This window comes from Spea bombifrons, chromosome 3 (assembly GCF_027358695.1).
Source record: "Spea bombifrons isolate aSpeBom1 chromosome 3, aSpeBom1.2.pri, whole genome shotgun sequence".
NCBI classification, from domain to species: domain Eukaryota; kingdom Metazoa; phylum Chordata; class Amphibia; order Anura; family Pelobatidae; genus Spea; species Spea bombifrons.
Window position 1 is genome coordinate 21,684,704 of NC_071089.1, and position 102,797 is coordinate 21,787,500.

General features: G+C 39.3%; 2 protein-coding genes across 4 annotated transcripts in view; both read left to right on the plus strand.

Moving 5' to 3' along the window:
* The window catches only part of XPO1 (exportin 1), a 25,999-nt gene extending 15,158 nt beyond the window's left edge, over positions 1 to 10,841 (plus strand). For all 3 annotated transcript variants that reach the window (XM_053460974.1, XM_053460973.1, XM_053460975.1), the window contains 21 exons: positions 92 to 157; positions 242 to 282; positions 402 to 583; positions 875 to 923; positions 1,130 to 1,249; positions 1,345 to 1,473; positions 1,679 to 1,837; positions 2,557 to 2,754; positions 3,158 to 3,296; positions 3,485 to 3,666; positions 4,044 to 4,200; positions 4,339 to 4,502; positions 5,147 to 5,281; positions 5,830 to 6,013; positions 6,101 to 6,207; positions 6,307 to 6,501; positions 7,059 to 7,227; positions 7,341 to 7,475; positions 7,796 to 7,955; positions 9,234 to 9,330; positions 9,788 to 10,841. In XM_053460974.1, the coding sequence (XP_053316949.1) occupies positions 92 to 157; positions 242 to 282; positions 402 to 583; positions 875 to 923; positions 1,130 to 1,249; positions 1,345 to 1,473; positions 1,679 to 1,837; positions 2,557 to 2,754; positions 3,158 to 3,296; positions 3,485 to 3,666; positions 4,044 to 4,200; positions 4,339 to 4,502; positions 5,147 to 5,281; positions 5,830 to 6,013; positions 6,101 to 6,207; positions 6,307 to 6,501; positions 7,059 to 7,227; positions 7,341 to 7,475; positions 7,796 to 7,955; positions 9,234 to 9,330; positions 9,788 to 9,934 (2,915 nt within the window). In that variant the 3' untranslated portion in view covers positions 9,935 to 10,841. The remainder of the gene's footprint in view (positions 1 to 91; positions 158 to 241; positions 283 to 401; positions 584 to 874; positions 924 to 1,129; positions 1,250 to 1,344; positions 1,474 to 1,678; positions 1,838 to 2,556; positions 2,755 to 3,157; positions 3,297 to 3,484; positions 3,667 to 4,043; positions 4,201 to 4,338; positions 4,503 to 5,146; positions 5,282 to 5,829; positions 6,014 to 6,100; positions 6,208 to 6,306; positions 6,502 to 7,058; positions 7,228 to 7,340; positions 7,476 to 7,795; positions 7,956 to 9,233; positions 9,331 to 9,787) is intronic.
* A 15,666-nt stretch (positions 10,842 to 26,507) lies between these two features.
* USP34 (ubiquitin specific peptidase 34) lies at positions 26,508 to 90,983 on the plus strand. Its single transcript, XM_053458556.1, has 79 exons — positions 26,508 to 26,829; positions 35,356 to 35,443; positions 37,868 to 38,303; positions 41,585 to 41,635; positions 42,352 to 42,501; positions 44,495 to 44,562; positions 46,108 to 46,300; positions 47,552 to 47,613; positions 47,951 to 48,032; positions 48,144 to 48,236; positions 48,768 to 48,893; positions 49,263 to 49,392; positions 49,987 to 50,108; positions 50,937 to 51,565; positions 51,848 to 52,062; positions 53,302 to 53,417; positions 53,502 to 53,629; positions 54,432 to 54,521; positions 54,955 to 55,050; positions 55,645 to 55,727; positions 55,969 to 56,123; positions 56,210 to 56,323; positions 56,583 to 56,682; positions 57,177 to 57,336; positions 57,743 to 57,869; positions 57,986 to 58,133; positions 59,173 to 59,273; positions 59,522 to 59,731; positions 60,179 to 60,304; positions 60,507 to 60,629; positions 60,967 to 61,050; positions 62,245 to 62,331; positions 62,529 to 62,729; positions 63,141 to 63,223; positions 63,322 to 63,362; positions 63,976 to 64,100; positions 64,738 to 64,890; positions 65,590 to 65,694; positions 65,970 to 66,025; positions 66,634 to 66,754; positions 66,847 to 67,030; positions 67,428 to 67,591; positions 68,108 to 68,173; positions 68,846 to 68,992; positions 69,215 to 69,271; positions 69,773 to 69,850; positions 70,696 to 70,790; positions 71,012 to 71,184; positions 71,360 to 71,513; positions 72,903 to 72,981; positions 74,701 to 74,754; positions 74,919 to 75,014; positions 75,323 to 75,387; positions 75,472 to 75,547; positions 75,887 to 75,934; positions 78,492 to 78,557; positions 78,707 to 78,787; positions 79,342 to 79,427; positions 79,744 to 79,912; positions 79,997 to 80,071; positions 80,367 to 80,518; positions 80,849 to 80,897; positions 81,192 to 81,296; positions 81,911 to 81,955; positions 82,434 to 82,538; positions 82,668 to 82,815; positions 82,932 to 83,566; positions 83,882 to 84,039; positions 84,671 to 84,749; positions 84,923 to 85,049; positions 85,598 to 85,705; positions 86,157 to 86,261; positions 86,756 to 86,880; positions 87,076 to 87,199; positions 87,636 to 87,715; positions 88,187 to 88,327; positions 88,408 to 88,551; positions 88,756 to 88,915; positions 89,692 to 90,983. Exons 1-79 carry the CDS (start codon positions 26,787 to 26,789, stop codon positions 90,300 to 90,302), a joined length of 10,635 nt encoding a protein of 3,544 aa, XP_053314531.1. The 5' UTR covers positions 26,508 to 26,786; the 3' UTR covers positions 90,303 to 90,983.
* The last annotated feature ends 11,814 nt before the right edge of the window (positions 90,984 to 102,797 follow it).

The window sequence follows — 102,797 nt, forward strand, 5'->3', positions numbered from 1 at the left end:
TATATATATATATATATATATATATATATATATATATATAATCGCGTTTTTGTAGTATGATTTAAATAACAGTTTGTGTTCTTTTCTTTAGGTATAAAAAAATATGTTGTTGGATTAATAATTAAGACCTCATCTGATGCCAACTGTGTTGAGGCAAGTATTTTATTTTGTGGGTTTTTGTTTTTGTCAAACTTTTATTTCACTTATGACAACTTGATTTCCCCCCTTTTTTAATAGAAAGAGAAGGTGTATATTGGAAAACTGAACATGATTCTAGTTCAGGTATGTACAAATAGTTACTGTTAAAGTATAATAGCTTTTCTTTTAAATCTAGACCAGTGTTGTAAAATACACAAATGGGTTAAATGCCCACGTACTTAGTAGTGTTTCCTTTTTTCCAGATACTGAAACAGGAATGGCCCAAACACTGGCCAACATTTATAAGTGATATTGTGGGTGCGAGTCGGACCAGCGAGAGCCTCTGTCAGAACAACATGGTTATTTTGAAGCTTCTGAGTGAGGAAGTATTTGATTTTTCAAGTGGACAAATAACACAAGTAAAAGCCAAACATTTGAAAGACAGGTAATAATATTCTCTCCCCCTTTCCTAATTGGTCATTTGAAAGCTTGGCAATAATGCCTTTTGTAATGCTAAAATGTTCACAAACAGTAGACCTAAAATGATTGACTATATCCTAAACTGTTATGATATATATGTAGTTAACACTACATATAGGCTGAATTTTGGGGGGATAAATTCAAACTCTGTGATGACTAGAGACCCTTCAATCAGTGTGATGGGAAGTGAATAAACACATGGTTTTGTATTGTGTTTTGTATAGTATTTAAATTAATGTTTGTTTTTTTCTTCCAGCATGTGCAATGAATTCTCCCAGATATTTCAGCTCTGTCAGTTTGTAATGGTAAGTACACTTACTCACCGCGTGAAGCTTTATCACTCGCTTTGGATGACTGCCTACTTTAGATACCAGCTATTGCTTTGTAGTCATCATACGGCTACCAGGAATGGGGCATACCCATGGTGTATTTCAAGATGGACTGTCAAATTAACCTGCTTATAGAAATGCTTTAATATGTGGTTTCATAAATTATTTTTTTCCCCTTTCAGGAAAACTCCCAAAATGCACCACTTGTTCACGCGACGTTGGAAACACTGCTTCGATTTCTTAACTGGATACCACTGGGGTATATCTTTGAAACAAAACTGATCAGTACGCTAATATACAAGGTACAGTTATTTGAGTATTCGATGAGCATGAATCATGCTAGTTTGCAAAATCTTGACGGAAACCTTAACTCTAATTGTATTTTGTTTCCCCTCAGTTTCTCAATGTCCCTATGTTCAGAAATGTGTCTTTAAAGTGCCTCACTGAGATTGCAGGAGTTAGTGTGAGCCAGTATGAAGAGCAGTTTGTAACCCTTTTCACGTTGACAATGATGCAGTTGAAACAGGTATGTGTTATTAGCTTCCTCTCTACTCTCGCACTGTGTAAGGTCCTCCGCGGAGCTACGTTTGGAACTGGTGTCCAAGCAACTTTGTATTCAGTGGAGGATGTTTCTCTTCTCAGCTGATTGTACTTCCATGACAGAAATAGGCAAAGAATGACTTTCCTTCTCTTAGCAGTTTAAAAAAAAACAACTTGTTTTTCCTATTTAGATGCTGCCTTTGAACACAAATATTCGTCTTGCATATGCAAATGGAAAAGATGACGAGCAGAATTTCATTCAGAATCTCAGCTTGTTTCTTTGTACGTTTCTCAAAGAACATGGACAATTGATAGAAAAAAGGCTGAACTTGAGGGAAACGTTAATGGAGGTGAGCTAAATGTGTCCTATGCTCTATTCTTGGCCCACTTGTGTAAGAGAGTTGAGTTAAACAAACCTAAACATAGATTATTCTATTGATGCCTGACAATCATCCTGTTCTCCTCTATATATTACTGGTAAAAGGTGCTGCTATTCTGGGAAATGTTCTTGGGACTGGTTGTAATTGTGCATTTTATTTACATTTCTCAGTTGGTCACAAAGAATACATGTCTGATGCGGTACTAATGCTCTTGCTTTCTATGGTGATGATAAAATGCCGCTTTTCAGACTTTGTACCATGATCCTTCCATGCTCATGGGGAAAACAAAACAAGCTGATGGCCTAAGATGAGATCTAGCCCTTGCTTCGCTGTTAATATTAATACATCATAATACAGGCCAGTCCAAAGAAGATTTTAAATTATTTCAAACTTGGGAATTCATAATATGTTGTTAATGTTGGTCCATTTAAGAATCAAAGTTTGTTTATGGGGCAGTTATGTAGCCAAACTTCATACAACGATTAGATTAATAGTTGTCTTGATAAAAACCACTTTAAGCAAGCAATGTTGCCTACCCTCAGAGCTTGTTTTTCACGAAGCTGAAAGACATTGAAATCGTATCTGTGTGGTGCGTTAAAACAAAGCAAGCATTGTAACATACATATCTCATTTGAAAAGGAACTGCTTTTTAAACATAATTCTTTTTGTTTCTAATTAATCATATGTAGGCTCTTCATTATATGTTGCTGGTTTCTGAGGTCGAAGAGACTGAAATCTTTAAAATCTGCCTTGAGTACTGGAACCACTTAGCAGCCGAGCTTTACAGGGAAAGCCCATTCTCAACATCCGCATCCCCGCTGCTTTCAGGCAGTCAACATTTTGATGTCCCTCCAAGAAGACAGTTATATCTGCCTGTTCTGTCAAAGGTATGTTCTTTCAAAGCTTGATCTTTTCATTTACCTCGGCACACTTCTCAAATTTGGTTTGCATATGCTGTGCACATATGAGTTTGTAGCGTCTTATAATACACTCTGTTTTTTTGGTTTTTTACTAGAAAAGCTGTCCAAAAACTTTTTTTTAGTGCTTTTCTCAAATTTGCTTTTCAGATTAAAAAAAAAAAAAAAAAACCCGAAGACACAAAATTTGCTGAGTTTTTTTTTAGTAGTATTCAGACTAGTTTTGTTTGCTTCCCTCATTTTTCTTCTATTTTGTACCATTTACTGAAGTACATGCAAGAACTGATTATTGCCCTTCGTAGTTGCTCATCAATCTATTGTGGATTGACTAATGTACAGCATCCTAACAGTCGAATTTTTTTTATTTTTTTAGGTGCGTTTGCTGATGGTCAGCCGAATGGCCAAGCCAGAGGAAGTTCTTGTCGTAGAGAATGATCAGGGTGAAGTTGTTCGCGAATTCATGAAGGATACAGATTCTATTAATTTGTACAAGAATATGCGGGAAACATTGGGTAATCATTCAGTCTTCTATAAATGCAATTTTAATTAACTCTGCAGAATGCAGAAAATTTACATCAGAATAATCTCATTCTTGCAGTAATTTCAAGAGGCAACCGTTAAAGCTAATTTTAAAGTTTATGAATATATGCCATATGCTTTTATGATTTAAATTGACCTTGTTATAAATCTTATCTCCCAGTGTACCTCACTCACTTGGATTATGCAGACACAGAACGAATTATGACAGAAAAACTGCACAACCAAGTTAACGGAACAGAATGGTCGTGGAAAAATTTGAATACTTTGTGTTGGGCTATCGGATCAATCAGTGGAGCGATGCATGAAGAAGATGAAAAAAGATTTCTGGTTACAGTTATTAAAGTAAGTGAAAAGCAATGCTACTTTCACACGCACAAAACTGACCTTCGCTGGCTGTCATCAACCAGAAAGCATTACTATTTTTAATGTTTCTGGAGCACAAAGCCTCTAAGGGTTATATGTTAATTTCAAAACTACTCCATTGCACTCTGGAGTATATACTAGTCAACCAAAACTATATATAAAGTTATCATGGCAACCGGTTTACATAACGTAAAGCAAAATGGTAAGATCTGTTTTCCGATATACATTTTCCAGTTTGCATAGGTGTTACATGGAAATGTTAATTCTTTAGCAACGGAACATAATGTTTCGTGACTCGTACATGATGTGTAGGATTGAATTGGTATTCCCAAACTGAAATTTCTATCTTTTTGTAGGATTTGCTTGGCCTCTGTGAGCAAAAACGTGGGAAGGACAATAAAGCCATCATTGCATCAAACATTATGTATATTGTGGGTCAATATCCAAGGTTTCTCAGGGCCCATTGGAAATTTTTGAAGACGGTAGTAAACAAGTTGTTTGAGTTTATGCACGGTAAGTATATTTTTGAGGCTTATGTCGTGTGCCTTTTGGTAATTGTGGTACTGTGTATACCTGTTCTTTATGCACGGTGATGCAAATTGATTGGTGTTTTGATTTTAAAAACCCTTTTTTTTTTTTTTTTTTTTGCAGAAACGCATGATGGTGTACAGGATATGGCTTGTGATACTTTCATCAAAATAGCACAGAAATGTCGTAGGCATTTTGTTCAAGTACAAGTTGGAGAAGTGATGCCTTTCATTGATGAGATCCTGAACAACATTAATACCATAATCTGTGATCTTCAGCCACAGCAGGTAGAGATGATGACAAAATGCTGACTATTTGTCAACATGATTACTGTTCTGTTTTAATTTGTGTATGTATATAGATAGCTGCCATGTTGATAGGTCGGTATACCATCTTTTGCATATTGTAGCATAGTGCAGCGTTGTGTATAATTTAATATTTGGGTACGTTATTGTAAAATAGTGCTGTATTTTTGACCTGCCATATCCCTGTGTTCAGGGCATGGACATTAAGTAATTAAGTGGACTGCATGCCGTTGTCTTCATGGTTAAAGGATCAGCATTTTCCATCTTATATATGCAACACATGTAAGACTGTCCTAGCAGTTTGTTCTCTGTGTGCATGAATAATATAAACTAAACTGTGTATTATGGTGATCATTTTTATTTCAGTTTTTCCAGTGGCTTTGGTCTTTGTTAGGTAGCCAATACCTGACAGAGCATCAGATGTACCACATGCATGCATTATAAATTATTGTATTTAAGAAAGTGACTGTTCATTTTGCTTGGCTTCTTTTAAAAGATTAGGACAAAGAAGGAGACAAACTCGTACCGTGAGTGCAGGAAAGGATAATTGTTTTGTAATGATGAAGAAAAAAGTGTATATTATTGAATTGCACGGTTTTTAAATTATGACTTTTTTTGGCTTGTAGGTTCACACGTTTTATGAAGCTGTTGGATACATGATTGGGGCACAGACAGACCAAACTGTTCAAGAGCACTTGATAGAAAAATATATGTTGCTTCCCAATCAAGTATGGGACAGTATTATTCAGCAAGCCACAAAAGTAAGTAGTCTAAAATCTTACCCGTGTGCTCACTATTGTCCTGCTGTCGCAACATGGTCCCTGTGCATTTTTGGTTTAAAGGGCGAGCATAGTGAATACTCTTAAGTTTCCTGCTAATCAACTTCATTTTAAAAGTTCTGTTGAACCAATCTCCGGCATGCGTAATGGTAACAGCTAAAAATATATCTGGCAGTGTAACATCTATTGCTATTTAGTACTTAAACCCTGCCCAGAAATTACTTAATAATAAAACATCCCCCATTTTAATCTGACAGAAAAGGCCAGTTCTGGAAATGATTCACATAGAGCAAAAAATAGCATTATCCAATTTAAAGACTGTTGGCAAAGCAGACTTGTTTTTTTTTTAGCTTTGCTTGAGTGCTGAATGTGTAAGGACAGGACCACATAGTAACTGCAAGTTATTTGACATGGGGCTGTAGATGTAACGGCACAGAATTTAATATGGGGACACGTACGGTGTTGGTGTAGCTCTCATTTTATTGTGCCATTCTAGTCACTGATTGTTTTGTTTCTGTTTTTCGTCTTAGAATGTTGACATATTGAAAGATCCAGAAACGGTCAAACAACTCGGCAGCATTCTAAAAACAAATGTCAGAGCGTGTAAGGCTGTTGGTCACCCTTTTGTTATTCAACTTGGAAGAATTTACTTGGATATGCTGAATGTGTACAAGTGCCTAAGTGAAAACATTTCTGCAGCTATTCAGGCAAATGGTATGCATTTATTGCCATGTCTTCTTTCAAGACCACATGGATACCAATTAAAAACATTATTAAGGACTAAAATGTTGTTTCTTTCAGGCGAAATGGTCACAAAACAGCCACTGATACGGAGTATGAGAACCGTTAAAAGAGAAACGTTAAAACTGATTTCAGGGTGGGTCAGCAGGTCTAATGATCCTCAAATGGTAAGGCTTTTTATTCTGTTTAATTTAAAATGCGTACAGTTGCCTTGAATGTGTTTTGTATCGTTATAATCTTTTGGGAAATGTGTTCTTTGTTGTCAGGTCGCTGAAAACTTTGTACCACCCTTGTTGGATGCAGTTCTAATTGATTATCAGAGAAATGTTCCGGCTGCCAGAGAGCCTGAAGTACTTAGCACAATGGCCACTATTGTAAACAAGCTTGGAGGCCATATTACAGCTGAAATACCTCAAATATTTGATGCCGTTTTTGAATGCACATTAAACATGATAAATAAGGTACAGTTTCAAAATGTGGTGTGTAATGTACATAAACATAACTTTGACCTACTGCTCTTGAATTATGGCATTGGTGTAATATATGTAAATGACGTATCGGTGTCAGACTTACTTTGACCTTAACCAAGTTCTTTAAATAATTAGCATAAGACTTTTAAACACTTGTGTAATGGTTTTGGAGGTTTTAGTTTAAAGGTTGACCTGATGGAAGCAGAGGTAGAAAAGCTGCATGTGGTTCGGCTAGCACCCGAAGTTAGTGCTTACCCCATCCCTACAGTGCTGTGTGCTCCCTTTTTGCAAGTGTGGACTTTAACCAATCCATGTTGAGGATATACATGGATTTCTTGAGAAATGTGTTAACTAATTTAAGTTGTCACCGCTGTTACTGGAAGCCTTTTTTACAAGCCGCTTAGAAGCAAGTGATAACATTTTGCAGTATTTACATTAAAACACAAAATACAGTTTATTCTGTATGCCTAATCATGCAGTTGTATGCAGATTTTAGTATACATACATATACAGGTAAAGCTTTCAATACAGCCAATTCTCTCTTTCAGGATTTTGAAGAGTATCCGGAGCACAGGACAAACTTCTTTCTGCTTCTGCAAGCTGTAAATTCCCACTGCTTTCCTGCATTTTTGGCTATCCCTCCAGCTCAGTTCAAATTGGTTTTGGATTCTATAATTTGGGCTTTTAAACATACAATGAGAAATGTTGCAGATACAGGTAACCCTCTTTTGAATATAAATTGTTGTATTCTATGGTAAAACACGTGCGTGACTCCATTTCCATGTAGCAGTTGAATGCAATGAGCCATATAAAATATTTCTTTCCCTTAGGCCTGCAAATCCTGTACACGTTATTGCAAAATGTTGCTCAAGAGGAAGCCGCTGCCCAGAGTTTTTATCAGACCTACTTTTGTGACATACTTCAGCACATCTTTTCAGTTGTGACAGACACCTCTCACACTGCTGGTAGGGGTTTACATTTTCTTAAAATGTTTTTAATGTAGGCACAAGCCTGTCTTGCAGAAGAGGGATTTTGGAAGAACGTTCACTTAATGCAAGTCCATGTGTTTTGTTAATACTTTCGCCTGTAGTGTCTTTAATATAATTTTGCCGCTTTTTCATAATTCTCCCTACTAACAAAGCAGGGCAAATAATTACGCTCAGGCTTTGTAGCAGGTTTTCACGAAAATATCTCTTTACTAATAGTGTATATTTCTTTGTCATTATGCAATACAATAAATGCAGTGTTCTTGTCACAAGTTAACCTTAGTATTTTTTTTTTCTAGGTTTAACCATGCATGCCTCAATTCTGGCATATATGTTTAATTTAGTGGAAGAAGGAAAGATAAATACCCCTTTGAATCCAGCAAGCCCACTTAACAATCAGCTATTTATTCATGAATATGTGGCTAATCTGCTAAAGTCAGCTTTCCCTCACCTGCAAGAGTAAGTATAGTAAGACTGAACTGTATACATCGGTGATATGGTGGTAAAGGAATATTCCATTCATGGTGCTGAACTCCACTGCAGCACTTATGTGTTTTTCTTTAGAAAGCTTAAGCCTTAAGTGATTGTACTTGTCAGCCATTGTGTGGTTTTGTTATAACCATGTCCTATATAGGGTCAATAGAAGAATAGCAGTTTGTGTTCATAATGGGTTTTTTAGTGGTACATAAACCTAAAAAAAAGACCTATTAACACCTTCATATTGTAATTTTTACCATTTGTTTGTTAAACCATGATTTTCCTCTTACATATTTGATAAGTTATAACTCATTTCGTTCAGGAGCCGTTTTTGGGCTGTTTTGCGATCCTTGTTTAAATTCTTATTCTGTAGGTGTCACATCTCCTGATTAGTCATACCCCATGTACAAACTTTCTTGTTCCGGGGGGCTATATCCATGCTTTATATACTACACCATCTTACATACTTTAATACTATTGACTTAAGGGGTTTGGAGGTAGTGATTTATATAATAGCGCAAGTGCTAGGAGCACTTTGTGTGTGTATGTGTGTGTGTGTGTGTGTGTGTGTGTTTTTATGCCAGTGATGTGACCTAATAGTTTTTTTTTTTGGCTATAGGCTATTTTTGGAAGGAGGAGAAACTAATTTTCTCCCTCTCCTACTCCTGATCGGCTTGTGCTGATCCATAGCCCTCCTTTGCTGATTGCAATAATTGTGATCAGCCAGCAGTGGGAGCAATGGAAGATCATAACAGGGTCTAGAAAGACCCCGCTGAAATGCTTGTGTCAAGTGAACATTTTGGTGGGTGACACCTACTGGAAGGAAATTCTTGGTCATGTGAATGGCGCGTTGAGCGCCATTACACACAATCTTTTGGCAGGAGATGCTCAGCAATGCTGACTTCTGCTCACATGGGAGAGTCCAGGTTGTTTATAGAGAGTCTGATCTCTTGCGTAGCAGCGGGGAGAGGTCCCTGCCGCTGCAACAAACTCAGTACGTACTAATGGACCGCAGGTTTTCAGGATGTGAAGGCTCATCCTAAAGGCACAGAAATGGTTAAGAAAGGAGCATGTAAATGAGTTTCCAGTTTGCTTTAAGCTGATTACTTGTCCTGAAGCACTTGGTCCACTTTTTCTTATCTGGTTAAATTCTTATTTAAATCTTATTCACTTGTATTGTTTAATCACTTGTTTTCTTGATTTTGTATTTGTTGCAGGGAAATATGCTATAAAACTAAAAATGTATTTTTTTTCTCTTAGAGCCCAGGTTAAACTGTTTGTGACCGGCCTCTTCAGTTTAAACCAGGATATTCCAGCTTTTAAAGAACATCTTAGGGATTTCCTCGTTCAGATAAAGGTATGTTTTTTAATCCGTTGGTTGCAGCAGAAATGTTGAAATAGTCTGAGGCGAGAGATCATCCAGCCCTTTGTATACATATAAAAGCATCAGTATAGAAACAACTTAATACTGTATTGGCATTAGGGAATTTAGTTTGATCAGCACTTTCTTCTACTGCATTTCTTCTTAAAAAAAATAAATATATTTTTACTGTTGAAGGGAGGACAACTCCGTTTTGGCTCAACATCCAAAATATATTCTTTCTCCTCACCACTACACGAAAATTCCTTATTTGCCAATAAGTGCTAGGATCTGACTTTGTTTTTGCTGTTCCCATAAAACAATTAAAAAATCCAAATGTTATGTTGGAAAGGTTAGGAGGAGTTTTGTGATTTGTTTAGTGAACCAAGTGTAAACATATGGTGTAGCCCCAGCTTTTTTTTATCTTACATTTTTATTTATTTTTGAAATGCAGGAATATGCTGGGGAAGACACATCAGACTTGTTCCTGGAAGAAAGGGAAGCAGCCCTTCGACAAGCCCAAGAAGAAAAACACAAACTTCAGATGTCTGTTCCTGGCATTCTCAATCCACATGAAATTCCTGAAGAAATGTGTGATTAGTTTTTAGAAGCCAAGTTATGTTAATTCCCTCCTCCCACTGGACATAATTTTTGTTCAGATAAACATCACTTTGATTACTGCTGACCAAAATGATGCCAATTTGTAAATTATGTCACCTAGTGGCCCTTTTCTTATGCGTTTTTGTATAAAAAAAATTTCTGTGAAATATCCTTCTGTAGTTTAAAAGCTTTGGTCATCTAGATTTGCATGAAAAATATTATATAAATATAGATATCTATATCTATATATATATATATATCCCTCTTAATTTCATCAGGCCCATTGTCTCATGGCTTTAAGGTAGCACAGGTCCATTAACTAAGAACCTATATTTTTGTCTGTTGTAAAAGTAGTCCCTCCCCCTTTTCAGCATATATTTTTTTAATTAAATGGATTTTCTTTCCAGATATTTCTGCGTAGAAGGGATTCCAATGATTAAAACAAATTCTCTTGTGTATACAAGTACAAAATGGCTGCATAATCTGAACAATTAAGTATTTTTTGCTTTTTGGTTGAGGTGGGCTAGTCTATATAACATACTACAGGTTGGCTAGTAGAACCATGATCATGTGCATATCATCCCATTGTAAAGCAACTTCAGAAAATATGGGAACACAGTACAGTTAGTTATTTTTACAGATTTTGTTTTGTGTGTGTGCTGTCGCTTTGTCGACAACAGCTTTTTGTTTTCCTCAATGAGGAGTGTTGCTCATTTGTGAGCCTTCATTAACGAGAAGTGAAATGGTTAAAAAAAATATTTATCCTGTTAGAATAGGCTTGCATCTTTTTAACAACTCATAAAATTCTGGCTTTTGAGATGACTTGTACTAATTTACATTGTTTACCATGCTGTAGTGCTTTAAGAACACTACTACTTAAAAAGCAAAATAAACTTGGTTTACATTTATTTTTTCCTGTTTCTGTAATGAATTATTTTTATGCATTGACTTGCATAACTTGTAGTTATGTGCATTAACCACTTAACGACCTTTCATCGCTTAAACAGCGTTGCTTTAATGCCTCAATGTCGAGGCATTCAGTAATGCCGAGATCGGCATCAGGGGCCATGTCTGGCCCCTCCCCAGGGCATCAGCATCCACCATACGCTGTATGGAGGCGGACGCCTGTTTGAAAAGAGTTTAGGAGATCAACGATCACCTCCTGAACTTCAATGGTGTCGCTGAAATGCCTCGATAGCGGGGCATTCAGCGACACCAAACACCCACCCCAGGACGTGTCGTGACCGCCACAGAGAAATATTGACTTCTCAGTATTTGAATCTTATTCCAGGATTCCCTTGTCTTTAGGAACAATTTGAGACTTTACTGAAAGTCCCATAAGTCTGTCATAAAGGTCTTCATGTAATCTAGTTTGAAAGCCATGTCATAAACAACGTTGTAAAAAAAAAATATATATCCCACACTCTATTTTGTTTACATTTTTCCAGAAAAAAAACAAAATGGAAATAATAGTTTTTCCCCCAGACTGTCATACTCCTCAGGGTCTCTCATTTTCTATTCAGTCTTGCCTCGGCTCAGTGTCATCACAAAGTGTGGATAGTAGTGGTCGCCTACTTAACCCCTTAACGTCCATTGCCGGGTCAGGCACGTCATGCAAAACGGTCACTTAACGACCTATGACGTGCCTGACACGTCATCAGACTTAAACAAGCTTAGAAAGTGATCAACGATCACTTTCTAAGCTTAAACGGTTTTGCTGTAATGCCTCGATGTCGAGGCATTCAGCAACACCGAGATCGGCATGATGGGCCATGTCTGGCCCCTCCCCGGGGCGTCAACAGCCGCCATACATTGTATGGCGGCGGACGCCCGTTTTAAAAGCGTTTAGGAGACGATCAACGATCACCTCCTAAACTTCAATGGTGTCGCTGGAATGCCTCGATCAGGAGGCATCCAGCGACGCCAAACACTTACCTCTTGATGGACTGTGACCGCTCTGGAGAGCGGTCACAGCCGCAGCTGCACGCAGTCTTCACCATCCGCAAGATGGCGGCGGCCCGGGAAAAAAAATAATAAAGGTTTAAAAGTTGGCTAGACGGTCTCCAGACCCTCTAGAGAACTCTGGCTCCACTTGCAGGTTGAATACAGGTACTGCATTCAACCATGCAAGTCAATGGAGCCCAGCTTTCTAATCACTGTGATTAGTAAAATATTAAAAAAATAAATAAAAAAATTTAAAAAAAGGAAAAAAAGAAAAAGTTTAAAAAAACATGGTAACATTTAAAAATTATTATGCTTTAGAGGAACTATCCAGTTCCAGCAAAATGTAAAAAAAAGTCCAAAAAGAGTAAAATAAATAAAATAAAAAAATAGTTTATTATGCGCAAGTGCTAAAATTAGCGCTGTATCTTCACAAAAATCCTGACGTGGAAAAATTTAAATAAAAGCATTTCAAATACCCAAGGGGTGTCTACTTTAAAAAAAAAATGAATGGTTTGATGGGGTAAATTGGAGTGGCCGGGAATGGGGAAAAAAAAAAAGCGCACTTCCAAAATGTGGCATTTTAACCTCAAACACCAGACAAACCCATACATGTGGGGTATGACTGAACTCGGGAGATGTTCCTGAACACATATTAGGGTGTTGTTTGATAGCGACGTATACCTGGAGCTATAAATTTATACCCAAAGTACAATTTGTGTGAAAAAAAAAAAAAATACTACCACAAAGTGTGGCAAAGGCTGGTGGTAGAATCTGATGCATGGAAAGGGTTAAATACTACCATTTTAAGTACCTTGGGGTGTCTAGTTTTTAAAAATATATGGTTTTATGAGGTAAATTGTAGTGGCCAGGCTCAAAGATAGGGCATAGGCACAGACTGACCAAAATAGGGGAAAAAAAGCGCACTTCCCAAATGTGGCCTTTTAACCCCAAACAGAAGTCAAACCCATGCATGGGTGGTATCACTGTACTCGAGAGATGTTATTGAACACATATTAGGGTGTTGTTTGATAGTGACGTATACCTGGAGCTATAAATGTATACCCAAAGTACAATTTGTGTAAAAAAAAAAATACCAAAAAAATACTAACACAAAGTGTGGCAAAGGCTGGTGGTAGAATCTCATGCATGGAAAGGGTTAAAATACTAGCATTTGAAATACCTTGGGGTGTCTAGTTTTCAAAGATATACGATTTGATGGGGTAAATTGCATTGGCCGGCTTCAAAGATACCCGAAATGGCACATGGGGGGAGGAATTACCAGATTTGGAAAAAATGGTTTTGAAATAGCAAAACGCTACCTGTACTTAATGCTCCATAACGTGCAGAAAAAAGCAAAAAAACATAAAAACATTGGGTATTTCTAAACTCAGGACAAATAGTAGAATATATTTAGTAGGTTTTTTCATTAGCTTTTTTGGATGAGTAAAAGATTTTGGGGGTAAAAGTCAGAAAATGTTTTTTTTTTTTTACATTTTTCATCATATTTTATTATTTTTTTTATGGGAAATTAGATAATATGATTAAAACAATGGTATCTGAAAAAAGCCCTTCTTGTCCTGAAAAAAACAACATATAATTTGTGTGGGTTCACTAAATGAGTGAAGAGAAAATTACATCTAAACACGAACACCGCAAAAGTGTTAAAACAGCCTCGGTCCCAATGGTACAAAAGGTAAAACACAGCCTGGTCCTTAAGGGGTTAAAAAGGCTCTATTCCTGTAGTACCATGTTTTGACAATTAGTTGCTCATTGCATCTTCAGCCAGCCTTCTCAATGGCTGCACAGATTTAAAAAGCTAGGAAAGACTTTCATGGAGTCCTCTAGTGGCCCAAAATGCTAGCTTGACTGGATGGGCAACTCATTTAGATGAAGTGGTCCGAGGGAGAGCAGGCAAGTTTAATCAATTACAGAGATTCCTAGCTATATGGAGAGTCTTAAAGTTCTGGTAGAGGAAGATCAGAGAATCCGACAAGAGAGGAGACACGAGGAGTCACAGCCTGAGTACTCTAGTGAACTTCAAGCTCTATCTACTAGGGAGCCCTTTTTGATGAAATCAGAGGATTAGGAGTCCTTTTCGCTTCCTGTGTTTTTTTTTTCTTTTTTGTTTTTTTTTTACCCATAGTGACAGATTTCCATAAGGGACAGGAAATTCACCATTCTACCAACCTTTTGAATGAGAGGAAACATCGCTGCCTAGCTATAAGGAAATGTCTCTTTCTCCAGACATCTTGCTTTCTCAGGACCATCTAGAGGAAGAAAAGTGTTCACAGCAACTATTGCCCGGTGTAGGGTTTAGTTGATTTCTGATGCCTATAAGGTAATAGTACAGAGTCGTTCTCAAGGTCTATGAGCTCAGTCAATTAGGTCAGTGGGAACATCTTGAGCAGGACAAAAACATGCCTCCAGATCTGCAAGGCAGCTACTTGATAGAATGTTCACACTTTCACTAAGCATTACAGGATAGACTTTCTCTTGTTTCCCACCCAATAAAATGTATTTTGCATCATCCCTAGTATGTCTTCTTAATCACTTATGGGATAATTAATTTATATTAGTGTTAATTGCTGCCAGGAGATGACCAAGGGAAATTTCTGGATAAGTAGCATTCAGCTTCCACATGAGTGATAGTTTTTGACTAACTCTTTACTTCAATACATGAAATTATCATTTAAAAGCTACATTTTGTGTTTACTTGCCTTGTCATTGTCTTATATTAAAATTAGCTGAATGATCTGAAACCTGTTTAAGGGTGACAAGCAAGATAGAAGATATCAGGAAGGGAAACAGCACTGTACCTGCTATTCCTAAGCTTGCTGTCTAGTACCCAGTGCTCTGTAACAGAGTCTATTGATGGTGTTTCCCATTATCCAAAGATGTAGAAGGTGTGTGGTGTCTCCCTTGGCTGAACAAATCTGAGCATAGCTTAGCAAGGTTTTAGCCATGAGGCCATTTCTCAAGTACTTTGCCCAGCTATTTCCCTGACTGTGTCCTTTTTGGGGAAGGTCTCATTTTGTTTTTCAAAGCACAATGAGGAGCTTGAGAAAATGCATCAGGTTTTGAACTTTATGAGCTCAGTTGCTGGATTTGCAGGATCTGCTTTCCCCCTCTCTAATAGTTAATTGTTGGCTTAGGGAACATTATTGCTCAATCTTTGGTCTAGGTCTAGGAGATGTCGCTTAACACGTTAACTTTTTTACGCATTCTCCTCGTTGGGGGTATATCCCTTCTGTATCAAGCTGAATTCTTCCAAGTTTTTTCTCTAAGTACATCCCTTGGAGTAGAAGTAGATATGGGTCTTTTTTTTTGACCGTCTTTTCATCGATCCTCCAGTACATCAAGTTGACTCCAACTTTTAAGAGGCACCACACCAAACATTTGGTTTCCAGGAAGCCAAAGTTAATAATCCCATTAAAGGGTTGGGTACCACCGTAGGATTAGGTCAAATACATTGTTGCCTCAGACTCTCAACGAGCAGTCGCTATTGGATTTACCAGGTCTCTGCTCTTGATCGAGATATGGTTTTCAACCCTAGATCCTTTCTAATTTGCCAATGAAAGTTAAGGCTTTGCATTCTAGAACTTCTTCAGGTGTGATTTTTGGTTTTACTGAAACCTCTTCTGGGTAGCAAGTAAACGATGGGGGCCTCCTGGCTAGTTCTTAGCCTAACGTTTAAAAATTGGTGGGTTTTCATCCTGTCCTTCAGAATGTAATGTCTAATTTCTGTCATATACCAGTGTGTTTTAAATATGGGTAACTTCTTGATATGATATATCTTAGAGTGAGAGAGAAAAGAAACAGAGCACACAATAGTGTAATATAGTCAGAGCACAATCCACTTTATAAGCCAGATATTGCACTCACATATTCCATAATTAGTATGAGCTCCTTGTAAATCTTTTCAAAAGATTGGTCTCCAGCTTCCAGGACCTCACCATACAGGATCTCCAAGCCTTGTCTCCCGGAAATCCTCCAACAACTCCAAGCCTCCTGTGATGGAAAAAAAGGACCGTACTCAGGATAAAAACTAATAAATATTTATTTCTAATAAATTTTAAAAGTAAAAATCTTATTTTTAAGGTTTTAAATTTATTAGAATTAAATATTTATTCGTTTCTATTCTGAGTATGGTCCTTTCTATCTATAACTGGTCGAAATCAGTTCCAGGGACTGGCTGGGCTAAATGTCTGTAGTGGAGGATAAGGGGGCTGACTTAAACAGCATATTAGTACACCGTGGGGGGGGGGAGATCTGACATTAAACTAAAACAATGGTGGTCACTCCCTGGTTGCAGATCCTGACTGTCTGCCAGAGATAATTCTCTCAGCAAGTGATGAGATGATATCCTGCTGGGGTAGAAACAGAAGTCTTTACAAAGTCAGGGCCCATAGTCAATAGGGAGGAGGCTGGCTGTCAGGTCTCTCCAGTGGTCCCAGTGATGGAGGGTTCCGTCACATTTCTACCCCTTCCCAATGGGACTGACCCAGGAGGAGCCCCTTAACGGGTTAACTCCATAGTCCGTTCATTTGGCCCACCAATGCCCTTCCAAAACTGGTGCTTCTGCTGCTGCTGGGGCGATGAGCACCTTGGGCAGGGAGGACAAGTTCCTCTACTCCCGCACTTGTGAGCTGCTGCAGGGGAGAATGGCTGGCTGCGCCATCTCCCGGACTCTCACTCAGCCGTTGGGGAGTGATGCCGCCTGCATACCCTCCCTGGTACTCCTGCTGCCGCTGGGCAGTGAGGCAGGGTTTCTTTCGCTTTCGGACTTGTGAGCTGCCGCTGGGGAGATAGGCTTACTGTGCCGCTTTCCAGGCCCTTACTCAGCCGCTGGGGAGTGTTGACGCCTGCAACCCCTCCCTGGTGCTCCAGATGCTGCTGGGGAAATGGGCCGTCTGCCGCATCTCTCATCTCTCATACCCGTTGCAGGCAGTGCTTCAGCTGGGGGTTGGGGATCTGGGCGGACTGCCTGCAATTCTGAGGACCCAGGTGTGGAGACCGTAGTCTCATCCACCCCTCCTGAGTTAACATTCTGAGATGCAAAATCAGTTTAATCCACAGAATCCATGGACACTGGGGCATACTGTTGAACAGGGTCGAACTGTTTTTTATATATATAAAAAGATTAAATTGCCTCTCAGTCCAAGTGCATCTGAGAGGTCAAACTCCTTAAAATCATGGATTTCCTCAATCCGCCACTCCGCTGTACTGCCGAAGTCTGGATCCTCCTGAAGACTATACCATAATAATCCTGGGCCACCGAAGCCATGGCCCTCTGGAGAACATTCTTTCGCAGTCCCCCAATATGCTTGCTCTGTATTAAACTAAAACAATGGTGGTCACTCCCTGGTTGCAGATCCTGACTGTCTGCCAGAGATTATCCTCTCAGCAAGTGATGAGATGATATCCTGCTGGGGGTAGATACAGAAGTCTTTACAATCAGGGCCCATAGTCAATAGGGAGGAGGCTGGCTGTGAGGCCACTCCTGTGGTCCCAGGGTTCCGTCGCATGCCTGATGGAGGGTTCCGTTACATGGCTGTTTGGTCCTCACTCCATATTTTTTTTCCAAACATTATAGTCTTCTTGTCTCGGCCACCAAAGAATCAGTGTTTGGCAGATGGGTTTGCTGTCTGTTATTTTGATTTTGTTGGCTTTGTTATTCCATTGAGGGTGCATTTGGGAAGGGACACAATTTTATTGGTTTATTTATCCTGCCATACCTGAAGGAGAAGCCACGTCTCAAATATCAGTGCTGCTGGAGGATATTCAAGGAAAAAAAATTATGGTTTCCAGATCATTTCTCTTGGAAGCTGGCTTGCCTGCATCAGAATTGAATTTAGTTAGTTAATTGTGCAGAATGTTTTTGAAAGTAACTAGCTTTTTTATGTTTTTTTTTATTTTTTTTTACACATGCCAATTGTAGACTCTTTACTAAAACAATAAATCACAAATGTTAAAGTCTATTAAAGAACTTTGCTTTGTGATAGACTTTTATTTTGTTAGTACAGGCTTGTGAAACCAAACTGGGGACAATTCTTGTACAAAGGCCTGGACTATTCCTTTCTGATTAAACTTAGATTTGCTAAGGCAGAGGTTGGTGCACTGTATGTTTATTACAACAGCATGTAAAAGCTGTTTTAGTCAGTACTATATTAATGGGCCACTTGGCTGAGCTTGCCGCAGGGGCTAAATGTTACCTACCCTCTCCTGTAAGCACCTTAAAAGGGTTGTTAGTTTATGTGATATCCTTACACTTTGGTACATGAAAAAAAGGTCTTGAAGAAAAATGCTCACAAGAACCCCCCCCCAAAGGAATTGATCCTCCAGAGTACAGAAAGGCCATTGAGGCAGATGGCACAGGCCAGTCACTGGCCGACTGACACACCCAGCCACAAGACTGCTCATCCTCCATATTAGAAAGAATAAGAAATGATTCCCTAGATTAAAGAAGGGCATTGATGCGCAGGGGCAGAGAACAGGGCAGACCAGGCACCGGCAGACAGACACATACCACCACAAGACCGGCTCCCTGCATTTTAGAAAAATTAAGAATTGATGCCCCAGAGTAAGGAAGGTGAGAGGGAGGAGCAGCAGCAGTAAGGCACTGGGCCTGGTAGGCGTGTAGGCACTGTGCCCAATAAGCGTGTAGGCACTGGCACATGCAGACCCTTGGACTGAATGTTATATAGTATACATTTTAAAATGCCTGGTTCTGGCACCAATATTAATCAATGAAAAATAATTTATGATATAATGGAAAGACAAAAAAAAAATAACTTGTTCTCAAATTTGAGGTTTGGCTGGTACTAGCAAAAAAAAGAACAGTCACATTGTGCGCAAGGCCAGTAGAATGCCTAGTTTTGTCAAGAATATTTATCAGTGAAGATGAAGAGTAATATATAAGATAGAAAGATAATACAACATATTTTGTGTTTTGCCCAAAAATAAATTGGTAAAAAAAGGCTGATGCAGTCCCTGTAAGTAGTATATAAATTAAAAACATGCACCACCAGTAGTCACTACAGCTTCTTCAATCCAAAATAAACTATTACCGTATTTCCTCAATTATAAGACGGGGTTTTTTTCAGAGCAAATGCTCTGAATACCCCTCGTCTTCTAATCGGGGTCGTCTTATAATCAGACCTCAAATAGAGGTCTGATTATGAGACTAAGATCCAGATCCCCCACACCGCTGCAGGGGACCTGGATCCTTCTGCCCCCCCCCATTTAACACTCCCCCCCACCCCACACACACTTACCGGTGCTTCCAATTTCCTGCTGTATTGCCGGGGCAGCGGGTTGACGTCTACGCGATTCGCTGCAGCCGGAAGGAGGTGTGGCTAGCAGCGGGGGTTGTCGGCTGTCAGAGATCAGAGTTCCCCACACCAGTGCGGCACCGGCGCGGGGAACTCTGATCTCTGACAGTCAGGGAAGGTCTGCGCGATGGACGATGACAAACCCCCGCTGCCAACTCCACCTCCTTCCGGCTGCAGCGAATCGCGTAGACGTCAACCCGCTGCCCCGGCAATAGAACAGGAAATTGGAAGTGTGTGTGTGTGTGTGTGCTAAATGGGGACATAGGGCATTTCTGGAGGCAGAGTGCTCTGTGAAATGCCCTTTAACCCCCTTAACGCCCCCTCTGCCTCCTGAAATGCCTTATACCTCCCTATATGCCACTCTGCCCCATAATATGCCTTTTAACCCCCTAAATGCCAGAGTGGCATATAGGGGTATAAGGCATTTCTGGAGGCAGAGTGCTCTATACAATGCCTTTAAACCCCCTAAATGCCACTCTTCCTCCAGAAATGCCTTTTAACCCTCTATACGCCACTCTGCCTCCTGAAATGCCTTATACCTCCCTATATGCCACTCTGGCCCATAATATGCTTTTTAACCCCCTAAATGCCAGAATCGGATATAGGGGTATAAGGCATTTCTGGAGGCAGAGTGGCACATAGGGGGTTTAAAGGCATATCATGGGGCACAGTGGCATATAGAGGGTTAAAAGGCATATCATGGGCCACAGTGCCATATTGGAGTGGCAAGCCTGGGGGCAGATGTGCGTAACTGGGGGGCAGGTTGGAAAATACAAGGAAATAAAAACAAAAAAATATTTTTCTCAATCATAGCTTTTATTAAAAAATGTAATAGTTTACATGAATTAACATTTACTGGTAAAACTTTTTTCCTATAGGGTCGTCTTATATTCAGGCTTTTTCTTTTTTTCCTAAATTAATATTCAGATTTTGGGGGGTCGTCTTATAATCAGGGTCGTCTTATAATATATAGGAAATAGGAAACAAATATAAAAGAAACAAATTGAAACCGATGTGGCTTAGTGGGGTCGTTAAGCAGGAAATTAAAAATAAGAAAATGGCTTTTACAGCATTTAAATCGGACGAATCAGAGGCATCCTATATAAGATATAAGGAAGCCAATAAAGCATGCAAAAAAGTGATTAGATGGGCTAAACTAGAAAACGAGAGGGTGATTGCCAAAGAGAGCAAAACTAACCCCAAAAAATTCTTTAAGTACATAAATTCTAAAAAAACAAAGAATGAAAACGTAGGTTCATTAAAAACAGAGAGGGGAGTGTTGGTTAAGGAGGACCAGGAAAAAGCAGAAACTTTAAATAACTATTTTTCCTCAGTATATGTTATGGAGGAACCTATGGCAATGGATATACATAGGACCACTGAGAAAAATTTTCAGTCAAACTGTGAGTGGATGGCCCAGGACAAGGTGCTGCAGCAACTAAAGAAAATTAATGTTAACAAGGCTCCAGGGCCTGACGGTATTCACCCACGAGTACTTAAGGAGCTGTGTCAGGAAATAAGTGAACCTCTGTTTCTAATCTTTCGGGATTCTTTTCTTTCAGGAATTGTACCAGAGGATTGGAGGAAGGCAGATGTGGTTCCTATTTTCAAAAAGGGTTCCAACTCTGTGCCTGGAAATTATAGACCTGTGAGCCTAACTTCCGTTGCTGGGAAAGTATTTGAAGGGCTGTTTAGGGATAATATTCAAGAATTCCTTGGGAAGAATAGTATTATTAGCATAAATCAGCATGGTTTTATGAAACATAGGTCCTGTCAAACTAATTTAATTGCATTCTACGAAGAAGTAAGTAGAAGTGTCGATCAGGGTGTTGCAGTGGATGTAATCTACTTGGATTTTGCCAAGGCGTTTGACACAGTTCCACACAATAGGTTAGTATTCAAACTGAAAGAAATTGGCCTAGATGCAAATTCTTGTTTTTGGGTAGAACATTGGCTTAGAGGTAGAGAACAGAGAGTTGTTATAAATGGTAAATTTTCAAGCTGGTCAAAAGTGGTAAGTGGTGTCCCTCAGGGTTCTGTTCTGGGACCAATTTTATTCAACATATTTATAAATGACCTGGCAGTAGGCATTGAAAGTCATGTTTCTGTGTTTGCAGATGACACAAAACTAGGTAAAGTTATACAGGGCGAGCAGGATATTACTGTGCTGCAGAGGGATCTAGATAGACTGGGGGACTGGGCACTCAAATGGCAGATGAAATTCAATGTAGATAAATGTAAAGTTATGCACTTCGGGGTAGCAAATGCACAAGCAACCTACACCCTAAACGGTAGTGAATTAGGGGTAATGACAAATGAGAAGGATTTGGGAATTGTTATAGACAACAAACTCGGTAACAATGTGCAGTGTCAGTCTGCGGTTGCTAAGGCCAGTAAGGTATTGTCGTGTATAAAAAGGGGCATCAAGTCGCGTAATAAAGATATAATTTTGCCTCTGTATAAATCAATGGTAAGGCCGCACCTTGAATATGCTGTGCAACTTTGGGCACCTTTTCTAAAGAAGGATATCATAGCACTAGAAAGGGTGCAGAGGCGGGCTACAAAATTAATAAAAGGAATGGAGCACTATAGTTATGAAGAAAGGTTAACTAATTTAAATCTGTTTAGTTTAGAAAAACGTTGCCTCAGAGGGGATATGATAACGTTATATAAATATATTCGGGGCCAATACAAACCATTGTGTGGAAATCTGTTCATAAACAGGACTATGCATAGGACACGTGGTCATGCGTTTAGACTGGAAGAAAGGAGATTTAGACTTAAGCAGAGGAAAGGGTTTTTTACAGTAAGGACAATAAGGATGTGGAATTCTCTGCCTGCAGAGGTAGTTTTATCAGAGTCTGTACAGACGTTTAAACTGCGACTGGATGGATACCTGGAAAAACATAATATTCGGGGATATAATCTTTAATTATGGGGAAACAGCTTATTGATCCAAGGAGAAATCTGACTGCCATTTTGGGGTCAAGAAGGAATTTTTTTCCCTGGTTAGTGCAAAATTGGAAAGAGCGAAGCCGGGGTTTTTTTGCCTTCTTTTGGATCAACAGCAACAAATTAACAGATATAGGAAAGGCTGAACTTGATGGACGCATGTCTTTTTTCAGCCTATGTAACTATGAGCAAATACGGTATTAACTAAGTATGAGTAATGAGCATCAATCATAGCCTCTGCTAACTGCCACGGTCTCACACTCCAACTCCCATCAGTCTGTAACTGCTTATACTGATAAGTTAAAATGTATCAGCACATTTATATATCTAACTCTTGTCCCTCCCCCTTGTAAATGCTGTTTGCCCAGAGTGAACAAAGTAAGGAAAAACTCCTACAGGTTGTTGGACCCGTCAATCACAGCCATAACCAACAATCAGACCACTTCTTGTATTTTTGGCTACTTCTACCTATTAGTTATTGATATGTACCCTCCTATTTACAGTCCTTCCCACTTTGCCTCAACACGGAGCTCCAAAACGGCTTGTAATGGTGCCAAAACTGCTTGTAATGGCGCCATTTTTGCAATTTGTTTTTGCCAAAATCCCACCGTTAAACAATGCACTATACATAATCAGCCAAGCTCATCCTGCCTGCAGAAATTCACTGGGATTTCTACAGTGAAGTCAAGAAACCGAAACGTGGCCCTCACTTTAATAAAGGCCAGTGTGTATGTCGTTGTGGCAGGACCTACATAAGCACCTTCTGGAACCTAGACTCGTTAGGTGGCTGTTGAAAATATATTCATAAGGAAAAGAAGAAGAAAGCGAAAGTAAGGTAAAAGGTAAAAATCATAGAACAGGACAAGAAAAAACATACAGATGGAAATAGATTACAACAATTAATGCAAAATGGAGATAATTTTGCCTAACATTGCTGCTAGTGCAGATGGGTCATTTCATTAAATCTTTGACAATAGGCACAGTTATCTAACCCAAGTATCATGACAGTTCACAGACAGGGACTGGTCAAACGATCTAGATGACGGAAAATGGCCCATAAGGCACAAGACATTGTGACAAGGAAAATGTCTTTCAGATTTGGCAGCCTATATATCTTGACGTTAGACCATGTGACATTGAATATGTGATCTACACTCTACTGTGTTAATATTTTGCTGCCATTATTGTGCCTAATAAACATCTTTGACACCAGAAAGGGCACAGGAGTACAACAGTGTTGAACAAGCAGGCAGACAAAAATGGGGTCTGAGGTACCACGAAACAAAACACACTACCAAAGGATAATTTGAAAGTCTGCTTCAGGGTTCAAAAGCAGAGAATAAGGTGTAGAAGATATGGTGTAGTAATCCACAGGATCAACAAGCAAGGCCACGAACTACAATGCTCTTGGAAGGATGCTATGAGCATGTCTGGGTTATATGATTGCAAGAACGAGGAACAGGTGCCACAGGAGAAGGTAAGCATCTTATATCGTTGGGGTGGCAGAGTAGGGCAACTGAGTGCTGAAGCATGTGGCTTCTAAAAATCACCTGTCTGTTATAGAATCACTCAATACAGAGTTCCAAACTGCCTCCAGAAGCAACATCAGCACAAGCAATGTGAGACGGGCTTCATGAAATAGGTTTCTATTCCTGAGCAGCTGCACACAAACCGAAGATCACTATGTGCAATGCCAAGACCACCACTGGAGCACTCTGGACTATAAAAACATGTTCTCTGGAGTGATGGATCACGCTTCACTATCTGGAAGTCATTTTGGTCCCTCCAAAACACCACATTTTACGGCATGATTTTGCACCTTTTCCTTCACAGAGTAAATTTTTGTCACACTGGATTCTGCCCACAATGCTTTTTTCAAAAATGTTCTCAATTGTAAAATATTAACACTTTTAATAAGGGTAAACTCCCCACTCCCATGCCCTTTTAAAAGGGATGTTTCCCACATGTCAGCAGGAACACCCACTACATCAGCAGGGCCGCCCCTGACATCAGCAGCCCCAACATCGGCAACACCACCGACTGACGTCAGTGGGCAGTCCTGGCCACGTCCCGCAAGGGTAGGCTCTGCATAGCCGAAGTTCCCAGGTATGCTAATGCTGAAAGAAATCTTTTGACCAGGTATCAAATCAGCAACCTAAGGAACGTTCTGTAACTTAAGAGTCTGATAGTATACAAGCTGAGTTACGGTACATTATACGACCAAAAGTATGCAGACATCTGAGCATCGCATCTATACAACCTGGTTAGACATCCCATTCCAAAACCATGGGCATTAATATGGAGTTACCCCCTGTGGCTGTAACAGCTTCTACTCTTCTGGAAAGGCTTTCTATGATTTTGGAGTGTGTCTGTGGGAATTTGTCCCCATACAGCGAAAATAGTATTTGTGAGGTCAGGCACTGATGTTGGACAAGAAGGCCTGGCTCACCATCGGCATTCCAATTTATCACAAAGGCGTTCAATGGGGTTAAGACCTGGGCTTTGTTCAAACTCCATGAGTACTTTTTGCACAGGGGAACAGTTAAAGGGCCTTTGAGTTGAGACAAACTGGTGCCACTCCAGCCGATGCTTCGCATTGCAATCTTGGCTTTTGTGCAACTGTTTGGGCATGGAAAGCCATTTCATGAAGCTCCTAATGCCCAGTGCTTGTACTGATGTTGCTTCAAAAGGGAGTTTGGAACTCTGTAGTGAGTGAAGCTACAGCAGACTTGCGTGAATGAGCATGGTGTAACGCTTCATGGCCGAGCTGTTGCTACACCTAGATACGTCCACTTCACAATAATACAACTTACAGTGGACAGGGGCAGATCTAGCAGGGCTACAATTTCATGAACTGACCTGTGGCACAGGTGGCATCCTATCACAGCACAACATTTAAAGTCTTCAGCTGGTCCCGTTCTACTGCCAGGTGTTTGTCTATGGAGATGGCTTCATTTTATACACCTGATAGCAATGAGTGCAGCTGAAACACCTAAACTCAATAATTAGGTAAATTTTTGGTCATATAGTGTAACAAAGGCTTCATATCTATACTCGATGTAGCCAATTAAATTAGGCCATTTTCTAACACTTGACAAATGGCAAATGCACAATCCAATCAAGAGAAGGCAATTAAAGACAGGGCAGATCGGGCTCCAAAAAAACGGCTCTGGCTTGCTCCTCTGGCCTTAAGGCTGGGATTTGCATCAGCCACCTCAAGGCGTTATAGCGTCCCTTGGACTGGATCCGCTAGGGCACTTGAGTGTTGCGTGGGGGCACATTTTTTCACTCACTGTGTATAGCTTGGTAAGAGCACTGTATTCACCAGGGTCCCTTCACTCGATGCATATTAGTTTAACCCACCCTTGAAGTTGCCCTGGCCTACGGCTGGTGGCGGAGGGGGCAGCATACCTTTGTTTTTCAGTCCATGTATTTTTGGTTTCAGTAGTGAGTTAAGTACCATTAGGGTCACCAAATGTCACAGTGGAACTGAGTCCCCAAAGACTCTGTTTTTTTTAGGGGGGGAGTTGACTGTGCTTTCTGGCTGCCACTCTCCCTTAAAGACTTCAGTGGATCTAGGGGTGATCCTAGAAGGTTCGACCCACTCAAAGCTTAGGTCTGGGAGTGAAGGAAGGGGCTGCATATCCACGAAGTGAGTGCAGCCCCAAATGATGAAGATTGGGGATTCGGTTTCCACTGTGGGCCTACCACTCTTTAGATCATCAGCCACCCTTTTTTGTTTCTTCAAGGCAGTACAGTAGTAGAGGAGGAAGAGCAAGATTCCTCGGGCTCAAGAAATAAAAAGAAAAACGAGCGGCCCACCACCAGGACAGACCCTCCAGCTAATATCCTTAAAAAGGGGGGTCCCCTAGTAGCCCCAGCCTGAACGTTCCCAGGTGTATTAATAATACCCCTAATAATAACAAAAAAAACAGGATTAACTATTCCTAACCCGCAGCAAACAGAACACAAGAGGAAATCACTTTATTCCAGAATTGTTTAGCGCTCCAGTGTAAAGCATTGCGGAATACGATGGTCCTATATAAATCTATAATAGTAACAACAATAATAAAGCCAGTAAAAGGCGCAGCTGCACAGCCATCGCTACCTCTATTCCGGGCCACTGCCCCCATCCCCACGGGCCCTATCTAACACGAGAGAACCGAAAAAACCTCATATAACTACGGACAGAAAGCAACAAAACAATGCGCCAGCGGCCAACCTCTTCCGCCGCTCTCTACGGCTCTGTGCGACGTCGGCCCCTGACGTACTCACACGACACCAGAGGCGGGGCCAGAAGGCCGAATTCCCGAGCCGCTTCCGGAAACAGCCGCTCTGAGCCGAACATCCCCAACCAAAATGGCGGCGACAGCGGTGATGGTGATGATGGGTCGGTGGAGGCAGTGAGCGACTCCGCTTGTCGCCGCCACTGTCACAAGTGGAGTGGGACTCTAGAATTCGCTTTCTTTATTTCTTTTAATCGTGATTTCACCACAAACACACGCACACGAATTCGTGTCCTCATCCTTCATCTCCTCTAAACGTCTCCTCCGGGCCTTGCGAGCACCGGCTGGCGGGGCCGCAGTCAGCTCCATCCATGCTCAGGAAGCGGCCACTTCACGAACGATGTGTGAAATCTGCACAGACCTAGTGGAGGTGTTAAATGAGAGTAAGTGGCGGAAAATGACTTTGGGTTGGAGAGGAATTGATGCATGGAGGAGGCTGAGGGAGTCGCAGGCCGCCTCCTTCTCACACGGTCGGGACATAAAAAAAAAATCCAGTCATTTGGATGATGGTGTGACCCAGGGCCCGAACAGCTGTAGGCCCCGGGCTCTGTTTATTGGCAAAGCCACGGGGCCTTCACCTGTCAATGGAGCGTCCAGATCCTTGTCATCTGCCGATGCTTCCACCCCACTCAGCTCCTCCATGACAGCTCTGCTTTTAGTCTGCCTGATGGAGAGGACAGTCGGGTGACTCCAGTAGCACCTCAGCTTGTCTCAAATACACGAAAGCATGTCTCCATATTGAAACCAAGCCTTCCATTCTTGTTTTAGGGTGATGGGAGAATCCTTACATTTGTTTTATGCGACTTGGGTGACTTTGCAGTGAGGGTGTTCATTATATATGTGAATGCATGTGTGCCTTACTGACAGGGTGGACTGTGTGGAACAGCCTCCAGGCAGAAGTGGTAGCGGCTAGTAAAGTGATGGAATTTAAACATGCATGTGATGGGCATATGGCCTGAATCTAACACAAGGGAAAAATCGTCCGACTCAATGGACTGAATTATTCTTAAACACCATCGCATTCTAGGTTTTTATGTGTAATTGCTTTGTGGTGTTACTTATTGCATTTTAATGTTTTAAATGAGATTAATATATATATAACGTACTGTATGTGTATGTATGTATATATATATATATATATATATATATATATATATATATATATATATATATATATAATGTGTGTTGCTTGGTCATGTCTTGTTTGCCGCTTGGCTCCGTAGCAGTCACTCTGCTCGGGACATGTAAAGGGTTAAACCATTTTTGCATCCTTAAAGCTTTGGAGATTGCAGTCCCTGTATAAATACTGCTTGTTGATGGTTGATCACTTGATATCGGATGGCGTTTGGCTTGTATATTACTTGGCCTTTGAGAAAACTATTTTGATGTGAGAATAAAGGGGTTTGGTGAATGTTACTGGTAACATATTACAGTAATTAAAGGCTGTTGCGTAATAACACTATTATTTTTGGTGCATGTGTTGTGTTACCGTGTAGTGAATGTCGGGCTCTTTCATGCTTACACGACCTCCTCTGCCTGTCACACAGCCTTCGCTTCTCTCTTTGCTCGCTTGTGTAAGTTTTGCCGAGTTGTTTGAATGGCGGCCTGCAAACTGCCGGTGGCCTTCATCTCATCTCCTGTGTGACACTTGAACCTTTGTATTCCTTTATCTCTTTTTATATGTTTATAATTGTATTAATGTTTGGTTTTACGGACATGTTTATGTTTTTAGTCCGGGTCAGGCTTGTTTTAATGCTGTATGTTATTGTTTGTATGCAGTGGGATTCTAATGCTACTGATTGTATTTTTCTGCAGTGCTCTTTTCCTTATTTTTATCTGCTTATAATAGGGTTGTATGCAAATTGCTTTTGAGAGCATTTCCAGTATTTTTCATGCGATTGTTTTAGGTAACTTTTGATCTCGTGCTGGTAGATCTCGGTGTTGGGCATGGTGTATGAAGGCTCGGTAATGACTCATCGTTGCGTAACTGAAAGGAGTTTCTGGTTTTGTTATTTGATACTTTTTTTTTGGCCTTCATTATTCCTAAAATTGACTGAGCCGTTTTAGCGTTAGGTATCTGTTGCAATGCGGCGTTTGCCTGTAGGTCTGGTTGTTGGGCCGGTGATCGGGTCATTTATCTTTAATGTATATATTTTTGCGACACGTCATTTCCCTTTTGAATATCAAAGTTGTCTATTAATTCGGATCGCATGATGTTTGAATATGTCGATACGGCTCTGTCTGCTCATACTAAACGGTTGTTAGTGGTCAGGGGTACAGAATGTGTTTTGCTTTCCACCAAGAAATCATTACTGTGACTCTGTTACACTTGATATGAGAAATCGCTCCATTATGCATTTGTTTTTTAAAGCTGCCTTTGCTTAGTGATTGCAGAATTCTTTAATTACAAGGAGACTTTCGCCGTTGTTTTTATTACTAGCATCAGATTTAACATAAGCTTTCAAAATATTGTTGGCCCTATTTTCTTTGTTTTTTTTTTAATTTTATTTTTATTTTAAGTTTGAAACCTATTATTTGCATGCCTAATGTAATATTTTTAGACAGCTGCCCTTTAGTCATTTGTATGTTTTCTAATTCTATTATCTTAGCCCAATCTACTAAACAAAAACCTTGACTCCTTTTCATACTGCCTGAGAGAGAGAGAGAGTAGAATGGCTTAGTCTTAATCAACCAGCCAGACACTGACTAATAAATGTCTGTGGAAGACGGAACGTAATTACCGCTGCCGTACAGACTCACCCGAGTGTGGTGTTTGCAATGGGAAAGGCACCCAAAATATCACCTAACGGCAATGGCAGCCTCCAGGTCGGCAGATAAAGATAGTTTATTGGAGAAAACGGAGACCTACGTACCTACATTACTGTAAACCGTGCTGTAGTTTTGCTCAAAATAAAATAATTCCATGGCACTTCGTCTTTAATATTCTTCCTATTACATTGGATAGAATTCAGCACCAAGGAACTTCTTTGTTTTCTTTTATTCCAGCGGCCTGTTTTCAATAATCTTAAGTTAAGTACATATGGCGACGCTGACATTCTGGTTGCGGACGCCGCCTGCAGTGTATTATGGGGGATTGTGCTGCTCCCTTCTCACACTTATTCCTTTTTGGAGCACGCTATTTTGGAGAATCCCATTAATGTGTATTCCATTGTACGGGACAGGCCATTGAGGAGGTTAACATTTGGGTCTTAATACCTGTTACAGTAATGATCAGACGGGAGTAATTGCCTTTAAAGAGGCAACAAGACTTCTAAGTGTCAGAATTTATACCAACAAACAAATGTTTGAAACATTTACCAGCTCTGGAGTCAGGTAATTATACAAGAAATGTAATTTAACAAACGTTGTCATAGCTTTTAAAGTGAAACTAATATAAGTTTGACTTAGCTTGTTTGAGCAGGGCCTGCCTCACTTATTGATTTGGGTAAGCCTAATTGTTATGCTATATACTAATTATGTTCTGTCATTGTACAGCGCTACAGAAGATGATGGCGCTATATCAAACAATAAATAATAATAATAATAAAGCTGCTGGGCATGCAAAGCTCCTTGTTCTTGTCCTGCTGAATTCTAAAAACTTTCTTTAAAAAAATTATTCTAAAAGTTGGTAGCCAGTGAGTGGGTTTGTGTTTTCAACCACTAAACTGAGACATGAAGCAGGGCTCTGCCTCACCTGAGTATTCCTCATGAACATAGGCGGCACTAATATTTCCTTTTTTCTCCGATTACAATGTGCGACATGCAGATTCAACGTGCATGATAATTATAGACAAAGCATTGCTTGATCAACAATGGACGGAGAAAATGTTTATTGATGGAAAACAAAACTGGGTAGTGCATCACGGCTTATAGGTGGTGTTCCACATAGAGGTTTTTTCTCCCCATGTTCTCTGATTTTTATATTGTAAAGTACTATGGAATGCTTCTTAAATAAGCTTATTCCTTTTTGTTTTAAAATATACCGTTTTATACCGTATTTTCCTGTTAAAATCCTTTCAGGGGGAGACTTTAAATCCTGTCTGCCTTCCCATCTCTGACATCACAGAAGGGGCGTTACCTTTCAGGACATTTAGTTTAAAGGGACCTTGCTACCATCACACATTACACCTCACTCACTAACACTCGGAGGTGGACGTGGCTGTAGCCTGCTGTGATGTCATACTTACAAGACAGGGCTTCGGAGGAATTACACGACTCTGTTTCTAGGCAACTCTCGTATTTTAAAGCCAAGCTTAAGTTTGGGAGACATGGAGCATTAAAGAGAAAAAACAAAATCACAGCTTTCTTTTACTTCACTTTACATGATGCAGAACGTATCTGTGGATGTTTTAATTGGCTCCCTATGTGGAACAGTAACCTTAATCGCTGCGGGTTCCACCAATTGTAACTATGGCTAATAAAGGAGAAATTCATTGGCTTTATTCACTAAAGGGAAAGTTGAGTTTGTAGGACAGTTGTTACAGCTCCCTGACTTCACTGTACGTTATGAATGGCCAACCCCAGGGAGCTTCTGCTTTAGGAAGAGCTTGGGTGACTTTCAGTCTCACAGCCCTTCCTGCTCGAGAAACTTCATAGTGTTGGGCCTTCATAATGAATACTGTAATAAGAGTTAAAAACCACAACTCTCCTGAAACCTTTCCTTCCAACCCTCCCTTTAGTGAATAAACAACATTGCAGATAGCTTGTTGTAACACATTGTGTGTTACAATTCTTTGCCTCGTGGGGTTTGAAGTGACTGATGCATGATGGATAAACTAGTTTTGGTGTCTGGGATTCTGTAATAGCTATGCATATCTGAGTAATCATTACCTTCTTTATCAGCTGTATTTTTACGGATTGTGTAATGGCATCTTGCTTCTGAACACAACATTATTGAATAGTGAACGAAAGCAACTAACAAAGCCACCAAGGACACAGTGCTGATTCATGTTTTAGCACTTCTAAACCTTCTGACCTCTGCTGAGAGATTGTATTAGGAAGGGACAGGTGACAGACCTTGTAAAGCTAGAGGCTCCTTATCTGACATTCTCTAGGTCAAAGGATTTTGGCTATTGGGCAAGTCAATGGGTCATGCTCTACACAAACCTCAACGAGAGCTGTTAGAAGTCTGGGCTTTGCCAGCTCTCTCAGACAACAACTAAAGCAATAAAATGATCTGGCACTCTGTGTTTATTTGGTTTTCCTCTTTATTACACCATCTACAAAAAAATGATAGGATTTATTTACTAAATGGACAAAGACAACTCAATAACTGTAAGTCACCTAAAGACATATACCGGTACAGAAGGAAAAAACACCCTGTTCTTGCAAGCTTACAATCTTTTTGACTTCACTATAACTTACGAGGATCCAACTCCAGAGAGCTTCTCCTACAAATAGAACTTGGCAAGAGCCTCCTCAGCCATTGAATTATGCATTATACAGGGCCATAACTGGTAGAGAAACCTGTTTTTTTTATTGTCAATAGTAAAGATAATTGAAACTACAGCTCTCCCTTTAGTGAATAAATCCATATGTTTTAACCTCACATGCCTCCATCAACCATCAAAAGCTTGACCAAAGCCAATGGAAGTGAACATTAGCCATTTCTGCAATAACACACGGCATACAAGAGAAAAAGATCACTGTGTCTTCCACGCCAGCACAATTTTGGCAGTTCTGAGACAAAATTTGGAGGAATCCACCTACCAACCAGTAACTTTGAAGCAGAACTTCTCTAATATTACTCCCATAATCTGAATTATGTGACGGGAACAAATCATGGGACAAATGTTTCCACGTAAGTGCAAGACGGCATACAAGTCCTCGTAGGCTAATGGTAAACGTGCTTTTACACTGAGCTGAAGGTTTTACTGGGCTTTCTCTCGGTGATCACATATGAAGTTATTGAACAAATCAAATAGCATATTGAAATGTCTTAAAAAGAGCCGCTCCGCTCTATATTTCATTCTATTCCGGTGAGCCTGCACTTCTCATGGGAGGTGTAGGATCGGCCCCTCCACAAAAAAGTCCACAGGTGTCCTGTATTTTAGTGATTGCGGCCGTTATTTTAGTTATGTAATATGCCTATACCTGGGAATTCTCTGGCTCTCCAAATCAGAGCTGACCAGCGGATGTTTTAACTTGGACCCCATCCCACCTCCTGTAAGAGCCCTTGGTCGGTGGTGGGCCCAGCCCTTGGTCGGTGGTGGGGGCAGCCCTTGGAAGTTTCCAACTGTAGATATGACATCATATCCCAGAGCCCTGTGGAGAGTCTGAGAAAGCGGTATTATAGATGTCTCTGCTGGGGGAGACACTCAGTTATGCTTGAGTGACTTTACGATCGCAGTTGTCTTTTTGTTTTTTCCTGATCACCAGTTTGGCAGGGAAGCTTAACGTACGTTACCTGTAACATTTGACATAATGATGATCAATATCTTTTGGGGCATTTTGTCCACACCAGGAAAGGCCGTTCTAATACCAGCTAGAAAAGTGTTCTATTCAACAGGTGGAGAGACATCATCTTTAAATACTTTAAACCTGGTAATCTAGTTGTTTTTTTCATCATATATCATGTGTTTCTAGGAAATGGTCACAATTGAATAACATTATTTTTCTTATTTATATATATATATAATATAGTTATAATGGTTATGTGTGATATGTATGTGTGTGTATATATATATATATATATATATATATGTATATATATATGTATATATATATATATATATATATATATATATATATATATATATATATATATATATATATAAATATATGGTAGATTAGTCAATGTAGAGTTTTTTCAGGTCCTAATGGAAAAACACAGGCAGTGTCGGGCAACCGCATCAATCAGCTGGAGACTCTTGTGTAGTAAAAATCAATCATTTGTCGTTGTCTTCTGGCATGTTTACAGTGTCTCATAACTGGAGTCTGGAAGCAAAGTGTTCTCATCAAAATACAAGCTTGTAATAACTGCTCCAGAGTCCAGAGGGTGAGGTCTGTGCACTCACATGAAACCAAGGGTGACGAAGTGGCACAGAGGACGGTTCTCTCTGGCGGAGCAACATGCCGAGGCTCCTGGCAAATCTTGTAGGAGCTCCAGCATGCAAAGGATCCCTAGGGGTTTGGCTTCTCCAGAGGGACTTAATGGGCCTTGGATTGTGTATGTAATGTGGCGACATGAGATATGTTTCTCCTTCTCTTTCTTTCTCTCTCTCCTTCTCTCTTCTACAGATCATGGAGATCAGTCAGATTGACAGTTGCTTGACTGTACTGGCTGCCAATTAAGTTATATGGGACTGATCTGAATGCGAGAGGGCAAGCAGTGGCGCGCGTTGGAGCGTGCCGCTGCATTTTCAGTACGGCCATAAAAGCATCTTGCAATGCTTTTTATGGATGTACCAGTATATCCTTATGGTCACAAAGGGGTTAATAGGGGTTTTCCTAATGTGATTTACAAGAATTACATCCAATGTTTTCTACAGTTGTCGCCTTTCCTTGCCTGTCTTCAGAGAGCAAGGGACAATACTAACCTGCGCCGATGCTGGAAGTGCCTTCCGTGAAGCCAGAATATTGTCATAAATACGCATTTTGCTGTTGGAACTGGTTTCAATTGCTGCAGAGCCAGGCAGGGGTGGGCTGCTGTAGGGGAACTATATATATATATATATATATATATATATATATATATATATATATATATATATATATATATATATATATATATATATATATATATATATATATATATATATATATATATATAGCAAGTGCATCGGGGTGATGCCATCTGATTCCATTTGAGACTGGAAATACTAGCATAAGTACATAGATTTAGAAAGCTGTTCAATGAGCATCCGTTCGGGGAAAAGGAAGGTCAGTTACCTGCTTGAATACATCGTGTCAGCTGCCATTCAGAAAATGCTTCCATGTGCTGTGTTGTAACATACAGAGTCACACAATCCCCTATTTGCTTACATGCTTTTTGGCCGTATATTCTTTTCTCCTGTTGCAGGACTACATCTCCCATAATGCTCTTTCAGCTAATGGGGCTGGCTGAGGAGTATGGGTGATGTAGTCCTGCAGCAGCTGGAGGGCCGCAGGTTGGACACCCCTGTCCTCTTGTTTTAGTTCCCTGAGTTTGGAAATACAGAATTTTAGAACCAAGGTCCAGCTGAGACAACTTGCTGCATCCATCGCCTTTGGGGGATTTAGTTGGGTGCTCAAACTTTAAATATCAATCATTCTCATCCACAAAAGGTAATACTCTTGAGTGTAATGAAAAATTGTTGTTCCCCAGGCAATTACCACAATGTTCTGGTTCAACAACATTGATCCAGTGGATTGTAGAGGTGGTCTGTGCACCCGTGTACTTTTCTCCAGCAGCAAGCGCTGCAAGGTATTTTGATGTTTACTCTTCCCAGCCCAACATGGCAACCTTCTGCCAGCACATTCTGCACACATTGGCAGTTATTTGCGCCTTTTAATTGTGCTGCTTAAGATAAAGTGTCACTTGGTCTACATGTTGCACCAGATAAAGCAAAAGCTGGGGCAATCATTTTGTTTCTTAATATAATATACATACCTAACAAAAAGTAGGCTACCATGACCCAAGGGAGCCCCTTAGTGTCTGTACTAATTGAATCCCCCTAGATCGTTGGCTCTTCTGCGCAGGTCACCCGGTTCCTTTTGAATCAGTTGTGTTGCTGCTGTTGTGTTACATTGTAACACCTTGTAAGAGTGCTGTGTGTTGGTGCTTTAATGTGTGTATGAGCTGCGCATCATTGGCTTTGAGTTATGGGAGTTGAGCAGTCGTGGTGCGGTGAGCCTGGGGACATTTTCCAATTACTAGATTGTCCCAACTCCAAGTGGATTAATGTTTGTTGTCTTTTTATTTATTGCAGTATCAGACACTGAAGGCAGTGATGGATTACAGCTCAGAAAAGAACATGCTCTCAAGATATTTGCCTACATCAACTCCTGGACACAAAGGTAACATTAATATTTTAGTGCCTTTTTATGTTATTGCCTGATTCTTCTAGACCATTTCTAAAATTAAAGCCAAGGGTTGACAAATTTGGTTTGGAATAAAAAATGTAGGACCCCCCCCTATAATTTTTCCCACATTGCTCTTCTCTTAGACTGTGTTTAACCCCTTTGTATCTAACATTTTCCGTCATATCCCCTCTCTTCTCTCTTGTAAAGTGATGCTGCACCATCATACGTCACCTTAATATAATATCATAGTTTAGAAATGTATGTCCCGTTATATCCCTTCTTCAATGCAGCCGGTGGTCTCTTTGCCCTGCAATACCCTAGGCACCAGGAAGTGATTTCTAGGAGAGTTCTGGGTGCCAAATTATGAATACGTTAACATAAAAGAGAGCCCTTTATTGAAAAACGAATAATGTGACACTATCAGAGGAAGACTTTGAAATAGTTATACTTGGGTATATTTAACACAATGGGTTATAAATGAAAAGTAATTCTAGGGCAAGTTTCTAAGCGTGTAGTTTTAAATTTAGCCCCATTACAAATTTTAAAATAGCTGGACAGATTCCAGGGACCTAGTAGGTTATGTTTTACGTTCTGCTGATATATATGCATACATCCCTTCCAGATTTCTACAAAAAATAAAAATAAGCCGACTCTGGCACTCTGAACGTGTCCACCTGTGGCTCTTAAGCCATTCATATCCAGGGGTTTTAGGATACATCCAGGGGTTTTAGGATACGTCCAGGGGTTTTAATCATGTTAGCGGTCTAGGAATGAATCCCTTCTTTATTACCGTATTTAATGCACCCGTACAGATACATGTGTTTGAGCCATCGTGCATATGTAGGGGATCCTGACACAATTCTATGTACATAGTCAAACGAGACACGCACACAGATACAGTGTGTGTGTGTGTGTGTGTGTGTGTGTATATATATATATATATATATATATATATATATATATATATATATAAAAATTTTATTTATTCTGTGTAATGTCATTGTTCTTTCCATATTTATAATGTATATTTGATTACAATACACAAGGGTTATTTCTGTCCATATGTTTATGTATCGGCGATTTAATATTTCACCAATGTTAATTTGTTATGCTGCCTCTCAATGTGTTTATAGAGCTCTTGTCATACATCCTTTCCTTGCTGAGTCTTCACGTTTGAGGTCTCTGGAATTTGTGATAACCTGTAAAATGTTAATGATATATTCCATACACAGAGATGTCCTTAAAATACATTCACTCCACGGGCCTAAAACTAACCTCTACCCCAATCAACAAAGGGAAGAGCAAACAGCAAATAATAAAAAAAAATGTTGCCTTAAAGATCAGTGCGTTTTCGGTACTGATCTTAGTACCCGTCAAATGCCAAGTGTGTCGTTTTCAGACCGCTTACTCTCCATAAACCAAGCAGGACAATCCAGCTTGATGTCACTATAATACAGTGAGGGATTTAGCAACCTGTGATTACCGGCGCATCTGAACAGCGTGTCCGGTGCGTGGTGCCGCGTGTCCGGTATTGTCTGACAGAGCGATCGTGAAGTTTTCAGAACTGGCACTTTTCTGGCTACAAAGTAAATAGTCTGCAAAATGAATTAGCCCAGAGGCCTGAGGAGATAATTGCAAGCTGCGTACATGACACGCTTCCAGTAACGGAATGGTCAAAATCACAGATCTATTCAACTATATATATATATTACACAAATGTATTTCTTCATTTGGGTGTGTCAGTATTGTCAGACTTTATAGTCTGATCGCTGTTGGACTTTCCACAGAACGTGTGACTGGTGTGTGGCATCTTACGGCCGTGTGAACACTCAAAAAGGGCTCACTTTGTGAAATAATTCTACACTGCCAGTAGTAAACATTCCTACTGGCTCCCTATTATCAAGAATTTAATTAAAAATCCTGGTATTAACATTCAAAGCCCTTTTATAATATTGCTCCTCCATATTTTTCTGTCCCCAATGAAATGCTCCCCTACTTGATCTTTACGTTCTTTCTATGTTTAAGCCTTTCCTCCTCCCTTATAACGCCTTACTTTTCACATCTACAAGACTTCTCTCGTGCTTCCCTATACCTCGGGAACCTCCTTCCACCAAACCTCCAGCTCTCGCCCCTCGCGTTATTCATGAAAACCCTCAAAACCCACTTTTTCAAAGAAGCTTAAGCCCCATTCAGTTAGAACCTCTGCCGCTGATATATCTGGAACATTCATCTGTGGCACCGTCTTTCCTTTTTCCTTAACCCTTGTGTGTTCCTTACCTAATGTAATGGGTTGTCTTCCTCTGTCATTTCTGGTTTTCTCATACCCTTTGAATGCATTTTGTAAGAAGCAACATGTAAGTTATCAGCCCTGTATAAATAAAAAATAATTATTAAAATGTTTTTTTGTCTTGCTTTCAGGCAATGTCTGTGCTGCTTTAAGGAGTATAAGCACCTGGAGATCTTTAACCAAGTGGTATGTTCCCTTATTAACTTGGTGATCGGGCAGGTCCAAGCCCTGCGGGACCAGCTTTTGAAAATTTGCACTACTAGCCCCAGTTCAAACTGGCAGGATGAGAATAATTCATCTGAGGAGCTGCTGAATGTGGAGAAGGATAACCATCAAGAGGAGGTGGAGGATGAGGGACGCACAGATTCATGCAAAGACCCTGAAAAGAAGCTGGAACCCTCAAGGACTTGTAACCCGTCAGAAGAAGAATCGTCGAAAAGCACTGACCCGTTTAATTTATGGAGTACTGACGAAAAAGAAAAACTATTGTTGTGTGTGGCAAAAATCTTTCAGATCCAGTTCCCTCTCTACACTGCTTATAAGCATAACACACATCCGACAATAGAGGTATTTCTACTCGCTGCTTTCCATGTGCATGAACCATGATGGGATGGTGCAAAAGATCCTTTATTCTGCTTACAGTGATATTCTGTTGTGCATTTGGGGGGGGGGGGTTAATGTACTCTGTGCTTTTTGCTGTCCTAAACAGACTGATGCATTAATTAAATATACAGTAAGAATGGCAGCGAGAGAGAGTTCCTAACAATCTTCTCTGACGGCTACCTTTCTAAAATATTTTCTTTTACGCCTAGCTCCGTATATCAGGAGCCGTAACGTCCGGATTGCACTAACTAGTTGCTAATCCACAGGAGCAGGTAGAATAATTACTAATTATTTTGCGCTGTAAAGGTAGATATCTCCAGCTGGTCAGTCTGGAGGCTGGTATGTTTCCAAATCAACTGCTCTTCAAATGCAAGGATATGCTTGCTTCCTCTACAAATAAGGGGGACAGAGTGTTTGAAAGCGTTTCTTCCAGGACAAGCAGCCTTAAAACTGGTGATTTTTTTTTTTTTTTTTTTTTTTTTTTTTTTATTTTGATTTTTTTTTTTTTTACACTTCATTGTTCATGTAGTTTTTTTGATGCCCGATTTCAGAACGCCAAAACAACCCAGTAGATTTAGGTTTATGTACTGGTTAAGTCGTGATGCCTCTTGACCGTTACCGCTAGTGTTCTGCGTTTTGCGTTCGTATAATGGTAGTAGTGTACGTTTTCATGGATCAGCGCTTATTATTATTCTTGTAGTAGTCTGCTCTGTCACATGGACTTTTGAGCTAAAGCCATTGTTTTGAGGGATGTTTGTGATCAGGTTGCGTTACTTTATAATGTGTAGAATAGGAAGGTTATTGCACAATTGCACACTCGTGCACACAGTCCTAACACTTGACACTAAGAATAAACCGATCGTAAATAAGCAGTTCAACAGAAGTCAACAATCCCATGTATCCATCACTTTTTTTTATTGTTACTTTTTTATGTACACTATGTGTAAGATCATTATGAACAAAAAAATCGAAGATTAAACTGTAAATGACCTACTCTGTTGTTCAGTCGCTTTGATTAGACGATGATGTCCTTGGTTGTAGCCAGGGTGGGGTGTGGAGAATCTCCCCGTACTTTTAATTGATCAAAAGGCGTAAGTGGATATAATGAAACACGAGGAGTGTATTTCAAAGGAGAAGAAATGCTGGATGGGAGGTCATTGTCTATTAGGAGATGAAAAAGCCCTCAATGTAATCTAAGAAAGTACTTTTATACCTGATAAGGTGGTAAAGAAGAGGAATAGTCGAAGTGGCAGATGTCGGTTAAAGCACTCATGGGATAGATATGTCAAGTATAAGTATATCAACAACATAGGGATAGATATATCAACAACATAGGGCAATGTCAAGGACCAGTTTAGGCCGGAGGGCCTGCAGCAGGTAGAAAAGCCAGATATTCCCGAATATAAATAACGGTATACGTTCTGCTCCACTATTCTGCTGCGTTATTAACTCCCATGCCGTCTTCCTATTAGTATGATTGTTCTGAATAGAAAGCAGACGTGGGTTTTCGTCACTGATCCTTCAGTCAGCTTATTTAGTTTACCTGCCGACTGCCTGACAGCAGGGGGTCCCTGCCGATTTCCGCACGTACAGATAGCGCCTTTTAGGTCCACCTCATGTGCAGATACAGTTTAAAGAGCACGACATCTGATTTATACATCAGACAAACCAAACTTTTATTGAGATGTATGTAGGTTTATTACATGGCTCCGACATTAGTACAATAAAGTCATGTAAACATTATGGTTGGGCTACAGTCAAAAGGAGGCCCCTGTCTGGAGGAATATGTAACTATCTTGGTTTTTAGAATTTGGTTTATTGTATCATTCTTAATTACATTTTATGGAGAAAAATAAGTTGACAACATCCAAGGAGCTTCCATACATGTGGACAGGTGAACTAGGCCTTAAGAGCGCAGCAGTATGTACATTATTACCAATAGTACCTCTTCATGCCAGCAAAATAAAAACAGCTAAACATGTTTAAATCTTTGCGAAAGAAGAAGACACAAAAAACAAAACCTCTAAACATCTCAAACCAATGTTCCGGTCTGGTGTGCTGTTTCCGTCGAGCTGTTAGATGGATAGCCTCTTTAGTGCGCCATTTAGTATTCCACAGACGCACACACACCCTTCGCATTTTATTGCCAAGTATCCTCTTGTCCTACATGTTTTCCTGTAGTTTTAATGACACTTCTAATACTTCTAATGTTTTAAGACTTCCCGGTATGCCCGCATTCCGTCACCTTATTCCATTTGTACCCTTTTCATTCATGCATCGCCTCCTTACCCATTGCATATGTTTGGAATGTGCGGAGAGAGTTGGGTAGACATAGAAAGAGAGAACGCAAACGTAAAGATAATACCTTTGTTGATTAACTGAAGTATAATGGATTGAAAGCTTTTAAGACTAGTCTGAAGAAGAGACCTCGATAGTCTCGAAAGCTTGCAATCCATTATACTTCAATAAAGATATCCTCTTTACTAAATGTACTGTCTCTGTTTGGAATAAGTTAGGCTTTGTCACACCGTACATTTCCCACATATTTGATCAGTGTAAAGAACGCAAAAGATCATGGAACATATTCTATAAATATCTCTGATTTAGTTAATTATTTCTCTAATGTAAATGTATTCATCCCACCTTGTAACGTGTGTTGCCGGAAGTATGTGATATGTGGATCTGTCCCGGAAAAATAACCGATAGAGAAATCCCAGCCAAATATTATTATTGTGATGGTCCTTGGTTAGAAACGTCTCTTACTGTCGTAGCGGCGGATAAGGTTATTAAACTCTGACGTAGGTAAGAGAGAGGTGTCGGCTGGATGCTTCTAATCTTTGAGATTCTAGACAGGGGTTTTTATTTTAAGATTTTGTGAATGAATTGGCTTTGGTCGGTTTTGTCCTTTCAAACTGTAAAACTTAACTATTGCTGCATTTGTGTGGCTGATGACCTGAAAACTAGTATATTCCAGCTGGAATATTCTTCTGGTTGCCCGCAACAGCTACAACATTTAGTGTATCCCAGCTTGATCCTCAGGCACTATTTAAATGCCATCGTATAACACTATGTGTTTCCGAATTGCTAACCTGTAAGCACTCGTCAGTTATTGCTGATGGGTAAAGGTTCTGCAAGCAATCCTCTAACTAGGAAAGCCCTTTCACATCTGCTATAGAAAATGATGGTGTATGTTTTTTGTCAGTGTTTGCTTGTGCTATGTATTCATTTTTTTTCTTCTTCTTTAGGATATCTCTGCACAAGAAAGCAATATACTAGGGGCCTTCTGTGACATGAATGTAAGTTCAAAGCGCGAGTCTCTTGCATTAAATAAGTTGTCTTTTCGTTGCTCAAGTCTGGTGTCGTCTTTGGGGTAATCGTTTCCCAGTTATTCTGCCAATGGCGATTTTGCTGATACAGCATAATGACGGTGAAATAGATACGTTGGAGCAGATGGGTCACATGCACACACACATATAGGTTTTACCCGCTCTTTAGGCTTTCCCTCAGTTTACATCAAGCTATTTGGACCTGACATATTGTTTGTAATTAAATCCAGTGGTATTAGTTGTATTGCATTTGATATTTTCTTTGGTAGCAGTGCAGGTTTCAAAAATCACATCAGATTCTTTCATGTGAACTTATTTGTGATTTCTGAAAAAAAGAAATCCTCCGTTAATTACAAGATAAGGTCTAACCTGTCCACAGTGTTGCATCTGTATCGCTTTAGGCGTGATGGACAATGTAGTGTGTGTTAAGAGCATATTATTCTGAAAGAATATCATTTCTTACATGTGAATGGTGATGGAGCTAAAATTATATTTTTTTAAATCGTGTGAAATAACCACTATGGCCACCAGTGTCCAGCAGATTATGTCTCCAACTTTTCCGATCACTTTAGGCTTAGGTGGAATGGATCAACACAGAACCCATACAAGTCCCTGATATAAGTTCTTCCGTTGGAACTTCACAGGTCATAGAGTAATTTTGTTTTAAATAATGTATTTTGTTTTAGGATGTGGAAGTACCTTTGCACCTTCTCCGTTATGTATGTCTCTTCTGTGGAAAGAATGGCCTTTCCCTTATGAAGGATTGCTTTGAATATGGATCTCCCGAGACGCTTCCCTTTCAAATAGCTCATGCGTTCATCACTGTCGTATCAAACGTAAGATACTCTTATTCTTTGTATGTGCAATGCTGCTTATAATGTAATAAAGAGTATGCCAACAGCATGTGTTTTTAGGATGTCCACAGATGAGCGTCACTGACTGGGGGGGGGTGCTTTTTAAGAATTGACCTTAGCAGGAATGATTACAGATCTTTAGTAAACTACCGTGTTTCCCCGAAAGTAAGACAGTGTCTTACTTTCTTTTTATCCCTAAAAGCCCCACTATGTCTTACTTTCGGGGTATGTCTTATATTGGGAAAAAATTGTCCATATATACCAATCCACACGCATACCAATCCACACATATACACCAAACCACACACATATACACCAAACCACACATATACACCAAACCACACATATACACCAATCCACACATATACACCAATCCACACATATATACTAATCCACACATATACCAAACCACACATATACACCAAACCACACACATATACACCAAACCACACACATATACACCAAACCACACATATACACCAAACCACACATATACACCAAACCACACATATACACCAAACCACACACATATACCTATCCACACATATATACTAATCCACACATATACCAAACCACACATATACACCAATCCACACACATATACACCAAACCACACACATATACACCAAACCACACATATACACCAAACCACACATATACACCAATCCACACATATACACCAATCCACACATATATACTAATCCACACATATACCAAACCACACATATACACCAAACCACACACATATACACCAAACCACACACATATACACCAAACCACACACATATACACCAAACCACACATATACACCAAACCACACATATACACCAAACCACACATATACACCAAACCACACACATATACCTATCCACACATATATACTAATCCACACATATACCAAACCACACATATACACCAATCCACACACATATACACCAAACCACACACATATACACCAAACCACACATATACACCAAACCACACATATACACCAAACCACACACATATACACCAAACCACACATATACACCAAACCACACACATATACCAATCCACACATATATACTAATCCACACATATACCAAACCACACATATATACCAAACCACACATATATACCAAACCACACATATATACTAATCCACACATATACACCAATCCACTCTCACTGTCACTCTATGCTTTCCTACCTTTCCTCTTTCAGTTTCTTTGCCGCCTCTTCGCTCTTCTTCTTAGTTCTTCTGTCTTCTCTTCTTCCGGGTCAGAGGGCACGGAGACCGGTGGGCGCGGCTTCAGTGCTGTGCGCCGGGATCTGGCAGCAAACCCCGGCGCACAGCAGCTGTTGCCTTGGGGATCACAAGGGAGCGGTATCGGAGGTCTGTTAAAGACCTCCGATACTGCTCCCTTGCGAGCCTGCTCCTCCAGCGGCGGACATTACTGTCCGTCTCTGGAGGGGCGGCAGGGGCGTCGGACCGCGCTGCGGCGGACCCCGCGACGGCAGTGGCGTCGGACCGCGCTGCGGCGGACCCCGCGGCGGCGCCCCCTGGAGTGTGGCGCCCTGTGCGGTCGCACAGGTCGCACACCCCAAAGGCCGGCCCTGGTCCTGATGGACCACGGAAAACATTATTGCTGCTCCAGCAAATCCCCCGTGTTTCCCCGAAAGTAAGACATATGTCTTACTTTCGGGGTACGGCTTATATTAGCCGACCCCTCTGAAACCCCCGATACGTCTTACTATCGGGGGTGTCTTACTATCGGGGAAACACGGTAATATCTTTATTTAGACAACATATTCCTGCTTTTCTTCTATTGAAAGCTTGCCAGCAGAATTCCTAAAGCCACCGATGAGTTTATTCCGTTATTCAGTAACTTCCAGTCTATAGTTAAGTTTGTAGGCATCATCATCATACGTGCATGTTACATAACACATACATTAACTTGTAAACCCTAATGTGGCGTTGTATATTTTTGTTTAGATTAGAATATGGCTGCATATCCCCGCTGTCATGCAGCATATTATACCGTTTAGGACATATGTCATAAGGTAAGTTTTTTTTTTTTTTTTTTTTTTTTAGTATGATATTGGTTAAGTTGTTTTAATATTGTCATGACTTTGTTTTAAAGCTACATTGTTAGCTCAGTATACTGTAACTGGCGTCTAGTATCTGGTCGCTGCTGTGATTTTTGGCCACCAAACCTGATTTGGAAATTTCCAATGTGAACTCAGCTGCAACCCCCTGGTCCTTAGAACCTCACTACTTGCTGATTTCAGTGTTAAGTCTCCGAGAAGCTGTCGGGTGGGTGGGGGGTATACAGTTACAGTGCTGCTGGTGAGGGCATGACAACCCATGGGAATGTTCCTGTTAAACCAGGTCTTCCATTACATTTAATCAAAACTTAAAAGGTGAATTGTCGCCCATTGCAGCTTTTAGCATAAAATGTTTTTACTGAAGCTACCTAAAGCGTGTGCTATTGTTTGACGATTTTTTTATTTTTTTTATTTTTTTTTTAATATGTACTTTAAAAGTTTGGCTTGAACGCCGGCATCTTAATTATTATTTTAGCTACTTGTTTTCAGGCCATTAAATACAAAGAATTCCTTAAGTGTGTTTTTAATACACATACGTAGCTTATTCTGTATGAAAAGAATGTAACGTACTTTTATTTAGTATATAGAGCTGCAATAACTAGTAAATTCTGCGGTCGGCCACCACCTTCTTACTTATGTCAGTCGTAGTCTGGTTAGGTGCACGCTGGGCAGGGGCCCATGAGACTGTCTAGAAGTGCAAGACCGATCTTAAACTATAGGCCAGTAATCCAGACCTGGACTAGCCATCTGGCACACCGCTTGCCCCATACTTTAGATGAGAATAAAAACTTAATTATAGATTTATAACTTGCCAGCAGGGCCCTCTTTATCCAAGTCATTAGTTTGTCTTAGTCTGCCAATTCTAGTTTTATAACACCTTTTGTATATATGTATTGTAAGACACTCTGTGTTAATTGTTGACGCTATAAAAGTGTGTATGTTTTTTGGCAGCTGCGGGCCCTTGAATTGCCATAGCCATCCTTAGTGTGCAGTAAGCGCACACGTAGGTGTGATGTCATTGTTCACGACCAAATGTACTACGAGTTATTGTGCTAAGTTTGTCGTTCCCTTAAACCGCAGACATGCTAGATCAACCAAAGGGTCTGTCGCCAGCGTCCGAATAGAAGACATTTAGCCTTTTATTAATAGAACAAAATTATTGTAATTTTCAATAAATTGAATCTAATGCACAAATATATTCCCTCTATAAAATTATATTTTATTACTGTCTCTTATTCTTCTGAATTTATGGTTTTTTCTCTTTGAGCAGCAGTATAATACAGCTCATGAAAATGCATTTGGAGAGCCCTAGTGCCGTTACGGTAAATTGTTTTGTTCTCCGTGCTGCTAATTATTCCATAATTCTCAGATGAATATTAGATGCAATGCAGCAGGAAACTGAAATTGTAAAAATGTGATGGCGCCGTAGTGTGTGGGTTTTTTTGTTTTTTTTTCCCTGTGCTATTTTTGGAAAATGATTGTACTTTCTTTAAACTGCAGGTATTTGTGTAAATTGTCAGACCAGGAACTGCGACAGAGCGCAGCCCGGAATATGGCTGACTTAATGTGGAGCACGGTGAAAGAGCCTTTGGATACTGCTTTGTGCTTTGACAAAGAGAGTCTAGATTTGGCTTTCAAGTATTTTATGTCCCCCACACTAACAATGAGGCTTGCTGGCCTAAGTCAGATAACGGTAAGCGCTAATACTGCTTGTGTGGAAGTTTGTCGTGATGCATGCCTCTGGTCGCTGTCTAAATATTAAGCTGAATGACCACATGGAACCCTTTCATGCCTTTACTGTATGTTGGGAATGGACGAGCAGGACGTCTCCCTCACTCTTCAGAGTTCTGTTTCAATCGTTTGTAAAGAAGCATCTTTGCTGATGCTTTCTAACTGGATTTTATTGGTAAGCACAGCCGTTGACATTGAAGGGATGCTCCTAGGCAGCCCAGTAAATGTATATGAAAGTATTCTGTGAGTACTGTAATATACATCCACTTAATCTGCAAAAATATCAAGAATGTAAGTACTTACGGAGAGGCAGCAGAGCCCCATCAGCACATCATCGCACGATAACTTCTAAATGCCATACCAAGTAAGTTTGAGATACTTTCCAAGAACTGTCAGCCTGCCATAGCCTGTCCGAAGTTGCATCACCACTTGGGAGCATCTCTCAAGTTACAGAGGAATAATATCCATCTCCGTATCAGTCTGATCCTCCTCCTAGAGCCGTCCGTGAATGCCACGCGAGGCAAATTTGTCCTGCACAAGGGAACCAACAACCCCAGACGTATGTTTCGGCCTTCATGGGACTCGTCAGTGGGGTCCAGTTGGTATCCCTCTAAGCGCAAGGAGGGCCCTCCGTTTGGGCACACTTTTACACTTGGGGTGCGGTATTTTTTCTCTGTAATGACACAAGCTAAATCTTGAGATATTTCCAAATGGGGAAGACAAGCTATGAAGCGGATGTCTGTTCTCAGTGAGCATCTCAAACTTGTTTTGGTTCGGTGGGTTTGTGCATCAGTGTGGCTGAGAAAGTTGAAGTTAACAGGTGAGTATATTGAATGCTTGTGGGGTAGATCTGAGGGATATTTCTCTAGGCTTGGCTATAGATGTATGTTATATTATGTCCCTTATGGCATTATGAAAAGCAAAGGGGAACATTTTCTTTTTTATTAATCACTGTCTGTATTGGTGTGTTTTTTTTAATACACTGTCAAAGGGAATAGTCATTTATTTACTTGGCTGTCTCCCCAGAGACCCCCCATGTTCTAGCTGTGTTTCTATGTGAAACACATCGTCCTTGGTCCTGTTGGATTTAAGTCGCTGGCATATAGTCTAGCATTGTTTACTACCCACCGAAACATTTACCCAATATCAGCTGTATATAAAATCCGAAGGGCCTTTACTACTGTTCTTAATTGCTTTTATTTCCTTTTTATAGAACCAACTGCATACTTTTAATGATGTCTGCAATAATGAATCTCTCGTCTCCGACACGGAAACGTAAGTGGCGATATATATATATTTTAAATGTTTAAACGGATGCACTGTTCATATCCACTACAGCAGGTTAAATCTCTCTTTGTAGTATTCTGTATTCTTTCTATATATATAATATATATTTTTCACTTTATTAAATTTTTTAAACTTTTTATTTACATTTTTTGTATTTACATTTTTAACACTACTACAAACATATATATATATATATATATATATATATATATATATATATATATATATATAATTAATTTAATCAGATAATATGGCTGTATTACATCCACTTACAAAAAATATAGTGCAGTTTAAGAAATCAAGTTCTTTTTTGTTTGTTATCTAGCTCTATTGCTAAGGAGCTTGCGGACTGGCTTATCGGCAATAATGTTGTAGAGCATATATTTGGACCAAACCTGCACGTTGAGGTAAGTTACAATGAAGTATAGAACTGATACACATTGAATGCTATATGATCCTGATGTACTAGATGTGAATGATCTGCTTCTTTAGGTGATTTCATTCTTCTTGTTTCTCAGATCATCAAACAGTGCCAAGTAATCCTGAACTTTCTGGCTGCAGAAGGTCGGCTGAGCACGCAACACATCGATTGTATTTGGGCGGCTGCGCAGGTACCAGATTTCTTCTGTCTGTTGGACACCCTTCTTGAACTTTTTTTTATACGTTTTTACAAACAAACTACTACTACTTTTTGAAAAGCTACATTTAGAAAGTACACCAAAAAATACATTTTTCATTTACCGGGACATTTTTTTCATATGGTTGTGGTTTTCTGTGGTGTCGCATAAATGTCTGCTATATATGCGTTTTTAAAGGGACAATACCTGTCAACAAGCGGTATCTTTATGTTGAATGTAGGATTTATTCCTCCCCTATTCTGAAAGTTATTGCGGAAAAAGAGTTTGAGTTAAATATTGTTAAAGCAAGTATCGCTGTTTGAAAAATAAAACAGGAGCTGTAGTAATTAGTTCGTATGAAATCTAATTTTGACAAAAGCTGTATTTGTTTTCTTTAAAATGATCTCACTGTTTTAAATGGGCTTGATAAAATGCTGTCGTTAAACCATTTGATATCTTTTAAAGCTATAGATTTTTGAATTGGTGTGCATCGATTGTGTCCTAACCCCCGCTTTTGTTTTACAGTTAAAACATTGTAGCCGCTATATACACGATTTGTTTCCTTCATTGATCAAAAACTTGGATCCTGTGCCTCTGAGACACCTGCTGAACCTTGTATCCTGCCTTCACCCAAGCGCTCACACCGAACAGGTACAGGACTACGATATGGGTTGTTTGTCCGTGATTGTACAGGAACCCGCGTCTTAAAGGCATCTTCCTAGAGTACAAACAATTCTATCTTTGTTGAATAGGTTCTATAATATATAACTTTTTAATGGGACCTGATTAATAACAGTTGTAGTTTAATAGGTCATCTGTAAATCTACTAGATAGCTTGTTTTTTCCTAATCTGTTTTACATGTTTGCACATGTATAATATTTGTGTGTGTGTGTGTATATATATATATATATATATATATATATATAATATATTGTAATATGTGTGAGTGAAGTCTTAAAACCAGGTTCCTGGAAAAGCTCAGCCTTTAAAGCTCTTCTCTCTCTTCTTTTTATGCCCAGACATTGTATTTGGCATCGATGCTGATTAAAGCTCTCTGGAATAATGCATTAGCAGCCAAAGCTCAGCTTTCCAAACAGAGCTCCTTTGCATCTTTATTGAATACCAACTTACCGATGGGAAATAAGAAAGGTAAATACATGAACTGGTTGGTTGACAATCAGAAGGATGAGCGCGTGTATAGTCAACACTTCCTTTATACAGATGCATATATTCTGTGTCTTAGATGAGAGCGCAATTATTAATAATGTAAAAAAACTCTGTATTCTCAAATATGTATGTTTTATCTCTCTCGCAATGCTGCTTCAGCCGTTAGGCTGGCTAAAGACTAACAGACCATCATGTTTCTTTTATAAGGGATGCACTTAGCCTTTGTCTCCTTTTATTTTTAACGCATATCCTTGCAAAGACAGAACCAGTTTTGACTTAACTAATAAGCGGGCAGCTCATGATCGCTTTACTTTCACGTTCGCTACTTGGATCCCCCGGAGCCTTTTCCTTTCTCTGGTGTAATCGGTGTATGCAGCTGCTTGCAAACAACTCATACGGTGATTCTTAAACCTGTATGAATATCTGTCAGCCAGGCGGTTGGTTTCTGTAAGCATGTACAGGTAGCCATTCACTCTTTTTTGCCAATAAGCAATAATAAGTAGGTTTATCAATTGAAATATGTGTTTCTGAGTTCTAATGGAAAATAAAAAATTGCAAATATTCCCCTGATTTCAGGCTCTCCTACTCAGAGCAGCGATAATAGTGACACTCACCACAGTGGCGGCAGTGACATAGAAATGGATGAACAGATCATGAATAGATCAAAGCATGTGCAGCAGCGCCTGTCTGATACAGAGGTAAAGGACGTTATAATACCTTTCCTCGTTTTATTATATATCTATATATATATATCGCTTAATGTGTAAGCACAATTGCAGTGGTTTATTTTTTGCACACAGATGTAAAATGCAAAATCTGACAGACCCGCACTAACAGTAATCGGAATTCTTTCATGTTTCAAATCAGAGATTTGTTAGCGATAATTGTAGCAGGGCTGGTTATTTGCTTAGGAAGCTCCTGCGGCAGGACCGTGTAAGAATTTTTACCTCCCTTCGAAACCCTCTATACAGAGAATTACTAAATGGTTCTCTGTTGTGCTGCATGAACCCAGGGCACCAGGATCATTTAATTATTTCTGCGATATTTTATTTTAGAAGCTCCTTCAGTGCTTTAATGTTTTTTTGTTATTTATAGGAAAACTTGGCAAATCTGTTTATTGAGGCTTAACAATGAGTAAAATACATTTTCATAAAATGTCCTTCTATCCAATATATATAATTTATCTCTCAGGATGTTAAGTAAAAAAATATGAGCAGATCAAAATAGTTTTAACTTACAATTTTAAGGCCATTGTCTTAACACTATTCCCCGGTCATTGTCCACCTCTAATGCAATAGAGAGTGGCGTTTTATGTCGCTGCAGTAGACAAGATAATTCAGTCGGCACCGTAATAACTACGTATTGGGAAAATATTGAAAAATACTACTACTGGAGCCTTCTATGTGCTAGAGAGGCAATATGGTACCTTAAGGCCAAACAGATTCCCTAAATGACATGATCTTATGAGAGTTGGAGAGTTTGTTTTTCTTAGTACATAATCAACAATCTGTTTTTATTTCTATTAGGAATCCATGCAAGGGAGTTCAGATGAGACGGCTAACAGCGGTGAGGATGCAAGCAGTGGTCCTGGGAGCAGCAGCGGCCATAGTGATGGATCAAGTAATGAAGTGAATTCCAGCCATGCAAGCCAATCGGCTGGCAGTCCAGGCAGTGAGGTACACTCGGAGGATATTGCCGATATGGAAGCCCTGAAAGAAGATGAAGAGGAAGATGAAAGATCCCACAATACCCCGAAAAACAGAGTTGCTGAAATGCAGAAGAGAAAGTTGGAATCTCAGTCTGGCATTTGTTTGGGGGAATCCCAGGGTCCAGCAGACATAAGCACTAGCAACGGTGCTAACAAGGACCTGGTTTTTAATTCGGAGTCTGTACAACCAGGAGATAGTCGTATACGGATCTTGGATTCCTGCTCGCATCCAGAAGAGCCTGAGCATGATATCACAGGAGAGATAAGTGGTGGCCATCTGCAAGGTTCTCATGATACTTGCATCACTCGTACCGGAGATTTTCTTGGAGAAGCCATTGGAAATGAACTCTTCAACTGCAGACGGTTTATTGGACCTCAGCACCATCATCACCACCACCACCATCATCATCACCATCACCATCATCACAACCACCACCATCACGAAGGGTAACTTTTTTGGTTTTCTTCTCAACCATAGTCAACAAAGCATTTATACATTTTAGCTTCTAAGTCCACTCTTAAAATTTAAAAGCAACTGCATTGGAAAACCAAGCTAAATTTAGCCAACGTGTATGTATGTAAGAAACGAACCATATTTATACTGTAAAGTAATGATTTATAGCTGCTTACATGACACTGGTGTATAGTCATGACATGTCAGAATTTGTCAAACAGGACTTCCATGACTACTGCAAATTACTGATGACCACCCTTTTCCTATTTTATTAGGCACATGGTTGATGACATGTTAAGTGCGGATGATGTTAGTTGCAGTAGCTCACAAGTCAGTGCAAAATCAGAGAAAAACATGGCTGATTTTGATGGTGAAGAATCTGGCTGTGAAGAAGAATTGGTGCAGATCAATTCACATGCTGAACTAACCTCTCACCTCCAACAGCACCTTCCTAACCTGGCTTCTATATACCACGAGCATCTGAGTCAGGGTAAGGCACTCCACCAGCCGTTCCTTTATACAGTCTGCGAGTTTGTGGGCGTTATTTTATTCCATCTATTTCATGAAGGACACTACCCGGCAAGAAGAGTAAAGTGAGACCTAACTATTATGAATGTTAATGTGACTATATATAATTAGTATTTCTGTATAGATTTAACTCGTGCCAGCTCAGAGCTCCCAATAGGGGAGGACAATGGGGGTTGGTCTTTCATATTACATAATGCCGTTAAGCGAGTTGAATTACTAAACAGTGGGCTTTTACGCAAGTTAAGTGTCAGTAAACCTCGTCTCCTAGAACTTTAGAACCTACAAGCTGTTTCCTCAGTGTGATTATCACTGCCTGCTTGTTAATAATGATACAGCTGCTGACAGCCGCTCACTGTTCCTGCAGATCTGTAAAGGTGCTGTTCCACATAGACATTTTTCCACAACTTTCCTAGATTCTTATGTTGTTATGTACTACTATGGTCTACATTTTAAATGAACTTACTCACAAGGTGTGTATGTGTGTGTGGGGGGTGGCAGTAGTGCATGTGTGTATACTGTAGTGTTAGTGTTTATATGTGTAGTGCTGAAGTAAGTGAGTGTGTGTGTGTACTGTAGTATCGGTGTGTATATGTATAGTGCTGGAATCAGTCTGTGAGCGTGTGTAAATGTGTAGTGCCAGAGTCAGTGTGTTTGTGTGCATAGTGTAAGAGGGTGTAGTTTTATGTATGTATAGTGTTAGCCAGTTTGTGTGTATGCTGTTGGATAGTGTGTGCAAATGTATAAGAGTGTAGCATTAGCATGTATGGTGTTTTGGATGTTACAGTATAGTATTAGCATTAGAGTGTGCGGCAGTAAATATTGTGTGCATTAGTGTATGGTGTTAGCGTGTGTTTAAATGTAGGTGTTAGTGTGGGTAAGTGTAAGAATAATGGCTAAAGATAAAAGCTTGAGTCTTTATGGTGTAAAATACCCCTTGTCATGAAGAGGTTAATTGGGGGTATTGTACAAAGTGGTGCAGCACTGGAGGAAGGTGTACTTTAAAGATTTAACTGCAGACCAGGGGTTAATATATAGAAACACGACCACTTTAATCTATTTTGGCACTTTTTTTTGCTATTTTCAGATTTTACTTTAGAGGCGTTTGATTCTGCCCATAAAAAAATGCACAAATTAAAAACAGTGAAGAAATGTGTAATCAAAGTGAAATCATTAATTTAGAATGTTTCTTTGGGTTGTGCAGGTCCCTCAGTCCACAAACACCAGTACAACAGCAATGCTGTGGTTGATATAAATCTGGATAATGTTTGCAAGAAAGGAAACACTCTGCTTTGGGACCTGGTGCAGGATGAGGATGCGGTGAGTTCATCTTTCAAAGTGTTTCCAAGTCTCGTTTAAGAGCATGAAAGCCATAGCGCTAAACTGTCTGTCCTTCTGCTCCAGATTCACCTGTCTGAAGGCTTGATAAACGAAGCCGAGAAACTCCTGTGCTCCTTGGTGTGTTGGTTCACTGACAGACAGATCAGAATGCGCTTCATTGAGGGCTGCTTGGAAAATCTTGCCAATAACAGGTAAAAAAATCTCCTTATGAAGGGTTTACCCTTCATAATGCAGACCTAGTCTTTATATTCATGTTGTGCATGTGTAAGAGTCATCACTCCTTAGTCTACCCTTCCATCTGAAGTCCTGAAAGTTCTGTTCTGGTCCAATAAAAGGTATATAAAAAAAAAAGTAATTTCTATGGTGATTTTCGTCAAACCGCAGCAACAGCCTCACTTGAAAGATTTTCTCCCATTGTTTTGTTGTGTTCTGCCCAAACCAGTAAAGCTGTGAAGCTTGTGTTTCTGTGTCTTTAGCTTTTTAGATTTATGCACATACATTTGTACATTTGTTCAATTATATGTTTCTATTATTAACTAGCCTGGTCATTAAAATAATGATCACCATTTTCTTCTCTTAATGGCTGACCTGCACCTCTTTGCCTCACCACAGCCCTCGCTATCCTTTGAATTCTGTGTCCTGAAGTATACCGGCCTTGTACACATACCCGTCCTGGACTCTGCCACGCATCACATTACACACACACTATAGATTTAACATCTAATTCGGTCCGGATCTCGTGTCATTAGGACTATCAGTTCTTCACATGTTCTCTCACACGTATTAACCATATAATTTAAACTACGTGAGACACCACTTGACTTTCATATGTAATTATTGACTTTTTAGGATTTCTTAATTTCTAGTCTACTTTCTTTGCAAACATGCATTTGCTGAAATTAATGGGGACCTCATTCTAGTTTTTTTTTTGTTTGTTTACTGAAACGTTAGTATAATTTAAAACAAGTTTCATTTTGTTGTAATCTCCCACAGGTCGGTTGTTGTGTCCCTGCGACTTCTTCCAAAGTTATTTGGAACCTTTCAACAATTTGGAAGCAGTTATGATACTCACTGGATAACAATGTAGGTTGATTTTAAACTGTTTTTTCAATAGCACTTAATAAAGAATTGTAAATATACATAAAATTACCTGAGCTGTTTCTCCATGTGCTGAAAAAGACTAACACCCTCACTAAAATACTTTTGTGCATGATTTTATTTATTTTGTAAAAAACAGTCTGAAAAATATGATATTACTTTTTCATCTCTAACGATTATTGTTGGCCTTGTATGGCTTTTCTAATTTATATATCTTTATTAAAGGGGGGGTGCTGTGCAACATTTTGGTATCTCATTTTGTAAAATAGCTACGGTTTGAATTCCAAGATTTATATGTTTGGTAAATGTACTCCAATGAAAACGTAGAGTGATTCTTGTTTTTAGTCTCATGTCGCTAGTTTGTGCATCTCTTCTGCTAAGGTCTTGGAGAAGTAATTTGTTGGCTGCTTCTTTTCAGGTGGGCAGAGAAAGAGCTGAATATGATGAAGTTATTCTTTGACAACTTGGTACACTACATTCAGACTATCCGAGATGGACGGCACAAGCATGCCCTGTAAGTATATTTATTTTATTTTGGTATCTCTTGACTCTTCCAGCACTTGTTGTCATTAGTTCTTTTTTGTATATTCATCCATGGCTACCCACACTCGTAACTATATGGTTAATATACACTATATGGATAAAAGTATTGGGACATCTGGCCATTACACCAACTTCTCGGACATTGCATTCTAAATACATAGACATTAATATGTAGTTGGTCCCCCTTAATCAATAACAGCTTCCACTCTGCTGGGAAGGCTTTACACAAGATTTTGGAGTGTTTCTGTGGAAGTTTTTGTCCGTTCATCCAGTAAAGCGTTTGTGAGGTCAGACACTGATGTTGGAGGGGAAGGCCTGGCCCACGATCTCCATTCCAGTTCATCCCAAAGGTGTTCTATGGGGATGAGGTCAGGGCTCTGTGTGAGCCACTCAGGTTATTCCACAGTAAAAACATCCAACCATGTTTTTATGCACCAGAAGAGTGTTGTTGTAACTCTCAGGTGTTCTCTTGAAAAGTCAGCCATTTGGAAAGGTGGAAAAGTATATTCATGTTATCTATTTTTTAATTCCACGCTTTTTTTTTTTCTTGTTTTTTTTTTTTCAGGTACAGCCATAGCGCAGAGGTTCAAGTTCGTCTTCAATTTTTAACGTGTGTCTTCTCCACCTTGGGTTCGCCGGATCATTTCAGTATGTGTTTAGAATCTTCTGTTTTTGTTTGTTTTAATGATTTCCATGGGGAATCCGGCAGTGATTATATGCGGGTTTGTACCTTATATTACACCCATTTGGGTGCCCAAGCTATATTCTACTTGTTGATTTAGGGGGGGCAGTAAACCATGTAGGACACATTCAGGAAGCTGAAATCCAGTGTTGGTAATCATTGTTGTGTGATTTGCTTTACTAAGTAGAAAACGTCATCTTTGTGCAGGGATGAGTTTAGAGCAGGTGGACATTCTGTGGCACTGTCTGGTGGAAGATTTGGAGTGTTTTGATGATGCGTTGCACTGGTTCTTGAATCAAGTCCGTAGCAAAGATCAGCACGCGATGGGAATGGAAACCTACAAGCATCTTTTCCTGGAAAAGGTAATCTATTTGTTCTTATATGCTACAAATTCAGAAACCGTAAACATGTTGCTTGACGTATTTTAAAATCCAATTTTATTTTGTAGATGCCACGATTAAAACCTGAAACTATAAGCATGACCGGTTTGAACCTTTTTCAACATTTGTGCAACCTGGCCCGCTTGGCAACTAGTGCTTATGATGGCGGCTCAAATTCTGAGGTAACGGTTCTACAATAACATGTCAAGTAGGCATTTGTTTCTTCCGAGTGCATGTTCCAATCTGATACGTCTGTGGTATCAGATTCAGTTGATGCCATTTTAATCAGTTGGTATCTGATGATGTTATCTTGAACCGCGTATCCCCCCAAATGTTCAAATGAAGTCAGGGCAGAAAGAGAGATCCAGGCCCAAAGAGGGGACCCTCTTAAACAGGCACACTTTGGAGTTGTGAGTTGATTTTTTTTTTTTCTCCCCATAGTTATGCGGCATGGACCAGTTCTGGGGCATTGCTTTACGGGCACATTCTGGAGATGTCAGCCGAGCAGCAATCCAGTATATTAACTCGTATTACATTAATGGTAAGCGTTTACCACCACACTGATCACAAAAAAAACCAGTTCAACTGCAAACTTTAAAACTTACTATGAAAATGTTTTGGTGAAGTTTCTTTGTTTTGTGGATCTTTACCATAGTTTTGTTTGTGTTATTACCAGGGAATGTCATCATAAAATATTTCCATAATAATAATAATAATAAAAATTCTTAGATGAATGGTAAACATCCATTTTGATCTTTTAATAATTTAGAGAGAGAATACTTTTTTGTTAGCATTTCAATTACTGTGCAGTCCTGTGCTTATCACACCTGGTATTCTGCTGCCTAAAGCCTCCTTTCTCCCTATTTTTCTCTTTGCTTTGTTTCGTTTTATATGTATATATATGTGTGTGTATGTTTGTGTGTGTGTATATATATATATATATATATATATATATATATATATATATATATATATATATATATATATATATATAAAGTGTATATAAAACCTAATTTTATGTAATTAATATGTTAGGTAAAACAGGGTTGGAGAAGGAGCACGAGTTTATTAGTAAATGTATGGAGAGCCTTATGATCGCCTCTAGTAATCTGGAACAGGATTCCCAGTCAAGTCTCACTATCATTGAACGGGGACTCCTGATGCTGAAAACACACCTTGAAGCTTTCCGGAGAAGGTAAACTGTATTTCCTTTTAATTTATCAGAGTTTGGATTCTTTAATATAAGCGCTCTTCTTTAACTATTACAACTTCTTAACTTCACAAATCCTATGAGAATTTATCTCCCTGGGTGAATCATGTGTGGACACTAATAATCACAAGAAGTCAAACATCTGTGATGGTTTTTGAGCTAGAAATCTTTGGGATAAGTTATGTTACTATATTTTATTAGCTCTGCTCAAACTATTTAACATTAACCTTGAAAGTTTATTAAATGGATGTTTTGTTTATGTATGTGTGTAATATACATATATGCGATATCCATGTTCTTGCTTCAGTATTTTGATCTGTCTCCTTAAGACTGTAGTACTGTTTATTGTTCATATAACCATGGACGCGTTTACAGCTAATCTGTTTTATAGGTTTGCATATCATCTAAGACAGTGGCAAATTGAGGGCACCGGTATCAGCAGTCATTTGAAGGCACTAAATGATAAGCAGTCCTTGCCATTAAGAATAGTCTGCCAGCCGGCGGGGCTTCCTGATAAGGTCAGTGGGCTATAAGCAGATGTCATGTCTTTGGAAAACACTTGTCGGTCTGCATCAAACTAAATCTTCTTGTTTTTACTTACTGGGGATATTGGGGTGATGTTTTTGTGATTTAGATGACCATAGAGATGTACCCCAGTGACCAAGTAGCTGACCTGCGAGCAGAAGTCACCCACTGGTATGAGAATTTGCAGAAAGACCAGATGAACCAACAGGCACAGCTCCAGGAGTTTGGACAAAGTAGTCGTAAAGGAGATTTTCCTGGTGAGTGCAGTAGTGTATGTGAAATATCACCAGTACATCAAGTCAGCCATACCTACAGTACATAGAATTCATTGGTTGGTATGATTTTGTTTAGTTTTAGAAAGCCTTGTCCAACGTTTTGATTGCAGCCTCATTTCTCATCAACCGTTTGTATTTCATATATTTTAGGTCTTAATAGCATTCTCTCATGAAGCCTCCTAAACCCCTTTATAATATGTGTTTAAAACAACCGGACGGAGATTCCATGATATAGCTTGTTTCTTTTGAAAATCGTCTCGAGAGACCTTTCAGTCATACGGGATTAGGGAATTCCATGAGGGTTTATAAGACCCGTGATAACTATTTCCACTTGCCAGTAACAGGGGATACTAATTCTGTTTTGAAAGTGTAAAGGCATCCTGATAGCTCCCTTTAAGAAGCTGTAGGGAACAGCTCACACATGGGGCGGCAATGACCATATTAACACAGGCAGCAGGTTCCAAAAGTTCAAGAGGGTGTTTATTTAAATGATTTAGGCACAGAGCACCTTGCAAACAAAACAAACTCTAAGCCTGTCCGGCTCTAACTAAACATCAGGATACCTCACTATCCCACTACAGGCCTAAGGTCTGGCACCAAGCAAATCAACAAGTTGTCCATAGGGAAAGCTTCATACCTGGTGGGCTGCAGTGCTGGCTGTAGCTGCTCCTTGACTCAGTCTCTCCTATATCCTGCAAACTTAACAGCCCTCTCTTTTAAGGCTTCCTCCCCAGTAATAAGCATAGGAAGCCTCACCTGAGGACTCCTGGGAGTAAGGAAAACCCATAGTGGACTTGGGGTGTGGACTGGAGCTCTCCCACTTCCAACCTGTACTCCAGTCCAAGTAATCCAGCCCATGTACCTTTAAACAAAAGAGCCCTAGCAGACTACGCTCTGCTAAAGCAGCATGTATCCTCATGGATGTCTGCTACCGTGCCTGGCTGAGAAAACCAGTTGAGATATATACCCCATCCACCACTTCCCCATACACTTTACCACAAAGCATTTTTTACTTTTTAAGGTGGCCTAATGGGACCAGTTCGAATGATTTCATCTGGCCATGAGCTGACGACAGACTATGATGAAAAAACTCTGCATGAGCTTGGCTTTAAGGATATGCAGGTATTTCCAAAACCGGATGACAGCATGCATTTTGGTAGTAAATTTGGCATAAATTGTTGGCACGATATAAATAAAAGATAAGTGTATAGTGCCCGGACCATTGGTGCTTAGGAGTATTTTGTCCTGTGAATATAGTTGCTCGCTGTTCTGTGTTTATGATAATAGATTTATGAACTGTTTTTTATGACATCCTTTTTCCCCTAAAGTGTGATAACCCCTTAAAATCTGCGTTCCTTGTTATCAACCAGATGGTGTTTGTGTCCTTGGGTGCACCACGTCGGGAAAGAAAAGGTGAAGGTGTTCAGCTGCCTGCGTCCTGCCTTCCTCCTCCCCAAAAGGAAAACATCCCAATGCTTTTGCTTCTACAAGAACCTCATCTCACTACATTGTTTGATTTGCTTGAAATGTTGGCCTCTTTCAAACCACCTTCAGGTGAAATGGCCATGGAGGACGTAGAGGTATATTTATTTTTTTGTATTTAAAAGATATATTTTTTATTTGTTTAGAAGTTTAGTGAACTGCTAACTTAATAAAGGGCCGAGATCTTAAATACTCATTCTAAGGTTTTTACCGATTAGAAAAAATTTAGATTATGAAGTCAGGAATCACAATACCCAGCATCTTCAATCATGTTGACAGATGACTTATCTGGATTTGATACTGAAGCCACTTTGGTTAGCTGCACGAACTTCATGTAGGTGTTAATTCAAACTACTTCTCAGTTTCATACAAGCAATATGTAAATGGGTCTAGCCTGTGTTAAAGTGAAAAGAAAAATCCGATGAGGAACCACATTGTCCAAGTATCGGGACAATTTATGGCTCATGGTGGGGATGTTCTCAATAAAACTTTAAAATGTTATATTTTGTTTGTAATACTTTATATTTATTTCTGTTTGATTATAGAGTATTAGATGTGAAGAACTTCACCTACATGCGGAGAATTTGTCCAGGCGTGTGTGGGAGTTGCTGATGTTGCTTCCAACCTGTCCAAATATGTTGCAGGCATTTCAGAATCTTTCGGATGAGCAGGTAAGCCCCCTCGCAGCTTTCCCTTGGGTCCGGTGATCAACTTTTCTTTTGCATATTACTATGCGACTATAAGACCTCCTGCGTGCCTGTATTTTATATTAAGAGCTTTAAATGTTTTTAGGACTTTATTTCACTGTTCTTCCCTGTTAAGCTTACTAGTGAAGAAGATTCACAGTCATATATGTTTATTCTCTTCATCTAGGGGGCTGATGGACCTTGCTGGAAAGACCTTCTCCGAATTAAAAGTGCTCATAAACTCCTTTATGCCCTGGAAATTATTGAAGCTTTGGGAAAACCAAATAGGAGAATAAGGAGAGAGTCTACGGTAATAGCAAAAATATCAAATTCACCTTTTGAAGGCAGATGAATAAACTATGCCCAATTTATATAGTTTTTTTATAAAAAGGTATCAGTAACCCGTCATATTTGTGTTTAGAGTTTTAATCAAGTTAGTATCAGTATTTGGTCTTTATCATCTCATTGATTTGTTTTGTAGCCTAAATGTTTGTTTAGAGCGAGTTGACAGTGGATTCAATCAGTGAAGTGACTTTAAATACATCCAAGTTATTCTTTGAGTAGAACCTCACTGTCATCCCTTCACAAAATAAATATGGCCTTGCCCGGTGTCAGCATGGTTAACACGTCTTCTACTGTGTCTTCAGGGTAGCTACAGCGATTTATATCCGGACTCAGATGATTCAAGTGAAGATCAGATAGAAAACAGCAAAAACACGTGGAGCTGCAAGGTTTGGTTCTGTTTTGTAGTTACCCCGTACTACTCTATAACATTCAAAATATCTGACTAATGGCATTCTGCTTCATGTGGCCAACCGGCTTTTTCAACACCAGAATACATGTAAAGACAACTTACCCCCATTTGTTACTCCCAATGAATCATCTCATTAAATTGGATGCTGCTTGTTATTTCTGAAATTATCCTTCAACCTGTATGTATTTCAGATGTCTTCTTTAAGTGTTCACTTTTCCCAGTAATAGATGACCATAAACACAAGAGCATAAACCACTTAAAACCTGTGTTCCTGTTTTTTTTTTTTTGTAAATTTACAGAAAAGAGTATCCCCAGGAGTAAAATACTTATCCTATTTCCAAAGTATTCTTCAGTTTTTCTGATACGACTTTACAACTTACTGTTGTGATCAACAATCACATGAGCTTTTATGGGTACATACGTCCATGGGCTTTCAAATTTCCACCATTTAGTTATGAATGCTAGGTGTGTGATCAGTCCTGTATCTGTTAACTCAGCCAGGACTGCTGTAGTTTATCAGAAGAAAAAAACTTTAGTGATTTTAATTCATAGAATGTGGGAAGCTAAATGATTACCGGTCTTTGGCTGGCGTGATTAGAAAAAAAAAAAAGCTGAGCAATTAATAAGCATACAATGACATTGTGTTTTATTTGGGATTAATAAAATACCAATATACATTTTTATATTAAAATCCCCTTTTTAATCTTCACAACCAATGATGTACCAGGTACGTCATGAAAAGATGTCCCTACAGGACCAATGACGTACCTGCTTCATCATCGGTAAAAAATTGCTGCTATGTCCCAAGCATCGTAAGAATTGCCTTTGTCTCTGTTAGGGTTAGGTAGGGATTAAAAAAAAAACATTAAGTTATTACATTTAAGATGAAAGAAAATCATATAGAAATATAGAATTTCCAAATCAAAGTTAAATATATTTTTGATTATTTTTTTTTTACTCATCAAAAATGTCTTACATAATATGAATAGTGTTAAAAAAAAAAAAAGAAGAAAAAAAGCCCTACTTTTCCCCAAAAATACCCCAAACTATTTTAGGTACACTAAAGGAAATTACGGTAAAGGGTTTAATATGACAATAAAGCGTGTGTGTTTAATCCATGTATTGTGTACATTGAACTAGCTGCTAACCTATACTGCTTATGTTTGTGTAGTTTGTGGCTGCAGGGGGTCTACAACAACTGATCGAGATATTTAATTCTGGCATTTTGGAGCCCAAAGAGCAAGAATCATGGACTGTGGTAAGTTTGTATTTCCTTCTCTTACTTTTCCATGACATACTCATTTCTACATAGCAATGTATCTTCCACGAAAACATATAAATTAATGGGGTTTTAATTATTTTCTGTAGAAAAATGACCGCCAGATCCTTTTGAATGAGAAGCTATGTTCTGTTGTCAAGTTCTGTTTATTATAAACTCAATCTGTATCTTTACAGTGGCAACTGGACTGTTTAGCGTGCTTGCTAAAGTTGATATGTCAGTTTGCTGTGGATCCAACAGATCTGGATCTGGCATACCACGATGTCTTTGCCTGGTCAGGGATCTCCGAGAGCCACCGCAAAAGGAATTGGCCAGGGAAATCCAGAAAGTCCACTGGAGATCACTCAAAGGGCCTCCACATACCCCGTCTAACCGAGGTAAAAACGACCATTTGTATCCTCAACCTTTTCTAATGAATACTGTAGTTTTTACAGTAGCACCAGAAGTTATAATTGTATTTACATGCTGCTTTCCTACATATAGACTAAATAGTCTGATCATTTTTAGGAGGTGGAAGCCAATGCATGTTATTTTTTAATTATATATATATATATATATATATATATATATATATATATATATATATATATATATATATATATATATATATATATATATATATACATACATACATACATGCATACATACAAAGAATCCAGCACACACTCGGTCACACTATATGGGCACATATTGCTTAGACTGCCACTACGTCAAAGTATATATTCATTTTATACATCATACATGATACGTTTCTTATTTTATTTTGGCCTCTCTTTCTTTCCCAAAAGGTGTTTTTGGATCTTGTCCAAGGGACCTGTCTGATTCAGAGGTTAATGTCGGTTGCATACACGTATGACAATTTAGGCCAGAGGTAACTTAAACTTAAACGTTGATATTTACTGATGTTAGCCCAAAGACCATATTGGAATTGAGTCCATATCATTTACTTATGGTATGTCTTGTGTGCAGGGTGCTGAAGGCGCAGTCAGACCACCGATCCAGGCATGAAGGTAAGCATTTGAACGCTCTTTCATGTATATATTGTGTATGTTGGTGCTATGTGGATTTTACTAGTGAGTCTTGTTGTGTGTTGGCAATCTTACATTTGTATTTAAATATTTTAACCATCACATAGAAATGTGCTTTATTTTGCAGTTTAGCAAATTGAATGGTTTGTAATTTTCTTGGTGTTATTGTTAATTTGAACGCTATTTCCATTATGCTATATGAATGACACATGTCTGAGAAGTTCCATTAATGTCGCAGAACATTGTGTGTACTGTAGGGTATTACTGTAGGGAGAGTGGCTCACTGCTCGCATTTTATCATGTAGTTAATAGAAATATACCATATGAGATTATTTAAGACATTATGGAATCTTTAGCAGTTTTCAATTTCATGTGAGTAAGGTCTATTACTATTACTCAAAAATAGTGTTTTAAAACCATAGATCATGGCGCAAAATAGTTCACACCGATCTATATTCAAACAGTTTTAGAGGAAATTGCCGTATTTATAATACTGTACCAATACAATATCATCATTTTTAGCAGTTCAGTCCTTTGCTATTTCGTGTTCTTCTAATTCTTTTACCTGTTCTGTTTCTGTGTGTCTTTTGTCTAGTTACCCATTACTCGATGTGGCTCTTGGTTAGCTGGGCTCATTGCTGCTCTGCTGTGAAATCCAGCCTTGCAGACAATGATCACTTACAAGACTGGCTCAAAAAATTAACGCTCCTTATTCCAGAGGTAAGATGATAGACATTTGTTTTTGGTTACTATAACTTAAAAAAATATTTTAGTCTAAATGAATGTGTCAAGAATTTTTATTGTCTTTTTATGTCTCTCTCTGGTTTCCACATTTAGTTGAGTGATAGATTTTATATTATTTTTAGGATCAAGACTTATCTTGGGCATAGCTGTTAAATTATCAGGGAATTAATAAAAGCTTTTGCAGCCCCTGTAGTGCAAAGGCGCCAAGAAAATTCATCTTGGTGCACATGCGGATCATTTGTCTAACCACTGAATTAGCCGCCTCTTTCAAGGTGTAATGGTGGTGATGACATTGTCCAGTAGTTTACTTGATTTCCAAAATAATGCTTTAACCTTCTATCATCTATCATTTTGGCATTGTGTATATAGCCATGATGTAATATACAGGCCATAACAGCATATTTCTCTCTCGATATACTAATATATATATATAATTATATTATTTAGAGTTACGAGAAAGAATTAGCATGTTCTTGGCCTACCTCTCTGTTAAAGTGTTGACCAGCAAAATATTACATTGCCTGGCTGATAGAAGCGTGGTACGTTAACCCTTTGTTATTGCAGAAACATAGAAAATGTATATTTTTAAACCCATTTTTGCTTTGCCTTTCAGACTGCGGTTCGTCACGAGTCCTGTAACGGGCTGTACAAGCTTTCACTTTCTGGTCTCGATGGCGGGGACTCGATCAACAGGTCATTCTTACTTCTGGCTGCATCTACTCTGTTAAAGTTCCTTCCGGATGCCCAGGCTCTGAAACCTGTTCGGGTAAATACACGCTTTGCATGTTCAGTAATGTCACCAAATGGATTGTTAAAATTCATCTTTTACTTGTATTGTGGAAACTGATTCCGCAACACGTTATACAGGTTGTTATAAACAACAATGGCACGGACAAACAGTGTAGAGGCTCGCGCTCTTACAATGAAATAATTTACATTTTGGGAGGAATAGGAAGATCTATATGGAGTTTAAGGTCAACAATTGCACTTTTTACCGGGCCAACCTAAAATAACATGGCTCAGTGGTCTCTACTTCAGATGGAATGTATTAATGGATTGAACTATCCAACATGCACGTTTTCAGCTTCTTTTTGTTGGCACTGTCGGGTAGAATTGGCCTTTCTTCCCTTTTTCCGATGGCAGACTGCAGGGGAACGGATTCTTTGAATACCTATTTAGCAATAGTTTGGGGTCTGAGATAAGAACAGCGGTGATGAAGAGACCATATTGGGATTCTTGATTCATTTCATCGCGATGTTTACCCAAAGCATGAAGCTGAATGAATGCATTTTATTATTGTCTGGATCGACAAAATTAAGTTTTAAATAGTGCTGTTGGATATCTATAATGTGTTTTCAGAAATACCATGCTATAGGTAATAAAAATCAGTACATTTTTTTAATATTTAATATTGTCCATCTAGCAATGGTACAAGAGAAATTGACATAAATGGATATTTTTACAGGTGGAGGACTACGAGGAAGAAACTATTTTACGACCCGGAAGTAAAGAATATTTTTGGTTACTGTGTAAACTGATTGATAATATTCATGTCAAAGATGCCAGCCAGGTAAAGAAAACGGAATTCAAATCTTTGTTTATGTAATAATAAAAGTAATGGTATAGTAGAGTGTTTTCCATTTTCTTAATGAATCATCTGCTTATTAAGCAAAGATTGCTAAATATGAGTGTGTGTATAATATATTATATATATATATATATTATATATATATATAATATATGTGGGTGTGTGTACAGTATATAATATGGTGACTCTTCAGCCGTATGAAGTCACTTTTTTTTGTTCAAAGAATGACCCTTTAACACATTTTAATATGTTTCCAGACAACACTGCTTGATTTGGATGCCTTGGCAAGACACTTGGCAGACTGCATTCGCAGGTTTGTATTTTTTATGTTAACTTGACCTGCTTTGTGGTGCAGATCACATCACCTTTACAAGTCTTCTTTTGACTGTAGAAGTACGTGATTATGAAACCACTTTGAAAGCCATCTCGCTTGCCAGTAAGATTTATCCGTGTAAAAACACATGATACGTCTGCGTGGCCAATCATTTTGTTATGATTTTGATGCCTTACAGCTATCCTGCTAGGGAAGCTGGAGGCTTAGCAGACACTTATTTTATTAAATGTTTTTTTTTTTTTTTCTTACGGAGATCAGATTGCTTAAATAACCAGTGCATCACTTTAACCGCATACTTACCATAGCACTAGTTTAATATCAGCCATTCAACGTTGGTCTTGAAGTTCTACTCCCTATGCTGTTAAAAGAAACTATAGGTCTCATGCAGACCACCAGGTATTTTCTACCAATGTGTTAATTTAAGTATTTTGTCTCGTCCTTTAATTTATTGAAGGAGACTAAGGTTGTGGAGTTCCACATTTGGAATCTGCTTCCTAAACTAATAACGAACGCTGGTAAAAGCATACTGTGTGTGTATCATGTGGAATAGTGCTTTTCTGACAAAATCAAATATTTTTACGTCTTAGCCGAGAGATCCTTGACTACCAAGATGGAAATGTAGAAGATGACGGTATGACAGGACTCCTTAGACTCGCAACCAGTGTTATCAAACATAAGCCCCCGTTTAAATTTTCCAGGGAGGGACAGGTATGTTTACTTGACTGTTGAAGATGTCTTCAACCTCTTTGTTTGCAAGGAACGAGCTTGACCGTGTGTTTTATGTTTTTATTTTTTTTTAGGAGTTCCTCAGAGATATTTTTAATCTCTTGTTCCTGCTGCCAAGCCTGAAGGACAGATTGCAGCCAAAATGTAAATCCCACTCGTCTCGAGCTGCTGCGTACGACCTGTTGGTGGAAATGGTGAAAGGCTCTGTCGAGAATTACAGGCTGTTGCACAACTGGGTTATGGCGCAGCACATGCAGTGTAAGATACTTTATTTTCTCATGCCTCTCATGTCTGTCCAGCTAAGTTGAATGTTGGATGGATGATGCCAATGTTTGGATGGATGTTGCCAATCTATTTTTATAGTCTACTTGAGTTGTTAGCTACCAGTGTGTGTTGTTTTTTTGTTGTCCGATTGTATACTCTTGACACAGACTTGAGCAAATATTTTTGTAAACTCATGATGAAATAAGATACGTTCGTATCTCTTATACATTACTTATACATAATCTGTAGCGATCATTCAACATAGCTCACAAAAGCAGTCAAGTTTCCAGGAAAAACTGAATTATTGGTGTATGCATTGTGAGTAAATCTTTAGTATATGAAATAACATTTGTAACATGTTTGACACGCATTCTTACTTCTTTGGCTGCAGCTTCTCATGCCCCTTATAAATGGGACTATTGGCCCCATGATGATGTGAGAGCCGAGTGCAGGTTCGTTGGCCTCACCAATCTTGGAGCAACCTGCTACCTGGCATCTACCATTCAACAGCTGTTCATGATACCCGAGGCCAGACAAGCCATCTTTACCGCAAAGGTATTCTCTTTCGATGCCAATCGTCATGGCATGCTCTAATCGTTTGTATCGTCTATGGACAGCTTTTGTACTTTTGTATAAATCCAGCGTAGTCGGTACAGAGCCTGGTATTTCACTTGGTGACATTGCCTTCACAACCATATGCTGCAGCCTAAAGTGGTACTGTATCAAAGGCATACACTTGAGTGATTAACCGGCTCTTCAACCCAGTCATAAAGTGAGAACTCGCTGAATATGGTTCATATATAAGCAATATACATTTAAATACATTTACAGATCTTACACTAGACTTCTATTTTTATGCCATCCTTTGGTGTTTCCCAGTAATAGTGGCATCTTTCGGTTTCATATTGTTAGGGATGTCTACATCTATCAGTTTTATATTATTAAGGATATCCACTGTGACCAAAACATAACACTTGCTATTGAGATTCCACATATAAGTAGGTTTTTGATAAGGTTTTGGTTGAGCTTTGATCAATTGTCTGTTATAAAAGCACATTCCTGTTCTTCCAGTATTCTGAGGACATGAAGCACAAAACTACTTTATTGGAGCTCCAAAAGATGTTTACGTATTTGATGGTAAGTGAAAGCTGTGCTGGTAATAGAGCTTTAACGTCTTCTTTGTAGAGATTAAGTGTAAACCTGTTTAACTTGCCTGCCTCTTATGGAACATTAATGAGCGGCCTTTTTTTTATTGAGGCAGCAAAATTGTTTGTTGGTGCAGCCAAGCGATCATATATATATAGCTCGGACTTTACAAACATGACACTAATCTGCAGCAGGCAGTGCAAGTGGCACCATATTCACAATTCTACAGGATCTAAGCATGTACCTTCCCTGATTGTCTGTCTAAAATTACCGTAAATTGTCCACCACATTAAGCTTCTTTTCTGATCAAGAAACACTGGGAAAATACTATTTAGGTCACGGTCAGTCTCTAGGCATCCGACACCTCTGGTGTGGAGTGCTTTCTTCCATGAAACCTTAATATCTGAGTTTTTAGTTATTACGGAACCTCCGGACCCTGTTAACAGAACTTTTTAGGGCGCATTTAGTTCAGTTGAGTGATGGCTAGTTAGGTTCAAACAACTAACTACAAAACGTATATAGCTGAGTAAAGATAACATATGATTTACCTTTTTAATGTTTGATTCGCTGTCCTGCGATAATGATATAAAGCTACCTAGAAATAAAATCAAACAAACCTATTGCTTACTGTGCTGGTGCTAAAGAAGTTGTCTTTATTTAAAGGAAAGTGAATGCAAAGCTTACAATCCAAGACCATTCTGCAAGACGTACACGATGGATAAGCAGCCTCTTAATACTGGCGAACAGAAGGACATGACAGAGTTCTTTACAGATTTAATCACTAAAATCGAAGAAATGACTCCTGAACTGGTGAGTTCTCTGATTAATACCTGCCTATCATGTACATAGTTATCCTAGCCAGATTTCTAATTCATTATATCCTAGTTGCACAGGTTTTAGCCATATGCTTTTAGCACACACACAGTGTGTGTGTGTATATATATATATATATATATATATATTAAATACATAAAATGTTACATTTAACACGTTTGTCCTAAACATTTACATTTCTTTTATTTATATATGCAGAAAAACACTGTAAAGAGTTTATTCGGTGGCGTCATTACGAACAATGTTGTTTCTTTGGTAAGTGTGCTTTTAGCAGAATTTGAACAATATTGATAAGTGATAAAGTAGGTTTACTCAGTTATATTTTGAACTTAGTAATTGACCTCATTGAGTGTTTCAAGAGCCTATATTTCTTCTAATGAAGATACATTTAAAGGGCCTTTAGATCGACTTCCACAACTGTAAGTGCATTCAGCACCTTCCAAAGTAAAGGATTAAAAATGGGCCACTGACCCAATTTACTGGACAACAATGTTCTTCTATTACTTCCTTGTGTTAGCCGATAGAATGTCTCTGTCTTAATTACTCATACTTAATTACTCAGTATTGTTCTTGAGTTTGTAATGTAACCAAAGTGCCTGTGACTGCCTACATTGGTGAGCAATATGAAGCAAACCCCACTTTTCTTGAATGCCACGCTAGATACAACACTGCATTAAAAACTCAAAGAAATATGTATTGTTTGCTTAAAGTATTTCTCCTTTTTGTACATCGTCGCTTCTGCTTTATTTGCACCAGGATTGTGAACATGTAAGCCAGACAGCTGAAGAATTTTACACCGTCAGATGTCAGGTAGCAGACATGAAGAACATTTATGTGAGTAAATGTATTTATTATTTAGACCCGTGCAATATGAAGTGCTAACCCATGTCCAGTCCTGCAAGGCGGCCAGAGTTTGTTGTTGTAATTGATAGTTTGTGTGGAAACATTTTTTGAAATTCTCTTACATATTTAGCTTTACGTTATCCAAAATGAGTGCCCCGGGGCTTTTTATAACAGCTGGTTAGGTGAGACTTTAGTAAATACATCACTCAGATGTGCTGGAGAAAGCAAACCCATGAAATTGCGAGGCTCTTCCAGTTTAACATCTCAGGGTTTACAGAAAATGTCTTAGTACATTCAAAATAACAAAATGTCTGTTTCTTTGTAATTATCTTATATATTTGTTTTCATGTATTAAGATTTTTTCCCCCAGAAGATGTGCCATAAATTACAAGTTCTACATTGGATAACATGTTCTGACTTTATCTAAGCACTGTAACATGTAGAAATCATATACCCTTTCAATTCAGATCCTTCAGCACCAATTATACAAGAAAACATGCAGTCTGGCCTTCACCCGCCACCGATAGTTTATTCATATTTTTCAGAGCTTTTAATCATTTAGAGAAAACCTTTCAATGAACAAAATAAAAATCTATAACCAATTAACAGTGAGAACAGTGTCACCTAAGGAGGAATGAAACTTCCAGTTTTATCATTTAAAATAAATGTATATGTATAATGCATATTAAAAAGCAAGTAATATAAAAAATCCAAACACTCGTTACAATCCAAAATATGTATAAACCGTGCATTCCAGACCGTATTCTTTGTAGCAGTCTTTCTAATGAACACAGCCTTACCTGCTGTCATAATCCCATTGTGTATCCTGAACTCAGGAGTCTCTGGATGAAGTTACCATCAAAGACACACTAGAAGGGGACAACATGTACACGTGTTCCCAGTGCGGCAAGAAGGTGCGAGCTGAGAAAAGGTCAGTATAATCTTTCGTTTGCAGGGCTTTCATGACATCTGTTTAGTTGCTAACAAACAGTACATGAGCTCAATATAGAATAAAGATCTCATTCAGAACTTTTTGTTTTTTAGGTCAGTGTAGTTTGTCGAAGCAAGCGAATGCACCATTGCTAATCACTTGCAAGCTTTTACAGTCAGACTGTTTAACGATATTGATTGCACGTGTTTCGTCTTTTTCAGAGCATGCTTTAAGAAATTACCACGGATATTAAGCTTTAACACTATGCGGTACACATTTAATATGGTCACCATGATGAAAGAAAAAGTCAATACGCATTTCTCCTTCCCTCTGCGTTTGGATATGACGCCATATACAGAAGATTTTCTCATGGGAAAGAATGAGCGAATAGAAGGTAACGGTGTTTATGCGTGTCTACAGACTGTCCATCTAATGATGGAATTAAAGGAACGGTCTCAAAACGCCACACTTTATAAACCTCTTGCTAATTGGTGTCCATGCGCTCACCAGTTTCTTGCTTTCCAGTATTTTAGTGCCCTCGTGCCAACGTGTTTGTAACTATATTTCAGGTTTAAAAGAAGACGGTGAAGAAATGAGAGAGGCAGAGAGCTACGAGTATGATTTAATAGGAGTGACTGTTCATACCGGTACAGCCGATGGCGGCCATTACTACAGCTTCATTAAGGACATAGTGAATCTGCACGCTTACAGGAATAACAAGTGGTAAGTTCTATATTTTTCTAACACGCTTAAGCCAAATTTTAGACGACTAGTCACTTTGTGCTATCCACAGATCCACTGCTTGTGTCTCAGGACTGTATATTTATTAAAAGTGTAAAGAAAGGAATTTACTATATTTTGGTGATTCATTTAGCTGTACGACTGCTACATCTTGATGAATCTGATTAGTTTTATAGCTCTGTGTTTGTCACACTTAAATGTTTTAAGATCATAGAAATAATTTTAATATTAGACAATAACCAGAGTAAGCAAAATAAAATGCAGTTTTTAATTGATCATTTCATATATAGAAGGAAAAAAAAGATGTCCAACCCTACCTAGCTGTGAAACTGGGCGGCACAACCAGTTATTGAACGCTGCATTTTGTGTTTGTTGTCTGTCTCTTATTAAAATGTATGAATAAATCTTTAATCAGAGCCTCTAATTAGGGTTTATATATTCCGGATGGCAAGCTGTTTTACCTGTGCTGTCTCAGAGGTCCCGAGTCTCCCAGAAATGCAATTGTTTTTCCTGCCTCCCTGACACACACATAAGAATATCCCTGATGCACACGATCTGTGTCTCCTTACCTTCTCTGCCAACCGCTTCTGTGTCCTGTTGTCTTTTTCAGCAGCTCTACTTCTTCACTTGTTTCCTCTTGTTCTTCTGCCTCCTTGTTCTTCTGTCTTCTGCCTCCTTGTTCTTCTGTCTTTCTTCGTCCGCTTCTCCCCAGTATCATCTCCTAAACCAGGGCCCCCTGAGCACTTCCTCAATAGTGCGAAGCCTTTGCGTAACCCTTTCCCAAAATTGGAAAAACTTGGAAGAGGCTCTCCACGTGGTGTACACCTTTCTGCGGAAATGCTCCAAGAATCCAGAATAATGCAGACAGATTTGTAACGAGAGGCGCAGTAACGCTTCTCCCAGAGTCCGCCTGCGATATTCTGGCTTCATGGAGACTTCCGCTAAAGGCCGAAGCCACGGTGCGCACCACGGGGACTTCCTCACCCCTGTTCCTCCAGTCGAGGGAGAGGGTCTGTGCACAGGCTCTGCCCTTTTGAGGAAGCGCTACTGGAGGCCTGATTGATATTGGGGAGAAAAAGCACAAAGGCAGAAGAACAAGAAGAGGCAAGAGAAGAAGCAGAGCTGGGGACACAGAAGTGGTTGTCGGAGAGGGTTGGGACACATTGAGAATACTGTTTTACCCTTCTAGTAATTAGTATTTCTTCCTTAAAATAGCACCAAACTATAAGGGTGTGAGAGTGTGGCGTATTACGACAGTACTGTATATAGCCTGTATATAGCCTTCGTTGTAATACCCAGTATACCCTCCTGCCTCGTGTTTACGTGGCATTTACAGGTTTGGAAAATAAGCTGTGTTTTGTTTGTCTGTAGGTATCTCTTCAATGATGCGGAAGTGAAGCCGTTTGATTCTGCTCAGCTTGCATCTGAATGTTTTGGTGGAGAAATGACTGTGAGTAAAATGAGCCCTTACCTTACCAAGGTGTTGTTTTTTATTTTATTTTTTTTTTTTAGTACCATACCTTTTTTCCCATTTTTATCATATGTTGCTTAGAGCAAGATTCCCCTTTTTCGTGTTTGATGTACCCACACAAATTATACATCCTTTTTTCAGGACAAACAGTGCTTTCGTTTGAAACCATAGAAACATGCAAAAAAAAAACCCTATACTAAAATGAAATATTTTTGCTTGGAAATTTTTCTCCACAGTAGGTTTAAGGGGGTTTGAGGCAGTGAACAGGAGTGGTGTTATCTTTTTTACATGTAATGCTAGGGCAATGGCGTGGGTTTTTTTGTTTTGTTTTTTATGCTGTGGAATATGGATAAAGATCCATCAAACAAAAGAAGATCCCGGCAAGGTTTAGAAAGCTGCGCTTCAGAGTTTTCGGTAGGCATCAGCAGGAATCAATCGATCGGCATTCCTTATGTAACCGTGCACTGGTTCTTAAGTCAGGCCATACCTGTACATCCTAAGGACAATCTTGCCACAACTTTTATGGATGTACCGGTACATCCATAGGGTAACGAACGAGCTATCCGACTGTCCCAGGGAGCCACCTAAACAAACGCACAATGCGAATGACTTTTAAGCAGACTAACATGTCTTAAAAAGTAGCACATGATGCTGCCATCTAATAAAGTTCAAGAACAGATGAGAATCCAAATCATTGACATCTGTCAGTCTAAATAGGCTTATAAATCCATTTCTAAGGACCTGGGGCTTCAGCAAACCGCGGTGAGAGCCATTGTCTACAAATTGAAAAAACTTGGAACAGTGGTAAACCTTCCCAGGAGTTAGTCGGTCTACCAAAATACATCCCGGAGCGCTTCAACTACTTATCCAAGAGGTCTCAAAAGAACTCAGACTAACATGTAAAAGACTACAGACCTCACTTGCTTTGGTCAAGGTCATTGTTCATGATTCCACAATAAGAAACTGCAAAAATTGAATCCACGGGATGTGTAAAGCTAACACAGCATTCTACAATATCAAACCGACATTCAAACACTGTGGTAGAGGGTCTGCGGCTGTTTATTGCTGCTTTAGGACCTGGACAACTTACCATACTTGATTGAACCATGAATTCTGCTCTCTACCAGAAAATCTTGAAGGAGAATGTCTGTTTGTGACCTAAAGCTCAAGTGCAGTTGGGTTATGCAGCAGGACAATGATCCAAAGCACACAAGTCCACCTCTGAATGGCTCAAAAGAAACAAAATGAAGGTTTTGGAGTGGTCTAGTCAAAGTCCTGACTTGAACCCGATTGAGTTGCCGTGGCATGACCTAAAAAGGCAGTTTGTGCTCGAAAACCCTCCAATGTATCTGAATTAGACCAATTCTATAAAAAGAGCCGGCCAAAATTCTTCCATGGCCAGTTATCCCAAATGCTTCATTGCAGTTGATCCCACCAAGGGTGGCACGGCCAGTTATCAGGTTTAGGGGCCACTTACTTTATTACATAGGTTTGATTTTAGCTGGATGATCTGAAACATTTAAATGTGACAAATGTGTCGCGTCCCCATATATATATAGTAAAGATTTTCAGCTATATAGTGATGGTCTCTGGAAAGTGTGGTATTTCCTGTAGAATGTATGCCTTTTCCTTATGTTTAGTACCAATCTTACGATTTAATAATTGTGGATTTTGTTTTTTTCTTTTTCTTCTTTTCAGACCAAGACATACGACTCTGTGACTGATAAGTTCATGGACTTTTCCTTTGAAAAGGTAAGCTTATAAAGAAGGCGCATGCCACTTGTACAAGAATGTGGCCTAACCTCGGGTCACTGAGGCTCCTGTGGACCAGGTTTACTAAGATGTTTTGCTAGTCATATGCTACCACAAAAGGATAGACATAGTAATTATAAAAGATTGTTCTGTTTATTTTGCAGACACACAGTGCATATATGTTGTTCTATAAGCGCGTGGAGCCGGAGGAGGAAAATAACAAGGAGTTCAAGTTTGATGTTTCTTCTGAGCTTCTAGAGGTATATTTTCATGGCTAAAACCATTATGTAAAGCTCTCCTAAGCCTGCATCTCCCACTTAATGCAGGCACTGTGATGGAGGCATGATGAAGGGAGGTTAAACCAAAGCACCATGCTTGTCACAGAGTTCACTATTGTACCGCATATACATAAAGCTCTCCCTGATATTTTTGGATTTTGTTAAATCTGCCAGACACTTCGGAGAGATCCATTTTATGCTACATTCAGTTTAATTACTTCTGGGGTCAAACAGATGAATTTAATTGCATAAAGAGTTGTTGGGTGTCAATGTGACGTTTTTATTTTCAGTGGATCTGGCATGATAACATGCAGTTTCTGCAGGACAAGAACATTTTTGAGCATACATATTTTGGGTAAGTACATATTAAGTATTGATTCTTGTTAGTGCGCTCAGTGGTCGGGGATATGAAGGCATTGATCTGTATTGGTTTTTGTAGGTTTATGTGGCAGCTGTGCAGTAGTATTCCAAGCACATTACCGGACCCGAAAGCAGTGTCTCTAATGACTGCAAAGGTAACAACAACCTGTATTAACATGTAAAATGCAACCTGTGTATACATAGTGTCACTTCTAGACATGCATGTTTTATTATCAAATAAAATGGTTTGAAGCCTGTGGCTCATAACCATAAACTAACATCTCTCAAAATAATTTCCCTAAAGAAGCTAAACTGGGAATAGTGGGGTTTTAAATCTGTTTGCTGTCGCTTGTACCTACTTTTTCATTGTGTGCATCAATAACAACTGTGCCAAAAAATGTATTGTTTTTGGGGTAAATAGTATTTTGCCTAAAATGTAACAGCATGGTGATGATATCTTACTAAAGTGTACTGTTTTTGCTTTTCCTCTGCAGCTTAGTACATCATTTGTGTTGGAGACTTTTATCCATTCTAAAGAAAAGGTACTTTGCACTTTTGTGCCTCTCTTTATTTTTCAGTCCAGTCCTTTCTGTGTTTATTCCAAGTGGCTTGCAGAATGCATCCTTCAGATTACATTAAACCTTTTCTAACCTTAAAAAAACTTAAGCATTTGCATAAAAAACGATATTAAACCTTCCTGCTTAGAACGTCCCGCTCCCCCTCTCGGACGGTACAAACTCTGGCAGTTTCCATACCACGGCTTCGGTGGTGAGGATCCGACAGTGTCTATGGACAGTACCCGGAAACCTATACTGTCGGAGAGAGGAAGCAGGCAACCAGAAGTACTTGACGATAAGCTTACTTCTACATTTCATATGCTTAAGGTTTGCTGAATAGTTTTTTAAGGGTTAAAAAATGTAAAACATTTCATTTGTGACGCTATAGAGGTCTGGTATGAAGACCCACCATAATTGTCTTTAATACCTAGCCTCCATGATGACATGATGAGACTTTGTCAAAAAAATGTGATTCCAAAGCTAGCGCAGGCACACAGACATTTGCGGAAAAATACAGATATGAGGATTACATATTTTGACCATTTGTTGTAAATGGTTTTTATTGCGCACGTTGCCAAAATTTGAAGGTAATGGTGTTTGCATGTGTATATAAATGTATATGTTGTGTGTTTTATACTTTTTTTTTTGTTGTTGAAATCTCTGCATGTTACTTGCTGCCATAAAAGTAACTTTTTCTAATTAAATGTAAATGCAACTGTTATAATATTATTTTGGGTTGTAGATAACAGACCGCAATAGCTTTTCCTTCCTCCCTAGTAATCCCGCTACCACTGCTATAACTCTAACAATCTTTGTTGCTCTGTTGGTGCTGTCAGTCAACAAAGAAGAAGCAGGATTGGAGGATACTGGGGAGGAAGGTAAGAAACAGAGAGAGGTATTTCCAAAAAAATAAATAAAAAAACTCTCGGTAAAGATATGAAACATGTAGCAATCATCCGAATGGCATTAAGCTGTCGACCTGTCATCTAAAAATACATTTAAAAAAAAAAAATAGCCCTCCCCAAAACTCAAGATTTTAGACCGGTGTCAAAATACAGTGAGAACCCAGTGAAGAAGAAGAAGAGTTTTACGCACCTGTCCCGAGAATATAGCATAAGTTAGGTGACAGATCTACTTCAACTTACAGAAGTACTTATGTTTAGGTTTGGATGTTGAAATGATGACATGAACGCACCTTACCAAAAATGAAATAACACTGGGTAGCATGCCTTGTAATCGACAAATAAGACCGTTGATGATTTACGGTTATATTTGTTAAAGCAATGGAAGCATGGAGGCTGTTCAGTTGTTGTGTCAACCTGTTCCAGTTACGCTTTCCATATGACTTTTGTGGGAACATAAAAGGTTGACTATATGGATGCGAGTGGATGTTTAAATCAATTGGTTTAATCATAGACTATATCGCCGGCCATTAGAGCCGTTATACGACACTAAATCTTTTAAGTGTCATGCAGTTAAATAACAGTGGCAAAATAGACCAATTACCAGTATATTTCTAACGGCCAAAGTTTAAAGTGAAGTACTTTTTGGCTTAGTTTATAGTGCTAGGTTTTATTTTTTTAGAAGCGCAACCATATAAGCTGCACCTTTTAGATAAAGTGTTCCCAACAATTCTAGGCATTGAGGGCTAGCAAGTTGTCAGTTCTGGGAAATTTTGTTTTATAGGGCAATAAAAGTAGTAAATGTGATGCACTCACCATGGCGACCAGTAGAATAGTCTTGATTGTCTCCTGCTTACACCCCTATGGAGGGTTTTGGGCCAGTTTTCTACTTAATACAATTACGGTCAGATAGGAGCAGGTATAATGTATTAGCCGACTGTGTCTATGCTCTCTTAAATTATTTAGAACTAAAGTTAAATACCATAGGCTGTCAGTGTAACCCGGCTCATAGAATATCATCTCGGTGGTCTCTGGTGGTCTGCTCTCTTTGGTTAATCTTGAGTAGCTATTCTTTTTTCTTATTTGAAAAGTTAATTTGGAGAAGTTATTCCTTTCTCTTATTTGAAAAGTTAATTTGGAGTTGCCTGCTCTCTAGGGTTGCTGTTAACCGTATTTGCTCGTTTTGCAATCTGACATGGTAATGTTGGATCAGTTCTCATGTTGGCCCGACAGACCCACAACACTCTGTGCTCGGCCAAACTTCTAGCAGAATCCCATTAGCGGCTCTGTTTATGGAAGGATAATGTAGACTTTTGTCTAGTTAGAAGCCCGCAGAATACGCGCAGCATTAACAATATATATCCCGTTCCTCATGCTACTGCGAAAGCCCAACAGATTGCGTAATCATCACTGATGTAGAATGTTTTTTAGTGCCCTAATTTTTTCTGTTCAACCTCATCTACCTGCTTCGGAAATAGTCTGCGCTCCTGATCCCCTGATTTGTAACTGTCTTAAAGCATAATTCACCTTTTCAACTCTTTTCAGCCAAATGTAAATGTTGGCTGTAAAGCATGTCTTGCTCATAGAAGAAAGAGCTGCAGCATCCACTGAAATGCTCTACTGTTTGCCTCTCTCTTTAGCCCACAATGCTCCAGTGGATTGAATTACTGACAAAGCAATTCAACAACAGCCAAGCAGCCTGTGAGGTGAGATACGTAGAAACCGTTTAGTTATGCATGAGTGATGTCAAACTTACTGGCGTGAAGTGTCTCCTCAAGCGTTGGCCTTGTCTTCGAGTTATGATGGCAAAAATAAAACTCAACTTTTCTGTTAATGCATGCTCTGCTTCCTTCAGTGGTTCCTGGACCGCATGGCTGATGATGACTGGTGGCCTATGCAGATTTTGATCAAGTGCCCAAATCAGATTGTGAGACAGGTGGGTAAAACTCCTTTCTTGGCCGTTCCATGAAGCTCTCTGTTCCGTTAATGAGCTGCTCGTGTGATTACTTGGACCAGACACCGACTGCGGTGGTTCCAGTTTGGACGTTGTGCTGTATTTTCTAGAAAAGCACCTTGTTGTATGCAATGTATCTGATTTACAGTCTATTGGGGTGTGGATTAAACCATGGGGTACACAATCATAGCATTTGCTGCTTTTGTGTATAACTCTTGGCGTGCCAGGGGTTGGGACTGACCTTTCCTCCCTGGAAGGGTGGGCCAACGTTCATAGTCTTGCTATATTGTGATTTAGGTGACACACTTCAGATGCCTAATTTCACTACAAAAACATTTATTTCAACCCTCGGATCCCCTTTCTAACTATGTGTTACTTACATAGCTGGCACTCCGTGGATTAAAGGGCCCTTGTAATGTCAAGCAAATCCCATCGCCCCATCCTTATATTGTACTAGCCAAAATATATATGTGTCGTGTTGTGCTGTATAACGCCTTGTATGCGTTGTATGCTTATCAGACTCTTGTTTTGTTTAGATGTTTCAGCGTCTGTGTATTCATGTCATTCAGAGACTGAGACCTGTACACGCTCATTTGTACCTGCAGCCAGGCATGGAAGATGGGTAAGCCATATCTCTGTCGTGAGAATATTGCTGTATTTTAAAAAGACGGTTTGAGAGAGCATTAGCTGTGTGATAGAATTATAGACGTCTGACCATACAGGCAATAAAAATAAATGTGTATTTGTGCGGTGCTTCTTTTTCTGGTATTCCAAGCTTAAGAACTACCCACGTTATTTTGGAGCTCGTTCTTTATATTTAGTTACATAAATAGTCATTAAGTACCGTGCACACATTTTTCTTTTTGTTCTTGTCGTAATTATTATTGGCTCATCACTAGTTCTCAGAGTTCTAAAGTATGATTGTTTTTGTTCTCCAGTTCCGATGATATGGATGGGCCTGTGGAAGACATTGGAAGCCGCTCTTGCGTAACCCGTTTTGTGAAGACCTTACTCTCCATTATGGAGCATGGCGTAAAGCCACACAGTAAACATCTGACGGAGTATTTTGCCTTTCTCTACGAATTTGTCAAAATGGGAGAAGAAGAGGTGCTTTTTCATATTTTGTTAAATGCTGACATTCTAGAGAGCGACCTATGCGGTTTCTGAATATATTCCTCCCTTTTCTTTCAGAGCCAGTTCTTGCTGTCACTACAAGCCATATCAACCATGGTGCATTTTTACATGGGAACCAAGGGTCCTGAAAATGTAAGTACAGAGAAACGTACATCATGGAATTGTTTGGTAATTGCGAATATTTCTCATTTGAAATAATGTTTAATAGTAACAGAACTTTATGATTTTCTTTTCTCGGGTGTGAAAAGAAGGCTGTAAAGTAAGAATGCTTTCGAAAATAGTTAATAGTTAAGAAAAATCTAAATATTCTTACTTTACATCATTTTTCCACACCTTTTTGCACAGTGCTGTATATTAGTCAACTTTGTAACATATTTCATTATTCACTTTCACAAGGAATAATTTCAGATATTTACTTGGTGTTTAGCCACAGGTTGAAGTGTTGTCCGAGGAAGAAGAAGGTGAGGAAGAGGAGGAGGAAGATATCTTGTCATTAGCTGAAGAAAAGTACAGACCGGCAGCCCTTGAAAAGATGATTGCTCTGATAGCGTTCCTGGTGGAACAATCTCGCTCTGAAAGGTCGGTAGTTGGTTAGGGGACGTGATTTGTTTAATGGTTGATCTTGGCACCTATGTGTGAGGATCTCTTGTCATTGATTGCCTGCTAATTGGTGGCCTTCGTAAAACATGATTAATCAGGCGCATAAATTGTTTATGTAGAACTATTGGAACCACTCCTCTTACTTCAGGAAATAATTTCTTCATCCCAACCTAATATTCACTGTAACATAGAATAAGGGAAGAGTAAGGGCTTCATCTTATTTAATGAACATGGAGTGCTAGTAATAGAAAGCAAGCATTTTTAGCTTATTGATTATTAAATGTTTGACATTTGTCCCCTTTGTCTTAGGCATCTTACTCTGTCTCAGAATGACATGGCTGCCTTGACAGGCGGAAAGGTAAGAACAGATAATAGTTTTGATGGTCTTAATGGTCTGTACATTGGGCACAAATACCGGGCAGCTTATGGAGACATAAAACAGAATAAAGCTTAAATGATAAACAAAATATACACACAAGCTTTAAAAGGCTCAAAACATTGGCACAAAGGGGTAGAACTCCAGGGTTTTCAGTATGTCGGCTTCATCAAGCACAACACATTCAAAAGGGTTTAATGTGATAAAATCCTAATAATGAAATGTTAATATTATACAATAACGCTGTTGCTTATAAAGTTTGTCGCTTTGTCTTAGGGTTTTCCCTTTCTGTTTCAACATATACGTGATGGAATCAACATCCGGCAGACTTGTAACCTGATTTTTAGCCTTTGCAGATACAATAATCGCCTTGCCGAGCATGTGAGTCTTTTATCGTGGTGTTCTTTTACGGGATGCTCAATTCCTTTCCTGATTTATAAGGACCATCCTTGGAGATGTTTTCGCTTTGTGTGAATTTGTATACATCAGAATGTCAGTTTGTTACTTAATATACTATGTCTTTAGTTTAACTATTGAAAATCATATGTATAGAGCTTTACAGAACCAGTGTTTAACCAGTATATTTGGAAACACATCATTGGTATTAGTATAAATATATGAACGAAAAGCAAGACTTTTGTGACATAGAAGGAAAGGGGCTTGGTTGATTTGTATTTAGATAAAATGCATTGACTCCCTACATTTGATAAACCTAAGTAGAAAGACAGACCATAGAAAGTAGTTACTTAGTAGGACAAATCATGTAAGACCTTCTGTATAGATGTCTTGAAGGTACTGTATGTGTTATATGTCAAATAATACTCTTACATATATGTCATCACTGGTATGTTTATGAGAATAAAACGAGGTACCAACCTGTTAGTATGCCTGTTAGTGCTCGACAGGTTATAACATATTTGAATTTATGGTAAACCGACTGAATTGGAATGCCATATTTATCCGTATAACGTCTTCCCGGTTATCTTTTTTTGTAGATTGCATCCATGCTTTTCACATCCATAGCAAAGCTTACTCCAGAGGTATGTCCCTTTTTTATATATATATATATATTAGTTTTTATTATTATTAATGTAACCAATAAGTTATTGATGTGTTATAAGTGAATTGTAGTTGAAAGAAAATGATCCTTCACTGGACTAATTTCAACAAACTAAAATATTTTACTAAAGTAAAAAATATTTTACTTTATATAGTGAAATATTTATTTGATCTACATGACTTTTTATGAATTGTTTCTCACTAATTTATTAAAATATTTTTGAGACTTGAATACAATTAATATACGTACATTTGTAGCCACCTAATGAGTATGATGGGAATGTATTTTGCTTTAAAAATTATTATTCTATTAACAGATTATTTACCTCTATGAAGAAATACATCTGTGTATGTGTGTGTGTGAGATATACATTTACATAATTACCTAAATCTAGTGTATTACAGTATGCCAATTGAAAAAGCCCCCGGATTGTATGCATGTATTCATTTTTCTTGTAGGCTGCAAATCCTTTCTTCAAGCTGCTGACAATGATAATGGAGTTTGCTGGTGGCCCTCCGGGGATGCCGCCTTTTGCTTCTTACATTTTACAAAGGATATGGGAGGTAAGTCACCAGCTGGCCCGTAGGCACAGAAGTGCCAATGGCAGTGAAATAGCTTGTAGAATGTATGAACTTCGTGGATTTATGTGAAAGGAATGGTTGTGTTAATGTTAAGTATGTGGGTTTTTCTAGGTGATAGAGTATAACCCCTCTCAGTGCCTGGACTGGCTGGCAGTTCAAACTCCACGCAATAAGCTGGCACACAGCTGGGTATTGCAGAACATGGAAAACTGGGTAGAGCGCTTCCTACTGGCACACAATTACCCAAGAGTGAGAACATGTAAGTTGTGCCAGTGTTACCCATATTGACCTTCTGACTACCAAGCCACTGAAAATGTGTGATTAAGTCGTTCACTAAAGAAGTATCTTAACTATCTTAACATGTTTTATTTACAGCTGCAGCCTACCTCTTGGTTTCATTGATTCCAAGCAACTCATTCCGTCAGATGTTCCGGTCCACACGCTCACTTCACATTCCCACAAGAGACCTTCCCCTTAGCCCAGACACAACTGTGGTTCTTCATCAAGTTTATAATGTCCTCTTGGGCCTCCTTTCAAGAGCCAAGCTCTATGTCGATGCTGCTGTTCATGGTACCACCAAGCTGGTCCCATACTTCAGCTTCATGACGTACTGTTTGATTTCTAAAACTGAGAAACTCATGTTTTCCACCTACTTCATGGATTTGTGGAACCTGTTCCAACCTAAGCTCTCTGAGCCAGCCATAGCAACAAATCACAACAAGCAAGCCCTGCTTTCTTTTTGGTACAATGTCTGTGTTGACTGCCCGGAAAATGTCCGCCTTATTGTTCAGAATCCAGTGGTGACAAAAAATATCGCCTTTAACTACATTCTGGCAGATCACGATGACCAAGATGTAGTCCTTTTCAATCGAGGAATGCTGCCAGCTTATTACGGAATCCTGCGCATGTGCTGTGAGCAGTCTCCTGCCTTTACCCGTCAGCTTGCCTCCCACCAAAATATTCAGTGGGCCTTCAAGAACCTCACTCCTCACGCCAGCCAATACCCTGCGGTATGAGCCAACAAAATCTATCTATATGTTTGAGTCCTGATTCTCCTGGCTTCTGTTTTTAGGGGAGAAATTTCTGTACTCGTTCTTTTTCCGCCCTCTCTTTCATCCAGTATCATTTTTTGTAATTGCCGACTTTTCAGTGTTTTATTTGAGAAAATAACATATAATTAGGGAATGTGGTGCTCCGTATTCATGAGTGTTACATTTCATAGGTCTCCCATAAATGTTTTCTTTGAGTCAGCCACCCCCAGATGTTTCTTTGTGAAATGATTTTGTCAAGTAACCCCCTTTTTTGTAATGTCCGTTCCTTTGCAGGCCGTTGAAGAGCTCTTTAACCTCATGCAGCTATTTGTAGCCCAGAGGCCGGAGATGAGAGAAGAAGAACTTGAGGATATTAAACAGTTTAAGAAAACTACCATCAGCTGCTATTTGCGTTGTCTGGATGGCCGCTCCTGCTGGACAACGTTAATAAGGTGGGCCGGTGTCCACAGTAAATGCTGGAGATGAAGGTGCAGGTTTACTGTGCTGGCAGCCGATAGATAAAATATATTTATTATATCAGCCAAGTGGTGCCCCGAGATCTGTTTAAAATATATATGGAGTCGTCCTTAGATTGTTCTGGTGTGGTGTTTTAAAACCAGTCAGCTGGTTGCTATGGTGATAAAGTCTCTTTACAGCAAAATCACTCCAATTATTCATACTAATGAAACACTGCACTAGATAAACGTAAGTTGGAAGATGGGGATGTTTTAAGAAAATGTGCTATTTTTCAAGAATCCAGAAAGCGTATTGTTACATTAAACTGCTATTCAATATAATTTTTTTTTTAGAATTTCTGAATGCAGTAATGGGTTGTTATTAATATATCGATAACTGTACCCAGAAAAAAAAATTCCCGCTAGGGTTTCTGCGTTCATGGAAGCAGCGCATTACTCTTTAACCCCTTATCACCCTGCAGCTTTGTTTCTAGGTATTATGTTTTAGTAGCTCCACTGTCCCATAGAGTGTAAATGTTATTTTACTCGTTTTGTGTTATGTTTTTGCAAGTTTTCTTGCCATGGTTTTCCGGTGACTAATGGTTTGTGCCCTTTGCTCGTCCTGCAGTGCCTTCAGAATCTTATTAGAGTCTGATGAAGATAGACTTCTCGTTGTGTTTAACAGAGGGTTAATTTTAATGACCGAGGTAAGAATACATGTTAAATGCAAATCCGATGTTTTTGTCAATGAATCAGGCTGGGTTTTCTGTAATAAACAATAAGATTGTGTCAAATACCTTTAATAACTTTTCAAATATAAAATGGCTATACACTGACGTGACTTGAATTAAATCTGTTTGCCGTTTACTGTTATTTCCAGTCCTTTAATACGCTGCACATGATGTACCACGAAGCCACAGCCTGCCATGTAACTGGAGATTTGGTGGAACTTCTGTCAATATTTCTTTCGGTCCTTAAGTCCACGCGTCCGTATCTGCAGAGAAAAGGTTAGAGATCAATACGATATAGTTGGATAGTAGAATGTAAATAAGCAAACCTTACTTGTATTAAAATTAAGGTTTGCAGAATCCTTCTCGTTTTTGGACACTGCTGGTTCCTTTAGTGTCAGAGATCTGTTCATAGCGGGGATCAGACAGCAGGCAGGCGGGAGCACTGCCTGCTAACTACATAGGGGGTTTTAAGACATAATCTTAATGAAGAACGTTTGAAGCAGACAATCAATGCCAGGAAGACGTTCCCGTTGAAATCAATGGAAAGGTACTCCGAGCATGCAGTAAACTATATGCAGCCACCAGACCATCACACCTGTATTGGACACCTTATTTTAAAAACATAAGCGTTAATAAGATTCCCTCCCCTCTTGAGAAGGTCTGGATCACAATTGGCGTTGCAATTTATCCCAAGGTATTCAGTGGGGTTATTCTGTCATGTTCTCGTAAGTGACACTTTGTGCTCTAGAAGTTAAGTTGACGCGGGTAGTAAACTTGTGTCTGTTTTATTTTAAATGTTGTATTTTGTTTTTTTGTTTCCACAGATGTGAAGCAAGCGTTAATTCAGTGGCAAGAGAGGATTGAATTTGCTCATAAACTCTTAACCTTGTTAAATTCTTACAGCCCGCCTGAACTGCGAAATGCATGCATAGGTAACGTTTGATTTGGTAATATGGTCTTGACTAAGGCATGGAAATCATTCTTTATGCAGTGACATATTTTATATTTACATTTTATTTGTCGATTGGATCATCCGTTAAATTCACACAATATACCGTCTGTCATTCTAGTTTTATAGATGTAATAAATGCGAAATGTTTGTGCTTTGATAATAAGGATGTTGCGATGGTTCAGGACTTGGAGTGGGACTCGTTAACCTAATGAGGCTTTGTCTTGATTTACATATTATACCCCACATATTTACACACGTTATGCCCTGGTGTCTACCATAGCGCAAAATATATTTCCTTGTTTCGTATCAGAATGTTGCAAAAAACAAAATTAGTAGCATGAAATAAAAAAAAAAAATTCTTTCTATAGAGTTTTAACGATTATAATATGTAGTTTAAAACTATGTGTAATAATAATTCTATTCTTTTCCAGATGTGCTAAAAGAACTTGTGCTGCTGAGTCCTCATGATTTTCTGCACACACTCGTTCCGTTTTTACAGCACAACCATTGCACGTACCATCACAGTAACATCCCAAGTAAGTAATCGGCATGAGATTCGGGTGATTTTTAAGACTTATCTATTGTGGGGGCCTGAAGTTGCATCACTGGGTCTTTATGTGAAAAGCAATATGTGAGTTTAAAGGTTTTATGGAGTGATTTCTTTGGAATCAAATTTAACATTTTTATTGTAATAGACAAGCTGTTTAGTAACTTTATCAAAATGAAGCCAATCCTGTTTTTCTCTGCGTTTCTATTAAAATGAAGAAATATGACTCCCTACAAAATACACAAAAAAAGCTACATATTGCTTATTAATTGAACATTAATATAACCATATTATAGTTTTCACCCGTCCTCGCTTACCTGAAATGTGCTATTTCATGAATAAATCCCTTAGTAACATTGCAAAGACTAGAAAAATATTTCACAATAAAATAATAAATCTGTTTGACAACATCCCGCCGGGTAAGATTTTCTTTTCTCTTTTCCATTGATTATTCACAAAACAATTATGGATGTTTCCTTTCAGTGTCATTTGGTCCCTACTTTCCGTGCCGTGAAAATATGAAACTGATTGGAGGCAAAAGCAATATGCGTCCACCTCGCCCAGAGCTTAATATGTGCCTCCTGCCAACCATGGTGGAGTCCAGCAAGGTAGGTGAACCGAGCGCTAAGCTTTGTTTACTGGGCTCCTTTCTGTTATGTCTTTTTAGCTTAAGTCATACAATGTGGTACCAAGGCATGACCCCGGTACAATGAGAGAGAGAAGGCTGTTGTAAACCCCTCTAAGGGTTGGGGTCAGGGGGTTAGTTATTTTTAAGCAAGAACCCTGACTTGTTTTCTTTGCAGGGAAAGGATGATGTGTACGATCGCATGCTGCTCGACTACTTGTCCTCCTACCACCAGTTCATTCATCTTCTCTGCCGCGTAGCAATCAACTGTGAAAAGTTTACAGAGACGTTAATTAAGCTGAGTAAGTAAATCGTAGAGGCAAATGTTTGCGATCACCTCACGTCTTAATTCGTGTTTTCTGAAATCTATGAGCATGTTTTTTAAACTTGATGTTGGGCTTGGCGACTTATAAATGGTCTGATATGTAAAAGGATCAGGGTGTTTTTCTTTTGTATTATTAGTTATTGATTTATATATCGCCATCATATTCTGCAGTGCTGTACAAAGATCAACAAACTGTTGATCGTTTGCATTAGGGTTTAAGCCGCATCCATTTTTTTAAGGCTGTACTTTTGTCACGTGGATTGTGTTAGATGTGCAAGGGTCTTTGTGACATTTATTTCCATACTGTGGCAGGTACAGAGGATCTAGTGATATAAATCCATTAGTTACTTGCTACTCGATTAGCTTAACATTAGGTTTCTATACAAGATGGCTGAAACGCTCTTGTTTTCCAGGCGTTCTGATTGCTTATGAAGGCCTCTCCTTACATCTTGCATTATTTCCCAAACTCTGGACAGAGCTCTGCCAAACACAGGTAAAAACCAATCTCTGTATTCACACAATATATTGATTTTATATATATATATATATATATATATATATATATATATATATATATATATATATATATATATATATATATATATATATATATATATGTGTGCGTATGTATATATGTGTGTATGTATATATATATATATGTATAATAGATATGTATATGTATAATAAATATTTCATGCGTTGATGGAACTCAGCTTGTTAGTTGTTGTTAAAGTTGTGATTATGCAAGTAAGATTGTTTTTCCGGATTCTGTAACTGCGCTCGTACTGTTACCTGATAGCATTTCTTTACAATTAATAACATTTAGAAGTGCAGTACATTGGTGACAACACAAACTTGCATTTGTTATATAAAACTCCCGTTGAGAGGGAAATAGTTTAAATCCAAATGTTTGAAAGGATACACAATACAAGGCTAACGTTTTTTTTTTTCCTCCCCGCTGTAGTCTACAATGGCAAAGAATTGCATGAAGCTTTTGTGCGAAGATCCCGTTTTCGCAGAGTATATTAAATGTATTTTAACGGACGAAAGGCTTTTTCTCAACAACAACATTGTGTACACGTTCCTGACTCATTTCCTTATGAAGGTACGTTTTCTTTATAATGTACCCCATTGCCTAAATCTGATTCAGTGCCAGCTAATCTCAGGATGTTTTTTCTCGTGCAGGTCCAGAATCAGGTGTTTTCTGAAACGAATTGTGCAAACCTCATTAACACGATAATCACAAATCTCATCAACCAGTATCAGAATGTGGAGTCTGACCTCATCAACATTGTTGAAATTTCCAAAGCAAGCTGCACTTTAAATGGGGTAAGACAGTCATACTCGGTCTCGTTTCTGGCTTGTTCCTTTTAATGTTTTTTTTTTGGCGGGGGGGGGGTTAATTTCATTTCTTTGCACATGCTTATGTGATTTTGGTGTTGGAGGGATTACCTACAGATTTAGCATCTGGGGCGAATAGGTTCTCCTCTGAGATCAAAACGGATTTATAATCTGGTTTGTATGTTTTTTTAGGATCTCCGGGCACTGGTTCTTCTTCTTTCTGTCCACACTCCAAAACAGCTTAACACAGCCTTAATTCCAACATTACAAGAACTCTTGAATAAATGCAGGGCCTGCCAACAGCAGAGAAACTCACTGCAGGAGCAAGAGGCCAAAGACGGCAAAACGAAAGGTGAGTGTTTTGTAACAATCTGTGACCAGGAGGAGTGTGAATCAGGTATCCAGATTATGTAGAGCGCGTAGCGCTCTGTTTGATCCCTTACCTTTTAGTTACTGGGCAATATTTTATATTTTGTTAGCAGGAATATAATAGTTCAGTTGGGCAGATAATCCAGCACTTTTCCCTGCAGCAAACAATTAGGTTTAACACCCTCTATTAAATGAGTGATAATCAACGGCCACACAAAGAAAAATATCATACATGAGGGGTGTCCAACCTGCGGCCCTCCAGCTGCTGCAGGACTACATCTCCCATAATGCTCTTTCAGCCGGCTGAGGAGGATGGGAGATGTAGTCCAGCAGCAGCTGGAGCACCGCAGGTTGGGCACCCCTGTCATACATCAACATTCTGTTGTATGCTGTTAAAATGTTGTTTGATCACTATATAGTTTTTTGTTTTGCTCACCATTTATATTATTTTAGGTGATATTTTAAATTAACATTGCAGGGCCTTTATTATTATTATTAGCTATGTCCTAAATAAGCTATAAATATATTAGGTATGGGAAATATTGAGAAGTAATTAAAAAAATGTAAGACCAACCTAAGTAAATCTGCGTTTGTACAGCAGTCGTAAGAAGTAGTTGATATTCAATGGAACAAGGTGCAAGAGTATTATTATATTATTAAATTATATTATAAAATAATGTAATGCCAATGCATTCCTGATAATTGTTACGTAACAACAGGATAAATTAAAACCGAGAAAACAAATATTCTGCTTTCCAGATGATGAAGGTGCTACTCCGGTGAAGAGGAGGAGGGTTAGTAGCGATGAGGAACACATGGTGGAAGGCTGCATCACAGATATCAAAAACGAGCGAGAAGCATCCACCCCAACGAGCACGTCTGACAACGAAACCAGAGACTCTTCAATCATTGACCCAGGAACTGAGCAAGATCCTCCCTCCCCGGAAAATAGTTCTGCTAAAGAATATCGGCTGGAAGCGTCTTCGTCGTTTTCAGAAGACATACTGCTGCCTGCTAGGCCAGAGCAAACCGAAGAGCAGCCAGGTACTAGCGGAAAATATGAAGAAAGCAAAGAAATGAAAGATGTAGAGAGTCCTAAAGACACTAATGTGACTGACGAAGACCAAGAGCTTCCTTGCACCTCTATTTCTGCAGTGTTGACTAGCTTGGCTGACCTGAGAGGCTGTGAGGGTCAGCCTTTGTCGGCCCAGGATCCAGAGCTGAGCTTGTCTCTGAATTGTGACCATTCCAGGGGACTTTTTAGTCACGTCCAACAAAATGACGTTTTAGATACCCTGTGCAGGACCATCGAGTCCACAATTCTTGTCGTTTCAAGGATATCAGGAAAAGAAAACAAAGCTGCTTCTTGACATTAGTTGTAGCATGTCTGCTTTTAAGTCTTTTTATTATTTTGTTTTATTTGTTTTCTTTTTTTTTTAAAGAAAAGTTTGTATACAAGTTTTTGCATTTCTTTCTGTTTTGTGCTTCAGTTTGTCAAGTGCTTTCTGCTTGAATGGCAAAATAGATTTATATGCTTAATTTTTTTGGTCAGGCAGAAGTTAAATCAAATACTTGCATTCAGTACACATTGTACAGGCCAATCAGAATGAGTATGTTTTATGTAATTCAGGTTAACTGTAGTGGCTTCATTTACTCTGGCCGCCTGGGGGTTTTCTTTGCCCAATATGATGTAATTTAAAGTTGTCATTTTTACCGTGCATAATATGGTGTCCTCTGTGCCAGTTTTGTACCTTATATTAGAGGCAGACTGCCTCAGATCGCTGTGGTTCTTACTATCAAAATTAAGTTTACTTGTACTAAACCACAAGAAATTTGATTCTGTAAAGAATCCTCTCTAGCTGTGGCCTGGCAGTGAAAATGGTGCTTTATTTAACAGAATACCTGTGGAGGGAATAAAGCACAGTTGATGTAAAAAAAAAAAAACACGCAAAGAAAAAAAAAAAAGACAAAAAACAATAATTGGTTTATTTTATTGAGATGATTGATCGCTATTCTGTGCACTTCATTAAACTAATTGTGATGACTTTTCACTTCTGTGTACATTATCATCATTTTACAATTAAGTTGATCTGTTTTTAACATGTAAGAAATGCTCAAGACCCAGAATTTCTATTAAATTGTGACGTTACCTTCGTGATTAGGAGTCGGTGTTTTACCAAAATTTTACCAATAGGACTGGAAGGCTGAAGGAAGGTCTGTTAAGGATGGGCTCATGGGCAATGCAGTTATTCAATTATATTTAGTAAAGTGTCATTATTTTTGCAAACTTACTCTGTATCGTAACCAAAAAAGCTGATAAAGATATTAAATATAATAGAAATTCAATATAGTCTACCTATTGGGTTAATGTTTTCGTGTGTGTGACACAGGGACCGATATCTGGGTAGTGGATCTGTTGCAGGGAATAATTTTGTAGTTTGCCTGTTTAGGCATATTTAGTATTTAAACATTTCATTATGTATTGGAGAGTATATGGCCTAGGGTGGCAGCTTTGTGGGCCAGCAGCCCCTCTGCTGTGAAACCGGAGACAGATTGCCCTATTAGTTGCACCACCGTTCACTGGGTGGTTGGGGAGTTCGGAGATGTCGTCATTTTGTGCTCCTGGGGTGAGTTGACATTAGGTTACTGTGACAGCCACTTACCACTTTTTCTAAAACCCAAAGCAAACCATAAAATGTAACCCTTGTACTCCTGATATGCATATGACCGTTGCATATAACGTCAGTGGGACAACACAAACCAACACAAATCGTTATTTGATCAGCTTTATTAAGTTGCGTTTACATAGATACTATTCACAACACATTTAATACAGTGAGAGAAGACAATGTTTTTTTGCTAGAACGTTGCCAAGTGTCCTCAGCAGCCAAATATTGGCATTTATAGACCAGTGGGGGGGGGGCGGGTGGATCAAAAGCTTGCAATTAAGCTGAACTCTGGCCTATAGCGTCCAACAATCCTATTTTGGTCATTGTTTCTGCCTGGATCGCTCCATAAATGCCCCCTTATGCTAGATACATATTTACTGCTAGAAGAGACTTATTTGCCCCGATCCTCATGGTGCAGAAAGTCTATCCGAATGGGATGGAGTTACCATAAGTTTATTACGCTACCCTGTGCGCAGTATCAAGAAACCAGCAATCCAGAACTGCAGAAACTTCCATGCACATGGTGAAATCTGGCACTAGAAATAAAAAAATATTGTTTGGGACTAGTCGTAATGCTTTTGATTACTAGGAATTTAGTAATGATTACTGAGAGATCCTTGTACTTGCTAGTCCCATTGTACAGCGCTACGGAATTTGATGGTGCTATATAAAACAATAAATAATAATAATAGTGCGTTGTGTTTACAGGTATGAGAGTCTACCGGTGCGCATTGCCTGCCCAGCAGAATAGCGGTTGTTGCTGCCAAGTCTTATATCGGGCGATGGCAACTAATGATGTAATGATGGACTAAATTGTTTTCTTAATCATTTGTAAAAAATGAGATGCTGAAAAGATGAGGGACTGGCATACAACCTTTAAAATGTTTTGCATCCCAGATAAAAAAAAAAAAAAAAAAAAAGTCATAGACATGGGAAGTGGTGATTTTTCCTTTTTTGTTCTCACTCTTCATCCTCTATATCTGTAGTGGCTGCAGATGATTTTCTGTAGGCGTCACGATTGCTACGCTCAGTCTCTGCAGATGTCTGAAAAGTAAAATATTTTATTCGTTAATGTTACAAAGTAATCCCCAATGACACACGAATTGGTCATTAAAAGTTACATTGAAGCTGTTATAATAAAATATTAACAAATATTGTAATTTGTCTTGCCATTTAACAAGACAGCGTGTGTTAGATACAGTTATCTAGGCAGATTATATAAAGAGGACCAGCCTGTCATTCATAAGAACCGGGCTGGTCAGTGAGGGCTCTCAAAAAGCGATTGTCTTTGATTGCCTTTGATGTTTTGGAAGAGTGCTGTTGCCCTTTTTATCTTGTAGAAAAGTATTGTTTTAGTCAACAGCCGAGATAATTTTACACCCTTCTCATATTCCAAGGGCATGCCATTGTTTCCCAATCTGTTGGTAACGTTTATAATGATCAGTTATTGTGCTACGCGGCGCATCTCTGGATTCATCCCTGTATTGAACTTGTTACCGTTTCAGACTCATCACTCTCATAGGATTCCCAGGTTTCCACAAATTCAACTTCAGTCTCCTGCACCACCTCAGGATTTATTTCTTTCCCTTTCTGGTCTTCCAGTTCAGGATGGGAAACAGCCGGAACAACACAGGGATCGCTGATCTGTGCAAAACTGGGGAGAAAATAAAATAGAAAAGCATTTATCTTTGGTCTGAACCAACATTCTTTTTTCCTTTGCTACAAGAATCCATTTCCTCTATTATTACAAATACAGCATTCTCCTAACTTTTGTTAGGTCGCGGGTTAATGTGTTTCTTTCAAATAATTAGTAGCATTAACGTCGTCTGATTATTGGTGAAACTGTAGATCGGTGTGAAAATAACAATGTTATAAAGATTATATGGAATGGGGGCTACTGGGCATTAGTCAAAAACCTGAGAAGGAAAGGCTGCCCTGGTTTAAGACGACTTCATTCCTTCCTAGTCATTTAACTACATTTTTAACTTTTTTTCTACTGCGTATTGTTTGCAAGTTACAAAGCGGGCACTCGGTTTTCCATTAAAATAGAATACGTAACGATCCTGATTGTTGTTTTGGATTTAACGTGTTTTTTATGTCAGGGTAACGTTCTTATCAGGGACTGTTATTTGTATTTCTTCTTGGGGTTGGTGTAAGAAACAAAAACAGCACAATGTGCACACCAAAAGCTCGAAGAAGAAAAGGCAAATATAAATAAATAAAAAGAAGGGATTTACATGCAAAAAAACCCAAGTTCTTCACCCAGAGCGTGTCCTCATTATAGGACAATGCAGGTCCTTTACCTGATCAATAAACTATAGACTGCAAGCTCACAAGAGCTGGGTCCTCTTCTCCATCTGTACCTGTATGTTTTAATGGTTGTTAATCTTATAGTCAAACTGTATAATAGTAACTGGTGTTGAAGCAATGTTGCCCCTCTTTTCATTACCGTTTAAGTTAAACACCAGTAGGTGGGTAGGCATGATGGAGAAAAATCGGATCTTTATGACCAATGGAACCTGCTCACCCAGACACTGATAGTATGTTGCTCGTGCAGCAGGTGGAAGATGGTTTAGGCAAATTCTACCTGGAAGAAGTGGCTAGGAATGTAGCTGATTTTATTTGTGATGCTGCCACCACTTCAGCCTTATCAGTTGTGGCTAGGAGGGCGCTGTGGTCAGCAGACACAACCTCTAAGAATAACCTGTGCGGCAGGAGAAGAACTGTTCAGGAAGACCAAAGGTCTTCTACGTGCCAGATTAGTGCCAATGCATCAGATTATGGTCCTTCTAGGACTCATGTCAGCCTACAATTAAGCAGAATGATTCATCTCCCTATATATGTAAGTCTGTCTTCTTTGTTCAGAGGACTTTAGTGGCACATGTGGATTTGGGTAGTCATCTCCACTGATGCAAGTTGGACAGAGTGAGGATCTTCACTGCCAGGGCCTAGGGAGCAAGCCAGAAGCCTGCAGACACATCAACTACCTAGAATTTTTGGTGCTCTGAAGGTCTCTCAAGCACTGGAAAATGATTTCTTTCTAAGGAACGTTCAATCATTCGGTATTCACTTACCTCAACAGAGGTTACAAAGCTTAATAGCAAGAATATGTCTGCCTGGGCAACATTATACCCGTCTTACAGCTATGTATAAATTCAAGGTTCTTACAACATCCAGGCAGATTTTCTCAATCTTCACAAAATCCTTCCAACCAAATGGAGTTTAAGTTCAGAAATCTTTCTTCTCATAACTTTGGAGTTTCCTGTTTAGACCTAATGGCTTCCAGCTCCAGCAGGAAGGTTTCTTGTTTTGTCTAATAGATAGACCGGCTGCTTTATAAACCAGTAGGCAGAGCGTCAAGTGCATGCACCAGATGAAGCGATAAGCGAAACGCGTAGTGCGTGTTGACGACATCGGGAGGAGGAGTAGCATTACGGAAGTGGATCAGAGGACTAAGACGGCGTTTCTTTGTGGTAGCGCTGCTACGAAGTTTGAAGCCTGGACTCTGTGACATCCGAAACGGAGGACAACAAGTTTGCCTTTCTTTTATACATTAAAATTATCGTTTTTACCTACTCCCCTCCGCTGCCTACCTTCTTTATCTACAAGTACCAGTGTGGGATAAAGAAGCTCCTAAGGAGACCACTACAATCTATGTATGGGCATATTTATGCGCTTTAAATTGTAAGGGTCCGATCTGCTTAATAGCGTTTTTTTAAAAACGTACTTTGATATACTACACCATAATTTTTTTTTTTCTTTTCTCTTCCTTTTATATACGAACCTTTTGGATACTGTGTGTGGGAACTCTCGTGGAAGGGTATTTTTGTACATATTATTTTTGTGTTGCACATATAATTTACTCACTTATCATTTGGGTGCGCAGACACTTCAAGTGATTTATTGGCCCACCTTCTGCCCTAATCCGGCAAACAGGAACGAAGAACGTCTCAATTGTGTTTGGTTGCAGAGTTCTTCAGATTGTTGTTTCACACCCTCCCTAATTCTTTGTATATCTCTCCCTGTGTGCTACCGGAAATAGCACAGGAAACGGAATTCCTTACCTGGGAATTTATTTTCCTTGCACATCATCTGTTAGCATATATATTTTTTTCCCCCACCCAATAAAGTTTTTTTTCTTTGCAATTGTCATGTTTTGTTAGGGGAGGTCTTAATTGTTGTTTCTGCCCGTCATAAGAAAAGGAGGATCTATATCTCCCCCTATTTGCTACCGGACGATAAACACTACTTAAGTAAGGTTTTGAGGGGTGACAGATTTGCATCTGAAATGTAATGCCAGCCCTGGATACAGGGAATTGGATTACATTACATTTTATTTCTTCCATGTGATTCTTTATTTAGGGACATTGTTTGAAAGATCCCATACACATAATGCAGAGGCTTTCTGAGCTGAAGTTACCTTTCTTCTGCAGAGATCTTCTCATCCACGTGCACTTGTGTTCCAGCAATCATTTGGCCATTTAAAAACTCTTTTTCTGTTGTTTCCTTAATGTTGACCTTTTGCACATCGCTGTGTTAAAACATAAAAGCAAACAAGTTGACCAGTGCTGGCTCTTACATAAATTCCAGTGCAAAGGTTTATATCAGGCATGTCCAAACTTTTTTCGAAGAGTGCCAGATTTGATGAAGTGAACATGTGCGAGGGCCGACCATTTTGCCTGACATTTTCTGAACCATTAAAATTAAATACAAATTAACTATTTTATGCAAAGTTTATTGAAAACGGCATACCACATCTATCCCTTTCTCACTATCTCCCCTCCCTACCCCCCTTCTCACAATCTCCCCTCTCCCTCCCTACCCCCCTTCTTACAATCTCCCCTCTCCCTCCTCACAATCTCCCCTCTCCCTCCCCCCTTCTCACAATCCCCCTCTCCCTCCCTCTCCCTCCCTACCCCTCCTTCTCACAATCTCCCCTCTTCCTCCCTACCCCTCCTTCTCACAATCTCCCCTCTCCCTCCCTACCCCCCTTCTTACAATCTCCCCTCTCCCTCCTCACAATCTCCCCTCTCCCTCCCCCCTTCTCACAATCCCCCTCTCCCTCCCTCTCCCTCCCTACCCCTCCTTCTCACAATCTCCCCTCTTCCTCCCTACCCCTCCTTCTCACAATCTCCCCTCTCCCTCCCTACCCCCTTCTCACAATCTCCCCTCTCCCTCCCTACCCCCCCTTCTCACGATCTACCCACTCCCTCCCTAGGTCACTTACCTTCAACTCCTGTGTTGGGAGCGTGAGGCGTTTGTCTCGGGTGCCGGCGCTCCGGCACCCGAGACAAACGCCTCACGCTTCCAACACTGCACTCTGGGCAGCGCAGAGGCAGGCGGCGGCGGCGGCAGCAGCAGCAGAGGCAGGCGGCGGCAGCAGCAGCAGCGGCGAGCAGAGGAATCCTAGATTTCTGTCAGTCAGGGGGGCCCAAGAGGTGCCGAGCGGTCGTTTTCAACAACCGCTCGGCACCCCTTGGGCCCCCCTGACTGGCAGAACTCCAGGGCCCGGTCGCAGTCGCGACCCCGGTAGTTCCGCCACTGCCTACAATTTCTTTATCAGATGCCCTTGTGGCTGTGTGTGCCGGCGCAGGGAGAAGGAAAGCCCAAATCTAGCGACGTCCGAGATTGCAAGATTTGGGCTTTCCTTCTCCCTGCGCCGGCACACACAGCCACAAGGGCATCTGATGAAGAAATTGTGTAGGGGAGGGTTAGATTTCAACCCTCGTCTACAGTCAAACATGAACCCTGTTTAAAGTTACTGTAGACGAGGGTTGAAATCTAACCCTCCCCTACACAATTTCTTCATCAGATGCCCTTGTGGCTGTGTGTGCCGGCGCAGGGAGAAGGAAAGCCCAAATCTCGCGCTTTCCTTCTCCCTGCGCCGGCTGATGACGCCAAGTCCCGTGGCTCACTTGGGGGGCCGTACTTTGGACATGCCTGGTTTATATCATCCAGTTGGAACTAGTCCACGGGAACTTGGCATGATCTGTTATAAGGACATGGCAATGCGCATGTACATAGAGCAATGTATTTACCACATCTTATGCTGAGTATAGAGACAGAGCACCAACAGATTCCATAGCTATTACAATAAGACACCTTTTCTCTATGTCTGATTTTGTGCAATATTGGAGGCACAATTAAATCCTCCTTTTCATACGGCTTAAGCTACTCGACCCCCAATTCTTGCTACTGAAGTAGTTATCTAAGAGACACTCATTGCAGTTGAGGAGCAACTGGACGGCAAACCTAAGCGGAGGCAACTTGTTGAATCTACTTTTCTCTCCGAACTGCTCAGAGGAAGTCTTCATTGTAAATAACAGATCATATAATAGATTAATCAAATGACGAGCATCCATTTACCAGCCATAATTACAGAGAGTGCTGAAGTTACCTCTGGTCTGCTGGGATCTTCTGATCCATGTGCACTTGTGTCTCTGCTGTTATTTGATCTTTAGAAAATGTGTTTTCTGCTGTTTTGTAAAAAGAGGGTTCACGCTTTTGCACATCACTGCGTTAAAATAAAAAATTGAATATGGATTATTGTTTTGTACAATAATCCATAAACACATGAGAGAAATGATTGTATAAAATCTATCTTCTTTGGCATTATCTCTGATATACAATTATTATGTCAGAAACTCTTATGTTTAAGCAGTAAACATATTTCTTTCTGGAGGCACGTGGCAGTAGTGAGTAGTGGCACCTCTATAAACTGATCATAGAACGCAGGGACTAAAATCAGTTGCATATGGGGAGGGGGACTCAGACCTTTACCTTAATATAAATCACTCCAAATAGATCAAATGATAAAACCATCAAATGATGGGATCGCTACCTATTTACAGAGAGCTTCTGATGAAATTACCTCCGTCCTTCTGGGATCTCGTGCTCCACTTGCACTTGTTTTTCGGTTGTTTCTCCATATTTATGATCTTTCTCTGCTGATTTCTCATCAGAAAGGTCACGCTTTCTACAATAAAATACATAAATGTGTAAGCAATAAGGGGCTTTTCAGTTACCACTTATGCACAGTATAGGGCATGTGCTGATTTGTCACCGTCTTAGACACCCCTGCTGAGGCTGATTGCCGGTGAGTACACCGCATGAGCGCATGTAACAGAAGATGAACACTTCTCCTGCAAGCCAAATAGCCGGAAGGGAGGAAAAGAGAAAAAAGTACAAATGACCTCTCGTCTGCTGGGATCTTCTGATCCATGTGCACTTGTGTCTCTGTTGTCATTCGATCTTTAGAAAACTCCTCTGGTTTTTCCTCATCAGAAATGTCACGCTTTCGAACATGTCTGTATTGGAAAATGGAAGTAGTAAACCAAATGTTGGTTATTTTTTAAATTAATTATCTTGGAGGTGAATCCATCATATTAATTCAAATCATGATCTCCACTTTGCAGCATTACAAAAAAAAAACAATCCTAGTTAGCTTCACCCGCTGGAGAGAGACCAAGTTGCTCATGTACAGAGCATGGTAATTTTGGGTCTAAAGCTCTGAAAATGATTCATGGTCCTTCTTGCAGAATTATCTCATTACAATGCCCACAATGGCTTTCAAAGTTGGCGAGTATAAATATTCAATTATAGAAATCAATCACTGCTATTTGTTTACTTGCATATAGGGTGACAGGACCAAGCGCTTTACCTCAATATAAATGACTGCAAATAGATCAGACGACAAAACCCTTAAATGATGGGGTTGCTGCATATTCACAGAGGGCATCTGCTGAAATTACCTCCGTCCAGCTGGGCTCTCCTGCTCCATGTGCACTTGAGGTTCTGTTCCAACTTCATTTTTATGATCTTTCTCAGCTGCTATTTCAACAGAAAAGTCACGCTTTCTGTGATAATAACACATAAATTGGTAAGAAAGAAGTCAAATAGGCCCTTTCATTATGTTGTTATTTTGTTTTTAAGAAAGTGTTATTTCTGCTGGAACGCAAGAGCGGTTTATCCTCTTATGCACCATGACAGTGCTCATACACTGATGTGTGCTTTCCATTTTTCTGGTATGTAAAGCTACCCCTAAACATGTATAATATATACGAAACCCTTTTCCCCTTCTATTGCTGATTTGTTATTTGCCTATAGGAATGTTAGGTGCCCCTACCCCCCAGAACCCTTACTATGCCAGTGTTGGAGCTGACTGTTATAGTGAATGTGAATAAACCACATGGGCTCTGCCAGTAGAACATGTTCCATCAACCTCATCTCCTGCCACCCACATATGTATAGGAGGATTCTGCAAAATCCTCCCCTGGAAGAAGATAAAAAAAAAATGAATGTATAAAGTACTGTAAAGTGAAACACTTGCTTACCATGCAAAAGCAGGGTATGGGGAATTTTTTAGGCTTAAATTTTTCTGATATGTAAATCCTCTCCACCGTGGATATATTATCTAATTTTTTCCATCCTACTGCTGATTTGATATTTGTTCAAAGGGACATTAGGCCCGCTTCAGGAACCCTTGGTGTGCAAGAGCTAGAACTGACCCCTGTGGGTGCAGGGAGCTGGAGATGTTTTCGGCCGAACACATCTCCTGCAAGCCAAATAGCTGGGTGGGGAGTCAAATGCATTTAGGGGAATTCTGCAGAAACCAATCATGTATTTGCAACAGGGAAACCATGTAAAAGTAAAAGGACTTCTCAGATATCACATGCATTATGATGGAAATTACCTCTCTCCTCCTCGGGTATTCTGACCCATGTGCACTTGTGCCTCTGTTGTCACTCGATCTTTAGTAAGCTCCTTCTCTGATGTTTCCTCATCAGAAATGTCACGCTTTTTCACATAACTGTGTAAGACAATATGGCTGAAGTAATAAATCAAATATGGAATTTTTCATACATGTATTTTTGTGCTATTTTGCATTCTATCAGATAATGAGGACTGATAAAATACCAACAAGTGATAAAGAACATCAGGAAATTATAGCATAGGAACAGAAGAGAAAGAAAAAAGAAAATGAAGAAAAAGAGAAAGAAATTATGAAGAGAAGCAAAAAGAAGAGAATAGGGAGAACAGTAGAAAGAGTGAACAGAGAAAATATGTTCTTCTGAAGCACTTGCCACAAGGTAACAGATCAGAGTTCTAGAACCATTTTTTACCAAGTGAGGAAGAACGTCCGGACCCTGCCACCCATATCTTTGAAAAACATAGTTATTGATATTGTCAAAATATGAAATATGAGGTAACATTTACACGGACATCTTAATTTTTTATTGATTTTATAATTTCTTAAACATATTTTTTAAACGATGGCTATATGGTGACACATGAGTGTTTCTTGATTTCCATCAGAACATTTACAAGCTCTGCTGATAGAGGGAAAGTGTTGGAATTACCTCTCTTCTGCTGGGCTCTTCTGATCCATGGATACTACTTGGGTTTTTGTTGCAGCTTGATCTATAGAAAGCTCATTTTCTGGTGTTTTCTCTGTGGATACTTCATTTGCTTTCATATGACTGGAACCCAATATTATACCATTAAATCACACCAGGCTTATGTTTATCCAAACGTTCAACAAGTAGACAAACTCTCCCAGCCAAGTCCCAGCAAATTTGAGGTTTTTTTCAGCCAGGACCATTAGCCAGTAATCTTAAATGGGGGTGCCTGCCCTACATATATATTTACTGGAATATGAATTGAAATTCTGTTTTTGCCTTCATTAAGGTTAATCACTTTTGCAACATTTGTAGAAGTCATTTAGCAAAATAGTCTAGAGGTGTATCCTACGTTACCTTTTGTCTGCTTCTAGAATGCTGTCCCTCATTTGTTTTTGGCTCGATTCCATGGTTTCAGTATTAGTATTTGTGTCTGTTTTCCTATGTATTTAGATTGATGTGTTAAAACAGATAAGTAATCATGTTCGGTTCATGTTTAACAGATAGAAGAAGTAATGCAATGAAAATTACCCGTTGTCTAATTCTACATGACCTTGGTTTTCTACCATGGCTTGTTCTTCGGAAGAGTTAGCAGTCGCGTTCCTGGCAGCCGTAATCTCCAGCTTTTGGTCTCCCCTAATGTACGTTTAAAGTAACATACATATTTAATGCTATTTTAACTTGCAATAGGCAATAATCTTGAAATAATTGATAAAGTACTAGCCCACAAAAAAATTAGACATTGCTGAAAATTCTTATTGCACCCTCGTTAAGGTCTACTCAAGAAAGCTGCCAGCCCTATATATATTAATGTGCATGAGTAGATTTACCTAGCTTGGGGAAAAATACCATTAGGGCAATTGATGGGAAATATTGTAACAGAAATCGAGTCATAGAGTACAAATAAAGGCAAATTGGAAAGTATGCTGTTAATAGCATTGTCAAGTGTGTTTTTTATAAGAACAATAAACACAACTAATGTACTTCACACTGGGCTAATAGCTTTCAAAACCTACTTACTTTTCCCCAGGATCTCCATCATCACCATTTGTATGCATATATTCTATTGCTTTACTTAACATATTACTTTTCTCCGATGCTCCATCTTGTGGTTTATTTCTATTGAGACACAAGAATTTGTAAATAAATACGTAATCGCATTCTAAGTGAGGTGGCTACCATTAGCCCAAATATAATAATTAATAGCGCCAGAATTTTGTGAATGTGATAAGAATATTGGTTTGGCCTATTTTATTTCATTAATATACTTAAATCCTCATATAAATGAATATTACCTCTTCCAAAGATATACGGCAGAGCCTAAAACAATGCATGCGAGCAGTGCACCCATCGCAATCCCGGATATGGCTCCCTGACCCAAAAATGGCTTGACTGCTTCTGATGCAGAAATATCCACAGGCCGACCAAGAATGGAGTCCAGGCTTTTCTGCACACTTGGCAGGCTGTCTGTGAGCTTTCTGAAAATTGAGTTTAGACTGAAATTTATATATATATATATATATTATTGAAATGAATAAGATAAATACAATAAAGCATTTTTAGTATTTCTATGGATTGGTCTCTTTTATTTGCAGTCTGTCAACTGTATCTCATTTGTTAAATATAAATGATCCTCTTAAATCAGGCATGTCCAAACTTTTTTCGAAGAGTGCCAGATTTGATGAAGTGAACATGTGCGAGGGCCGACCATTTTGCTTGACATTTTCTGAACCATTAAAATTAAATGCAAATTAACTATTTTATGCAAAGTTTATTGAAAACGACATACCACATCTAT

Excerpts from the sequence above, each read along its gene's own strand:
- USP34 (XM_053458556.1), top strand. The coding sequence starts at position 26,787 with ATGTGTGAAATCTGCACAGACCTAGTGGAGGTGTTAAATGAGA. Across the intron at positions 67,031-67,427 it reads TATGGCGCAGCACATGCAGT|CTTCTCATGCCCCTTATAAA; the intron begins GTAAGATACTTT and ends CTTTGGCTGCAG. Across the intron at positions 71,185-71,359 it reads AAAGAATGAGCGAATAGAAG|GTTTAAAAGAAGACGGTGAA; the intron begins GTAACGGTGTTT and ends ACTATATTTCAG.